At 40.9% G+C, this 121157-nt stretch overlaps 10 protein-coding genes and 1 pseudogene across 16 annotated transcripts; 6 read left to right on the top strand and 5 right to left on the bottom strand.

The window, feature by feature from the left end:
* The first annotated feature begins 771 nt into the window (after positions 1 to 771).
* On the top strand, positions 772 to 4292 carry rtn2b (reticulon 2b). Its single transcript, XM_068716624.1, has 7 exons — positions 772 to 830; positions 2726 to 2933; positions 3131 to 3269; positions 3413 to 3482; positions 3794 to 3840; positions 4031 to 4089; positions 4184 to 4292. Exons 1-7 carry the CDS (start codon positions 818 to 820, stop codon positions 4290 to 4292), a joined length of 645 nt encoding a protein of 214 aa, XP_068572725.1. The 5' UTR covers positions 772 to 817.
* Positions 4293 to 14963: 10671 nt separating this feature from the next.
* On the bottom strand, positions 14964 to 32297 carry nectin3b (nectin cell adhesion molecule 3b). Its single transcript, XM_068716348.1, has 6 exons — positions 32178 to 32297; positions 25934 to 26281; positions 24725 to 25024; positions 23431 to 23548; positions 22935 to 23086; positions 14964 to 19311 (listed from the first exon to the last, which is right to left on the bottom strand). The coding sequence occupies exons 1-6, from the start codon at positions 32254 to 32256 to the stop codon at positions 18638 to 18640; spliced, it is 1671 nt and encodes a 556-aa protein (XP_068572449.1). The 5' UTR covers positions 32257 to 32297; the 3' UTR covers positions 14964 to 18637.
* A 5955-nt stretch (positions 32298 to 38252) lies between these two features.
* On the bottom strand, positions 38253 to 39212 carry LOC137876818 (odorant receptor 131-2-like). The gene has a single exon (XM_068716617.1). The coding sequence runs from the start codon at positions 39210 to 39212 to the stop codon at positions 38253 to 38255; it is 960 nt and encodes a 319-aa protein (XP_068572718.1).
* Positions 39213 to 41637: 2425 nt separating this feature from the next.
* On the top strand, positions 41638 to 44497 carry LOC137876817 (uncharacterized; annotated as a pseudogene).
* A 2304-nt stretch (positions 44498 to 46801) lies between these two features.
* Positions 46802 to 52720, bottom strand: ppme1 (protein phosphatase methylesterase 1). The gene is made up of 14 exons (XM_068716347.1): positions 52430 to 52720; positions 51298 to 51391; positions 50947 to 51039; positions 50727 to 50784; positions 49681 to 49732; positions 49091 to 49245; positions 48802 to 48892; positions 48448 to 48513; positions 48239 to 48362; positions 48021 to 48150; positions 47824 to 47868; positions 47635 to 47699; positions 47410 to 47477; positions 46802 to 47209 (listed from the first exon to the last, which is right to left on the bottom strand). Exons 1-14 carry the CDS (start codon positions 52513 to 52515, stop codon positions 47206 to 47208), a joined length of 1131 nt encoding a protein of 376 aa, XP_068572448.1. The 5' UTR covers positions 52516 to 52720; the 3' UTR covers positions 46802 to 47205.
* Positions 52721 to 56761: 4041 nt separating this feature from the next.
* On the top strand, positions 56762 to 59754 carry LOC137876610 (dicarboxylate carrier UCP2-like). 4 transcript variants are annotated; one of them, XM_068716343.1, is made up of 8 exons: positions 56762 to 56850; positions 56938 to 57025; positions 57597 to 57788; positions 57899 to 58106; positions 58200 to 58397; positions 58486 to 58587; positions 58704 to 58884; positions 58977 to 59754. In XM_068716343.1, exons 3-8 carry the CDS (start codon positions 57663 to 57665, stop codon positions 59089 to 59091), a joined length of 930 nt encoding a protein of 309 aa, XP_068572444.1. In that variant the 5' UTR covers positions 56762 to 56850; positions 56938 to 57025; positions 57597 to 57662; the 3' UTR covers positions 59092 to 59754. The 4 variants fall into 4 exon arrangements, with proteins under 4 accessions (XP_068572444.1, XP_068572446.1, XP_068572443.1 ...); XM_068716345.1 differs by having other exon boundaries at positions 56762 to 57025; positions 57655 to 57788; XM_068716342.1 differs by having other exon boundaries at positions 56762 to 57025.
* A 1573-nt stretch (positions 59755 to 61327) lies between these two features.
* On the top strand, positions 61328 to 63980 carry ucp2 (uncoupling protein 2). The gene is made up of 8 exons (XM_068716339.1): positions 61328 to 61408; positions 61499 to 61652; positions 61891 to 62099; positions 62244 to 62460; positions 62549 to 62746; positions 62837 to 62938; positions 63031 to 63211; positions 63371 to 63980. Exons 3-8 carry the CDS (start codon positions 61974 to 61976, stop codon positions 63483 to 63485), a joined length of 939 nt encoding a protein of 312 aa, XP_068572440.1. The 5' UTR covers positions 61328 to 61408; positions 61499 to 61652; positions 61891 to 61973; the 3' UTR covers positions 63486 to 63980.
* On the bottom strand, positions 63678 to 66262 carry dnajb13 (DnaJ heat shock protein family (Hsp40) member B13). The gene is made up of 8 exons (XM_068716616.1): positions 66093 to 66262; positions 65889 to 65992; positions 65607 to 65768; positions 65380 to 65528; positions 65176 to 65289; positions 64249 to 64362; positions 64084 to 64160; positions 63678 to 63837 (listed from the first exon to the last, which is right to left on the bottom strand). The coding sequence occupies exons 1-8, from the start codon at positions 66158 to 66160 to the stop codon at positions 63678 to 63680; spliced, it is 948 nt and encodes a 315-aa protein (XP_068572717.1). The 5' UTR covers positions 66161 to 66262.
* Positions 66263 to 66687: 425 nt separating this feature from the next.
* Positions 66688 to 74549, bottom strand: LOC137876609 (ras-related protein Rab-6A). Of its 2 annotated transcripts, none has more exons than XM_068716340.1 (8): positions 74199 to 74549; positions 71908 to 71966; positions 71751 to 71804; positions 70968 to 71073; positions 70564 to 70675; positions 70251 to 70344; positions 68721 to 68787; positions 66688 to 68191 (listed from the first exon to the last, which is right to left on the bottom strand). In XM_068716340.1, exons 1-8 carry the CDS (start codon positions 74266 to 74268, stop codon positions 68127 to 68129), a joined length of 627 nt encoding a protein of 208 aa, XP_068572441.1. In that variant the 5' UTR covers positions 74269 to 74549; the 3' UTR covers positions 66688 to 68126. The 2 variants fall into 2 exon arrangements, with proteins under 2 accessions (XP_068572441.1, XP_068572442.1); XM_068716341.1 differs by lacking the exon at positions 70251 to 70344 and adding an exon at positions 69648 to 69741.
* Positions 74550 to 79217: 4668 nt separating this feature from the next.
* Positions 79218 to 95785, top strand: LOC137876606 (gap junction delta-2 protein-like). 2 transcript variants are annotated; one of them, XM_068716334.1, is made up of 3 exons: positions 79218 to 79591; positions 81349 to 81405; positions 93351 to 95785. In XM_068716334.1, the coding sequence occupies exons 1-3, from the start codon at positions 79521 to 79523 to the stop codon at positions 94213 to 94215; spliced, it is 993 nt and encodes a 330-aa protein (XP_068572435.1). In that variant the 5' UTR covers positions 79218 to 79520; the 3' UTR covers positions 94216 to 95785. The 2 variants fall into 2 exon arrangements, with proteins under 2 accessions (XP_068572435.1, XP_068572437.1); XM_068716336.1 differs by lacking the exon at positions 81349 to 81405.
* A 13477-nt stretch (positions 95786 to 109262) lies between these two features.
* On the top strand, positions 109263 to 114891 carry LOC137876607 (transgelin-like). 2 transcript variants are annotated; one of them, XM_068716338.1, is made up of 6 exons: positions 109263 to 109281; positions 110005 to 110098; positions 113482 to 113668; positions 113756 to 113927; positions 114104 to 114206; positions 114425 to 114891. In XM_068716338.1, the coding sequence occupies exons 3-6, from the start codon at positions 113489 to 113491 to the stop codon at positions 114573 to 114575; spliced, it is 606 nt and encodes a 201-aa protein (XP_068572439.1). In that variant the 5' UTR covers positions 109263 to 109281; positions 110005 to 110098; positions 113482 to 113488; the 3' UTR covers positions 114576 to 114891. The 2 variants fall into 2 exon arrangements, with proteins under 2 accessions (XP_068572439.1, XP_068572438.1); XM_068716337.1 differs by lacking the exon at positions 109263 to 109281 and having other exon boundaries at positions 109926 to 110098.
* The last annotated feature ends 6266 nt before the right edge of the window (positions 114892 to 121157 follow it).

The following is a 121157-nucleotide window of genomic DNA, read 5'->3' as shown; positions in this document are numbered from 1 at the left end:
ACACCTGGAATTTAATGACTTCAAAATGATCTTTTTTACAATGCTTTTTTTTATGACTTTTTTGACATAAAATACTATGAACATTTCATGCTTGTTTCATACTGTTCTTTGCTTTGATTATGATTATGTTTTACTTATATTATGATTTTTAAAATAAAACTATGCTATGATTTTTCTATGACGTTTTCAACATAATATACTATACTGACTCATTTGGACATGAAAAGCTACAACAAACTATATAATCACTTTTACATAACTTTTTTTTACATACTATACTATGACTTTAAATACCATACTATACTATGGCCATTTAAATGACATTTTTTAACATATTGTTCTGTGATCATTTTATGTATTTTTTAGACATACTATACTAATGCCTATACTGTATACTAATGCCTATACTGTGTTTTTTTAACAAACTATATTTTGACTTTTATTTTCCTTTTTTTTTTTAACCATACCATACTATATATATATATATATATATATATATAAAATATTATACTCATTATTTTTAGTAGAATATTTCGACCACCACCATACACACAAACATAGTTTTGAAATCAAAATTCCGCCCCTGCTAAGGGACCTGCATGCTGATGTCTCAGGTTCCCAATTTGAGTGTGTGTGTGTGTGTGTGTGAGAGAGAGAGAGGGATAGAGAATCCAAACGGGGGTATCCAATACAGGATAAAATTAGGCAGCCAGCCCTTATATTGCTGACGGAGCTGGGGTGGCCAAAAAAAGCCTGGAGTGCGAGCCAACAGTGGAAGCACAAGGAAGGGAGGAAAGCAAGCTGGATCGTCGCTGAAATGGCCACCAAACGTAAGAAAATAAATGGTGACAGCTTAAAGTAAAGTGAATAAGAGCAGACAGGGTGCTGGTCAGAGCCCAGCTGTCAGACGAAGGAGGAAAAGAGAATTTATTTTTTCCCCTCTGCTGGGCAGGTGTGAATACAGACAGGATGACCAGTCAAATACTGAGACTGCATGTCTTTCATTTGGTGGACAGATGGGACTCAACTAAATGAGACCATATTGCTGATTGAATGTTGCTTGTTTGTTTCAGTCTTAAAGGTCCACATTGCCCCATACGAATAGAAGATTTAGAAGTTATACAAGATACAGTTTTTCTTCTAAGGCTATTTTTTATATTATATTTTACTTTTTTTAACAGGATCAGAGTGAGGTTATGCCATGTTTGGAAAATGACAGCATAAGTATAAGTGTCTCTGTTTCTGCCTCACCAGCTTCCTGTCCAAATTTACCAATAAAAAAGAAAATCTGAAATATGTTCACCGATATATTTCGTTAGAAACCTGGTTATGAAAATGGGTTGCTGGTTTAATGTGTGTGTGTGTGTGTGTGTGTGTGTGTGTGTGTGTATGCTTGTAAATGGTCCTTTGAGATACAAACTGTTGTTGTTAGTGTTTGTGTGTGTGTGCATGTTTAAGTGTAAGATTCCCAAATGTGTTTGTTTTAATCAGAAAATTACCTTGAGATTAACACTGGAGTTAGGAGGCTAAATTAATGTTTTGGTATTTGAAGATCTAATGTCATACTGTGACTCATAGTATAATTATCGCATATTATTATTTATATGTATTATCACACTATCATGCAGATGCATCTTTTTCCTGAAATATTGTCTCTTTTTTGTCAAGAATAGAAATTAACAAAAATATGTTACTTCTTAAGATGTCCTTGATTTTAATACGAGGCCTGAATTTCACAAGATGAACTGTATGCTAACATTGTAAAGATAAAAAAGATGTGTACTGAATAGAACTTCTAGATACGACTAAATAGAAAAGGCTATTTTTTTTTCTTGCAACATACATCCAAATAGACAACGTATGTTGTATCCACATATAGATAGCTGGCATATTTATTGACTCAGTTACTGTTCTTAAAAAACTCAACATCTATGTTTTTAATTAAGTGTCCATTTTGCGTCATTTAACTAAAACTTCTCTGGCACAGAGGGAGAGCTGTGCGTCATGTTTCTGTCAACACCAGCAGATTTTTATTGTAATAAACAGAGGAAGATAGAAGAGGATCTGGGTCGTTTGGATCAGTAGTTACAATCACATACACTCACTGTGGTGTCACTTTTGAAATTATTTTTTGGAAAACTGATATGAAGTTATCTGAAACAAAGTCTGAGCCTCTTTAAAACCTACAGCGAAAGGAACATATTATCTACCATGCAAATACAGTGCAATAAAAAAATGACAGTGCCTGACTGTCAGGCACTGCTTTTCTTATTCTCAGGCATCTTTACAGCCAATGCAATTTAACTTCTCTACACCCTTCTGTCATCTATCGAAGTGATACCACAATGACATGTTATCAACTGGTTATGGGGATTATGGCTTGACAGTCAAAATAAAGGCAGGAAAGAAAACACTGCTTCATTGGCAGGTATTGCAAAATAAAACCGTAAGATGATCACAAAAGTTGTCTCCAAAATAAAAAAAAACAAATGATTCCGATTGATTTCTATATTTACAAAAAATAAAGTACCTTATCTAACTGATTGAGGCCTTAGTGAGTGTGGAGGAGAAGATCTACAAATTTCATATTTCTGTCACAGATTTTCACTGTGATAATCATACATTCATTGTAATTCATCTCATTTACTGTCTCTAACGTGTGTGTGTGTGTGTGTGTGTGTGTGTGTGTGTGTGTGTGTGTGTGTGTGTGTGTCTTCTTGTGCAGTTGTGGATCTGGTGTACTGGCGCAAAATGAGAAAGACCGGTGTGGTGTTCACGGGGCTGGTGATCAGTCTGGCCAGTCTGTTCCAGCTCAGTGCCATCACCGTGCTCTCCCACATCTGTCTGGGCGTCATGTCCATCACCTTCATCCTCCGTCTTTACTATAAACTACTGGAGCTGCTGCGCTGGAACCCCGGGGTCCATCCCTTCCAGTGAGTCTGTCGTTGTTGATTCAGACTTCATTTGTGTGTTTTTTTAAAAAACTTCAAGCCCACTCCAAACACTGCTGCGCTGCTCTTTATGAGTTGATGATCAATCATGTTGCACTTGTGGATAAACGTAGGGCCTCATTTTGTATCACTTCAGAATTTGTGTTCTTCAGGGTCCGTATATGTGTCTCTTTCTTCAGGTCATATCTGGATCATGACAGCTCTCTGACAGACAAGGAGACAGTGATACTGGTGGAGGAGGTGGTGCTGCTGATCGCATTTGCCTTCACAGAGATCAAACGGCTGATTTTCATCGAAAGCATGATTGACTCAATTAAGGTCCGAGTATGACACGTATGCAGCTTCACAGAGCTGCAAAGTGGGGTTGTTGACTCTCAGTGGGATCTATAGTACCATCGACTCATTTGTTGATTCAGTAATATTTAAGTTGACAATCAAATATTTTTTCTGTGTTCTCTCAGTTTGTTGTGCTACTGTATCTGCTGTCATATGTCGGCGTCCTAACCAGCGGACTGACTCTGGTGATAACTGGTGAGTTCTTCATTCAAAAATGGCTCATGAGTGATTTCTAATCTGCCAACGCTCTGATTAAGGTCTATAGGCAAACAAAAACTAAAAGTAAAGATCATGGACAGGGTTTAAAGAGACCAACTTAGAAAAAAGTCTCCTGTTTCAAAGTCAAAACGAGTGTCCAACCGTTCACCCCGACCTCATCCCTAAAGACTCATCTACACAGAGACATGTTGTACTCCACAAATGTCAATGGAAAAACGTACTTCACAAATTAAAATAAACCAGAACCGTAGTACTGAAATAATTTCTCCTTTGTCTTTGTTTAACAGCTGTGATCATTGTTTTCTCCCTTCCTCTGTTGTACAAAAAGCAGCAGGTGAGCGTTTGTTTTTTTTTATCTTACAATTAAAATCCTTCATTGAACTGCAACATCTACTCAAGCAGAAAAAAGAGAAATGATAAACCAGTAATATATTATTATAATGACTATGAAAATGACTTGAGAAATAGAAGTTGGATACAGAAATGCTTTGAATGCACTGACCCATCTGTCATTTTGGTAACAGATGCGAATAAGGAGGATGGTTAGAGCCATCAAAGCTTTTGTAAAGAGAATCAAAAACATGTAAGTAACCTGCTCTTTAACTACTGTTCTTTTACGTGCTCATGCTAACACAACATGAACATCATTTTGTTGTGATGCCCCTGTTTTGCTGCAGGTGCCTTGGTCTGTATAATTCAATGAGGCCCGCTCCTGCCCGTCCACCCGCAGCTGCACCAACACTTGCATCAGCATCTGCACCGAAACAGAAAGCCAAGTCAAAGTAACTTGTTGGTCGCGTGTCGAAAGCACCCAGGATTTGGAATTTGGAAAATGTTGGAATGGTACATCCTCTGTTGGGCCGCTTTGAGGGGCAGCTCATTTCCGTTTCTCCACCATGATGCTTGTTTATGGGAGCAAGATTTAATTGATCCTGACAGCTGAAACAAAGCTGCCATTCACTCACGGAGAAGGAGTGGAAATGTACGAGGAGAAACATTTTATTTACTGAGATGCTTTCTGTGGGATGCAACCAGTTCACACAGTTATCTACTCCAAGCAGGGACAGAATAGCACTGTTTTTTTCCCTTTGATAACAGGTCTATTTTTACATAACAGCGGGTACCATGTTCCTGTTAAGCTGCAGAATTATTCATAACGAAGCAGTGAAGCATAATTGCTGCTCTCATTATGTAGCATCATAAATTGTTAGCCGGCTAGAATAAATCTGACATGAACATCACCTGCCATTAATTAACATGAATGGTTTAGCGCTTGCTACATTGAAGTATTAGCAAAAGCTTTTTAAGAAGCAACACCTTACAACTTTTATGAGAAACAATGAGTGCATTGTCCTCTGCTCTTCATGCTCTTCATGCTCGTCTTGGTTAATGATTAAAGTAGCAAAGTCAGCAAATCTTAACAAGCGAGAGCAACTTTAACCATCCTACAGTAACTCCAACTGATATTGGACAGATTTGTGTTACAACGTAGCAAATATGTTTTTACTTTACAGTTGAGACTTTGCACTTGGGCGACGGAAAACAAGCTGTGAACACAGTCGTGGTTCTTTAGCTGCTGAATGCTCCACTATGTTCACCAGCCAGTCGCTAATGTTGACTGACTTTTTGGTGCTGAGCAGGTCATGTTCGGTGGGTTTTTAAAAATGAAGACAAATATTCAACTAAAACAGTCAAGTTGCGGGCAGAGAGAAAAATGCTAAAATACTCTGTAGAGCTGATGTGAACTACTGAATCGAGTGACAATTCTCTGTGGCTTCGTCACTATGAGCTACCCCTCTTACATACAAGTAGTCATGAAATCCATTGTTAATGTAAAAAATAGCGATAATTGCTTCTTTAAACTTGCCAGAAAGTTTTTGTCTTTGATATCTGAAGTTACTCTTACAAACACCCCTGCAGCAAAGGAACAAATGCCCTTCACCTTATTTCAGTTGCATGGTTGTGTGATCCAGTTGCAACGTAAGCTGCCTTCAGAGGACATTTGAGTGGATAAAACTACAATCTACTAACCATTTACCATTTCTAAAATATGTATCGTCATCATCAGACAAAAAGACAGTTACTTAATGGAAATGTTATCATCCTGAAGGTAAAATGATCAATCCTACAGCATCAAGAACATTGCATTTGACTTGAGAACTTCCTCTATGATATTTTTTGTCAGTCCATAATATTAATTCAATGCTTCCAGCGATGTTTTCATGTCAATACAACTAGTCGCTGGCACACCTCCATGTCAACATTTTCCAAATCAACCAAGAATGTGGTTGTTGTTTGTTTCTAAAAAATAACCGAGACATTGCCATAAAATTACACAAAACACCTTATGAAGCAAAATCTAATTTTCTCTGGCATGCAACATGATTAAGGTTTTTCAACTTTTGACAAAAAAAGCAAAAGAAAACAGCTCTCTCATTGTTAAAGTTGTAGTATTTGAATGAGTTACATGAGTTAATTGGACAAAGTTTTTGCCGTTAATGTAACTGCAGACACTTCAGTTGTTACCTGACATGGAGCGTTGCACTTGTCAACTTGTGTGTTATATGGACAGTCAAACTTATATAACTATATTTGATAAATTGCCACTCAATGTGACAATGTCATTAACAATTTCCCAGTGCTTTAACTGACATTAAGTTGAGTATAATGACACAAGCTTATATTTTGGGTGACCTATTCCTTTATTTATCCTTTTCTGACAACTGTACGGTTTTATCTGCCAAACCTGAGCCAGTTTATATTGAGCAGTTATTTCAAAGCTGTTGGCGTGTCAGGTTAATGTTGGTGACCATGTGGTGCTCTCTAGTGGTCGGTGTTTCAGACCTTGAAATGCAGCTGCACTCATACTAACATGTCTTAATGAACTGAAGTGATTTCACACTATAAGCCAAGGTTGAAGCATCCTTCAAAGAGGGCTTTGGTAATTTCAGTATTTAATAAAAAAAAAAAAAGGGTCAGTACACCTCAGTTATTAAAAGAAAAACACATCTTATCATTTTTGGTTTAATTTGACCACACCCCTTATGAACCGTTTTCATAAGAACTATTTCTATGGTTGAAAGTAGTCCTGAAGGTCCATATAGATTATCTTCTTGCTTCTATTAGAAGTAAGTGAGACAATATATTTGTGTAATTTGAGTGAACCAGCCCTTTAAAGATGCACCCATGCAAAAGATGCAAGGTAAAAGCTGATATCACTAAACAAATATTTTTTTTGTCATTTTTACTGACTATTTTTGGCTGTTGATGTGGAATTGGCATCTTTATGATGTTGTTTTTAGGTGTATGTCACTTAATATAACAGTAAAATGTGCACAAAAATAAAAGTGTGATCATGATTATAAAGATGTTTAAAGGGAGGCATGACAGGGCTTAGCCTACATTGCGCTTTGCTTTTTTTCTGTTATGGTAGTCACTTTTATCTTTTCTTTTAGATTGACTTATTTCTATATTTGTTATTTTGTATGGTTATTTCCTATTGTTATGTTGCTCCCAAATAAAAGGTTATTTACTAAAAATGAAGAAGAATTTCCATGGTAAATCTGTTACTCGTGTTAACTTTATTAATAATGATGTCAAAGTCCTTTTTCAACAGCAGATGTTTGACTTTTAGTAGGAGACGCACAGGTGTCCCTTACATTAAGATGTTCTGTTCAAATGTACCAGTAAGACATGACAGTGTGACAATGAGCCAACATGCACTACCAGGGCCCTGAAACTAAAGCAGCGTAACGGAGTCCAGCCATCATTATTGTATTATTTATACCTGTGCTATTACTGTGACAAGTCAAATGTCCTCTTGAAAAGGGTCCATTACTCTGTGTAAAACACAACAGGCAAACCAACCACTGAGGTTCAGTTAAAGAGACAAATATGATAACGTGGGTTAATCTGCCAATCAGGACACAGCAGATTTTGTCTAAATCAACACAGAAAAAAATATTCCCAGTCAGTGATTTCTGAACTTCTAGCTGACAGTTATGCTTCGCATTAAAAATGCAGTCCAGTGTGACAGACATCAACCATCAGTGTGGATTGATTTTTAGATTTACCCCCCAAAAAAACCTCCCTTATCCTCATCTTAATTAATGTGTAGGATCCATCTGTGACTTAATAGCTCCACCTCTCTAAAATCTAGCCACACTACATTATACTTTGAATCCTATACAATGACGTTCTCATGGACAGAGAGAAGCCAAGGGTCAAATTTAACACACACACACACACACACACACACACACACACACACACACACACACACACACACACACACACACACACACACACACACACACACACACACACCACCAGGCGTTGCACTGACATGTTTGTCCACTAGGTGGTGCTCTTGAGTGTGTCAGCTACGCCCCTTCACGAGGAGACGACGGAGAAACCCACTGATCACTGACTGATCTAAGGAAATAGATGAATCCTGGCATGTTATTCATTTTATACCCCATCAACACACTGCCCTCAAATATAAACACAGCATCATCTGCACACCAAATGTTCCCCGGTAATACATTTTCTTTTTCTCTCTCCGTTATGAAAATCTCAGTGGATTCAATGTGACTGTGACCTTGAGATGAATTTACCTCAGAAACCCTCCACACATCAATTCAAACTCTCTCTCAAGTCTTCAAGGACTTCTTCTCTTGTTTCTGCATGGAGTGACTCAGAGCTTCCATCTCACAGTGTCTTTACTTTCAGGAGGCTATCGAACACCTTCATCTAGCTCGTCTGAGTGAGAACAGATGATGATTTATAATCTACTGTTGTCACAGCATCATGTCACTGGTGAAAAGGTTATGCAATTTAATCAAAATGCATTTCAATTGATAAATCAAAGATCACAACACTGAAGATATGTAAAAACTACAGCATACTATATAGAGGAAACACCCCCCAAAATGTCAATATGGCACTTCAGACAGTTAGTTCTTAAGAAAGAAGTCTGACAAATTTAACAGGAGTATGAAGTACATAAACCACTTCAACTTAAAACTCCACACCACAAAATGCTCTGAATATTTCACACAGTATATACAGTAACATCTCAGATTATTGTTTCCCTGATTAGCAGGAGGTTATGACTCTAGATAAATACACTAACACAGGGGCTATATTTATACATTTACAAATCTAATATTTCTGCAGCCCCCCCAAAAAAAGCATTGTGTCACAACACTACAACAGCAAATCACAGAATTGGGACAGAAACACCTTAATTAATCCCTTCATGGTCTGTGTTGCAGTTAGTACATTTGGTCTCAGTGGACCTAAGCAGTTTGGATCTGCAGTAGTTTGGTCTAGTGGTGTGCCTGAGAATAGAGTCTCTTATTTATACTTTGTGGTACCCTCTCTAATAAATGAAAAAGTGGAAATCTGTGACCCTCAGTTGTTTTCTATCTACTCATGTATAGTATAGTGCACAAGCTGATTAGAGAGCAGATGTGATTTGTAAAGCATCATCTTGGTATTCTGAGTGATATCAAACACAAATAAACAGGATATCTGCAAACAGAAATAAGAAAGAATGAAAAGAACTAAAGGAATAGTTCAACCTTTTGGGAAATGCACCTATTCACTTTGAGAGTTAATTAAGAAGATCAATTCCTCTCTCTTCTCTGTACAGCAAATATGAAGTCAGAAGGCGGTTTGCTTAGTTTAGCTCAAAGCATAGAGGCAGAGGGAAACAACTAGCCTGGCTCCATCCAAATTTCAAACAAATGTTAAACTACTCCTCAAAGACAAATATGAAATAAAAAGGTAATGAAAATGTGTGAGAGATGATGTCCTCTAATGCTGCCAGCTGTTTCCTCCTCTGGATTGATGGCTCAGTGAATCAGGTGAAACCTCAGACAGAGTGAATGACTGCCATGTCCATGCGGACTGTGTTCAGTGTGTCCGTCACACGTAGTGTTCGCGGTGGTTGATGTACACCCGGTCTGTCCCACTCTGATGACACACCCACTGCAGACGGGACAGCTGCTGGGTGGGGCTTTGTGTTGCCGCTGGTCCTGGCCTTGTTGCGGGTGGCTGCTGCTGCCCGTCAGTCAGCTCGTGCCTGTGGTCGGCTCTGCGCGTCTGTTGATTGTAAATGACACAAAACAGTTTTCTTCTCATGCGATTTCTCACGTCAGCGTATCAGAGAGTCACGTAAAAGTTTTGTTCCTGGGTGAGACTAGAAAAAGTACAAGCTAATGAAAGGTTGAGCTGAGCACACAAATTAAAGATTCAAACCATCCTACATATTAAATGAGCACAGCCATTAGGCCTCCTGTTTAATACACACAGATTATGACATCAGTCAGTATCTAGGTTGTTATTACTTCCTATTGTGACTCAGCGCACATTACCAGCTCACCAAGCATTAATCTTTGCTGCGAAGTACATAATGGATTCAGATGAAATATAGACTACTGACATGATATCAAAGTGGTTATGTAAATGAGGTGGGGTTTACCTGACAGAGCCAGGCCACTTGTGATGCGTGGACACCCAGGGGAACGGCCGGAGCTCTCTCAGAGTAGGGAGGAGGCGGCTTGTGTGTCGGAGGAAGGTCAATCCTTCAGAGAAAGAGAAAAAGAAACAACGATGAGGACAGATTTTATTTCCCCAGAAAAGTCAGATAGAAACAGCAGAAAATAACTAGTTAGGTAAATTAGTAATTTAGAGAAGGGCTGCTTAAAGGAAGACCTTTTGACTCGAATAACCCTGATGATGCAATAGTGATGTCATCCGGGTTATCCTGGGTTTGGCTCTGAAATTGCAAATTTAACACAAAGCCTGCGAAACGAACTGGAGGTGTGGAGTTTTCTAATTTATTGAAATCCCCCTCCACTACTAAACTGAAATGTAGAAATTAACCTTGGCCATTCATAAATGATGTCATGACAGGCATTGATTCTCTGACACTGTATATCACTTGATGCTGCTCTTCTCTTTAATAATTGGGATGAGAAGTGGTAAGAGATTCCAATCCAGTGACACGCCGTCCTGCACTCACGTCTGTGTGTGATTAAGGAGCGGGTTGAGGCCTGTGTCCACCTACCCCCGTCATCCCACTGGGACTTCCAGCCACGGTCACACTTAAGATGCTAAGTTTGTAGTGGCATTGACCACAGAACCAACACGCGGCAAGATACACTGTCCTGCAGTGTCAGTGTGGTGATGCAGGGCACACCCATGCACATGGGATTTTCCCCCTTAATTCATGCGGTTTTCTGCCAGTCAGCAGTGTCTGAAGGTGGCCTATTATCCCTGTCACATAATCAGTCAAGTTGAAACTCAGTCAGGGGTATACGCTGTCACTGAACTTAGGATGTACAATTTTTATAGAGGACAATATGTTTGAAGTAAAGAAGCAAGGCAAGGCAAATGTCATTGTCGATAAGTTGAGTTCCTTTTATTTAGGAGGAGAGCAAATATGAGATTGCCATGGTTGATAAAAAGTGAAGTAATCCAAATTAATTTTAGCTGAAACAATAATAATCCATGCATGAAAATGTTTTGATTACAACTTTTCGCTCTGTACTTCCGAATTATAAGCTGCAACTTGAATATCCAATCAGTCTCGGTCCCTTTTTCATACATGATTGACTTATCTACAACTGACATAAAGTTTTTATTCCGGGAGAATTTAGCACATTGAGTTAAATGCTTCATGAATAACATGTATTCAGTATTTTGCTTTCTTCCTTGAGACGTGCTCGATGAGTGTAGCTCTGCTTCCCTGCAGTGAGCATGCTCAATGACACACTAACAGGGATGGATGAGGGGATCAACCTGCAGCCTTGCAGATATGGTCCACAGGTTCATAATAATGATTTGCATGTAATGGGTAGCTGGTTGATCAGCAGTATTGGACACATTAAGTTCATTGTTCATATATTTTTTTAAAATGCTACATAGATGCGATAGAAGCAGTGGTAATCACAGTTATGCAGAACATAGACAACAGAGACACACAAAATGAAATGTCAGTCACGGGACTCTGGCAGAGTGTGACCCAGCTCCTTCTGTAAATAATTGAACTTCAAAGTTATTCTTCTTGGATCTAACATTAACATGAGAGCCGGTGCACTATAGGAACAGACTGAACAAAATAGGGCAAGGGTTTGCTGCTAAGACGGCAATTATCTGCCACCCCTCAACCTTGTCCTGCAGCCTGCCTGCTCCGGGGCGTGCACCGCTGCAGCACTCTCCACGGGAGGAAGGAGCAACTCCCTGAACCCTCTGATGGGCTTCAGTCAACCTCACAACGTATCGTGTCATTAATTAACCAACGAACATGTTCTGCAGCATGAATTATCAGTCACACTCACACTTTGTCGGTGAAAGCTGGCGGCGGGGCCTTGCGAGCGGTGAGGATTACGATGATGAAGACAGCGATGAGGAAGAGAGCGAGGACCGCGCCCATCACGGCTCCGGCCACCACGATGGAGTTTGACCTCTCTTCTTGAGACTGGTCTGAGATAGAATAGAGAGAGACTGTCAGTATAACACTAACACAGGAATATCAACATGAGGAAGTACAAGAGAAAGAGTCAGAAGCTGCATTGAAACTTGGGATATTTGTTATAAGATACACCGACTCAACCTAGAGGCAACGAGAGTGATAGCAGCATCAGTTCAGACCTGCAGATGACAGGACGTACCGTATAAACGTCACCATCCGCAGGCAAGGAAAGTAAAAGCTTCTGCAAGTTTGACACTTACCTACAAAGCATCCGACGCTTGACCTTTTAATTGCAATAAAACATTTTCAAACTTGCAACATGTAAGAGATTTGTTAACTGGAGCACAGTTTGGAGAAGAGTATAAAGTGCTCCTGAGTGTCATCATGTTTCTTCTCTCCTCAAGGACTGTCCTCCTTGTAATGCAACTCTGGAGAGGAAAGGAAGGGGCTCTTAACAGACTGGAAATGTATCAGAAAAAAGTAGGATGGGGGAGCGATGCAGATGCCAAAAGAAAAAGGGACCATAAAAGCCTCTGAACTGCACCTTGAAACTCTATTACTCAGTAATCATTCACTTTACATGTTCACCTCCCTCTGTCCGTCCATGTCTCCACATTGTCCTTCCTCTGTCTTTTGTGTGAGTCGAGTTCTAGTTGCTGTTGTAATGTCTGCTGAATTTGCTTTGTTTGACCATATGCTTGCATACGCTCCATGTTGTCCATTGAGAGGATTAGGATTAAATGTGATTAAGATGCATTAAACTCACAGAGCAGCCAGTTTTGGCCAATCAGCAGTATTGTGTAAAACTGTGACACTGAAGGAACTGGAGGACAAAAGGTGACATGGGTGGGGTGTGTGTGTGTGTGTGTGTGTGTGTGTGTGTGTGTGTGTGTGTGGGGGGGGGGGGGGGGGGCGGGGCGCAAGGTGTGTAATGGTCAATTCCAGTGTTGAGAAAAAAAAAAAAATCAATAACGTGCTGAGATGCGAATCCTAAATAATAGTTCAATTAGGATGCAGATTGAACAAGCTGGGACTTCTGAGCTCGCCCCTGAATGCCACTTCTTCCTCCTTCCTCCCCTCCCCCTCTCCTCTCTTCTCCTGTCATGCTGTCCTCTAACAGTTAATAACCATTCGATTACCTTTGATGGCTGCTGAACTATGACAAGAGCCTCTTGAGTTGATCAAAAAGCCTTTAAAAATGCAGTTCATCAAGCTGCCTGCCTTTAATGCCTGGTGACAGACATTTTCGCAGGCATTCATAGTGTGACAAGGGATGAAAACTGCTCACAATGCATGAAGCACCATCAACAGCTCTTGAGGTTTATCCAAACAGGAGTCTATTTGGGACAATTAAAGGCATGAACTTAGGTTTTTTTTAAGATGTTTTTCTCCCGTTCGAACATTTCATTGGTTCAAATAGCATCCCTTCTGGAGTGGCTTGGATTAGTGGTGGATCAACTGTCCCCACACAGGGATCTGGCTCCAGTGCAAGGCTCTTTCTGTCTCTCCTACTTCAGCACATTATCTCACGCACACACATCGTCACTGTGAAGTCAGGAGAAGTGCATGATGGTGCTCGGCGAGGTCAGCGTAGCAGACCTGCTCATTACGAATTAAAAGCAGCACACGTAGGTGGCATGAAGAGGAGTGATGGAGTGATGGCAAGACACCCCCCCCCCCCATGTTAAAACCTTGACAGCAGGCAGCAGTGTCAAGGGTCATGCTATTGTCCAGACAACAGACCCCATAGGGAGCAGATGCTGGTGTAATAGCAGAGAGAGGAGGGGGGGAGGAAGTTTAGAGCGCTAGTTGGTCTGTCGATTTTTTTCCCTCCGACTTCTATCTCAATATTTTCAGCTCAATGGTGACAATTTGAACCAACCTCTGTTGAGGAGTTAATATCAAAGAGTCTCTCACACACTGCATCCCTCTCCGCTGCCGGAGACGTTTGCTCACTCCTTTGTGCGTTGTGAAAAGTATCCTTGGAAACTGTTGTGTCGCAGGCAAAAAGCAAACCCACTGATCTTCCACACTAGTGTCTCGAACAAATCCAAGCATTGCCGGCTGACATCATCATTACTATACTGAGCTGCTTCCCTTTTGTACGCTCCACCGTTCACACTGAGCATGCCTCGTTTCAAGGTCAGAATGACAACAACCACTGTGAGCATGATAACATCTATAGAAGGCAGAGAGGTCAGAAGAAAAAACAAAAAAAGACTTTCAGGAAGTGTGCTCTGGAGGACCAGGAGTCCAAGCTTGACAGTGTCATGGTCACATCAGCGTACGTCCTACTAGCCAGAGTCTGTGGTGTCTCTATGTCTCTATGATGTCTGTGGTGCAGCGGGGCAATTCTCAATTCCAGTAGCTAATTCTCCCTTTCCTGCTCTGCTTTACACAACAGCACACTAACTCTCAGCCCCCCCCCCCCCCCGATCCCTCTGCTTTCTGTGGCCAGGTAGAGCTTGCAGGAAGACAGCCTCCATCAGCAGCTCTGGATGAGCTTGTTGCCATGGGGACAGTCAATGGGCTGGTGAGTGGGGACTTTGGGCCAGACATAAACACTCAGCGTTTAAAAAAGACACTGGGGGAGCGAGTTCACAAAAGGAGACGAGCTGTAGGGGAGAGCGAGGGCCTTTCCGTCCTGAAACGAAGCACACTAGGAGCGGTGAGGAGGTCAGAGGGAGAGCAGAGGAGGTGCCGGGTCTCCCTTTGCTCCAGAATTCTGTGATATTAAAAAGTGTGATGAAGACGAGGTGAAGTGAGGAAACATGATTTAGAATTACATCATGTTACTCCCACATGTGCACATTGGGTTGGGGGGGTGAGAGGAGGAGGGGAGGGGGGGTATGCAGCAGCACTAGGGAGCTAGAGATGATGTCATTTATAGAAGCACAAAGAGGCTGAGACTGAGCAGTCTGAGTAATGGCAAGCACAAAAACCTCCAGAGAGAATAACTCGCAGGTGCTAAGGTGCTTTATTGAACTAAAATATCTCAAAAAGATTGACAAAATAATGCTCCACTGTTGTCGCTGACATAAATATTTTTTTGTCCCTTCCAGAGACTTACATTATCTTCTGTATATACAAAACAAAAAAGAAGGTGCTTTTCATTGACAATGTGAGACTTAAGTTCATTCTTCACCTTCTGCTGTGGAATAACAGTGAATCTACAGAAACCAAAACCCGACGGAAAACCGTGAAGTCGGGATGCTCTCAGTAATTTTACATCAAAAATGCATTCAAGCTTTTGTCTTTTCGTGTGCATTAATGCCTCCAGGTTTGCAAATATACTACGCTATTAACCGTCATGGTGACTGGGGCAGAAAAGTGAATATGGCACTACGGAGTCCTCCTAACACAGTAAGCAGAAAAAAAAAGGCAACAAATAAATCTCACAGAGCAACAACACAAATTCTTAAATCCATAAGTAAACAATGATAAGAAAACACATTTCTTCTTCTAGGTATCTAAGGCACTAGTTGTATTTCTCAACCCATAGTGAAGGACATTTATCAAGGTAAAGATATTGAGGACTGATCTTTACAAATACATGTCACAGTACAAAAGAACTTAATTTATCCAGGTGAGGGCTGAAAATTGACAAGTCAAGCAACAAATAGTCTATTGATTAGTGGAATTTCCTTCTTAGTGCATAGAAGCAAACACAAGAAGGAGTTACATTGCCGTGCTTCCTGTTATTCTCTGCATTTATGTGACCAGATGAGCAGCAGCACAGACACCCCCCAAACCTCACTTTTAATTCATCTAAATGAGGTTTTGTGGTTCACAAATTGCCAACTGAACACTTATTTTTGGCCACTCCCATTAAAAAGGGTCAGTTCACCCCCCCCCAAAAAAAATCTCACTTACATATGGTGGTATCTAATAATGCATGCAGTTTTGAGATTCTCTCAGACCTCCACACCAATACGATGAAGGTGGATGGACATTTTGTTTGTGGAGCTCATGACACTGAAACATTGCATTAAAGACATTTTACCGCAGCGTCACTTTACAGAAACATTGTTAGAGTTACTTTGGGTGATCCACACTGTAAACATTTCATCATTGGAACTACATTCTACCAAAAGAAATAGTGTGTTCAATAGATTATCCGGTGCTTTTGGCAACATATAGCAAAACTTTCTGCACACCACCAAGTGAGGAATTATGTTAAAGTAATTAGAGTCAACTAAAACTTAGCTAGCTACTTATTATAGAATAGGAAGCTTCTGTTCTGGGAATAAATTAGTTCTGGTGTACTGCACAGCATTTGAAATGAGTTTAAACAACATGAACTGCAGTATGCGGGTCATCTCTGCTAGCAAGTTACAGTGACACATTATCAAATCTCACTATGAGAATTGCAGCCTATACGCCGCACAAAATTCACATCCTGACAAATAATTAGTGAGGGTTCATAACAATATAACTAATTCCCATTTTGACAACTGTTACTGTATTATATTAAAGTGGCCTAAAGCATCTTTTCACTTCTATTTCCAGCTACAAGACCCTGTATACAACAGTGATACTCATTTATATAAGCTTATAATCAGTTTTTAGCTAGTCAGCAATACTTAAGTGAGACTGTCATCATCTTATTTATACATACAAGTTAAACAAATATTTGGCATCTGGCAACAAATATTGAATAAGTGACCATACTACTAAAGTTGGCATGTATTCACAAACACTAGTGCGCATAAAAGAAACTGTTGGATCTCCTCCATGCTGTCTGTGACAAAATCATTTAACTGTGTGTAATTGATCAAGTACAAAAACTGAAATTCATATTTAAATCTATAATGGCTTTATCTAAGTTTGACACCTGAACTACTGGGGCTCCATGGCCCAATGACACAGACATTTCAAAGACTTTCTCCTCACTCCTCACAGTACTTGGTATGCCTGCAACGTGGGAGAGTCTTGATTAGCAATAAATGTGGCTGGTAACAAATGAATAAATCCAGCCGCAAATCCCTTTTAGAGGAAAAAAAAGAAAAAAGAAAAAAGAAAAAAAAGGCATAGGGTGTATTATTTTAGGTTACTGAAAGGATAATTATGAATGAACGTGCAATAAAACATTTTTTGTCCCATCTGGCGAGGAAGCACTGTGCTGTGGCTTTGATAACCACAAGTGACAGTGACAGCACATCCATCCCAGATGACCTGATTTATCTTTAAAATGTGTATTTGACTGTAGTAATACTGGTAATAATATTAAATGCTTAATTTACAAAAACACCAACTAGTGAACATTACTGGAGTGTGCAGTTGCACACATGGATAAGCAACAATAAGCCCATTAACGCCTCAGATTGGGATTGTGTCACAGTTGTCTTTTTCTACGGATTACTCAGGAGGAGTGAAATGAGTCCGTCGGTAGTTATTTGTGGTCGGGTGTACTGGCGGCACTCTTGAATAACTTCTTTGTGCAACAAAATACTTTGTGACTGGGAGGCCAGCGTATGGTGCCTGCCATACTGTGGCCTGCGTTCAACAATACCCCCGCTGATAGCACTCTTGAATTTTCCAAGAGGCCTGGGTTGGTGCCAGAGTGCAAACTCTCAAACACATCCATTACCATATGGTAGATAACCGGATAATGTGTTTGAGGCTAAATCAAGAAGACAACCAGCCAGAAACTCTTCCCCAAATCAATAAAACACACAAATGTTGCAGAATGTTGGAGCATATTTGCATCTCAAGGCTCGATCCAAAATCCAGTCTGTTGTTACGGTAAGTGGAACCTTAAGAAATGCTCTTAAGGTTCCCACTCTAAGCCATCAGTTGTAAAAGGACATTATTAGGATATCTCAAGCTCACAAGTCTCCCATCATGGTAAGTTACATAATGGGTAGACATTTCTGGTAGAAAACAAATGACGTGGTCGTCCGTTACAAAGTTTTGCAAAAGGCAGTGCAATATATTTAGTGATTATAAATCAATGTGGAGAGGTCATCAGTTATGAAGTTATTCTGATTTCTTTTTTAATTAGCCTATATGCCTATACTGTGTCCTACTGAGTTTTAGAAAAAAGGACCTGTGATCCTTTGAATTTCATGGAATTACTTCCAGTCATGGGTTCTGCACCATTCTTGAATCTCAGCCATTCATATTCAGAGGTCAGAGGTCATCTTACTTAATCAGTGTAAGCAATATCAACACATACAAAATGGGCAAGTGACATATAGCATGAGAAGGCTGATTTTGCAGAAACAAAAACAAAAATCATCCTTCTACAACAACCATGTGTGGTCTGCAAGCCCCCAGGGCTTCAACTCAACTGAAAGAGATAAGTAAATACATTGGCAGTCCATGTAGTAAGGCAGAGACCGCACATACATCATGCTCTTTAGTTAGTCTAGTGACACGCTGACTTCTGTAGGCATGTAGATGTTGACTGTCAAAGTGGTTGTGCAGTCCAGTCTGTCGAGTCTACAGCCTGCCCACACCAAGAACAGACACATTGTGTCTCAAGTTTCGACCAGGAAACTTGAACCAAACAAGAGAACTACAGAACTGAGATTAGTAGAAGTGTGCATGTGCGAACAGAACAGAAATAATGTGCTTCTTCTTAATTCATCTAATGAAACCTTCCGATTTCCGTTGTTCCTCTGCTGCTGCAGGACCGGGGAGCTTGTCAAACGTACCACTCCCTCCGTGAGATGACAGACCCGTCTGTGTGAGAGACATAATCACCCTCCGGCCCACTATCGTAGCAGTCATCCGACAGGTGGGGGGGGCCATTTCTCTGCGGTTTAGGTGAATGAGGGTATCTGGCACATCTGGCCTGCCGTGGACTAGAATACTGTGTGTGTTCCCGATGGTGATTCTGCTGATTGCTGTGATGACTGCTCTCCCTCATTGCCCTAGTGTAGCCATTAGAGGGGTACTCCTCTCCGTTGTAGTTGCTATGGCGACGACGGTCACGCTCATGCTTGAGCTGACGGTCCCCCCACTCCTCTCGGTCGTGGTCCTGACGGTGGGAGCTGCTTCCGGCTTTCGTAGGGTGGAGCTCATGCTGCGTGGGGGCCTTCTGGAGGTCATTGGGGCCCAGGTACTGTTTGGTGTAGTAGTTCCCGTGGAAGGTTTGCTGCTTCCGGAGGTAATACACGCCAACCAGAGACAGCAGCAGTAGCAGAAACAAGGCCCCGCCCACAGCCCCACCCACTATGGAACCAAGATTACTCTCAGGTAGGGCTTCACGCGTGGGGGAGCTGAGAGGAACATGCCCCTTATCATCGACTAAGGTGGAGGAGGAGGCAGAGCCAGTTAGGACAGGAGCAGTAATGGTGGAAGGCATGGTGGGAGGATCTAATGGAGGGAATCAGGGTGAGGGGGGAGTAGAGAATTGGAGGGGAGAGATGAAGAGACAGAAAAGCAGAGAATGTCAATGCCAACTACATCAGCATTTTACTAAGTAGGGATCACTACCATCAACTAAACCACCACACATACTAAGCTAAGGAGCACATGCTCACAGCAGCCTACGAGTTGTATTGCCAATTTCTCAGAGCATAGTAGGTGCATACTTGGATTACTAAACAATGATTGGTAAGTAAAACATTAACATTTATTTGGGAAAATGAGCTGACACAACTGGCATATTAGAAACAGCGCTTCCATCGAACTATAAAGCAAAGAATCTCTCCGTTTGTGTGAATGGCATATCACGAGGACAGTTCATCCGATCTACTTTACATTAGGCAGGTGCATTCTCTACTTGCACAATGTAGTGGGACGTGTATCAGTTTCACAAACTGCCCGTCTGTTTACTTTCTGTCAACTCTACAGTTACATTCACCTCCAGTGATACGGGGCTTTTTCACAGTTAGCTTTGTAGTTTGTTTGTTTTTGTAGTGTTTTAATCACCTCAGCGTCTTTAAATATGAAGGTTAGCTGCTCAGCCAGCATGGTTTGCTCCTAAAATAAAGGAGAGCACCGTTAAGTTTATGAGTACAGTCAGCTCAACAGGGTTTTACTCTTTATCAGTTTATGTTCTCCTCCGGGAGCTTTCACTCCTTTCCAGCTCATCCTGAGCCATGGCGACCTGATGTTAAAAGCTGTGAAAATCAGGCTAACATTGGCAGCACCGTGCAGAACAAAAAGTGTCTAATGGTACGCCACTATGCTTCAGTTGCAATTGCCGATTGGTTCCACTGGCATATACCGTTTCCTTATGGCAGGTGTCCCTTGAAAGGCCATTGTCAGACAGTCACACCAGTATCACTGGCTGATATCGTCTCTATTAGCAATGTCGTGCAACATAATGCCATAAATAAAGGAATGTATATATTTCTCTCGTCTGTTCTGTTTTGGGGATATGTGCGATGTGTTTAAAATGGAAGGTAACGTTAAAGTTAACAGCCTTGCAGTTCGTAAAGAGGATCTACGTCTCATTACATTGTGCAAGTTTTTAATTGCTGGGGCCCCAAGGATGTGCAGTGTTGCATGTTGTGCAATTTCATCAGATGGAGGTGCTATATCAATGAACTTTGCCTTTTGGCTTGTGACTTTTGAACCGTAAGCCTCAGAAACAAAAACCCCTTTCCTTGGATTTTGTGGGTCCAGATGAATCTATCCATGTAAGCCACGCTATTTGCATACCATGGACCAAGCCAGATAAAGTTACTTTATATTTTGGATGTTTTCTTCCATTGTTTTGCTACAGCTAACCCTCAAAGTAAGCACAAATGCTGTAGGCAGGGCTTATATTGAAGAAAATGTCCTATCTTGGTGCCAATAGGTGTCGCTACAGCAGCTTAATCTGGACTATAAAGGAAGGATTCTCTGTCTTTTTTTATATGCATGACTGCCCTTTGCATATCTCGAGAACCACTCATCTAATCAACTTCACACTTGACATGTGCAAGCAGCTACACTGCGGTTCTCAACAATGTTTCAAGCAGCACTTCTGGGGCAATCGACCAGCTCTGGACGGGCACTGCACTAAATAAAATAAAGAGCAAAATTATAACAAACACCATAGTAGTGTCTATGATTCTCCCAAGATAAATCCCACTAGTCACATTTATTACAGATGTGAAATGACTCAAACAAGTAATTACTACCCACACGTACAGTACAGAGGCTGCAAACAGCAAACAGTCGCTAGCCTCCTAGCTTTTACTGAAGCCTGGTTACAGGTACACGTTTCTTGGTTATTTTGAAATGGTATTTTAAGAGAGTGTTCTTTTATGGGATGCCATATTTTAGGATTACTTGGTTTAGTAGGTGACTTTGCGTCACCCAGTTAGTTCTATGTCAATTCAAATGTATTGTAGCAAAGCCAGGGATGTTTTTGACCACCACTTCCTGTAACAATTATTGAGCACAGCTTTATATAAGGCGAGACATTTATTTCTTGCTTTGTTGGCGGAGAAGGTTTTGGCCATTTAGCCAAGTCCTTTAAACTTCCTAATTTCTGCAATAGTCAGAGTAAATAGTCCCAATTTAAATCACATAAATGATTGTTGCTGAAACACCTTAAACAACAGTTTCTCAACCTTGTGATCAAGATCTAAGGGTCACAATATACAGATGGAGTTATAGGAGATAAGACTGACATACTGGCATGTGTTTGACAATTTCAACCAATAAAAAAAGATAATTGGATTAAATATCAACATTTTGATATCTGCACATTGGTTGATCAAAAGACTATAAACTCCTGTGCACTGTCATGCAATCCAGCACAATAGTTGTGATTAATATTATTGAAAAACTGTTTCCAAAATGTTTACATGTAGAGAGCAAATGTGTGACTTACTGAGGTGACTTAATGATGAGACATTAGACAGAAACACCAACTTATTTCCTGCAATTTCCTGACTATGTGGTAATACCAATGTTAAAGTACATTTACAAAGTATTTTGTATATTTCATGCTTTAAATCGCCTGAGAATATGCAATTAGAACATGCAATCATTAGAACACCAAACTTAAAATGTACTAGATTATGGTGATGCCCCCAAATCACAGAAAAGCCAACAGCCATAATCAGGAGCTACAGTCATGGAAAGAATTTGGGTCTAAAAGCTTTAATGGTGCTGCAAAATTGCTCTGCCACTATAAAGTCAGTGCCAGGCCAGCCAGATGTGAGGAAAAGGTTTACATCTGAGAGATGACGTGAACCCGAAGGTTTGTAGCCTCCAAGTATGTGAATTGGTCAACTCCATGCGGAGGCAGTGAACCGACACATGCGAGAACAGCAACAGCAACACATACAACGAAGGGTACACCAACATGTGTGAGCTTGCGCACACCCGTACAGGTCCTCTCAAAGGAAAATGAAATATGGATGATAAATAATAAATAGGAGTTGAAAAGATCCAGTTAATGTTTTATGAATCTGGGACATCATCTCACAGTAAGGCTGCAGGCTTTTGCCTCTTACCGCATGACACATGCAGAAATAAAAGAAACACAGAAAAGGAAGCAAGAGAGATGTAAAAGAAGATCACATCATAATCAGAACTTCATTCAGGAAGAGAGCTTCCACAGACAAGACAGATTTTGTGAAACCAGAGGAGCATGCTCATCATACACAAAAGAGAAACATACTTAGATGCCAAGTCAAGAAGACCGAGCAGGGGCAGTGCTCTGTGGTCTAAAGAGGCCTTAAATATGTGCAGCTGTTTGGCCCAGGACCTCCCCTTTTGAACATCTGGAGACCTAATGTTAATCAGGGCTAATCAGCATGCAATAAGACTAAATGTAAAAGTCAAATATTATCAGTGCCAACACAATTTGCCATGAGTGAATGCTTGGTCGACTGTCAGTATGTACAGAATGGGTGAGAGTGATACAGTGTCACATTTCAGCTTGAAGGACAATGTCACAGGCAGTGATACCCTCTATGACGTGCGTGCGAGCACAGTGCTTCCTATGGGAAGAAAAAGCAGTAGGAGTCAGCTGCGTGTACACTCTCGCTCACCTTGTATGAGAATGCGCACATCCCGGCTGCGGAGGTTGATGTCATTGGCAACCTCGCACCTGTAAACTCCAGAGTCATTCCGCTGGAGGGGACGCAGGAAGAGCAAAGTGCTGTTCATTATTTCCACGCCTTCTTGCATTTCACTGTCCAATCTATGATGCACAAGAGACACAAATATTTAGACACACGAAGACACAGCTACAACAACTATCCTGTTATGTAACCATGCACATGTAACATTTTATTTGGGATATATGATAAATAATGACTTGAAGGCTTTAGACATACATGTCTAATTTCATTGTCTACCTGTCCTTGTTTGAATGGGTTGCATTTCCTTTTTATAAAGCACTTTAAGCTAAAACTCTTGAATAAAAAGAGCTCTATAAATATAGTTAATTTGTATTATCAATAATAATAAAACTCATCAATTAATCTTACTTTTGGAGAACAAAAACTCATAAAAGGAAAATGTCATACAAACAGATACACACACCTGATCCATCTGAAGTGATTAGCCCGTGGGTTTGCGTTGGCTTTGCACGTCATTTGAACATTTTCCCGACCAACAAACCAGTCTCCATCATAGCCCACAACAGAGATATCAGGAGCAACTAAAGAGAGAGGGGGAAAACAAATATTTGAGATTTCACTACAAACTGGCCACAAACCTAACAAAACTGTGTTCAACTGCACAGACAACAAGGTCCCTGGTATACATCAAGGTCATTTTTCATATCTTAAAAATTCCTGCTGTGTTGTATTAATAGTTCTGGCTAAAACCCTGTGCTTTACATCAGCAAACATGCAAGATGACAGTTTGCCTGGTTTTTGTGTAGCCTTACATGGAGTCTGAGGTCAATCATGGCCTCGAGACATGAGCCCATTTCCTCCAAATATGCATTAGGTGTTTTAATATTCTATAAAGTCAAAAACATAGTACAGTGTACAGAGAAGCAAACAGTAATGACTTGCATGTTATGATGGTTTTCACAATTTCAAAATCATCAACACTATTCCCCAACTGTGGGGTCAGTTATCATGTTTTTTTGTTGACAGTCATCTACAAAATGTTTGGCGTTCCTTTTTTTGACCAAAAATATTTTTACGGAACTAATCTTACTCCTGACATGGGTCAGCTGCTGCACAGAGACCCATTAGTGCCCCACAAAGTACAGGTATGTGTGTTCGAACATCTATGGGGGCAAACATTTGTACTTTTGACAGTTTAGGGGAACACACCAACATAAAAAAATAAAGAGAGAAAAACAGATTTTGAAAAAAGAAAATCAAGGAAAACCACTAAGGCCTTTCTTAAACCATAATTAATATCTGTAGGAAGCTTGCATAGATTGTCGTTGATTTAATCTCTGTCAATTCAGCTGTTTTCAAAAGTGAATTGTTGTTGAAGCGCTTCAAATAAATCAAACATCAACACTGACAAGGCCAAGCAACATCAACTGAATGCTGTTAGAAATCAAATGCCTTTACTTTCTAGATTGTCCGCCTTAACTTTCTGCTAAATACAGTGTTCGACTGTTCAAGGAAAGTAAAGGGAGCAAGGAAATCACTGTTATACTTGACCCCTTTCAATTGACAGATGGGAGCCTTCTCTTGGAACGAACCCCCCCCATTTTACAGTGTAGACTGTACTGCTCTCTAAAATACACTCACTTCATCATGAAAGTCTTACAGCAGGACCGAATCACTACCAATCAGCATATTTACTATAAGGCCCTCTTTAAGATGTCAACATGATACTCCAAATAGCCACTCGTAAAGGCACCCACACTGCACATTGAGTTGGTAGGGGATCCTGAAGTCACTCTGCAGGGCCGGGTGGCGGACGACACAGGTGAGTGATTGGCCCTGGACGTGACGTGTGGGCTGCCAGAGGTAGCTCACTTGTGTGCTGGTTGTGCCGTTGGTTTCGTCAAATAGCTGCACTTCGGACTGTCCAAAAAGGTTGGACTCCCAGGACACCTCAGCAGGGGGCCGGGCTCGCTCAGCAATACAAGTGGCCACCACAGTATCGTTGCCACCATCGACCAAAGCAGACGAACCTGCAGACACGTAGACTTTCGGCTCCACTGTGATATAGACAGGGAGCAAAGAAAAAAAAAAAAAAAAAGAGAGTTGGCAAATTAGAATTTCAAGACCGTTTTGAGGTTATTCTACCGAGTTAATTGTAGTTTAAAGGTCTACATTACATTTCTGTTTGATCAATACCAGTTTTCTTTTGATGCGTTCTCTCCTCTTATGTCATTCCACTAGTACCTATTTTTAGCAGCTCTAGCAAACCCTGTGATATGTTCTGTGAAAACGGATTCAGTGAGTACACACACACGATGTGTTTGTGTGCCAGCAGTGACAAACTGTGATGATGGAACCCAAGGATCAAAAGAGCATTCTTTCAAAGCCGTTTATTGAATATAACTGGAATTTTATCATGATGTTATGGATTTATCTTTGAACAAAAGTTGTCTGAATGAATGATTCCAAGCAAGTCGCAATGAAAAACTTGCAAAACTTTGTGATGTAGGCTAATGCATACCAGTGGAATACAAATCATTGCACTGAACAATTTCATTATTTGCACACATTAGTCATATCTTGATATATATTAATATTTAATAATATCTTTCATCAATACTGTGATATTGATTTCAACGACGTTGTCCAGCCCCAACAATCTAAAATGAATTGCATCCATATCCACAGCTTGACAAATGATTATTTCTACTATTGAAAAATCCAAAAAATATTTTCTCAATCATTTAGTCTATAAAATATTAGATAATCACAATTTGCTTGTTTTGTCCAACAAAGAGTCCAAAACACAAAGACTTAGAGCACCAGAAAATATTCACATTTGATATATAGTTGAATAAATATTCAATATTTAATCAACTAAATGATTAACTAACCATTTGTTTTAGCTGTACTTGACATTATAAGACTCGTTACATAGAAGAACACGCATGCGTGTTAATACTTACCAAGCACATTGACAGTAGTGGAGGCTTGAGTGTTCCCAAGAGGAAATGTGGCAACCTTACAGGTATAGATCCCGACATCAGCATAGCCCACGTTTCCCAGCACAATGGTGGCATCATGCGAGGAGGGCGAGCGGAAATACAAGCGATGGAGAAACTCTGGAGGGATGGAGATGCCATACCGTGGGTTGTAGACGGCTACTGTGACAGAGCCTGATGGCAGACGGCGCTCCCAGGAGCTCTGAGTAAGCGTAAGGTTTGCAGCCACCTCCACCCGGCACTCTAATGTCACATTTTTCCCCAGCACGGCATTCACCCTCTGAGGCACCAGCACCTGACTGCCCCACACACCTGCAGAAGAGACAACACAGAAACAAGACTTTAACCCTGCACGCACGCACGCACGCACGCACACGCACACACACACACACACACACACGTTCATTTGCAAACAGGTTCGAATAATCTAGCCCCATTAAGCAAAACAGTTGGAAGTTAAAAGCTTTTACGCTACACCTTTGTTAAAACTACCTTAAAATTAATTACTCCAACTTCTTTTGAAGCATAATGCTAATTAGTACTGTAATTGTAGATCTGTACTTATCCAGATTCCCTCCTTCAAAAAGGAGAAATCCATTTTTGGCAAAAAAAATTAAACTTACTGTTGAATGTTACGAACATTATTGGCTGTCTTGAGACCTTTTTAAAGAATGAGAATCAATATAATTGCGAGCCTTTAATTAAAAATTGGAAAACATGGAATCAGTAAATATTGGCATTTTTGATTAAAAATTACCTAAACGATAGATTATTAGTATTTTTTTGCCAATCGACTAACCAATTAATGGACTAATTGTTGCAGCTTTATTTTAAGTTTTTCAAATGCTCAAAAGATTTGCAGTTTTTTTTTTCTTTATATCATTCTAAAATGAAAATATTTTTTTCTGGAGAGGTTGAAGCTCCCAGAACTTGTCAGAACTATTTTTTGGGGACAATTCAAGAATAAACGATCAATTGATTAATCTAAAAATAATCAAAAGATAAGTCTATGGTGAATAAAATTGTAATTGAAATGGCAGACCATTCACTTTTGTAGTTAATATTGCTTTATTCTACTCAATGTCACATATTACATTTTCAATCTAAAAATTTCAGACAGATGTGTCTTCAATCTAATACTGAGTAACAAATCCAGAGTACCAAGATAGCATCAGTGAGAGAGAAGAGTATTTTCAGGGTTACCTCTGACGTCAGTCGGACTCGTTAAAACAAAGTTCAGTACCATGTGACATCTGTGGTGGTATCAAAGCTTGATACCACCACAGCAGGCGTTGGGCGTTTCAACAAATAATACACAGCTGACTGATACATCGATGAATTTGTTTTGTCTCTATAGCTTTTCTCCTCCTGACCTGAATTTGGCAATTAAAAGCATGCTGTCTGTATGTCCTTTGTCCAAATATAACTACCTCATGCACTTAGCCACCTGCATTTGTCAGAAATGTGGCATGTCTCAAAAGCGGAAAGCTCAACGTCGTGTTGAGGAAAGTCAAAAGGGAGATAAAAGGGAACAGACTGAGACCGGCAGCAAAAAAAAAAGAAAAAAGGGAAGAGATATGCAAACACGACAATGACATCATCGCTGGGAGAAGAAAAAGAGGGCTTTGGAGGAGGAGAGGGAGGAGAGGCAAAAGCAAAATCATGTATAAAAAACACAAATGAGAGGAAACATATCATCAGGATTACAGTGAACAAAAAATAGAGGAATTACCTAACTGATTTTAGAAAAGACAATATAGCACTGCTGGACTGCCAAAGCCCTCAACCACATAATATAATTGCAAAAAGCTGCCAGCAGGAAGATATCATCATAAATCATAACCTTCTGCGCTGCTTGGCAACTGACTACAAATATTCTATTGTCGTTTCGCCAAAAAACAGCTCTGTCTCTGGCCAATCACCATCTAAAAAGGCAATGTCCTCAAATGTTAGTACTTTATAAAGGATATTTCCCTCCCCCAAATGTTCATTTTTTTGTCTTCTGTTCCGGGATAAGAAAAGATAGAGTTTGAACACTGTACTTATTTGACTTTAATATATCTATTTTTTCCTTATTTAATATTAATGTTGGTAGGTTCAGGGGTTAATTACAAGGTTAATTATTAGGGACTGCAAATAATGAAAATTCAAATGGTGTAAAAGCTTAACTAATTATAGTGTGAATCATTTGTTGAATTGGAGAATATTGTAAATTATAGCATATTGTAAATAATTATTAATCCAGTTATGATTAACATAGCAAACTTTAACATGTTCGGCCTAGGTAGGGCCAGCTGTAAAAATCTAAAATATAAGCCAAATATTAAATTGAGGATATCACATCTTGATAGCATATTTTGTGCAGAGTGGGTATAATGAGTCATCGTATTGCTCATACAGAGAAAGAGCAGCCAAAATCAGTACAACAGTGTGGAGAATTTCAGCTGATGATGCACTATTCCTATATTTATGTGCTATTTAGGGCTAAGCATGGGTTTCAAGTCACACTAAAATACACCTGCGCACACACATTTTATCTTGTTCCTGCACATAATAATATAGTTTTATTGTATTTTTCCTATGTAGCAAAATGGGACTACAATCTAAATTTCATTGTGCAACCCTGTTGTATGATGACAAATAAAACACCTTGTAACAGCCAATATAGAGCATTCCCTCCCTTTGTGCTTCCAATGGAAGTGATGGGGACAAAATCCCCAGTCATCATTCTGTGCAGAAATGCATTCTACAGTTAGCTGAGACTAAAATGAGAGTTCAGCAGTCCGTTAGTCAAATCAAAGATTCAGTCGTTTTTAGTACAGAACTCCCTCCATTTCATTCTTGCTGGCCAATGTCTAAGTGTCACAGAGAAACACACAGAGGGTTACCACGCACGGCAACTCGACTCTCGCGACGTCATGAGATCACACAAGAATCGCGGGATCACATATTACAAAAATCCAAGTCATGCGTTTGTGTTCAGTTCCACACAGCACAGAGAGGGGACTGGTCATTCTAAAACAAAACTCAGACTGCTGCTGAAGCAAATTAAAACGTATGTTCGCCATCATGGCTATTGCTTTCATTTCCACTGGTGAATACAATACAGTATTCTCAACTCGTCTAAAATACACACACACACACACACACACACACACACACACACACACACACACACACACACACACACACACACACACACACACACACACACACACACACACACACACACACACACACACACACACACACACACACTCTCTGGGGTGGCTGGACCAATCCGAATCTAGTTTAAATGATGACTCAATTGTTGGAATGAGCCACCACTTAAACAGCCAATGCTAAAAAAGATTCCAGCAGAATATTCCCATATCCCACATGTCATGCTACACAAAGTCTGCAACTTCATTCAAAAGCAATAGTCCCAAGCCAATGTTTGATATTGTTCCGTTGCTGAAGGTAATTAGCAAGTCAGCCCAAACGGAGTATCCTCCTTGCAAATGATGAAGTAAGGTGATCAAATAAAGGAGGCAGAGCACTAAAAACACATTTAAATAAACTGGCACTTAAGTGCCCATACTGTGCATGTCACCACATGCTCGATGAAAAGGTAGTTTACAGGCCGTCCTTAAAAAAGGAATTGGGAAAATATGCATCTTTAAACGACACAAGTGGAAACAGGGACACAGTAAAGACTCCGAATTTTTGAATGAAAGTATAATACATGTATTTGCCCTGCGACTTACAGTAAAAATGAAATGGTTGGTATAAACACACGTAAACCTATATGGCAGCGACCGTACAATATACTGTGAGCCTTTTCCTCAAGCAGTTAACCGATTTCACGATTTATGTATTTGTCATGATAAGGCTAGATGGCAAGAAAACAGCAGAGTAAGAGGAAGGAAAGCAGCATTTTCCTGCACTGAATATGTAATGGAAGAGGTATAGCGACTGTATTAAATTTTTATTGTGACATGACGACAACCTTACGTAAGCCTGCCCTCGTTTTCTCCAACTCGGAATAAAAAAGTGATGAGAATAAGGGCAAACCCTATCTGATCTTATACGCAGCCTATCTAGACATAGCAATAGGAATGTATTCTCTCTTCTTCTTGTGTTTTCAGAGACAAAGAAAAATAAAATGTATGTTCTTGTATCCTCAGATCCTCAAAGACAGCAGCTACAATGTGTCACACACACACACACACACACACACACACACACACACACACACACACACACACACACACACACACACACACACACACACACACACAATAGATATCCTGACATCAAGGACACATTGCTCCCTGGGGACACCCTGGTGCTCGTTCTCACTTTAGTCAATATTACCTTCACATGCACCACTTATGTGGCAGCAAGTGTATTAATATGTGTGTCTTGCCAGAGGGCAGTGAGTCTTTTTAAAAGTGGAAATCAGAACATAAACGGTGACGGTGGAAGGGTAGAAGTGGCCAAGTAAGCTGTGCAGAGCGGGACAAGAAAGGGTCTAATGAAAGTTTGTCAGTGTGGCTTATCAGACCCTGAAATCAATTTTTTTAACATTTTTTTGAGCTGCACAAAAGGCACATATGCATAGTGGTCACGCAATACGCATTTCTAGCCAACTACAGAGGGCTACAATGCAAAAGTCTAGGAACACTCATAACTTCTACTACATGACAAAGGCAAAATCAGCAGTATGGCGTCTTCTAACGTCACAAAACTCCACCAATCAACACCTGACATGGTACGAAGTTCTGGTCTAAAAATGTTTGGAACTCCCTAAATGTCCAAATAAAACTGGCTTTGCAAGTGATTTATGAGAGTGTCTTAAACATGTTCGTTAGGCCTTAAATCTGCATCTATTTTGCATTTTTTTGCCACTTGGTCAAACCACTCATTGAAATGTACAGCCAACTTAAACAGGAGGTAGACAAATGGGCACCTGTCTCTGCTCCTTGATTTGAACTCTGAAGGAGGTAAACATGTTCCTGTTTAGGAACTTTAGTATCCTGGCAATAACATGACAGAGCATGCAGTACATTACTTATGTGAGAGAGGGTCTGGGTCATTTTACTAGCGTCAAGTCCTTAACAAAAGTTAAAGATTGTCCATTAGATCAGTCTTAGTATAGTAGCCCAGAGCGTCCCTTCTCTGCACACTGCCCAGTTGCCTACATTCAACATAAAACAGTGCAAGTATCTCGGCATGTGCAATATGGTCATTATTTTTCGTTATGGTCATTATTTTTCATTAGTCAATGGATGGAGCTATGATGATGAGAGATTGTTGTAAAATGCTGCTCTGATGGTCAGTTTAAACTTTTTTTTTTTAAATTTGGACTGTTTTTTTTCCTTACAATGTTTTTTTATTCAGAGAGTCTTTAGGCTGGTTTACGGCATCACACTTGTTAACATCAAACTTGTGTTTCTTTTGGTGGAGGAAGGGTAGTTTGTATAAAAAGCTGTGGGTAATACATCCTATCACGCATTGCTATATTAAACCATACACGCTCCATTGGTTTCTTTTAGAGACATATGAGCCAACTTGAGAGTAGATATGAGGACAGTTTGAAGACACAGTTGGAGCTCAACTGTTGGACCCTCGTCTTTTTAGTTTTTACAGCAGCACCACAGCGCTGTGCACAAAGTTGGCGTGTTTCAGGCTTGAATTGTTCAGCCCTTAATTAAACCATAATGAGCTCCACTGCAGGCACATGGTGGCTGACCCTCATCCTCAGTCTAAGAGGTGCTGACATTTAGCATTGTCTTCTCTGGTGACACTAATGTCAGTTCCTCAAAATTTCTGGCGTGACACACAAAACAGCACAATGTTACTTTAATAGCACATGTTTGTGAAGTTCATATGACCCCACAGTATCGGTATAGATGAATTAAAACCATTGCCTGTCTTCCTCGGTGGTTTCCGTGGACTGTTTCTATGGTAGCCTCGGCTCGCACCATCATAGACTCTGGCTAGCTACCGCTCCGAAGCGTTTAAGTGAACAAGTAGACAACTTCCCTCTGGTCTTTCACTGACACCTGCTAAACTTGCTTAACTGGCAACTTAAAATGATGTAGTTTAGTCGACTCGTTCGCTCAGATTTCTGCAAGATGCGCGAGACATTCGGCTTATTCACAAAACTTCTTGTGTCACGTTAGTAGAACAAGTAAAAACTGCCGTGCACAAATCTCCGACTCACCTGTAATACTGCAGAAAAGGTGAAATAACGCGACCTTTCCCCGCTGTCCGAGGTAACTCCGCTGATAACGCGGTAACATTTTTTCATGAACAGTGCAGTCTCTCTGCTACAGGACCCGAGCATCGGCTGCATGCCAATTTAACGGTATGTGTTGAACGGTGGAACCTCCTCAGCAACAACTCCAGAACGGCAAGTGGACCGTACCATCCACACCACACGGAGCGGGGAGACCGGGGGTTCACCTGACAATGAGAAGTAACCGCTCATTTGTCGAGATCCTACAGCAACATCCCCCCTTAAAGGAATGGTCCATTAGTATACCCATTACGTCACCTCTGTTGATAACCGCCACACATTGATTGATCAAATCACTTTATTCTTCACTGTATTTGACGATAACTCACTCAAAATACATCTTGGCTACATAGCTTTACCGCTGTCATACATTTGATCTGTTTGGTTTGTTTCTCTGTCTGTCAGTCAGCGGTAGGTCTTGAAATTATTAAACGGATTCCAATTAAATTAGGTGAAAAGTTAGACCACTTAATCAACAGGAACTGATTTTTTTTTTTTTGCAAATGCAATTTAAAAAGCAACGTTTTGTTTTAGAACTAATAGACTTTGAAGTTAGAAAAACCTTTTTATTGCCTGATTGGTGGTCCAACCCATTGACTGCAACGTCAACTACAGACTCGTTTAGGCCACGCCCATTTTATCCTCCATTTGGAATAGTCAGCAAAAAATAAATGTCACTACTTCTATAACTTTCATCCAGTGTTCTCAAAATTTGGTTCACAATACATTTTTGGTAATCTGATTGGCCTCCTGGGACGCTATGAAATGAGCCATTGTTAATGTTTTTAATTCAAACGGTGTTTGTCCCTCCTCGACAAGTCAAAATGTCTGCAGTAAAAAGGTCTGCCGTTAGTTCCTAGTTCTTTATTTTGTGTGCATATGATAAATAAAACAAAAGAATTAAAAATTCAATATCATAAGAAAATGCACAGGTGGAATGAAAAAAAACCCTGTGGGTTTGTAAAAAGAACCCATCGAACATTTAGATTAAAGAAAGCTTTATATGCTTGCCACCAATTTACAAACAGGCTACTTAGTTTTAAAATATCTAAAAGAAAGAACACAATTTCTAAACTAGAAATACGCAACGAGAGTTGAAAATACCAAGGAAGAAAAATAAATACAAACAAGGATTAAAATGGCATATATTTGCACTGCTTTCACACACTGTATCATACATCCTTTACTGTAGAGTACTCTTTCAAGAAAAGTTGTTTGAGATATTTTGCAAAAGACTACGGCAGAAAAGCTGTTTCGTACCTCAGTAATTGAAAATTGGCCAAGGCTAGTCCTGTAGAACTTGCAATAGGGAAGATTAACAGATCTAGTATGAAAGCAGTGGATCTGAAACTTATAGTTAAAAATAAACTGTGAAAGGAAATGGTGAGGGAATTGTTAAGAAATTGAAATACAACAGTACCTATTTGAAGATTATTGATGCTAAATATGTTGATAACTCAATTCCCAACCAAACCAATAACAATTAATGTGGATACTGTGTCTGTTATTCAGGAGGTCATGGTGGTAGATCTTTTGAATATCCTATATCACTCATTTATCCATATATGGTATAGTTTTACCGTGATGCTTGTAAACTTCCAAAATGGCCTAATTTTCTCTATGGACTTGATTTGTGAAAATTAAAGGCTGTTGAGAATTTAAACAATTGCTCTTGATGGTCAGTCATTGCGTCATGGGTCTGTCACATATGGACATGTGTAGTTGCTACTCATAATCAATCAACAAGTTAATCTTTGCAAAATAATGTGTGGGTGGGAGGGGGGGGCAGCACCCCCTTCTGCTGACAGAAAGCTAACCAGGTCAGTGCTTTAATTTGAGTCTCAGTGCTGTCTTCTGAAGAGCCACGAGGGATACAATTACTCTCCCACCATCCCATTCATCTGCAACTCTATAGTGCAAACGTATGAGCGTGCGAGTGTGCACGCGAGCATGTATTTTTCTTTCTTTTCTTTTTTTTTAAGTCTATCTTGAAGTGGGTGAAATGAGTGCATTGAATATTCCCATTGTTCTTATGTTCAGTCAGAATATTTTGCCTTGAGTGCAATGCATCAACATGAAAGCTATATGTTGCTGTGGCAAAGAATGTATGAAGACAGAGACAGAGAGGAGTGCAGACTGAAAGACTGTATAATTTAATTTAGGGGCTTCTTCTAAAATCACAGCCGTATTAGAATTTGTTCATTCTAAAGTTTCCCACTGACATTTCCACAACCCCTTCATTAGGAGCAGTAGATTTTTTCATTAGACATGATTTAGGCTAAATCACGTCTAATCAGCTAAATCATTTAGCTGATGATGACCACCACTTTTTTATTACTTTTTGGGTTTTTTTCTCTTTGTTTCATATTTCACCAGCAGCTTATTTTTTAAATTGAACTTTAATTTCTCTCTGAAATTGCTAGATCTTGCCAAATCAACAAACACAGTCAAATGTTTTGTAACTATTAGTGTTTTAAGCTCATGAATTTAGCAAAACAACAGGAACACTTGTGCAATCCATTTAATTAATTTAATTATGTTTTAGGCTATGGTGTTATTGTGCAGGTATGCATTATATTGAGGTGTACAAATCACCTTTATATATAACATGAGCTGAGCAGAAAAAAATATAACTGACTTCACTCAGTTCTTCTCTGATACACTCTCAAGAAAAACACCACATTCTTGACACAATCAATACTTATCTCACTATAACATATTTTGCAGGCTACTGCACTGGTTTGCATGATATTGTTTATGGATTCTTGGTATTTGATCCCAATCCACTGATGCAAAGTTTCCACAGACTTTTAAAAAAGCCGGTTTTGTCTTTGGACAACATTTTTATAATATAATACAGTTGTTTTTTGCTTACATGTAGCCCACAATAGACATTGCTTAAAAGGGTTGTCTGAATAATTCTTTGGGCTCCTCCTTCAGATCACATCTTAGCTATTTAGCAAAGACAGCGATAAGCTTTCTGTACCTCCCTTGTTCATGTATTTGGCTCACACATAATTGTCTTTTCTGGATGCACTCCCTGTGAGCACAGAATGTAAACACCATAAGTGGTTAAAGTGACCTGTGTGTGACCAAAAGTAAAAACTTAGGCTGTGTTAATTAAACTAGCCTTTGTGAAACCAAAGCCACAGAATCCACTTTCCCCGTTGAAGATATGAAGAATTCTGGGATCATGATAACAACCTTTCCCTTCTGCTCTTGCTCCAAACTAAAGCTGCTCTCCGTCACCAGGTACTTTCTCTCCCTGGAATGTTTTTCAACCCTTCAAGTGCTCTTTCACGAAGGCGAGAGAGGTATTGAGAGGGCTTCAGGATTGTGGCAGAGTAAAGATCGGTTAAATTAGTCCACCTCCCGCCCAGACGCTTCTTTTATTCTATGGGTCAGCACCTCCCTCCCTGTTTGCCCACATAAATTGGTCTCTCTCTGCTTTCTGTCTCTATCCTTTCTCTTACACAAGCATCCATCTGGACTGTGAGAAAGAGGAGGGGACAGGAATTTCTTCAATAATATCACAAGTTGGCCTACTGAACTGAATTTTTTATTTTATTTTTACAGTGCTCAGGTGCCATATGCTTACATATTTAAGACTAAAATAAGAGGCTGCAGTTTCAGCCCCAGTGTACTGTTGAGCTATTTACAGACCAAAAGTGACATCTGCTGGTTGAATGAATGAACTCTTTAACTGCATGTTCAGACTTCACGTCATGCTTTTAAGATTTCAAGAAACGTACCAGGGGCCTGTTGTTCGAAACCTAGATAAGGGATTAAGCCGGGATATGTTGGTTATCCTGGCTGAATTTAGCCTGCATTCAGTTGTTCGAAAGCTGGATAACTTTATCCTGGTCAAGTTACCATGGTGATTTATTCTCTGCAGCTAGCCTGCTCCAGACCAGGTTAAATGCCAAGCTTAGTTGATTCTGTTGTCTTATCTTTTGAGTCAGCGGCTGCGCTGATCAGAAATTAATGTGTTTTATACAGTCATTCCATGTTCTGATGAAGGCTACGCATTGGCCTCGTTTTTAAACAAACAACATGTAGGCTAAATTATTATTTAAAAAAAAGAAATAAAACAAAACATGATCAAATTAAAAAAAGAAATAAAGTTAGCCTATTACGATAGTTCTTTTTCATAATTGGGGCCTATTCGTGTGTTCGTCATTGTAAATAAACACCCTTCATATTGTTTGCCAGCTCAAATCTGATTTTATTGCAGTCATTACAGTAATTAGAAATGGCTGCACTTGCAAAGGTGCTTGCAATTAATTACACTACTCATTTAATCAGTCTGTCTCCAAACTTCAAGACAGCAGCGGTGCTTCATTTTATGAGAGGTGTGTCACCTTACGTCAGCATTCAGATCCGCTGTTCATTGGAGGAAAGTGTCCACACCTGTCGTCTCATCAGTGAATCTGTGATCAATCTCTGTGGTCTACTGAAGAAAGCCGTGGCAGCGCACTTACTCAAATTAGTTAGACCTGGCTTGACAAAGCCGCCCCTCCTCAGCCTGGCTCGGCGTTTGAACAACCAATTAAGCCAGGATGAACTTATGAGACTTTGTCCAACCTGGCTTTCCCACTTATCCTGGATGTCTTTATTCTACTTTCGAACAACAGGCCCCTGGTGTCCATGTTTTGTCCAAGATGAAACATGTGAGCTATTGTTATCCAAAGCTTAGGTAATAATGTTGATATTTTTATATCTTATCCAAACTGACGGGTATAAAATGTTTTTTATCTTTCAAAGATGGGAACATCATCATTTGGTCTTTTCATCAATCAACAATAATACATATAAAAGTTGAAATATAATATATTTTATTCTCATAATACATTCTGTGAATAAGTATGTAAATCTGTTTTGTGCTGCAGGGTAAAAAAAAGGTTTTATTCTCAATTATCTAAAGCAGATAGATAACAATAACCTTTTGTGTTTAATGACAACAACATACTATACAATGTTTTCATAGAATTTCCTTCATAAATGGTGAATACATGATTAAATGACTCATTTACCCGTCTGCTTTTCATGAGTTTTCAGCATTTTTTTTAATATTCAGTGAATGATTGATAAACATTAACCAATTATGTATTTGATTTATAGATTTTTGAAGTTTTGCCTGTAAGATGACAATAACACAACTTTAAAGGAAGTTATGACACACACATTTTGTTATATTTTTCCATAGTTCTATCACTGATACGAAAGAAAAAAAAATCATACTGTACATGGATTATTCATTTCATGTTGAATATTTTCATGTTGTATATATTGTGTCTTTATGCATATTAACAGCAAAAGGGTGTATGAAAAAAAGAGATTGCATGGTTTGAAACAGTCAATTCTTTAGGAAATCATAAACGTTTGTTTCATTACGGATTTGATCATAATTTTTGAAAGAGCTATTTAATAAATATATTTACTAAATAATAAATGTATTTAGATACAAGCATGAAATGTACAAGAAAGTCGTGGAGGGGGATTATGAATCTTATATATATTTAACACAACAATGTGTCATCATCTATTACAGTGATCAAATCTCTGCCAGCTTCTTAGTGTGTACACATGTGATTGATGTGATTTATTAATACAACTTTCACTAGAAAAGGAGTATTGATGGTGAAATTGACTTGTATGCAACATGTAATGGCTCTTGATGTGAGGAATTGATTGAAAAGCTGCTGCACTTCTTTTTCTTTGTAATCATTTCCAGTTCAACATAAGATCCATAGACATGATTTTAGACTTTATAGCTCTTTGAGAAAATAATATTGCAGTATGTACATAAAGTTGTTACATCAGTTTAGAGAGAAGAATTTTAACCACACTAATCTGAATGTGACCAGATAGAATTCATCATACACTAAAGTCAATCACACACAAAAAAAACTTGTTTACTACAAATATAATTTGCCATTTCTACTCGACACTAATGTGCAAGCAAACAAAAAAAGTATAAAACAATTACTGTAACTGAAATCAAGACTTAGGAAATGTCTTGACAGTGGTTCTGAGGCCAAAAGTGAAATAGTATAGGAAGACAGGTCTGAAGGCGTGATCTCTGAGGCCATATATAAGCGGGCTCAGACACTTAGGGAAAATGATAAGACATAAAAAGAGAATGTAATGAATGTGAACGGCGATAGCCGGATTTATCTTCCATGGGCTGACATAGTTTATCATATTAAAGAGAGTGGAGGTGAGACACAGGCATAACTGAATCAGATGCAAAAGCATTGTCTTATGGGGCTTACTGGAGTTACGGACACTAGAAGAGGCTGACTTCACAGTAATCATGACAACAATGTATGTGTAGATGGCAACACTGCACACTAATACAAAACATGCGATGGTGAAGCCCTTGTTTATAGTTGAATACATTTGTAGCTGGAAGACGTGTTTGTGGCAGATCCTTAGCACAGTTAAGCCTGTATTCTGCAGACTGATTAATAGAAAGAGCTGCGTGAAAAAGTCTAAAGATGCAACTGTCCACATAACAGCAATGGCCACTCCTGTCATCCTGGTGGTGACAATATTGGCATGCCTCAGTGGAAAACAAATGGCAACATACCTCTCCAAAGACATCACAGCCAAGTTGAAGGGTGATATTTTAAAAGTGCTGGCTGCAAGTGCTGTGATAAGAATACAAACAAAGCTCATCATTCTGATCATGGTCACGGCAAAGATGTAAAGCAACATTGTCACAAGAAGCTGCAGAGAGTCAGCGAAGAGCAAATGACCAAACAGAATGTAGCGGGGAGACTCCAGGAGGAGAGGCTTGCTCAGCAAGGCAAACAGCATGACGGCGTTTACATACAGAAAGAAAAGACATGGCAGCATAGACAGCAGAACTTTGACTGGCGTCTGAAACAGCATGACCTGGGTAACCTCTGTTGTGTTATTCATGACTGCTGCTTCATGCAGCGTCTGTAAATGCATAATAATACATAGACATAATCACATCTCACTGGTCCTTAATCAACATTATATGAACAGTCCTACAGTCCTGAATCTTTAAAGCCTGTTTAGATTGGTTGTGTCAAATAATATCTTAAATAAGCATGTTGGCCTGAACAAAAAAAGCCACAATTTCAGTCAATAAAAATAAAGACAGCCTCGCAACAAATAAAAACATTTCAGAAATACATATAACCCTATGAAGTTGACAAACAGATCAAGACACATTACTCACATATTACTGATTTGGACTTCATTTGACAATGAAGGTTTGTGGAACAAATCTGAAGAGTGAATCAACCTCCACTACATCATGTCCTTTTTGTATAAGTAATCTATGCCATGACATCATCACCTGTCTCAGTTTAACCAATCAAAGCTCTGCATTTCTTCTGCTTTATTTTAGGAGTTTGAAAAGCTGCGAAAAAGTGGACAGAAATTCAACCATTTGTGACTACTGACCACCTGCAGAGCTACGCATCAACTAAAATACAATTCAAACCATTATTTTGCATTTATACTATTTCAAATATACAGTATCATCAGCCTGCCTATTTACATGTGTGTATTTCAACAGCGGTAATAAATGAGCCACAGAAATAATAAAAATCCAAACCAAACAATCCAAATAAAGTGATGTCAAATTGGGGTGTTGAAATATATATTTATAAACATATCACAAGGACTAGAAACACAATATGAAACACAGATCTGCATCCGCTTTACTTTTTTTCCCACCATTTCTATAAAATTACCTTTAGATTGCATATGGCCACATATTTGAAATTGCATGACAAGCAATAAAGTACTTTTCTTACTGACTCTTTACCTTCAGCAGCCTGGTGAAGATTAAGCTGGAAATATCAACCTGGAAAAATAATTGTAAACTAACTATATGATGAAAATGTGTTGATAAGATGTAAAATACAGTTGGCCTGTAGGTAGTGCCAAAGACCTAAACCAAAATTGTGTGTGTCAATTGGCTCAGCTGTATACTTTGTCAACCTCAGTTGGACTTGAAGTGTTTGCATAAGCCCCAGAAAATAGAAGAGTTCATTTGAAACAACCCGCGTGGTATTCTCAACTTTCTAAGCGGAAATTTCTTCAAAGTTCCTCGTTCACGAGACATATGTGCTCTCAAAATATATGTCCGGGGAGATTACTTTTAATCTTTTTACGAATTACCTTTGTTATACCCTTTCTTATTGCCAACATGACACTGAAATGCAGAAAACCTAAAATCACGTTATGCAAATATTTCTAGTGTGAAAATCCAAACACAACACTTTGGCGTTAAGCTCAAAGTATAACTGAAGCTGACAGGAGTTCTATTTCATCCTTCCTGACCACCAGAGGCAATGCTTAACACTGGATATCTTCCGTCTCGTGCATGCGCAGTTCGAGTCTTTTATATCAACAAAGTCAACTGTGACCTCAGATGACCCCCGAAGGCTATAAGTTCCGGTGTCATCCTAAGATCAGTCTTTTTTCATCTTCTCGCTTACGCAGGCTAACTACCAATGGTAGCATAAGCTTAAACAAAAATGTGTCTACGATCAAGATTATTGGAGCTTGTCGCTGTAGCCTTGTGACCCCCGGTCGGAGTTGCGGATGTCTCGCCCTCCGAAAGCTGCAAGCTGTCCCTTTTAGGAGGGAACTGCGTGTTTCACTGTTTGCACCATCGAGCCCCGGAATGGCGGATGCTCCTATCATTGGTCATTCACCAGTCTGATAAGTGCCACCTAAATCGTGAACAGCAATCGGTGAACTTGAACATTGTTTTCTATAACCGCTTGTTTGTTTTCCACGGTTGGCAGAGCGCTCCCGCTCTAGCTAATCGAGTGGCGTGCTAACAAGAGCGTAGAGTTGTACACTGTCAGGCCACCCTTCAGAGTGAGCTCAGGCTAACTTGGGGAGATGCTAGTTAGACTAAATCGATATTGAGATTGTGTCCATTGATTGTTTATACATTACGGATTTCAAAGTTAGCAGAGTGTCCTCGCTCAGGCTAGCTTGGTGGGACGCTAGCTAGACTAAGCTGATACTGGGATTGTGTCCATTGACTCTGTAACATTACGGCTGTCACAGTTAGCAGAGCGTCCTCGCTCAGGTTAACTGGTAGGACACCAATAATTACAGCGACTGACTAGTGAAGAGAGTGTCCTCACTACCCTCTCACTGTAAGGACTGTTTTTTGGCCTGTTTCTACAGTGGCAGAGTGCTCTTGCTCAGGTTAACTGGTGGCACACCAATATCTACAGCAACTGTCCTAGTGAGGAGTGTTCTCACTCCCCTCTCACTGACTGTCCCCTGCCTGTTCTCTCAACATTCAGCGGATCGCTCCCGCTCAGACTGACTTAGCAGCTCGCATCAACTGGTTGGGCAGGGTTCCTCTAGACTCACGGCCATGTTTAACTCTCCCGGCTGTAAGACCTGTATGGCTCCTCTTAAGCCTGAAGACGGCCATGACCTCTGCCCGTCTTGCCTTGGCCTCGAGCATCTGAGGGAGGGCCTTTCGGAGAACTCATGCATGAACTGCGGCATCATGCCTCACGCAGTAAGGTGCGCTAGGCTGGCCGAGGTGGAACACGTGATGGGTGAGGTCGACCTCCCTCTGTCAGGGCAGCTGAATCCAGCCCAACTTGCCCATTCCATGCCGGGCCACAAAAGCAGCAGGGGCTCCCTCCAAGAGGGCTAAGTCCGGCATGCTGTTTGGCTCTCGTTCCTCGGCTCATAGTTCCTCGTTGGGGGCAGTCGATAGCTCCATAGGGTCTGTCATTCGCATGGCGCTGGGATGCCTGCAGTTGGATACACAGCAGCCGGAACCTCCGCCTGCGAGTGCCTTCGTCAGGCGCGTTCCCGCCACCTTTTCTGTTCCTCCCTCCAAAGAATATCTGAGGGAGTTGCATGCATGCTGAAGAGACACGAGGTCTTTCCCGTCTTACATCAGATGAACGAACCCTGGCGGCCTGCAGGATGCGGCAAAATTTGGCCTCGACCGTATGCCAGCCATTGAGCCGATTATTGCATCCCTCATAGTTTCCCCTGAGGAGACTCTGAGGCCCGCTGTCAGGTGCCCTCGACCCCAATGTCAGGTCACAGACGACCTGCTCTCCAGGGCTTACGACACAGCAGCGCGTATGGGCCGTATCGGCAACTCCCTCTCTCACCTCATGCTTGCCCTCTCAGCTTTTCTGCAGCAGGCTGCTTTTGACGGTTCCGTCACCAATCTCAGTGATGCTTCACTGCAGGCATTTGCGCTCATGTCGAGGTAACTCAGGCGTCTGATGTCCACCCTGGTCCAGACTCGCCCAAGGTTTGGCTGGCGTAGTCACCCCGGTCGGAGACATGTAGGAGGACCCTCCATACTGTCCCAGTGGAACCTGGGGAGCTGTTTGGGTCAGCTGCTCTACTGGCGATTCAGCGGACTGTTAAGCTTGTCAGACCAGGCAGTAGTTCTCTGGTCTTCGCAGGGACATGCCCGCACCACGAAGACCTAGGGTTCCCACTTCGACTCCCCATAGCCGCTTTCAGCCCTCAGCTCACCCCAGTAGCCGCCACGGACTGCAGCACATGTAGAGAGTGGTTCACGTCTGTCGATTTGAAGGATGCCTATTTCCATGTTCCCATTGTGCATCACCACAGACAGTTTCTTCGTTTCACCTTTCAAGGCTGTCACTTTCAGTTTAAGCTGCTTCCTTTCGGACTCTCCCTCTCCCCACAGGTGTTCACAAGGTGCGTTGCTGCTGCCCTTTTCCCCCTGCAATCACAGAGCATGAAAATACTGCCGTACTTGGACAATTGGCTGATCTGTGCGCCATCCCGGCTTCAGGCGGCACAGGAGACCGCTCACCTTCTATCTCACGTGGCCCGGTGGGGCCTCAGAGTGAACATGGAGAAGAGCTCCCTGAGCCTGGCACAGGCACAGGGCAATAGTAGTATCAAAGCAGTGCCTTCTCGCTCTATCCCCATGGAGGGAGAGAGCATATCTGGCAAAGGGCGTCCCCATGGGCTCGGTCTCATTCCGCCGAGAGGTTGTCACAACAGATGCCTGCCTCTCAGGGTGGGTTGCAGTATGGCAGCACAGGACTGCTTGGGGGCAGTGGTTTGCTTAGTACTGCATGGGGCATGTCAATGTTCTAGAGCTACAGGCCATGCACCTAGCACTCAAACACGTCCTGCCATACTTGAGGGGAAAGTATGTGCTTGTCCGGTCGGACAACACCTCTGCTCTGTTTTCACATAAACCCTCAGGGGGGCACCAGATCTGCAAAGTTACTACGGGTGTCCCGTGACTTGGGCGGCCCCTCGCCTGACCAGCCTTCGGGCAATGTATCTACCAGGAGAACGAAACCTGGTCGCAGATTTCCTCTCCTGTCACAAGCCTCCACCAGGAGAGTGGCGGCTTCATCCAGACGTGGTACACAGCATCTGGGGCCTCTTTGGCAGGGCAGAGGTGGATCTCTTTGCTTCGGAGAGGTCGACCCACTGCCCCCACTGGTTCTCCCTAACGGAGAGGACCAGTCCTCTGGGTCAGGATGCCCTGGCTCACACGTAGCCAGAGGGTCTTCTTTATGCCTTTCCACTGTTCCCTCTGATCTTGCCAACGCTTCTCAGAGTTCTTCAACAGGGCCAAAGAATTTTGCTGGTGGCCCACTTATGGCCAGCCAGGACTTGGTTCTCCCTGCTGCACAGACTCTGCTGCAGGACACCCTGGCGCCTCCCCGGCAGGAGGGCCCTCCTGTCGCAACTAGGAGGTCGGATTTGGCATCCCAATCCCAGCCGCCTTCAACTATGGGCCCAACCGGCTGCTGATTGGCTGCATAGAACCAGTCAGCTGGACTATTCTGAATGCCAGGGCGCCATCTACCCGTCTGCAGTACAAGAACAGGTGGAGGCTGTTTTCTGACTAGTGTGCAGTTCAGAACAGGGACCCAGTACAGTGCTCCATGCCCGGTGTCCTTGAGTTTCTGCAGTCCCTCCTAGATAAGGGCCATTCTCCCTCTACCCTGAGGGTATACGTGGCCGCTATTTCGTGGCAGCATGCTAAGGTCGACAATGACACAGTAGGGAGCCACAGGCTGGTGTCCCTCTTCCTTAAAGGGGCTCTGCGATTGCGTACCCCGAGCACCCCGAAGGCCCCCTGCATGGGACCTACCCTTGGTACTGGACACCCTATGCTTGCCTCCCTTTCAACCCCTGGCACGGGCAGAGCCAAGATGGCTGTCGGCCAAAACCTTTTTTCTTCTTGCCATCGCTTCAGCTAAACGTGTAGGCGAGCTGCACGCCTTTCGGTCAGTGAATCATAGGGCACGCTCACATTCGATACATGGCACACAGGGCTGGCCCCGGCTATATGGCAACAAAGCAAGGAGCAGCTCGGATAACAACACACACAGGAGAGTGACTTCATTCTCTGCTCAGGTAGACATTAATTCACTATATCCTTACATAGCAAATAGTTGTTTGATACTATATTAATGCCCTGAATGTCGCATGTTGCTCCTTTACTTTATACTACTTTAATTCAACTAAAAAATATTAAGGTTTGGTAAAAACTTAGAGAATATTGCCTAATGAATGTGAAATGTATCTACTACAAGTATAAGATTTGTCATGTAACTCAAAAACTTATTATGCACAAATAAGATGGGGCAGTGACAAAACAAATGCAAAACACACAGGAGTTTGAAGATATGCTGTCATAAACATAACTGTTATAAGAGGACATTTTGACCCGTTAGTGGTGCTAGATAAAGTTAGGGTGTCACCAAAATGATTAGGTTTCATCCTCTGGTTGTGTCACATTTCAAACCATGTTGTCCCAAAGTGCTAACTGTTCCTGGGTCTTCTTTAATTACTAGAATACATTTAATAATAAGCGCTCATCTCTTGTCTCTTCTGACTAGAACCTCTTATCACTTCATTGTCATGTGTTTACTTCAGTTCCACAGCTGAGTGGACAGCTCCTCCATGTTTATGAGGCTAGAGTTGTGTGATTGACACATTGGAGTTCAGTTCAATTGTTAAGTTTCCTTATTGCAGCTTGTCATTTGTTGCAAGAAGTTTTCTAGACCCAGCGACAGGTTGAACTAGTTTCAACAGTGATTCTGTAACACACAATATCGCAACGTAAGACAATTGTAGTTACTATACAGGAAGAAAATACAGAATTTGATTATTGAGGTATTAATCTGTGGCACTGTACTGAAGTATTTAAAAGGTTTTATCTTCTCCAGTCACTTGTAAATTCTGCACTTTTGTGCTTTAACTTTATCCAATACATGCTTTTAAGACCTTGCTGAAAATGTTTATAGAGTACAGAATATTATTCGTTGGGCCCAAAATGATACTACGAAAAGAACTTCTGTTCACAACAACATGCCAACTTTGTTTACAGACTCACGTCTCATAACGACCTCTGTGACTGTAATTCTTTAGAGGACAGTCATTAATAATTCAAATATTTATGTTGCACATAATTGCAATACATCTCTAAGTGTGTTGATCCATGGAGGGACAATTAAAACCTGCCTTTCATTCCCTGGAGTGAATCAGGCTCAATGAAGAAAAACATATCACCCTCTTAATAAAGTTTAGAAAACTACACCCTTGTTTTCCACTTTTGTTTCTGCTGCATCCTGATTTTTTTTGTGAACAAAGTGCAGGAGAACAGGTCTGACTTTACCTATTTAGGGTGGTGTGGAGAAAGAAATACTTTATGAAAACTGAAAGTTGCAAATGTTGTTTAAAGTTGTGAAAAAAATAAATATTTTATTCAGATAGTGACATGAGAACTCAATATGTAACACCAACAAGGGTACTCAGGTGTTCAACATCATTCTTTACAACACTCATGGTTATTAAATGTTCATTATAACATTGCTTCTTCTTATAAAGAATAATCATAAAATAATGTTAATATTTTCTATTTAAAAAGGCAACAAAACTGATTCTAATCTTCAACTATAATACTAACACTAATGCATTACATTCTAGATGATTTTGTAGCGCGAGAGCTTTTCCTTAATCTGGCAAATTGTTTGCAGCCTCCAGGCCAAAGTCACTGATGCAGAACAAAAGCAGTCACTGTCTAGTCATGTGTTAACTATTCACTGAAGAGGAATTCAAATGTGGACTGGACATCAGAATTTTATTCAACAGATTTTATGTAAAACAAACACTTAAACCATAAAGTGGGACTGCAAAAAAGACTCAAGGCCGAGGAGATCTTCCCTAAACCAAACTCTGGTGTCAGCAACAGCCGGATTTCAAGTAGTACTTGAGCAAAACACATGCTGCCTTCTAAACTGCAGTGAGTGGAAACTGGGCTTCATCTTTCACCTTAGACACAGAAGCTGTCTCAACACATTAAAACAAGTTCTAATGTCCAGTGTGATTTGGGAGTTTAAATGTATGTTTGCATGCTTCAAATGTGAATTACAGCATATGCAAGAGTGTAAAGAGATGATGGAGAACTAAAATAAATGCTAAGTTCACCATATATTGGTCATTTATACTAAACAACAATTAATTTATCTCGGCATGTTATTGTAAATGAACTACCACAATTAAAATGATCACAATGTCCTTTTATTACATTTACCAAATATACAAGCATGGGTGACATTTTAGCTGCATCGATCTTAAATCAATGTTTCAATTCAAACATTAAAAACACATATTAAGAATGATGCAATCACTCAAAATAAAACTTTAAACTGGGAGCGCATTACTTCAAAAATATATTGTGAAGGAAAAATCAAATCCCAGTGTTTTAAAATAGAAATAAGGCAAAGCTCAAAGGCAAATTATCTACATTACAAAAGCAACATAATAATAATAATAATAATAATAATAATAATAATGCTTGTTGTATTTTCCTTAATTTGCTGTTAAATTGTACAAGGATGTGGATGAATCTTGAAATATTTCCTCTATGGTCGCTGGCTAAATATAGACTGAAAAATGGAAATTAGCTGTGGAGAGAGTATTACAAAATTATTACACAAAATATGAATTATATTCTATAATAAATATAATGTATGTTATTACTTTCACATTGCGACCCTATTTTCCTATTTCTGTGTTAAAATTCTGTTATAATTCTACACAAAATGTATGTAAAATGTTATTATGTTACATATAATCAGTATTCTTTGGTAGAAGTTTTACTTACCACAGGTATCCTTCCTTAAAGTCAGTGAATTTGTGCCGGACCATAAATGTTGCTAGAGCATCTGCTACCTAGCAACAGATGACAGAGGACTACGTTACAAAATTGCTACAAACTGAATCTGGATCAAACAGGGACAGCTGAACATACACAAAAAAACAGAACTGTAAACTGAAATAAGAAGTGATAGTAAAAATAGGACATATTTGGGCAGCAAACACCCCTTACTTTTTCCGGTGCGTCCTCATGGACAGCATGACCGCACTGAGGGAGGACCTGCATCTGAAACTTCCCTGAGAACAAACAGTGAGAGTGTGGATATATTTGAGCTCTGTGTGTTCTACTGTATGACAAAAATCATACGCGGCCGGGAAAAAATGGTAAACTATGCAGAAAATCTTGATTTGTCCTTCTTACCTTGCATCTGTCCAATAGTAAGGTCTTTGTCAAGCCTGTCCACTCCTGTACAATGGAGTGAGTCATGGGTGAAATTGTGCAGTGAATGGTAAAATTGCTTGGAATAAAAATCATTTGTATTCATCCACTAGTGGGACTGCCCTGAAATTCCATCAAAACTGTCTAATAATGTCGTGAGAAGCTGTGAGAGATCGAACCTGCGAGCAGAAGCAGTTTTGGCACAGGGCAGGTGAGAAAGAGGGCAGACAGGCCTCTGAACCAGCCCTCCCAGTATTTTTCCGTCTTTGACAGCTCTACTCGCCAGGTGAAGATACTTTCCTTTTTTATCTGTATGGGAGGAATCAACCCTTTAGGTACGTTCCAACCTCTCACAAAGACGTTACAAAAGAAAGACAAATAGTTAGAGAGACTAAACCTCTTGGTCGTCCTCCTTCATTCTTTTCTTGTTGGACTCTTCCTCCGCCTCTTCCTCCTCTTCCTCTTCTATTATACCTTCAATGCTATTAGACACAGCTGGACTGCTGGTGGATTCCTCACATCTGTGAATATCGGAACAGACCAAATGAACATACAGTACAAACCATGCAGGACTCAACCCACAGATGAAAGACAGAGTGGACATACTTCTTCACCTGGCCTCCCATTGACACTCGTGCTGACTCCATGTTTCGGATCTGGCCACTCTTCACACTGAAAGCAAGGAGAAAACATTTTTCAGACACTTATTAAACTACTATTACTATTAAAATGAAACAAGCTAGATGCCATGCAAACTTGAAAATATAAGTTCCAAGAATGGAGGCAATTAAAACTGGACAATCAAAGCAGTGAAATATTTTTAAAAAAGGCTCCTATTGGTTTTAGTAAAAAAATGTTTATGACACCGTTTTGTTGACATTAACAAAATTGCAGATAAGTATAATTTGGTTAAATCATATAGCCAAGAAGCAGCAGTATCACTAATTGTTTCATGATTACCTCCACTCAATGGCGTTCTCCAGAGATTTAAACGTCTTTGGGCGACTTCTGAGGAAATTCTGCATACTGTTCAAAGCATCCATTGCTGTACCTGAATGCAACAGACAAATCATATGTGCCATTAATACACCCAGTAATACTATACTGAGCTCTTTTGATATGATTTAATTATGAACATTCATCGTATGAATTCACTGCTAATTTAAAAGTAGTAAAATCAACCGGTTATTTGGTCAACTACGAGTCATAAATTGCAAAATAGCCATCTAGTATAAGAGTAAGCACTTACCTTCTACAACGTCAATGACACAGAGGCCAAGCAGGGATGGTATATGATTGGCAGCGGCGGTGTGAACTGCAATGGCCCCACCCATGCTGTGTCCAATGATCATGATCGGAGGAGGGTTCTCTCCATAGAGCACCTCCACCACTTTGCCAATGTCCCTTTTGAAGAAGAAAAAAAAAAAAGCAAGGATAACATGTTAATGGTGTTCCATTTCTATTACGTATCAGTGTTTCTGAGAATACAGTCTAAAACCTCAAGACAGTGTGTATTTAACAGTTATTTGATTTCTACCACCACAAGAACCCAACAAACTCTCAGATCTCTTTCTCCCTCCTGGACTGAACTGTGAAAGCAAGACCATGTAAGGATGCGCCAAACATTCCCGGCCTTTAGGTGGGAAGCTGTAGAGATCAGAGCTGACTGTGTGTGTGACTTGATACTCCTGACTGTCCGGCAAATCTGCAGACGACCGCTGCCCTCTCTGGCTTCCCATTATTTTCTGTGATTCCAGGCAAGCGCTTTTTAGTGAGAGTGCATATGTGGTTCTCACAGATTCCAGTGTCTGGTTCAACTGCACACACACAACAACTTACTTTGCCATCGTGTCCGCAGAGAGATCATCAGGATTTTTCACTTTGGTATCGCCTGCAGGTAATGAGAGGATTAAATGTAATTATTTGTTCCACTGAAGGACATGAATATGCAAATAATCCATATTAGTTTCCACATTCCCCTGCAACGGGTCAAGACTTTATTATCAGAAGCGTTCTGGTTTACGTTTGTAGTCTTTATAGTCTGTGTACTATTGACTAATCACGTTCGAGCAGGCTTTAGTTGATTAGGTGGAATGCATTGGCTAAAATACAACATCAGAACCCACCGACTATCGTCCAACGAAGATTTAACTTTTTATTGGTTTACAGTTAGCTTGTAAACTGGCTACTTGTGAAACAACCCGGTCAAACAGTCTTACATCTCAAGTTGCTAAGCTGACTGTAAACAATGTGCAGTGCACAGACAAGGAAGTCTCGGCCGGATATACGCTGGCTGCATCGGAACCCAAGAAATAGTGCCCCCAGAGGCTTATCTGTCGACAGACTGATAGCCAATGGGTTCCAACATAGTGCAAAGAATGAACTGCAAAACAATGTAGGGGAAGGGTTGACTTCTAATCACAGGCAGGCAGGGATGTGATCAAGCTTTTTTCTTTTTTGCTTCTTAATAATGTGTGGTTCTGGAGCTGAAATTTGAACACTAACATCTGATATAGGACTTGAGTTATTTTGCGGTCTGTAAAAAAGATTAAGCGGCCGCTGCTGTATTTCATCACTCTATATCATTGCAATACTAAACAAACATTTGAATCTTCTTCACAAACAAAATTAATGTTACGGGTACATTACATTTATTACAGCATGGAAATGATGAGCTGAAAGTATCAGGATGCAGTGATCAATCTATTGTACACAGACTCATAGGATGTTTATATGTGCATATACTGTTGCAACACATTATTCAAAGGGGATTGATAATACTACCTAACCAAACTGACAAATCTCCATCAATATCTTAATTTTCTTAACAATAAATAAAATATGTCTCTTTACTAATGTTATTGACTTTGACTACACATATTTACCATGAGCTCGGAGGTCCATAGCCACCACCCTGCAGTTGATCCTGCTAAATATGACAGCCTGCCAAAACACATATGGAAACCATCAAAATCTAACAGTGTACAGCAAACATACTGAAATAAAAGAGCAGCTCCATAACTATTCCACATAACATTGGTTTTAAACATATGATTTATCAAAGTTAAGAGGTGACAGAGTTTCTGTAATAGTCATTATGCTCACAGTGAACACTGCCCAGGAGAGTGCAGAGTGTCCTCCTCCATGAAGCAGAAGCAGCACAGGACCATGGGCACCGCTGCAGTAAATTCTGAAAATGTTCAAGGTGGTCAAGGAAATCGATACCAGAGCTGTGCCTGTTACTAAGTAGATGCTGCTGAAAAGAAAATAAACATTGATTGTATAAACTGCTTACCTTCTATACTAAATTGAAGTTAGATGGCACTCTGGTATAAAGAAGTAGCTAAATCTGAAATTACCTAGTTGGATTTGAATGCCCTGGATGATTGCCACACCAAAGTTTCAATAATTCATGCATATTTTTTTTTTGGACAAACAAGCAGCATTCAAGGATATATCTTTGCCATTTTCATTTTCCACCTCAACATCTTCCATGGTTTCAAAGTACTGACTCCAGGCCAGGGGGGAGAAATCTCTCTTTCGTCCAGGTCTGTAAAAAAAGAAAAAGAAAAGAAGGACAAGCAATGTAAATGTAAACCAATCCCATATTGCAGCAGGATTATTAAAAGACACAGTGCAAAACATCTTTGAATGTGCGTCTTTGAAAAGCACAAGCCGGCTCTCTGACACTATTTTTTTTTTACATTGTCGAATGCTTTAACATTGGAGAGAAAACATGGCCCATATAGATAAAAGATTATGATGAGACTAGATTATTTAATTGCCATGCAAGCAATGAATTGAGAAAGCACAATTCACAGCTTCATTTATTTCGTCTTCACCTCAGACTTAAAGCAACCATACAGGTGACTGAGTTTTTCTAATGCTCTGGCTGCTGGCTATTTATTTGACTGGAAAACAGAGACTGAGGACTTTATAAAGGTTAATGTTTTAGGGTTTTGGGTGTTGGCGTAGTTTTTTTGTAACACACTCAGGAGAGCTTGGATATGGTTTCATTTAAACCCTAAATACACATCACTGTCAAGGTATGTAATAGATGGGTACATTTCTAACAAAAGCTCATACAGCTATTGTAACACGGTAATGAGAACAACAAACAAGCCCTGAAAGGATGTGTACGTGGAAACTGGATCTGTTCACAATCAAATCTAAACTTAACCTATCTTCGGAGAATACTTAACCTTATATTAAGATTATTGTCTTCAGACCAATGTTTTTCGTGTGTCATAAATGCTCACTCTTACCCTGACATATCTAACCTAATGTTAGTTAAGATCAATGGATGCTGTCTGATTGAACTGAGAATATATATACATAACGTTATAATGCGTAGGTTGTATTCCAACTCTACAAATTAAATTGAATTGCATCCGCCGCTGTTGGTCAAAACTCTGGTAGCAATAGCTAGGTTAGCTAGCTAACGCTGTCCTGTCCTTTAGCCAACTGTAAAGATACGAGTCCAACGTAACAGAGAGCAACGGATGTGATGGTGTACAATAACAAAATAACGTTATAACGTAGCAGAGTTGACAGCATGCTATTACGACGCTAGCTAAGCTAAACTCACCCCATTTTCATTTTGGAGCTGGACCCGAACCCTCCTGCCATAGGAGGTCTGGAGGGTAACAGGTTTAAATGCAACTGTTTCTCCATGTTGTCGAAAGCGGGGTCGGTCTCCGTCAGGAACTGTTAAATGCGACCTTCCTTCTCTTTCGTAGCATATGATTTTTTTTTTTTAAACCTGCACCGACGCTAGCCAGGCATTGTATATATTCAGCTAAAGCTCGGGTAATACGTTTCTCTGACAGGCTAACGGTTAGCACTCTTCTTCTGCTGCTGAGATTATTTTTGGTCGGCCTCTTCTTCTACGATTTTATTTCTTAGTAGCTTGGCACGGAACTTGTAAAGCATTACTGCCATCTATTGACTACTACTACTACTACTACTACTACTACTACTACTACTACTACTACTACTACTACTACTATATATCAGTGGTTTACAACATGTTATTGTTTGCAGACTGAAGATTGGGAAAGATTCCATGGTAGAAACAAACGCATCATGTTTCATAATTTATTTAAACCAAATAACGGAGAGCTTCTTTTCTGCACATGCATAAACTGTCTGAGGAGAGAAGTGAGAACATTTCAAGAAATAAAAACTCACTTCAAAAAGATTTCACATTCCCTCAACTGAAGTTAATTTTTCAACAGATGCTGTAATTTCCCTACATTATTATAAAGTTAAGAAACTACTACACACAAGCAAGAGCACATATTAGGATAATATTATATCCTGTATCTTACATTAGCCTAATATTGAACACAAGGTGGCACCAGCACACTCTTTACTCATACAACAAGACAGTTGACTAAAGGGACACTCTGCACAGTGTCTTCTGTAACTTTGGAGAAGCTTTGTCAAGTCTGAAAAAATAACTGGTGATGTCCAGCTGATGTCATCAAAACATAAATAATAGGTGTGGAGTTTGAAAGATGGGAGTGCCAGGCAGGGAGGGTCTAATGAATGACACCATTGAATTGCATCATGGCGAATGTAGTTTTTAGAGATGAGGGGCAAAAGTCAGGATATTTTGGCCTAGCTGCATTAAAGACAATTCATTTTGTTTTGGAAAATTGTGTCTCACACAAGTCCATTAACTTTTTGGTATTGTACTCTAAACCAATGGAGAACCCTTAGAAGTGGCTTGTTAATTTGTGGACAAACAAATAGAAGTGCAGTGCAGAAGAGTGTCTTCCCTGCTAGCAACTTCTTGAGGAATATCTAATAATAGTAATACTAATAATAATGGTTAGAAAAAAAACAGCAGGTGTTTTGGTGTGATTATGATCGTACGGAACTGCAGATTTATGAGTACTAAAGTTTCAGATTAAGTCCTGTATTGTGTCACTCTTATTCAATGGGAGACTTGTTGATTCAGTTACATAAAGAGTATGTTGAGACAGCTGATCGTCTACAGTTGCAGACTCGCTAATTTGATTGTGAGAGGCACAAGCAAGGACGCAGAGAGGTGAAGTTAAACATTGGGACAAAGATGCCTTCATTGATTATGAGGAGGACTCAGGTGATAATCGTCTCATTTGATCAGCACCGACACAATGCAGAAGGAGGGCAATGGTCACGACTTTGAGGTTACACCCTCTCAGCTGGGTGTCAGTCAACTATACCAACGAACTATGAACAAAAACAAAGTATATGCAGACAAACAAAAGCTATTAAAAGTGACATGTTTTTTTCGGTCAGTTGGGATACCTTCTTTCATGCTAGTGATTGTGTTGTTGAAGTGTCTTTCAAAAATATAATTCAAGCTCTAACAAAATCCTCCCATAAGCCTCCTATTTGACAGTTTCCATTGTTGCTACCAAGATGCACATTAGAAGAAAAAAAAAAATAGCAACTTGTGAAGAACATTTATTGATTATTCAACTCAAATCCATTAGTTTGTTATAAAGCCTTTCTGTCAAACCATCTGAGCAGATGGACGTATCAGTTTTTTCCAACAGAGTGCATAAACCGATGTACATATGTGGAGCATGTGGCCCATACTGTTCCCCGTGGACCACATTCAGATGGCAGATCATGTGTGTTCTCTGATGGTGAAAACATTTCATGGACAGGTGCTTGAAGGCACTTTGACTTCAGTCATGGTTATCAGTTGGACCAAATTATGGGGTGATGGGATATTTGTCATTTTGTTCTTTTTGAAATGTAGGTGAGATGTTTTGATTTTCTTTGATTTAGATTACATTAACATGTTTATAATGATGTAGATTCAATTTTGTGACATATTTTGCTGTAATATACTATTTATTTCTTGATAGCTTAATAGCTGTAGCCTATAAGCATCCTGCACTGACAGACTAGATGTGTATCAGGCCCTGTAACCATCCTGATTGTGAGGCTGGATTCGTTTTAAATTTCTAAACAGATGCTAATCACATCTGAATAGTTGTATAATCAATGGAAGATCTTGAAACCTTCAAGGTTGGAATCTATTGAATTAACTCAGAGCCACAATGTGCAGATACTTTGTCTGTTTTTTCTAACTAAGCTTTCAGACGAACAATGCTAGTAAAATCTAAGTATGAACAATTAGCAAACAGCTGAGTTGTTCCTGGTGCTGCCATTTGCTGTCTCATCTCTTCACGTGCTGTGAAATACCACGCGTCAAAATTCATTCCAAAAGCTTTTGACGAAGTTGATTGAAAACCCTAAAAGCATAAAGATGGTACAAATGGATGGGATTTGGTACTAAGCTAGTAATCATGATACAAAAAAAATTAGGATTAAAAGCAACAATTGAACTCAAAGAAATGTATTGACAGTCTTGCTGGTTCCGCTTCTTTCCTTCATCCCTTATATAATTAGTTGAAATAAAGTTAAGACTGAATAAGGAAAACAAGCCATTTCACCCACCACTAACCTTGCACTGACGCAGCGGCTGATTTATTTATAGTGTAATGGTCTTTATTTATAGTGTAATGGAGATTAGCTGTTTCACAGCACTGTTTCAAAGTTCGTGGTATTTAAAGTGCAGGCGAACAGAGTGGTCACGGGATTCTGCCTGCTCAGTTTAATTTTCAGAGACTGTAGGCGAGGTCACTGTAAACTGGTTGAAGCCGGACCAGCAACTTGTTTACTGGGCTGACTGTACTTAAAGGTTATGTTCTCAGAAACCTCCTTTTAGGGTCAAGAAAGCAGGTGGTGAAAACCCCTCACTTCCGCTTCTGAACCATTATTAAGATTTAACAATGTCCCATCTTTGCCTTGCAAATTAGACAAGTAATGAAAAACCTGGATGAGTGCCTTTAATGTCCAACCACCTGTGCACTGTGGACACAATGTTCAATTTCCGTTTAAATATAGATAAGTTCTCACATAAGTAATTTCTGCTGTATGTTTCACTTAAAAAGAACGCTATTACTAGGGTTAATATTATGTTGATTATTATTAATACAAATTATTGAAATATATTGGTGTATGGAATATGAAATAAATGTTATCTTTACACAGTAGTGTCTATACACTATTGAATTAGCCAGACCCATGCAGCATTAAGATAAACAGGTTAAGCATCGGTAAACGGGGAGAAAAACAGGTGTGCATGTCCCGATGAAGTTTTGGGAACAGAACAATGTCTTGGCACAGCAGGTGAAACATAAGACATGAAGAGACAATTTTGCACAGTCAACCGCATGACACAACTGACGTCAGCTGGAGCCCTGACCTAGAGCTGCTGTGGAAAGTCACATGTGCGAAGGCATGCACACGCAGCACTCCGACACTCGACTGCAAATGTCTTCCCTCGTCCTCTCATTGGGTGATGCCTGTTTGCCTGAACAGATGCTAATGGCTGGAGTGATTACATACAGATGCTATGTGCATCCACCCACCATCGTTCACCGTATGGATTGGCTGAGAAGCATGGCGGTTCCTTTGCCTGGAGCATTTTGTAAACTTTATTGCTTGCAGGGAGGAGGCATGAGGGAATTCCTAAAACTCCTCAACTAGTTTTGTATTTCGTGTGGGGCACTAACTCTAAGGAAAGGATGTAGGACAAAAGTTATCCACCATAGAGCTCTTATCAGCTATTCAAATGCCCCCTGAAAACATTTATGGAATCCAGACAGGCCTCTCTGTCTGATTGGCCACATATATCATCCAATAGAAACATGAAGTATGCTCCTTGACGTCAGTGTAGTAATATGAGCCGCTATCCCCACATGTTTATGTGTGAAATGGTATGTAAACTTTAAGGTCTGTGTTTAAAGCTTGAATATATTCACGATATAAGTTTTATTGTGAAATTAGAAACAACATGACGATATTGTCAATGTTTGTATGTGCTCATAGTGTGTGAGTCCGTGCCAGGCTACCGTGATGACACTGTTAGGAACAGATCAACAAGTGCTCAGATATCCGGCTGTGTCCCACAGACTGGTAAACATGAGATATACATAACAGGTGGGTACAACTTGTCATGCTTTCCGGCAGTCATAAGCAAAAGGTGCTTATATAATCAGCAGCTTCTTCTTATCCTTCAACATAAAGAGACGGGGACACAGAAGGGACTAACTGCCTAAAGGATTGTGTATTCTTTCTCTGAGCTGGATTACAACTTTCCTGGAAAACCATCTAGGTAAAATCTCACACAAAGATAACAGTAATTAAAAAAAAAAAAACAACTTTATTCATGAGCTCAGACTCAACCTATGTCACTTGATATTTAGATTAAAAATGAAATCAATGAAAAATAAGTATTGAAGTGCTTCAACTATTACAAGTTTTATACCTCTGTTATACTGTATTATAGCTATCATAATGATACAGCTATTAATGAAATGTGTGAAACCAACTATACAAACTGTCCTTGGAAGGCAAGTAAATGATAAATACTAGTTTTTTGAAGTGAGTGGTGGTATGCTGGCTGTCTCATTTCAAACAGCGTTTATGGCCCAATGCATTTCCACAACAGAACCAATTCTAAAGACCAGAGTACTTCTTGAAAAAACTTGAAGCCTACAGGCATGCGCAATTTTTGCATGAACACATGTTTTTTTACACTCAAGTACAATCAGGTTTTACCACAGTTTCTGTAGATATGTGGATGTTGTAATCAGAACAAACTGTGATTAAATGTGAGATTGTGTGTGTGTCTGTCTTGAGCTGGGTGATGACTTTCTTTGGCGTATGTTGTTTGATATACACAGGGGTCCTGGGGGAAAAAATCATTAAGAGCAGATTTTTCCATTTATGTCATCAACCTAGACCTAGAAATGGTTGGCATCAAGCCCAAAGACGTGGTGCCCTCTGCGGCAGTTAAATTCTTCGGAGCAGGCACGGCGGGCTGCATTGCTGACCTCATCACCTTTCCATTGGATACCGCCAAAGTCAGACTACAGGTTAGAAGCAGGAGACACATTTTAACTTCAGAGTTTGCTCCAAATATGTCTTTATTAAGATTTGTCTTAACCTGCTGTTAACAATCCTTGAATGCAATTTTATTGTCCAGATTCAGGGAGAGTCTCAGAAAGTTGAAGGGGCCAATGCAGTGAAGTATCGGGGAGTGTTTGGCACCATCACCACCATAGTGCGCACAGAGGGGCCCAGGAGTCTTTACAGTGGACTGGTGGCAGGACTCCAGAGGCAGATGAGCTTCGCCTCTGTTCGCATTGGCCTCTACGACTCCATGAAGCAATTCTACACTCGAGGCACTGAGAGTGAGTTGCACAACCTGAGTATCATTGACATATAGGAACCAGGTGGTTTCTTTCCCACTGCTTCATTGTGACTTAAATACTCATGCTGCGCAGGTGCTGGGATTGTTACTCGGCTCATGGCGGGATGTACCACAGGAGCCATGGCTGTGGCTTTTGCTCAACCAACAGATGTGGTGAAGGTGCGTTTCCAAGCCCAGGTGCGACTGGCTGACGGTGGGAGGAGATACAACAGCACCCTGGATGCCTACAAGACGATTGCCCGAAATGAGGGAATACGGGGCCTTTGGAAAGGTGCTTGTCATGTTACATCTAATATATTTGAAAAAGCATATCTGTTTCTTATCATGGTATCTAAGTAACCATTCTCCTTTTTTTTTAGGTTGTATGCCCAACATCACTCGTAATGCCATTGTAAACTGTGCAGAGCTGGTGACCTATGACATGATCAAAGAACTCATCCTGAAGTATGACCTAATGACAGGTGTGGCGGAAAAGCAAAGAAATTATCGCAGAAACTGAAAATATTATTCCAATTTCTTACACTTCCAAATATTAAATATTGTGGAAGAATGTGATTCAGCTTCTTTCCTCCTACAGACAACCTGCCGTGCCACTTCACGGCTGCCTTTGGTGCAGGCTTCTGCACAACAGTAGTGGCTTCTCCTGTGGATGTGGTCAAAACGCGGTTCATGAATTCGGCAGACGGCCAGTACAGGAGCGCTATCAGCTGTGCTCTCACCATGGTGAAAAATGAAGGACCCACCGCCTTCTATAAAGGGTAAACACACGTTTGCAGAGCAGTGAACCAAACCACAATAATAAAACCTTTTTGGGACACTTCCTTACCTTTCTTTCCTTTGTCTCCTTTAGGTTCATGCCTTCTTTCTTGCGACTGGGGTCATGGAACATTGTGATGTTTGTGACATATGAACAAATTAAAAGAGAAATGACCAGCACACAGCAGTACTGGGAGTCGCCGTTTTGACCTCAGCTTGTCAGACTACTTTTTTAGACGGGACTGCACAGACACAACGGCCTAACCTTCACTATGATGCAGTGGTGATGCAGGGTTGGAAAAGAATGTGATGAAGACTTGTGGCAGCAAGATGAAGCTCTTCAACTTCCTAAATAAACAGACTCTGAGGGCATCGTTGCAATAACAGAATGATGCAAGTATAAAGAGACATTTTATGGATTGTAATGGAGAGTGCCTCCATTAAAAAATGCTGATTCAGGAGTGAAAGACGGATGTGAAATTGTAATTCCACAGGGTTACTGTATGTTTGATCTCTTTTCCAGATACTGCATATAGGCTACTAAAACCTTGATCAGCTTGCTGTTACATAACTTTGAAGATGGATGTTTACAAGAATGAACTGTGAGATAATGTGAACAATGTTACGGTATCATTTCATTTGTTATTCAGGGTAGGTTTTCCATGAGGGCAATAGACAGTGACCATTTCCTTATGTTGCTTTCAGTTTTATGGTTTACAATGTTTACCATTGTTTGTATATGCGATCAGGGACTTAGGTATATCATTGTGCTGTTCATTGTAAATAGCTTGATTTATTGCTGGTCGATAAGTCATTAATATGTTGCAAACCGTGACAAATGATGCCAAAATGAATAAATGAAGAGCCATTTTTTTCTTTGTCTATTATTGAATTTTACTTTTATGTTTTGTTAGCTGTGTTACATCAGCCAACCCTGGAATAATGTTTAAAAAGGTGTGATTCGATATAAATTAAGGTTCATAAAGTGACTAAAGTGGAGTGATAAATTAGAGTTAGATTAGAATACAGAAATTAGAGCATCTGGGGATGTAAGTGGGACAGTATTCAGTATTTTGAATTAGAAATTAGAAATCAGCAGTATACACCATCGCAAAGTCTTCGGGCAAATGAGACAACTACACAGGATTTACTTCACAGGTCATAATTTGATGATTAAGGCAAGTTATTCTAAAATCGGCCAGTAAGAGAATTTGCTATCAAATGATCAAATATTACAATTCAATTAATATTTGATGAAAAATATAGTGATTTGGGGAAGACAGTAGACAGCCAAACATGGCTTCAAAACATGTCTTCGTCAAGCAAATATGAAATAGTTTTCAGAATTATGTTTCTACATAACCCAAATAATAAACATACAAGTAGCTTAGTATTTAGGTAGCCTATATATTTGTGGAAGACTTACGTATTGACCTGACTTATATCTCCCTATCACAACACCTTTCTCTTGAATTATGAGTGGCTCAGATTGGAGAGGTGTTTGCTTCTGAGTTCACAACAGAAAAGAACGACTGACAAAAAATTCACTTATCTCAACATTTCAGCAGGAGGTACCCTGAAAGCAGAGCTGTAAAAATTAGATAACTTCTGACTAATAACTGAGAAAGAAAGCAAGGCCATCGGCTTGCATTGCGCCTCTGGATAAATGCAGCTGTCTTTAGATGGCCTTCAGTTGTGCCCTAAATATTTCCAGAACACACTTGGGTCAGTCAGATGTACAGAGTCATCATACATGTGAAGGACAACATGTACCCCTAACATTGCATATATTTCATATTATATGACTATGTTTTGTTTTTTTACAGCTTCAACAACTAATGACTCAATGCTGCATTGCTTTACATAGCCCTGTTCATCGTCATTGCAGTAACAGTTCATGGATCACGTTTACAGAAGCTGTGCAGAGACAAAGGGTCTGAACATACGGATCACATTTGGTGGGCTCTGTTCTATGCGTTCTTGGATAATCAGCATGACACAGCATTTTATTTCTCTCTGTGCTCCCTGTACTATGATATCATGTACAGACCTTCGCACAGATAACTGACGTAACAAAATTTGTATGAGCAAGTTAGAAAATCCAATCTTGCAATGCAATGTTTTATTTTCACAAAACGTTCATATTGAGCCTGTCTAATCAATCACAACTGCGCTTTTTACTGTTTGTTGTGACGTCATTGTCGGTCCGAGGACACAATATAGAGGAAGATTGATTATGAAGCCATGAAGCCAAAGACAAAATATGTTCCAGCACATACAGAATCAGACAAACACAACCACAGGCTGTTTGTCACGCAGGCAGGTTTACAGTCTTCCAGCAGGCAGACCATATAGATGTAGTGGGGGGTGGGGCCCAACCAGCAACACATGCCATGATGTAACAAGAACAGGGCAGTATTTAAAGAGGCGGCTTTCTTCCCCACACTACTGCATCCTGTCCATTCAACGATTCATTTGGCTATTGTTACTTGGAGAGGCATTTTAACTTCTACAACTCAAATAACGGTATATGTGATTTTATTCTGGGGATATTTATACTATTGTTATACTGTTCACTATTGTTTTTTTACCTGATATCTGTTTTGTTTTTTTCAGGATTTGGAGTATGATTTTAACACTCATCTCTTCTGAAAAATCTTCTATGGAAAAACAAGGAACCCAATGTATAGCTGGGACAAAGTTCAGCCAGAGAGACGCCTTTAGAGAATCCTGATCTATAATGTGTCTTTCCTAAACTGCTCCATTAAAGGTAAGAATTAATAACCAAAACTCACACTTTAAATTAGGTGTAATGTGCTTTAGCCCAGCATTTCCTTGTCTACACAGAATGTACTGAACAGCTGTCTTTCATTTAGCATCACTAAAACCTCTACTTTAGGATGTCCCTTTTGCTTAATGGAGGTGTTAAATAAGACATACAACAGCTCAGGACACTTTTCCATAAAATACATTTGGATGAAATGTGTTTTGGGGTCTGTCTTTTTCAGATTTTGGAGGAGCGTCTTGTCCTGTCCACATTGACAATAAGCCACTCTTCAATCCATCCATTGATCAAAATAATTCTGACAAAATGGTTGGATTTGGACCTGCAGATGTGCCTCCATCAGCAGCTGTGAAGTTTGTAGGAGCAGGAGCTGCAGGCTGCATCGCTGACTTGCTCACCTTTCCCCTGGACACAGCCAAAGTGCGGCTTCAGGTAAACAAGCTTTTTGCAAATATCACAGGTAACTTCCCATCGACACATCAAATTTAGGTATTGAACGTGCATATGCGAGTACTGTATGTAACATCCCCCCATCCTTTCTTATCCTCACCTATTATAACCTTATACCTTGCACAGTTACAAGGAGAGCTCAGGGCTTCAGCAGCTGCAGGGAAAGGGTCTGCAGTGAAGTATCGGGGAGTGTTTGGCACCATCACCACCATGGTGCGCACAGAGGGGCCCAGAAGCCTTTACAGTGGACTGGTGGCAGGACTCCAGAGGCAGATGAGCTTTGCCTCTGTCCGCATTGGCCTCTATGACTCTGTCAAACAGTTCTACACCAAAGGCTCTGATCGTGAGTATCTATGAATGTATTCCGATCTTAGCTAGTCAAGGGAGTCCTGCACCAATCAGGCCTGACACCTGCCTCCCCTCTCGTTCAGATGTTGGTATTGGCAGTCGACTTCTTGCAGGATGTACCACCGGGGCCATGGCAGTTGCTTTTGCTCAGCCTACAGATGTAGTGAAGGTCCGCTTACAGGCACAGGCCAGGCGTCCTGGGCAAGCCAGACGCTACTGTAGCACTATTGATGCTTACAAGACCATTGCTAAAGAAGAAGGCATTCGTGGTCTGTGGAAAGGTACAGTAGCTTGTGTTTAAGATTATTATTTTGTAATCAAAGCATCTCCTTTCATTTCTTAAAACAAATCTTTTTGATATCATCATGCAGGTACAGCTCCAAACACTGCACGAAATGCAATCGTCAACTGCACTGAACTGGTGACATACGATTTCATCAAGGATTCACTCCTTAAGTCCACTCCCCTGACAGGTAAAACAATGGCTGCAGTACAACATGATGTGTAACATTATGCCCCAGTGTTCTTCTCTTTGGTGCAGTGACGTTCATCTTTCGCTCCACAGACAATCTGCCCTGCCACTTTGTATCGGCCTTTGGTGCTGGGCTGTGCACAACAGTGACTGCCTCTCCAGTTGATGTGGTCAAGACAAGATATATGAACGCTGCTCTTGGCCAGTACAGCAGTGTTCTCAATTGTGCTGCTGCCATGATGACCAAAGAGGGACCGCTTGCCTTTTATAAGGGGTAAGCATTAATTGCATGGACAATATTGAGAGGATCAGTGAGGATAAAAATCAAACATTTATAGAGGAGGGTGAAAAGAGAACAGGGTTGTAAAGTAATTGTGCTGTTGATATGAACGAGTGGCAATCAATCATGTTGTTTTTGTTTTTTTCCCTCGAGGTTCATGCCATCTTTCTTACGCCTGGGCTCGTGGAACGTGGTGATGTTTGTGACATACGAGCAGCTGAAACGAGCCATGATGGCAGCGAATCACAACTTCACAGCTATACCCTAACCAATATTGTCTGTGAGAAGGCGCAGGTTGTAGCACAGTGGTGTTGTTTACAAATGTTTTTGCGTCTTGTTGCCTTCTAGTTTATATTTCAACTCAAAGTGTCAAAGTTATACAAATTGCATTGATACGTCACTCTCTCATGACCACATTAGTCATGAGTCACAGGATGGCAACACGTGTATTAGAATCTGTTTATTTTTTAAAAGCTAGAGCTTGTTTGATCAGATGCTTGCTCTCGGCGGAGAGCTTCTTGGGAAACTGGATGTCAAAAGCAATGATGAGGTTTCCCCTCTGGGACGGATCCTGGGACAGCGGCATTCCCTCTCCAGTCACCACTTTGTTGTATGAAGGGCTATTGTGTTTGTGAAACAAATCAGAGACAGGAAAATGGTAATTGACACACAGGATGCACAAACCTGAAACATGCCTATTCATCAAGACATGTCTTTGTAATATCAGTGTGCTGTTTATATAAAGGGCTGGACTTTCTTATGATCAGCTCTCTCTGTTTTGATCTTCATGTTTAAATCAGCTTTGAGAGTGTCAAATGAATAAGAATGACAAAAAATGATCTTCAGTTGTGTAGTAATCCACTTACTGCACAATGTCATTGATGGGGATACTGATGAGCCTGCCATCTATTGTCTGCACATCCACAGAGAACCCGGTCAAGGCCTGTGGGAAAGGCTCAGTATTTATTCTGCTTAAAGCAATTCTTTAAGTATGACCAATAATTATTCTGGCTCTCATTAACATGACTCACCATCTTCAGTGTGATGTGCGCCTTGTAGATCAGGTCATTGTGTTGTCTTATGAACAGGGGGTGACTCTTCTGTTGCACTATGAACACCATATCTGCAGGGATGCGGTTTGGTCCCTAAAGGGAAAATACAGCACGTAGATAACCATACAGTTAGGTTCATATCAAGCAAAATAAAAGAGGTAAGAGAGACCAAAAATAGGGCAGTAATTACTAGGTGGTATATATTCATACAAGCATGTGTGAGCACCTTGAAAGAGATCAGCTGAGGCCACCTACTGGTGGCATTGTATCAGATCCACTGGAAAAAATATTTTCTTAGGTGTTCATATTTAAGCATTATTTTCTGTTATGTTTACCTGATACATATATCCAGTCTTGCATTCTGTGGTCAACAGCTTGAGCAACATAATTACCATACACATTGAGACTTGCTAAAAAAAACCATTCAGTATTAAGCAAATTAATAACCACTTTATGATTCATCCCATATCATCTAAAAGCTGGGGTTGTATATAATGAAGTCCCATTAGCTGAGAAATCAGCTCTAAAAGAGTGTTTGATAAATCAGCACCAGGGACAGCGCCACAAGCCAAAACTCAGGGCACACACACCTGCTTGTAAGACATTCTGCATTAGGTAAAGAAGTAAAGGAATCACGCAGACTATGACTACAGCCTTACTTTACTTTTATCCAAAATAACTCATCCCATCCTCAACTAGAACAACTTATGCTAACTTTAACCAAACTGAAACCATTACAAATCACACTTTCTCCGCCCATTCTTCTGACCGTTCTCACGGAGGCAGCAATTGGTCAGTAGAGAAGAAGAACTAGAAGAACAGTTCAAATCCCCTTAACAATATTACAGCATGTGGTTCAGTGACCATTATTACAGCTGTCTTAATGGTGATGTATTGTTCTTTTACCTGATCTCCCTCTTTGGGGAAAATAATTCTTGTGCCTTCTTTCCATCCAGGCTTCACATCTATAGTCAGGATCTTGTCTTTGACACTGGACGGGCATCCATCCTCATTCATAACCTGTTCAAACAAATAAGGCAAAAATTAATGAATGCATGAATAAGATGTCAGATGAAAGAAGATAGTTATCTCACACACAACAGCTCTTACCCGGCGAGATATCTTAACCTTTTTTGTGCATCCGTTGAAGAGATCATCCAGGGACAAAGAAAGGTCTCTCTCCATGTGAGGATCTTGTGTCTTCACCGTTCCTGGTTGCAAGCCGCCGAACTGAAGTGGTGCAGCATTTATAAAGAAGTCTAGCAAAAATAATAAACTTTAGTTAATAAGTATGGCATTTGAATGAGCACATTCACCACATGGTCTGTTTCTCTCACCTGCGAATGGGTTGTCGCCTCCAAAAAACTCTCTGAATGTTTTGTCTGGGTTCCCATGGTAGACATATTTAGATGACCAAGCCCCACTGCTGCCAACCTCAGGTGGGATGCCACCTTTTAGACCCTCCTTGCCAAACTTGTCATAGGTTGCCTTTTTTCGAGCTGTCACAAAGAACAATGTTGTAGACACACACTGCCAGTCTCCATGCAGTGAATACATGTTAAATGAGAAGTGCATTATTCTCTAGATCCAGTCAAACCTCCCTGTTGGAGGATACTCACGGTCGCTCAACACTTCGTAGGCTTCACCCAGTTCACTGAATTTCTCGCTGCTTCCAGTTTCCTTGTTGCTGCTCGGATGAAACTTCAATGCAAGACGTCGATATCTAGTCATGATAAAAGAGGGAAACTGACAATAAGCCCAGACGCCTGATGCTGAAGTTTTAGTTAACGTAACACATCGGTGGATAGTTTACCAAAACTTACGCTTTTTTTATATCTGCGTCTGTTGCGTTTGTGTTTATTTTCAGCGTCTCGTAGTAATCGCCAAACATTATGGCGGTAAATGCTCAAAACTAACTTCAAAAATGAAAGGAAAGCTCAATATGTCCCCAGGCAATGTGGGTGTAAAAATAAAAAAGCTTGACACTCGTTGTTTAGCTTGGTTTCCAGGGTAACAGCTCGGGATGCTCTCGCGGGACATGCATTAATGGCGATCGGTCATTCTTGCAAGTCTCGCGAGAGCAGGATCCACGCTGTTGAAGAAAATCAAAATAAACAAAATATTTGACTGCTGTATTTATGTAATACAAATAAAACGAAGTTCTAGTTTGGTGTCTTGCTGGGTGTTATGCCATAGTGGAATAATAATTACTGTCACGTATAAACTTACTACACTAAACCATGAAAGAAAGATCTTTTTTTTTTTTTTACATGATAGGCTGAATATTTACAGATCAACATCCCTACAATACTCTTGAGTATTTCATCTTTGATTTATAATTCAGAAATTAAAAGATACCATGTAAGTAGTTGAAGCCAAATCCTAAAGCAGTCAATAAAACATTGAGCAATTCCAGCAGAAGTGACAAGTGTGTTTTTATTTTTTCATTTAAAACCATTCCAGACAGAAACGTTAGGGGCTACTATGCCATACAAATCAAACTCTCCTCCATATAAGTTCACACAAAAATTGCACTGCATTTATCAGTAAGATACAATTTCCATTTAGAGGGAGCAGCAGAGGCTCCCTCTTTCTGCTAAAGGTGGTCCAGATGGATGCATATTCTATTAGAGATTCAGTACTTGCACCAAAAGTGTAGATATTAACAGCCATAAAAAAAGAAATATGAATCCAATTGAAATAAATATTACAAGTCATTGTGGATTAAATACACATGTGGAATAATCACTAACAAAAGATCAATACCAACAAATTAACAAGCAAAGGCAAAAAAAAAGCATTTAAAGTGTTCATCAAACATACCAAACTTAACTATATAAACCCAAAGCCAAGGAAGCCCTCTACAATTGAACTCCAAAAGGCATATATCTCCATATCTAATGTTTACAGTGGGTTTTATGATTATGACTCTTAATATATGACAACATCCTTCTCAAACACTATCTTCAAAGAAATAGTTTTAATCTATGATATCTGTAGTCTTTAGAAAAAAAAAAAAATTAAAGATCTATTCAAATAAAAAGGTAATAGAAAATGGAAGCCAAGATAAAAATAACCCATCTCAAGGGACAAGTGTGGGAAGAGAGGAAGGACGGTAATGTGGAGGGTGTAGCGGTAGTGTTGCTCTTGTAGTAGGTGTCATGTGTTTGTGCTGGTCCGGGGCCGTGCGGTGACGTGCGACTGTGTATTCACTTGTCGGTTCTTGCTGGTGCATGTTGGGAGAAGTGCGACTCTGCTGGTACAGGCTCCACAAAGCTCACTCCGTTTAAAAGAAGCTCTGGCATCACGGGTGTGCAGTAAACGTGTCAACGTAAGCCCCGATTGATTCACCTCAACACAACTCTGCAACCTTTTCACAAATGATTCCAGTTAAAACAAAGAAACGATTCATGAATGAAACCTTGCTAGTCACTCGCAACAGCACAAATTAAGTTTACTGACAAATACGCATAACATTGTGCGTATTAAGCTTAAAGCAATATTTAACTTTGTTTTTAAGAATATTCTCACTCAACACATACTTTGATTGATGTCCTAAACACATGTTTTCAGTTTGGTTCAAACAGTCATCTTTAGACACAAACTACAGCACTGTGACTGTGACAGCTGTGAATACAGTTTCATCGTATGTGTGTTACAGTGCAAATATTCACTGTGAGTGATTCCTTTCAGAGCAATTTCTTCTCACAATGGCGAGTATAACAACTGTAGTGTGTGTATGCTCCTTCAGGCTGGGCAACAGAAATGGGTGCAGTGATAAGGTACAGATACAGAAAAACCAACTGGGTTTGATAAAAAGCCAGGAGAGAAATATCAAGCAATGACATAAGCTGGCATTAGCAGGAACAGCTTCCATCGTTGACGGGTAGCTCTGGTGGCTTCTCCAGTTTTATATCAATCACTGAAGGGTTTCAGAGTGAAGGAAAATCACAGAACGGGAAAATGCAACTCCAAAATGTGCGTGAGATTTTGTTAGAACTAACCTAACTTCACAACTGCTTTCCAGGCTTAAGTTATTGGAGAAAACATATACACGTTTTGAAAACGATGAACCTTAAACTGTTAAAGAACCACAAGAATTCTTGTATTTCTTTAAGTTCTGAGGTCGTAAGGTAGATTAACTTTTATCTGCAATATGAATCAAACTGCTGGGAATCCAAATTAACTGCATCCTAGAGGTGGTGAGTATTTTTCTAAAATTGTACCCACAATAAAATCAGTGAGCTGTAGCACTGTATGTGCCCCGACTAGTAAAATAAATCTAAAAGGGACACGTGTTAAACAGCAACAGCTAGCTGTCACACTGCTGCAGTAGATTCTACCTACGGCAGGGACTATCCATGTGACGCGACATAACAGAGCGAGGAGACCTCCGGACTCCCTTCTGTCACGACAGACACAGATGCTGTGTACATGTACACAAAGGATACTGTCCTCTCTACTCTTGTCCTGTGTGGTGTCCATGCCAGGGAGGGCGGCTGCAACACGCCGGAAAAGCTGAAGGGAAAGAGAACCAGATGTTTTCTGTCAGAGGCGGAAATACACTCAAAGCATGACAGAAGCACAGGATGAAATCAAGATAGATTCCCATGACATGATTTAGCATAAGGGTCGCCTGAAGCTCACACAGAGGAAGACAGCCACCAGAGCTTTCTCCAAAATGTTATTATAATTTAGCAGCATGTTTTTGAACCACTGCACAGCACTAGTGCCTAAAAAAAAAAAAGAGGGTGTAACTGTGCCCTCGATGGAGCTTGGAGGACTTTAAGTGATTGATGGATTCACATTAATTTGAAAAAAAAAAGAGAGAGTTTTAAATGCATGATGATGCTCAACATGCCCGCCCACCACTAACAAGCGTAACATAGGACCAGACTTTATGCACATGCAGCAAAAACTGCTAATGTGCTTATTCGTGAGGCTGATTCCACTCGTCGCAGAAGAGTAAACACAGCTGTAATTTATCAAACTAATTAAGGTCCCAGTCTATTTAGCGTGTCACAGACATTCCAGTGAGCCAGCATGCACAATAGGCCCAGCTAAATGGAACAGGGCCATTATAAATATGATCAATTACACTGCGTTTACCTTGCAGATGTCAAAATTTGCTGATGTGAAAATGGCCTATTGGTTTTCAAACCCTTACCCACCTCTAGGGCTCTATGATCAATAGTTGGCAATACAAAGCATTGCTTCTAGCAGGTGAGAGAGAGCTTGAGAACAAATCCACACACCTCACTATCAAACAGACGAAGTTCAAAGCACACCTTTATGCGCGCATGCGTTTTTGAAATAGAAGCCAATCAGAAGAGCGCATGAGCACTATGAACACACACACACACACACACACGCTCTACCTGTTTGACATTGTAGCCTGTCTTTGCACTCGTTTCAATAAACAGAACATTCATCTCTTTTGCTCTCTGCTCTCCCTCCTCTGTGGTTATCTGTCTGTGATGAGCCACAAGCCATCACGCGCCACGCGCCACACACACACACACACACACACACACACACACACACACACACACACACACACACACACACACACACACACACACACACACACACACACACACACACACACACACACACACAAAGAAGACAAGGGGGAAAGAAAACACAGACTGTGATTACATTGAAGTGGATTGACAAGCCGCACCCCTTCCTGATGCTACTGCCAGCTGAGCTCCAAACCAAAAGTTGTCCGGTGAAACTTCAGGCTGTTCAATGACCCCCAACAGGGAAAATGTCTATTTAAGAGGGTCTAAACTATTCTTGGATGCCTCTTTAAGATCTTTGGAAAAAAAACAAAAAAACAAACAAACAAAAAAAAAAACAACTTCCCCAACATCTGACCTGTGATTGTTTCAGGCGACCTTTTGGGGGTAGAGCCCAGGTGGCAGCATCCGCTGCAGGACGACGGAGCACGACTCTCTCACACACACACACACTCTCACCTGCTTTACGTTGTAGCCCGCTTTCGCACTAGTCTCAATAAACATTACATTTAGTTCTTTGGCTTTCCGCTCACCCTCTTCAATAGATACTTGCCTGCGGTAGATAAGGAGGTTAGGAGATACACAGCAAAAGACAACTTACTTCATGGAGCTTTGACATCCACAAAGGGCAGAGATAACTTGCTCTGCCTCAGAAAAGGGCAGAGTAACTCTGTATTGATAGGCAAGCAGCAACGATCAATGACTTCATTAGTAGGCTCTTAATGGAGAAGACCCACTTACACACTAGCAGGAGGAAGGAAGAACGGATTACCTTTTGTCTGCAAGGTCCGTTTTGTTTCCCACCAACATGATAATGACATCGCCTCCTCTCTCCGTTCTCACATCATCAATCCATTTTGTGGTTTGCTGGAAGGAGTTGACATCTGAAAGAGAGATGACAGAGAAACAGGAAGCGGCGCATCAGTATTCAGGAAATGAAAAAAAAAAAATGAAAAAAAAAATGAAAAAAAAGCCTCAGCTGTGAAAATGGGAAAGATTGTGACAGGAAGGAGGTAGAGTTCACATCTTGACCAAGTCTGATGATTTGATGTGTGCAACAAACATTTACCAACTGAAATAAGCTTTCAAGTGGATTTATACAGATTGTTAATGAACGTTAACAGAGGACGAGGCCATTGTGGCATCAACACCAGAGTGCACAGGCGATCCACCTACTTGTGATGTCGTACACCACGACAGCCGCAGCAGAGTCTCTGATGTAGCTCGGGATGAGGCTACGAAACCGCTCTTGCCCCGCCGTGTCCCACAACTGCAACCTGATCTGTGGGGCAGGAAGGAGGGGGGGGGGGACGACAAAAGAAGAGAAAAACAAAAAAACAAAAAAGGGATGAAAATAAAACAAGAAAAAAAAATGAGGTAAGTTATGTTGACAAAAACGCAAATTGAAAAGAAAAACGGAATAAAGTTAGATGAATGGGAAAAGATAGGAGTTCAAAGAGAACCTAGCGCATGCAGGTAGTGAATGACCATCAGAAGAGCAAGCTGTCTGGGCCTGGGGGGGGGGGGGGGGGGGGGGGGAATAAATAAATAATCACTCTTCACTTGTCATCAACCCTCCTCTCTTGATCAAGTAAGGTGTTTCATTTCAAAACAGAAATGGAGACAATAGATGGAGGGGGAGGAGGGAGAAGAAGAAAACTTGTGTTGAGGGGAGAAACAAACAAAGAGAGGGAGGACGGTCCGGCATCCAACTCAAGACTTGGAAGGCTGTACAAGTGCTGTGTGCGCTTGTCAGAGAGAACATAACGGAATTATTGAAGAAAAGAAATAAGAACGACACAAAATGATGTCAGAAATCAGCATCTGAGTGTCTGTTGATATAACTTGCACCAAAACACTGCAGTCACTATGAGAATTCCCCCAATCTGGACAAAGACAAGAAGAACCAACAATCAATGACTGATTAAACAATCTTTGTCAAAAAAATATATAACTTACTGTTCGGTCTTCAAGGTACATTGTTTTTGACAGGAAATCTATTCCTATTGTGGCCTGAAAATGGGTGACAAGAAGTTAAATATGCATTGATGTTTGATTTCAGAACAATATGGACATTATCAATTGTGATGAAATCAGGGGGAGATATTCGTCTCACTTGGTAAGTGTTGTCGAAGCTGTCATACATGAACCTGGTGATCAGCGAAGTCTTTCCCACTAAAGAACAAACAGAAACAATAAAGTACTGTAAGTGTACAGTGTATTTTAACTTACACTGTACGGGCTGCAACTAACCCACCGTTGATTCATCCATCTCTTCTATTCTGATTCATTGTTTACATTTTAAAATCCCAAAATATTCAGTTTGTATTGATATAACACAGAAAATCAGCATTCTCACTTGGTTTCACATTTTTAAGGCTGGAAGAGGTGGTTGTTTGGCCTTTTTGCTTGATAAACAACTTCAAAAATCATATAAATGATCAACAAAAATACACAATATTGCAGCTTAATAAAAACCCTGACCAATAATAACTGAATAAGTTGTTACCTCCCTTAAAAATAAGTCTCATAAGTCACATGTTTCCTACATCGACTGATGCACAACTTTGCTGACAGTTTGAAATGTTATAATAATATAAAAGGATGGATTACTATCTACTGTGAGTCATCAAGAGTTAAACACAAGCTGCAACATCACAGCTGAGTACAGTTCACAAGCCCCAGATGAAGAACCCGTATAATGGACTGAGGCTGAAAGCAGCACGTCATGCAACTCTCGCTACCCTTTGAAATTGTTGTCCATTAAAAGGTGTGGTGCAGTTATTTGTAGGAGAAGTTGGAGGGTGGAGGAATGTTGACAGACAAGTAGGGTTGGGAACCAGGCTCCCCGTATATTTCCCTTCTGAAATGTTATTCCTTGCTGCGCCCAGCCCTTAACTGACCAACTTCAATGACTCTTGGTGCTTCACATCTACGCTTACTCCTCCATTCTCTCAACATGTTAGCTGTAAAATGGTTCACAACATGTCTTCAAACATGGCTGATGTTTAGCCTACTAGTACAACACCACTTTCAGCACATTCTTACAGAGAGACACACTCATACGGTTGTTTTCAGCACCCGCACAGGGCTCCCCAGCCTGCTTCACTGTGCTCGGGTTACACTATCAGTTACATCAAGTGATGATGCCATGGCCAAAGCCAACACAGCTGTTTACAAGGAGCCACAGCTGATCATACACAGTCTGACACAAACACACAAAGTCTTGCTTATCTGGATGGGAGTAGAGAGTCATATTACAGGACACAATACCTTTAATAAATAATCACTGTCAGCATTCTTACACTACTGTACCCTGTTTCCACACTAGGGATGCACCAATCAGATCAGCTGGATCAGTATGAATCCTTATTAGGCAGATTGGATAATGTCAGGCCATAAGTGATAGATCCACATGAAGTACAGTTTCTTCAGTATCATATTAGTCCTTTGTATCCGCAGATACCTCAAGTTGATATATCATCATCCGTATCGGGAGTGAAGTGGGATCTGTGCATAACTAATTATACATGCTTACACTGTGAGCTTTGTGTTGGCATGCAAAACACACAGCTGTGAGAAAAAGCAGAAAGCCGTGGAAGTACAGTGTTGAACTATATAATAAAGAACCCCACACTTTTACCTTTGGAAACAGATACATGATTGTTAGGTATGGATCTATACTCCCTGCCCCCCTCTCTTTCTCTTCCAGGACAAGCACACCCTGTGTTCAGTTTGGCTGGAAAGGGGGGAAATGAGTAGGGAAGGTAAAGTGCAGGAATGCTACTGGACAGGTTTGGTCACTGGGATGAATCCCTTCTCCAAAGAAGAGCCCCCAAGGTAGACGCACTGTGTAATCAGTGTCCTGTTTTATTATGACTTTGACTGAGATTTACAGCATTCTTCTGACACACAGCTGTAAACACAGTATGTAAAGTTAGGATAACTGTAGCCTCCACTTAGGAAGTATTGCTGAGACAAAATACAACTGGTGCCATAATATATAAAGTACTTTAAATTCTACCAAAAGTTACTATGTTAAACACTCTACTTGAATTGATACTTCTACTAACGTTAGCTGACTCCGTTCATAGTATGTTATCACAGCTCGCCACGGAAGTTAGCTAACAAGCCGATTTCACAGACATGACTTAACCTATCAGGAAGAATATGAATCGCATTTCCATGATGCCGACGTGGACACGCATTTAGCAATAAGTTACGGTGTCGCAATACTACCACCATGCGAAGTTTAACGCAGCTAATGTTAGCTTAGCTAACTGGTTATCGTTAATCACCCGACCAGAGCCATCAAACTCTGGTGTTAGCTAACTTAACTTAAACCTCCTGCATAGCATCACACAGATTCAACATCCACACAACTTTTAACTCTGACGTCACACTTACCACTCTGTTCCCCGAGAAAGACCAATTTAAATTTCCTTAAAGGGTTCCCGAAGTCTCCGGCCGCAGACATGACTGTGTGAGACGAGCCCTGACGTTACTTTTCGGGAGCTCCCCAGCTAGCCGGCTAATGCTAGCTAACCTGCGATTGTCAGATATCAAAGGTCTGGGCTCGGTTACGTTTTACCGGTTCGACAACCCTCAACACGGGTCACCTTGAGAGGTTTCGTGCTCTAAAATCCTTCCTATAAGCTCCCAGACACTTTTTGATAACTCCCTAACTACTGCGGATAAGTTAGCATTACTGTCAGTTCTCTGACATGTCTCTACACCACAGCTAGCCACCCCGGGCTACTCTTCTTCTTCACAGACAAAGTAGACACTGTTTGCTAGTCGGCCATGTCGTTATGCTGCCCTCTAGTGGTGGGGAAAAACACACTATGACAAAAAGGCTGTAACCCTATGGAAGAGCAACACACTGACTAATGTCACACTAATATGGAAAGACACGGATTGAATTATAAACCACATCTGTTTCATCAGTTGGACGTATAGTGGTCGAACAGAAGGCTAAAGGCTAAACCAAAAGAACCAGCCTGCGAATGAAGACTGTTGTGTCTTTGTATGCCCACAAGAGGGCTTACCCACCCCACCGCCAATGTCTCACCTAATAAGTAACTTCTATCATTATATCTCGCTCATCGGTCGTCCCATGAGACTGATAGTGGCCAAAACAGATGCTGAAATTAGATTCTAAAAATTGTAAGTATATTTTTTTCTCATTGAATCAGTATTCGACATGGAATCCACACCACAGACATGTTGGTCTTATATTTCCTCTTAATACTGAAATCCACCAATGCGCTTACTTAATTAACATGTTTTACCCCAGTTGTAGCTTGTTAGTGACTTGATTTGACACATTTAGTAGGTGTATCCTTACTAATAATGTTATGTAGGCTAACAATTCTATAGAGGCCTAACACTTGTTTACTATTAGTCAGGAATGCTTACGTTTAGACACATCCTCACTTAAGAATATAACGCAAACATCTAGGTGTTTTTTTCAGTTCAGGGGAGACTTTACAGAGACGTCAGTACAATGTGCACATGTACAGTCTTATATTCGGCAGGTTTTGCTGGCTTTCGACATCAAGCCAACTGGCAGGATTATCTATGTGAACAAAATTAAATCACAGTTATGGAGCAGTATGTAGATTTTAAAGTTATACATCTGTAGTGTTTACAGGACTCAATGTAGCATCCCATTCGATTACTTATGACCTCCATATAACCGGACAGCTGCAGTCTAAGGTTGAAGCCCTGTGACTTTATTCACCTTCTTCATCCAAAAGATAGACAAACACATGGACATCAACAGGGTTTATGAGTTGTATACAGTTTATTGTCTTAATTTATGGTCATAAATGATTTATTTTTGTTTTACTGATCAGTAACAACTTGTTAAATCAATTAACCTTGAAATTGTTTAACAACATTTTTATTGTAGTGACATGTTTCATAAAATTTAGACTGAAACACAAATTGCAGAAACATCAACCATTTAAACCTGTAATAGGGATCACCTACCAACCCAAAGAGTTTTAAATATCTTAATCTATCTCAGCATACCAACAAAGAGAAAGCATCAGAAACTATTGCTCTCTTCTTTATATACTAAGGGGTCCAAATAGATTTAAGTGGTTTGATTGTCTCCCTCAGTCTATAGGAGATGGCGATGAATGGGTGAGAGGTAAAATTGTGTTTTTAAGCCTTCAGAAAAGTGAGATATTGATAACGTGAGGTTACTTATTTTGCATAACATATGCCACCTATATTTGTTTCTCTAATGATGTTTCTTCACCTCAAGACAGAAGTAATCCACTATGTCATATTTGTGGATTAAAACAGCATGCAGGGATCTTTCTGAGACATTCACTAAGCTGGGGTCTGCTCTTTCTACCTGCATTCATTTGTATAATAAACCAAAATTCATCAGAGTGTTACTCACATTAATTGCTAATCAGCTCTGATTTCCTCATGCTATCAAGCGCCCTTGTTGTGAGGATAATATCACCTTACATATGGGACATATAACATCAAGCTGAAGAGAAATTGCATATTTTATGACATTGGATCCCTGCAGAATATAGAATGCCAGGTTTTTACATTTGCAGTTCTTTGACTAGTAATATGCACTGTGACAGAAACACACATGTAGGCTTTTCCCTTTATTAGGACCTTTACTAATATGAACTGCATTTGTGCTATCGTTAATGTTATTGTTTATGGCGATGCATGTGTGAGTACAGTATGCGTGTTTGCTTGACGCAGGCTGTTCTAGGTCACTGAAGACACACCTGCGCCTCTCTCTCATGTGCCATGCAGCTCTGAAATCTCTTCTCGGAGTGCCGACCGGCTGATGCCAGCGCTTCAGCTGCTCTGCTTGCGACCAAGCAGCGCCAAACTAGAGCCATTACACTCCACTGCCTGCCTCCCCTCCCCGCACTCCCCAACAGCACTGCTACACCATATGTCCTTGGTAAGGGAAAGACCCCAAGTCCCCCCGCTGAAGATGCTGACCTAGCAAAAAAATTCTCTTTCGCTCCATCTACCCCACTCAGTCTTTCTCTCCCCCACACAAATACATTTTTTTCATGACTTCATGCACGTGCACAACTAGATAGATTGATCACTTAAGAATTGTAGAGGTTGTGGAAGGGCTGTGATTGTGAATTTGCTCACCCCACTGCTATTTGCCAGTTGTTGTTTTTTTTCTCAAAAATACTACAGCTTAGGATTTGAGGATATCAAATTTTCCAAAGCGCCCCAAAGGCATGCACCTTATTGTGCAACAAATAAACTGTCAACTAGAAAAGCATGTCATCCAAAATCAAAGACACGTAACTAAATAGAGCACAAATGAATTGAACTTGTCACCTCCAGCCATGACTTCATTCTAGTGTGCTGGTCTCTTCTCATGCCACTGCATCATTTACTTGACTCAGACTTCGAGATGGGAAAACCTTGCTATGACTCACATCTTGGAGAAAAACAAACAAACTTGTGGTTCTTTATTGTCTCTGTGTGTGGTGTGTGTGTGTGTGTGTGTGTGTGTGTGTGTGTGTGTGTGTGTGCATGTGTGTGTACTCTCTTTTCTTGTTTCTTAGATGAAGATGTACGCATGTTATGTGTGTGTGTGAAAATGTTAATTACACTCCGTGTATCTGTTGGAGGGAGTCCATCCCATTTCCACACCACCTTTACATAGATCTAATGAATGCAGCATTCAATGTCACAGCAAAGTATTATATGGTGCTCATCTCTCCTGAGAGGGAGAGGGATCACAGGGGGCTGTAATGGAGGATGGGGGAAATGAACAGAATGAGGAACAGAAAGAGAAGATGAGGAGGGGAAATACAGGTCGGGCATGAGGGTTGGGTCAGGGTGAAATAGGTGTTTTGTCATCCCCAATACAGTAAGATGGAGAAAGGCGAGGGGGTGGATGGGGGGATGGGGTGGAGCAGAGCCACAATTCCTCCTGAAAAAAACCTCCTGGAAGTATATGGCCTGGATGATGTGTGACAGAGAGAGAGAGAGAGAGAGAGAGAGAGAGAGAGAGAGAGAGAGAGAGAGAGAGAGAGAGAGAGAAGAAAGAGAGGAAGAGAGCATTTAAAGAGTATGGGGAAAACGCCGCCGAGCTCCCAGACTGGAACAAAGGATTGCAGTGGAGAGACAGGGCAAAAGGCACGGTTAGATCTCGAATCCCCTTTTTTCTGTGCCACATCAGGCAGGAACAGACACAGCAGTACGGTGGGAGGCATTCTTGCAAGCATAAGTAAAGCAGCGATCAGGGTAGCAATCCAAGCACATTTACCAGAGGAGCGAGGGAGGGAGGGAGGGAGAGGGAGGAGAGAGAGCAGATCTATGAGAAGAGGAGAGGGGGGGGGGGGTGTTGCATGCTCGCAGAGTGTGACAGAGATAGAGCGATTCCATGAGCGAGGAAAGGAACACAGAGAAAGAGAGGGAGAGCACAAAGCAGAGATGGGGACAGAACACTGAGACTAGTGGTAGTTTGCGAGACTGAGAGCTGCACACAAGCGTGAGCAAAGGAGGGGAAGGAGGAAGAGAGAGAGGAGGTTGAAGGAGAGCAGGAGGAGGGGGGAGAGAGGGATCCAGGACGATGGAGCCCAGCAGCAGGTTTCTCAGGAGAGCTTTTTCATCCCCGCTCTCTGCAGCAGACATGACTCTGGGCATTGGACTGTGCTGAAATTAGCCAGGGGGACAACACAGGACAGCAGGTCTGCAGCACACTGCCTCGGTTCAGCCTCACTGGATGCAGCAAGGCAGCTGATTTATTACTGAGGTGCTGGGTGGCAGTGTGTTTGCGTGTGCGGCTCTGAGAGTGTGTGTGTGTGTGTGTATGCAGGTTTTTTATGGGTCCTTGTAGCGCTCTGAGCCGTGGGAGAGACCATTCCTCCAGCCGTAAAGTGACATTCAGCAGGCACCAGCTTTGGGTGCTGTAGTGGATCTGGATCTGCGGTCCTCAGTAGGAAGTGGGAGAGAGTGGGATTTTCAGAGCTGTCATCGAGTGCACGCGTGTGCGCGTGTGTTTACAGTGTTGTTCGCTTGAGGTGAGCCAAGGAGGATCAGCTACATGCGGTGTGTGCGTGTGCGTGCGTTTGGGTTATAGCAAGGGTGCAGCAAAGGCAAAGATCCTACACAATGCAAGGACGAGCGCAGAGCGGCTCTGATGGCACGGAGCGCAGGTAAAGCACAAGGAGTGCCCTGGGGGTAGGGTGGGGGACGAAGGCAGGGGACAGGGGAGGAATAGGCAGAGGGGGACGGAGCGAGGCAAGTGGAAAAGAGAGGGTGATCATGGCTGTCACACAGTGAGCTATAGCATATGCCGTAGCGCAGAGCAGAGTGGTGCGGCAGGGGGAGGACAGGCATCGCTGCACAGGGGAGGGGGGAGAAGGGGAGAGACTGAGGGAGAGAGGAGGGGGGAGGCAATCAGCTCAGCACCTCTCCTCCGCCAGGAGGAGAAGCACAGCGGGACGGGCCCAGGAGAAGACGCTCACTCTCTGTATGTTTTACACAGTCAAAGACGCGCTGACGATCGGCCAGGTCAGCGTGTAGAGGTCAAAAAGGGAGCTGCTGCTGCTTGGGACCGGGTTGGGTGTACCACGAGAGCACAGTCTGGTGTCCTGGGAGGAAGAGGAGGAGGAAGAGGAGGAGGAAGAAGAAGAAGGAGTCCGCCGGAGAAAGAGGGGTCGGCTCCCCAAGTCCCGTTTCTTCTGAGAGCTCTGCAACCTTTCCATCACCATGGGGGAATGGACCATTTTGGAGAGGCTGCTGGAGGCGGCTGTCCAGCAGCACTCTACCATGATTGGAAGGTAAGACTGTAAAGGCTTTTAATTCTTGGTTTTGTTTAAATCGATGAGCTGGGTGCTTTTATGTAAACTATGTGTTATTCTGTATCAGTTGATACCCCCCCCCCCCCCCCCCCAGGCTTGTCCCAGTGCTCTCCTCTGTTCTACAGTCCCCCACAGTCATCACTGCCTCCCCCGTCCTTTCCTCCTCAATGCTCTCCTCACCCTTGTCCTCCACAGCCATCACTAGGATAAACTTATTGAGCATGATTAATAGCAGGCTTTACTGGGCATTACGGTTAATTCAGAGAGGTTCCTGTGTTGATACCTATTAGCTTTGATAGATATGCTTGATGCTTTGGCCACAGACCAATAGGACAGAAGGAGGAGAGGGGAGTGGGAGTGAGAGGAGAGCAGAGGTGCGGAAGATGAAAGGATGGTGAGCAAGCAGGTGTGGAAAGGAGAATCAAAGGAGGAGTAAATGGCTCTAAACTCTGTGTGAACTTGAGACAAAAAAAACCCAAGTTCATTCAATTTGTCCTTATCAGCAGACAGTTATTTACATCATAGTGAAAGTCTGATTTGATCTTTTCTCATATTTGGTGTGAGAATGGTTTTGTGGTGGAGGGTTGAACAGATGAGCTTTTTGTTTGATTAGCAGTGGAGACATGCCATGGAGACATGCTGTAAAATCTGTGTGAAAAATGTGCTCCACATCATCTCTGTGTGATTAATTAAAAGCAAAAGTGGAATTTTTCCACCCATTAAGCACAATCCAAATGTCATGCTGGGATGCTCATTGGGAAAAGTGTGTCAAAGTGAAACCCGCACGTATGGATTTGTAATTCAAAAATTGCTTTTAAAAAAAGAAAAAAAAGAAAGCCACAAAAGATTAAGAATTTGTCTGCACTGCTGGGCTCATTAACCCAGACCTCAGGTAGTCCGCAACAAGGGCATGGCCTAATCTTCTCTCTGCTCTAGTGGATTTGTGTGTGTGTGTGTGTGTGTGTGTGTGTGTGTGTGTGTGTGTGTGCATGTGTGTGTGTGTTGCTGTGTGTGCAAGTTAAAGGAGTGAAAATTGGCTCATGCCTTTATTGACTACACTAAGCACTGTGTGCACAGAGCCATTAGACTTTATCCTTCAAAATCAGTGAGATTGTATCTGCATCAGAGCAACGGAGATGATGTGAGCCGCATTGTTGCAAAACTTCTGATGATCAGGGATCTGAAACCATGTGCGATGGAGATTTTCCTTCCAACCAAACACTACACCAAGTCATTTCAGTGAGTTCTTCCTCTGTGGTTGAAAGTGCCGTAAACTATGAAATCACCTGGTCTAGTCCTTAGACGGAATGAAAACCTGCATATGATAGAGCATGTTGACTTGATTTAAAGATGCATTAAGAAATATTTTGTGGCATTAATTATACGACTCCCTTTTGCTTATGGGATTGATAGTATTGCCGGTATCACTGAGAATCAACATCTCCTGAAGCTCTACGGAGCTATCAGCCATTTCCAGTTCATTGTTTTGGTGTCCAGAGCGACAAAAACCAAAACAATGTCTGTTCGTATGCGACCGTGGGCAGCCGCTCCCAACCCAGAAGCTAAAACAAGCTAATTGTTTGCTAACTGTACAGCGTGAAATGGCAAAGAGCCGAAGTAACTGGTGAAGAAACTTGAACATTTAAGAAGCCTAAAGAGAGTCAGATATATTACTCCTGCGCTGGAAGAGCAAGCAAGGGCTAAATGCCAGTGAATATTGGAATTACATTCAACAGGTGGCCAGAAAAAGGAGACCAAAGGGATGTCCGTGTTGCTCTGTTTCTGCTGGATTTGTAAGTAGGCAACTGTTTGCTAACATGTTAGCCATAACAACTTCATAAGCTAATCGCTAACTGTTGTGAACTTGTTCTGGAGTCTTTCCGCCCCCTAGTGGTCAAAAATTACTTAATGCAGCTTTAAAATCCAGTCCTGGCAGCTGAATCAATAATACCCTGTGAGCACAGGGTCATCATTGGATGATTCAATGACTGTAAGCCACCTACAGTTTTGTTTTTCAGAGGCACAGAGGCAACTCTCAATTTGTCTGCTACCTCTTTCAAAAGTCAAATGAATACTCTGAAGATGTAATGGCGTCCTCTTACATATGCTTAATTTGAGCTATTTGGTGATCATGCACTTCACTGGTTGAACATTAAAAAGGATTTCCCTGAATACCTAAAATACATTTAGTCATTTAGAATAGTTCCTTGTGCACCAGTTTTTGTTCTTCATTTGAATCTAGATTAAACTGTGAAAACCTCCAAGGTGACATCAGATTGTGGAATGATATTATGAAGCAATAAAATAATTTCCTCATACAGTAAGTAGTTTGTGTGATGCCCAGGACACCAGCTATTTGCTACTGTGCTGAATATAGTGAAATGCTCTGTAAATGATCCCTTTGTGTTTTGGCTTCCCTCAGACTGTGTTTGTCCTACAAGGCTCTCTAGTTGACCCTAGGGCATTAGCTGTAATATTAGCTGCTTTCCAATGAGGTTCCCTCTCTCTACTCTGCTTGTCTATGCTATGCGAGTCAAGAAACATTGTCTTTGGAATCACTTTGTGATTTGTATTTTGTGAGTATCTCAGGCTGTAGATCCCTTATCTTGTTTTTATCATCAAGCAGATTTTAATGTTTTCCCTTTAGCTAGCTTGTTTGCAAGATATTTCACTAAATGTACTGGAGAGTTATTATTCAGTTTGGTTGACAGAGAGACCTCAGGTCAGGGTGTAGCAGATATTATTAAGTGGGTTCTGGGTCTTGGCTTTTTACCTGTAGACAGGCATTTCAGACGTTAGACGTTCTTAGACAATCTAAGCAATAACACTAAAACTACTAAAGATAACGACTTGATTCCTAATCCTAAGCATGTGCCTGCATGGTCAGGAAATCAATTACACGTAACATTTAAATGATCAGAATGATGTCTTTGGATGTACCAGCAAGTTGGAGAAGTGTTCACCACTCGCACAGTTTTGTGCTGTGAAGATGCCTCCTAGACTGTTAATGAGCAACTCCACACTAAATCAAGTGTGAAGTCAAAATTGTTGCACTGACCTCTATGGGTTGAAAGGTTCAAGTCTGTTGCACCACTGACCACACCCAACAGCCCAGTTGGGTGTGGTCAGGTGTGGTCCGTTGCACTTGTGAACACAACCAACTGTGATGTAGCGTTGCACTGTTGTGCACTGTGAAGTCCTGCACTTCACGGGGTGTGGCCGGAGCATGCAACAACCGCTAGATGGCATCACGTCTATAGGATGTTCAGCCTGTGTGTAGTTTCTTTGAAAGAGTTTGCATGTGTGCGCTTGCAGTTCAGAGGATGCGGTTCCAAAGAGCAGAACAGTGATGTCTCCCCATGGCTGAAAAGTCTCCCCTGCATCAAAACTTTGGAACACGGTTGCATGTCAGTCATCTGTTTGAGTGCCAACCCTCTCTCTTGCAACGCAAGGATGTAGTTCCACCGTGAGACATTGTCAGATAGCATTGTTGGATGTCTAGACTGTCTGATCCAGCTACAATTAAGCTCCTTCTTAATTGTAGATTTTAAGCTAACCTATGCCCTGGCATAGGATAGATAATTAGCCTAGGCTACATAACAGTGTTAAAAATAGAAATGGACCATCTCTACGCAGTGGCATAGGTTAGCTTAATCATGGTCTTTGAAAGAGACAGACAAATTGAGAGTTGCTTCTGTGCCTCTGACTAACCCACAGGTGGCTTGCATATTGTGACTCATTCAAATATTAACGTGTTTGAATTGTGTATTGTGATTTCCATATACCTGACTTCTAACTGGGCGATGTACAGCGTGTGCATGGATAACCAATGACTGTAATCATGATCACACAGTGAGAGAAATCATTGTCAAGGCTGCACTAACCTCATTGTCTAGCCCAAACTAAACTGACTGTATATTCAGTTATAATGACCCTGGGCCTTTCAACATTAGATAAGTGACAGTTTGGTATGGCTTATAAAATGTCTCAATGTATCTCACTGGAAATTTCTTCAATTGACGGGCAGAGGTAAGCTGCCAACCGGTGAGGACACAACCAGGACTAAAGATATACTTGGTGTATATAGTAAAAACACAACCCCACAAAGATTTTTGCACTTTTTCAATCAGAATTTGTAGGGAAGCGTACAGTACTCTTACTTGCATACTTTTTGCAAATATTCCTTCAAATATTTCTTTGCAGAGACTGTGTTGACTGACTTTCAAAGCAGCATGTTGTTACCCAGCATACCTCACAAAGACTTCTACAGACCAGACTTTTGTCACCAACATGTATAAATTGGTGATATGTTGATTTACTGGCATAGTTGTTTAAAATATAACACCAGCAGTCTTGATAATATTTGCAGTCATCTAATATGTCTCAAAATGTTGTTCACATAATGACTAATTTACACTTAGTACAGAAAAAACTGTCAGACAGGTTTGTTGGTAGGTCTGGTGTAGCACTTTACAACAGAATCAGGAAGTATTGTTTCTATAATTAAACATGTTATCTTAACGTAACTTTTATACCATTTATTATTCTTATTTATCAGACCGGTATTTGAAAACCTTAGGAATATACATTATCATGCACATAAGACATGTTTCATCCAGTAGGACAAACAACTGCTTGTACACTTACAAAAAAAGAGACTTGTCCACACAACACTGCAAACGATTCAATGGTGAGGGCCTTTGCCTAGTATGAAGGTTGATCCTGTCCGACCAGGTAGAAAATTTTTTCCATGTGAGATGTTTGTTTCTTTAGATAGTTACAAATATTTTCCTTTCATTTCTCAGACTGTCCTGTATCTAAAATAAATATGTATTGTATACTTCTACTTAAGGGAAATAAAATGTACCGTACACATACGGAATACTATGACATATTACATATTTTCTTTTTCACATGTGGTGCTCAGGTGTTTTGCCGACCACAGGTGTACTTGTATGCGTGTTCAACTGTGAGAGCACGAAGCCTTTGGGTTTTGAGTTTTACACCTTGCTGGTTAGGAAGGAAGAAAGGAAGAGTGTTGATGCATCTTCCACTACACTGCAATGCTGTAGTGAGGTCAGTGCCAAAGACAAGCAGAGTGAAAAAAATAAAAAAAGAGGCAGAGATAATGGAGAACTGGAGTGAGTGATCTAAGGATGATAAAATAAGAAGGGCTGCCGGATGGAAGAATAGAGAGGAGAGGATGTGAGCTGTAGAACAAAAAAGGATACAGGGGGCATCCTCGGGGGGGCAGAGGAAGGAAGAGAAGTTTCCCCACTGCAGTGGTTCAATGCTGAGAATCTGTGTCAGAGCTCCTTCTTCTGGAGCTGCTGGCCGACCCTGCTGCTGAGGAAACAGTCTGCACACACAAACTCAATATGTGTCCTCTGCAATGATGAGGACTTCTAAAAATACACAAGACCTTTGTGTGTTTTAATTTAACATTCATCTGAATGTAATGCTCCCACTGTAGCTCTCATAAGAGGTGAGGACGATGACATCCTGAGAGAAATTACATGCAATATTCACCGTCTATGCAAACACAGCAGTGCAGGTATGTTTGAATAAACAACACCTTTAATAAGAGGCAAAAGCTCTCTGTTGTTAATAATGGAATGAACTCATGTATTTTGCATTACATCACATGCATTGCATTTCAATCAGAATAATAGTTATTTAAAAAAAATCGAATTTTGTTCATATATAATTTATGTACACTGTAAAACAAATCTGTATCCATTTACCTTTTATTTGATTTTTTCCTGACATCTATTATTTAACATCTATCACTCATCACTAGTAATATAAGTACTTCATAAAATCTTAATAAATGTTGTGTGTTCCTTGTTGTAAGTTGCAACTGATTTCAAGTCATTCATTAAAAATGTATGAAGATTTGTCCAGCCTTTTAATGGAATAGACAAAGTGGTGTGTAAAATACCTTAAACTCTGTTCATGTGGTAAAAACAACAGCCCTAGAATAGACGGTTTTGAAAGGTTTGATGAAACCAAATCTATCTGCATCCTTGTTTGCTTCCTCTAAAAGCAAAATACATAGACGGTCTGCCTAAAAGTAGTTCCCTCCAGTAGTTTTCGTGCATGTATTTGTGCTCTCTCCACTTTGACTAAATAGGTCAGGATATCGACAAGAAGGAGGTCTCCTACTTTGAGATGGGCACCCTACTTCTTCTCCCAGAATAACTTGAGATGTAGGAATGCTCTGCTTTAATTGAGGGCATCATCCTGTCGACTTCATGTATCATTAATAATAAGCTTTCTGTAAAAAATCTATATTGCCTGGGAGGATTGTGTTGCAAAGCAAAACAATGGAAGCAATATTTCAGCGTTTGACAGGATTAGTAATCCATCATCCTTGGGCGAGGAGCGGGACTGTCTTTCAAATCAAACCATTTCTCTGCACATCTAGAGTTGTCATTAGTTTATTTGTGTAGCAATCCGTGATGTTGAATGTTATTGATTATACTGTTCGACAGGGGGATTTTGCCAGTAAAGCTGAGCTTAGCGTTCATCCAGCACAGGCTATTATTCATTTCAGCAACATATTGATGGTGTGTGTTTCAGCTTCACCGAGCGTGTAATGTTTCCCTATACATAGCTTAAATGTTCTTTGTTTCAATTACATGTTTGAATTCCCTAACTTGGTTAGGACAGAATTTCATTAATTTTAATGGCCTGTGAGATTCCCAAACTCTCATCATCCAGAAGTACAGTACAATGTTTTGGGGCATGATTAATGGCTCTATTTTCAAGATCATAAAGGCAGCTACAAGTAGACCATACAGAGATATGATTTAAAATCTTTCTATTTTAGAATAAATATGTATCCAACAAATACAGATATATGAGTCTTAGAAATCTTAGACTGTGTGGTTAAGATATAATACAGTGAACATTTTTTAACTGCTGTGGGTTTGTTCTAATAAACAATAAATAATCATCATTGTAGTCCAATGAACACCAATCCATGTATCAGAAAATAATATGCAATCGTTGATATAGACATGTTCTTAATTAAGACTAAATAAAAGTTGTTCTGAAAGTTTTTCTGTAATTTTGTATTTCAAAGTTGCTGTAGCAGTTCATTAATTCAGAATGGATTTTTAATTACCATGAGTTTTCTTCATAATGATAGTACACAGTAAGCTATTACATTTGGGAAGTGCAGTATCCTCAGGTGCCTGAATGTGTTTTTGCATCATCTTTCCTTTATAGTGTGGTTAGTGTACTTTAAATTTTCACTTGGAGCCAAGTAGAAAGTTTTAGCAACAATTATCAGCAACAGCCAGGTTGCATCACGTTGGCAGAAATATGAATAATCTGCCAGAAAGTTGGAAAAAGCCATAAGCAGGTGTTGGTGTGAGTTGGTGGCCTTAACCCTTTTTTACTTTTACACTTTCGTCAGAATGTCTTGATGTATTTGCAGTAACAACAGCTTACCGTACATCTGATGACAGCTACTGTGAGTCATGTTCTCAAAATTACAATCAACCTTTTCATATTAGCAATGGATTAAAAAACTATGCGTAATGTCAAAGGGGTTGCTCCCGGTGATGACACCACAGAGAATCATCACCCAACTGTGCAGGTCCCCATCTTTTAGCTCATGGTTTCGACTTGACCGCCCACACTGTCCTCATCAACCTTGTTTCCAGCTGCAGGCAGTTGCTTTGTACACTTCAACAGCAGTGAAATGAAAACACCTGAATGTGACATTGTGGTTGCCATGGTTAACTCTGCAGCATGGATTACTTCCTTGTCAATTGTTCACATTAATGATGTCTTAATATTTAACAATAGAAACCGTCAGGAGTGAAATCAACTAATTATATTAGATTTTTTCATTTACGCAACATGCTCGACAGTGTAATTGGTCAAACACTTTTAACTAGATTCTGAAAGTGACGCAGTTGTTGCTTTCCTTTAGTTATTGCTTATTTGTTTCATCCTGAAAAAGTGATTGACAGATGACATATTGCACATAAAATACATTGTGATAGATTTTTAGAGATGTTTCATTCAAAACTAAAACAATTATAGTCCTTTCATGTTCACATCAGGTCAGACTTCAATCCTCCATATTTTCCTCTGTTCTAATCAAGCTGACCAAGAGGGACAAAGCCGAGTCAGTAAAATTACTGACGGTTATGACTGAGGAGGTGAAACCTGCAAAAGGAGATGGAGAATTTTTTTATTTTTTATAATCAAAGCATATTTATGAGTGCCGTTTTCTTTTCTTTTTTTTTTTATCGCATTCACCCCATACAATATTAACCACAACTCCTGAAAGCCTACATCACATGACTTGTAAACTTGTTAAAAAATCATGACAACAACTCCAGCAGACATGATAAATTAACTGTGAGGTTAGCCATGTAATTCCAATTAACCACAACTGAAATGGGGGAAATGCATGATAAAATAAAATAAAGCCTAAACATGTAAACAGAACAAAACTTCAATTTCACCTGGGAAGCATTTTGTATTTGTCTATTGATCGGTTCAGGGGGACTATATATGACTCCTATAGGGTCTGCAGCACATTTTCCAAGGAGCTGGAAAACATATATTATTTCCCACAAAGTCTTCCATTCACTTGAATCATAAATTCATAACATAAATTCAGACAAATCTGTGCTCAGTTTGATTATTTGTCAAATTGGGATGTTAGCAATTCTTCATGACCAGGTGGAAAATTGTTAAAGGCATCAGATTAAATCTATTTTGTCTGGAATACAGATGAAAGGGAAATTGTAGATGCACAAAGACAAACGGGATGGAAGAAGGCTGCATCTGGTATACACTGGCATCGTCACCACGCGTGGTTGGTCTGTGAAATGAATTATTAGAAATATCTTCAAACACAAAATCCTCCAGCTTTTGGGCGATGGTCATAACTCAAAACCTGTTTACGTCCACCTCAGCCTAGGTATAACTGAGGCAGTTAACTGAAGCATCTCCTTCAGTTTCCTCCTTTATTCCTGAAAAGCAGCTGGAAGTCATTTCCTTCAGAGTTGTTGAATGAGCTGATGATAATTACATTTCTGCACATGTTGTGGCTCAAAGGAAGTTCACGGCTTGATTTATGTGTAAAATAATAAATATCAGAGAAAGGCCGACAGTATTTTTAAACCATTTATGTATCACACTCTCAGTAAAATTATCGCTGATAAATATTTAAAGAAGACGACAGAAGTAAGTGAACCACCACACAAGTTTAGCTTCATATTAATGTATTCGTCACGCCGGCTCCCAGTGGCACCTCAGGCGGTCATGCAAGTCTGCCTGATACATGTGGGCAAGACCTAAAACTATTAAAACAGTTTGAGAGAGGAACAGTGGATGAGGAGCGGGTGGGAAGAAATGTCTGCACTCCGATAATTAAGCTGCCTTATTTCTATGCCTGGTGAGGTCTTTATTCATTATGTGCTGCCATCAGCAATCAGTGGAGCTTATTATTGAGAGCATACGGGCGGGAAGAGTATTTTTACTCCGGGTCTCTCTACAGATAACACTGCACTTAACCAGTCCTTCAGAGGACTGCTCACTGTAGACTGAGTTGGTGAACCTATATGTGCAAATATACTTATTATGTTTGTTGACTCATATACTTTATAGGCTAATTTATATTCACAATATATATATATATATATATACATATGTGTGTGTGTATGTGTGTGTTTCCCGATGCATCTGCTGTTGTGCTTGAGCCAATTGTTGTCTCTTGAGGCTGGCAACAGCAGCTGCTGTATGAATGAACGTATGAGTGTGTGTGTGTGTGTATATATGTGTGTGTGTGTAAAAGCCTCTGGGAGAGACATTGCCTGCATGTCCAGCCGACACACCAGCAGAAGAGCAGCTACTATTACACAATCTCACAGGTCAATCAGCTGCCTATACACATCAGTTTGTATAGTTACACAACAGCGAAGTATCACTTCATTGTCTTTACTTCCTCCTCTCGTTGTCCCTCAAGACATCGATGTTAGATTGTCTGTGAGCTCTGTTGATCTTTGCACTTTATGAAAATACTAGCTGTCACTGATGCAGCACAAGGAAATTGTGAAAATTTGAAAAAGACTTTCACATGTGAGCCCAATCCAGGGATACAAATTCAATAAATTTTATTCCAAATCTAATCAGATCGCTTGCACAGTGTCAGGGATATAGAAAGTCTCCAAAAATGTAATGATTGGTCTGAAAGGAGGTCCTCTGGAGAGCGGGCGGCTAAATGAGCCAATAAGTGGTGACGGATGAATGTTAAAGGAGCCGTGAGATAGATAAAGAATGCACTGTATTCAATCAGCTCAGCCTTATCTTGATATTCTTCCCTCGAGTTTGAGGTAATACAAAATATTTTTCATCGTTATGGTGGGTATTGAATATTCTGCAGGTTCAGGCTGTCCAGTCCCAATCTGCCCTAACGTACAGTATTGACTCGTTACCCTGCAGCACTTAAAACACTGATGTTTGCAGATAACCTTCGTCCACTGTTTTCTGCTAATGCAGCAATCTGCCCCATGCTGATTATCCTGTTATCCAGCAGAAGTGTACACACATACACACACACACACACACATGCAGACACGAACACGAACACACACACAAGCCTGCATACACACACAGCACAACACTCGATACTTGCAATGTTTTGGAAATTTTAACGACATAAATCTGCCAAACAAACAAGTATACACGCAATATCTGCAGTATAGTACTTTAGAAAAGTTTTCTATCTAAGGAAAGTCCATAAGTACGCCTGAAAATTCTTACTGTTAAGGTGAATAAAGCTGCAGTGGTCACGTGGCGTGAAATTAACCTATGGAAGGGGGATACAACAGGGAGGCTGCCATAAACAGCTTGTTGTTAATCCCCACTGTCACAATTATTTACACATGGTTGCATAGAGAATTAGGAGTTATATATTTATAATTACGTTGGTGCCAGTTGTCCATGCGATGAGGTAAAACGTCTCTCCACTGGTATTCAGTGAAGAATGTCCCTACCTTTGAAGGCAACTTAATACACTTGAACAACAAAGTGCTGATGTGCTGCTTTTAGACTTTCAATGAAAAAGGAACCAAAACGAGTTGGGATAAAATCGCTTTACATGTAAATAGTTTACATGTAAAGTTTCATGTCTTAAGTTTGTTTTTTCTGCTGTATTGGTGTGCATGAGTAGAGAAACAATATTCTTAGGACCTTGAAATGTGTAATTCTTCTGGTATTTCTGGTTCCTGACTGAGTATGTGCTGTGAAAGAGGATGCCATGCATGTAGAGTAAGTTAAAGACAGTTAAAAGACACTAAACAACAACAAAAATGTATATATAAAAAGTCGGCAAAAATGAACTTCAATGGACCTGGAGTCCGAGCAAGCCTCAGATACAGTACAGTGTTGTGTACATATAAGGATAGGGGATAGACAGTATCCACTGCTAATAAGTGAGAACATATCATATAATCTGCAGAAGTTCAATTACAACATCAGTCAATAAAAAATGCTCAGTCTGAATTATAAAAAGTATTTGATTTTACCACGAGAGACCTGTCCAGTCTGTGAGCTTGTGTCACTATACAGAGATGTGGACAGCAGGCAGACTTAGTGACATTTAGTTAATGCTATTATGATGTAGTAATTATCACTGGCATGAGAAGAAGCAGAACTCAAATAGAAACAGACAGTGAATACAGACGTGCTGCAAGCTGCCTTCTATCCTGTTATATCGTTTTAAATCAGCATCCAGAGCCGCACATTCACACACTGACACTGAACATGAGTCGTATTTCCTAAACAAATATTTGCATATAAATGAGCAGTGTCGATCACAGATTTCTATCTCATTGAGCAGAATGCGTCAAAGGACTCCTTGTGGTGCAGAGCACCATCAATATCAGCACTTTGGTCAAATCTACTGCTGTCAAACCCGCAGTGGAGGTAGATACATCGGCTCATAGCAAAGGATCACAAAGTGACTGAATGTAAATCACACGACCCGCATTTCACTTCTGAAAAGACCAAAGGTGCAGAGCAGCTTTATTCTGTTGTATTTCTGAGCATACTGAAAGTCAGTGTAGCGTATATGCTCACAGCTGCTCCGAGCACTGACGACCGAACATGTTTGCCATTTTGCACAAGTCACACACATGGCTGACTCTCCCTCTTTGTCTCTGTGTCCTCGTGTCTGTCTTGCCCACACACACAAAGAGAAAAAACACACACACAGGCACGCTCTCGCAGGTGGAGCAGGAACAGTCCTGCAGCGGCGTGCTGCTCTATTTTAGGTCTGTTTCACGCCATCACGTATTCCTCTGCTATACCCCTGAACCACTGGAAGACATTTATTTTTTTTAGCTCCCCAAGATTTTTTTTTTTTTCTCACAATTTAATAATTTTTTTCCATCATACCTTTTGTGTCTACAATCTTTTTTTCTCCTTACCTTTCACAAAGTCGCTGGTTGCTGTGGTAACTGGCCATGGAAAGTGGGTGTGGGAATGTTTGAGGCCTAATTAAATGCTATACTATGGAGTCTCATTTGACACAGACAAAGACCAACTTTTGATGTATAATGCACAGGAATTGTTTTATGTTACATCACTTGAATTAAAGGCCAATGTCATACGTGCTATAGCTGCCATTAACCCCAGTTGTTCTAACCCACCTGGGGCCAACTCCCATCTATCTCTGTCCCTGCTGTTGCCTTGGGTGGCCCCTCTTGTGCTTGGAAATAAGTGTGTTCTAAGTAATTGGCTCCGCCACGCAGGGAGCGTGCACATCCACTGCATTGTGGCATAAATACCAGGGAGCCCCATGATGTGCAGGCTTTCCTCGCTCATTAGAAATAGCTGACAGTGCAGCACTAAAGCCCCAGTCCTCCTCCGCAGTGCTCCTGCTGGATCGACACCAGAAGATAACAGTATAGCACACCAGTCTCTCAGAGGCCTTGAAATGCAGCCGCACTGCTCTCTAGATCCTCAGGCCCCTGGACACAGTTCTCTCTAACTGCAGCTCTAATGAGCCTCATCGGGAAGTCCCCACCAGTTTTTAAGAAGATGCCACCTGTATGTTTCAGCATATATGGTTCAACACTATGCTGCTAATAATCAGCACTCTACCATGTCACTGGAAACAGGAGACTCCTCTAAGAGAGGTCAAAAAGATGTCATTAAAATGTGTTAAATAGCTTTGCAACGATGACAACATTTGCGATAGATTACGAGTGACAGTGGGAAATAATATTTTCGGACAAATACTAACAATTCATTTTACGGCACTAGTCCTTATTTCCATCGATTGGTGAATGGCAATCCCGGTTTAAGCATATATGTGAGGTCACTCACACTGGTGCCCATGTACGTGCTGTTCCATTTCAGCTCAGCAGCGAAGATGAGCGTGACTTCACCTTTACCTTCTGACGACCCCTCCTGTTTTAGTCTCTTATGATTAGTGAGCTCATGTGTGCATGCTGTCTAGAGTTCACCTCTACCATCTTACAGTGTTGTTTGTCTGAAATTGTTTTAGTGTACAACATAAACAAAGCAGCATCCAATCAGCATTCAGATTATGTTAAACCAAGACCTGCAGTCAATTTGAAATTGTCTGAATCATACCCAGATATTTCCTGAGCCTGTGCATTTGTTCCTCACTAACTGACATTGCCTGTCTCCCTTTCACCCCCTCCCCATCCTGCCCTTTCCTTCTTCTTCTGTCTCTCTGCAGGATCCTGCTGACAGTGGTGGTGATTTTCCGTATCCTAATAGTAGGCATAGTGGGGGAGAAGGTGTACGAGGACGAGCAAATCATGTTCATCTGTAACACCATGCAGCCCGGCTGCAACCAGGCTTGTTATGACAAAGCCTTCCCCATCTCGCACATCCGCTACTGGGTCTTTCAGATCATCCTGGTGTGCACGCCGAGTCTGTGCTTCATCACATATTCTGTTCACCAGTCTGCTAAAGCGCGTGACCGAAGCTACTCCCTCCTACATCCTTACATGGATCACCACGGTCACGGTCACCACGGCCGCCATCATGACCATCACGCTCGCAAGCTTCACTCTCGCAACATCAATGGCATCCTGGTGCACCCCGACAGCAGTAAGGAGGATCATGACTGCCTGGAGGTCAAGGAGATCCCCAACGGACCCCGGGGGCTCCCTCAAACACACAAGAGTGCTAAAGTGCGACGGCAGGAAGGCATCTCCCGTTTCTATGTCATCCAGGTGGTGTTCCGCAATGCACTGGAGATCGGCTTTCTGGCAGGCCAGTACTTCCTGTACGGTTTCAATGTGCCAGGGATGTTTGAGTGTGATCGCTACCCATGCGTGAAGGAGGTGGAGTGTTACGTGTCTCGTCCCACGGAAAAGACCGTGTTTCTGGTCTTTATGTTTGCAGTGAGCGGCGTTTGTGTGCTGCTTAACCTGGCTGAGCTCAACCACCTTGGCTGGAGGAAGATAAAGACGGCCATGCGAGGGGTGCAGGCCCGAAGGAAGTCCATCTGTGAAGTCCGCAAGAAGGATGTTTCACACCTGTCCCAGGCCCCAAACCTGGGCAGGACCCAGTCTAGTGAGTCAGCCTACGTCTGACAGAGGCTCCTCTGCCTGGGGGCTCGAGGACCTCTTAAATTTTAGAGAAGAGCTTTTCCTAGGCCCAGAACCCCTTGATCATTAGGGCACAAAAATCATCACTGCATTATTATTCAGGAGCACAGACGGACTCTGTGTATTCGTGACGAAGCATCAATTCACCAAGTTGAGTCTTTGACACTTCAGGAGGGCAGGACCACCCTCCTAACAAGGCTGCTGTCTTGCTGTAACAAAGGTTACACCAAAAACTTACATGATGCCTAGGTGACACTAGGTGCCTTCAAAGAACCCAACAGACAAAAATGAGCAATTACTAATAATATTAAAATACTGTAAAGATAGTCTGAGGTTGAGTCATTTGAAGTTCTTCATTATTTGCCTTTGCTGTAGGTCAGAAATAATTCCCTCATTTTCCAATTATGTGTGCATATGCAAAAAGCTTAAGCGTGTGCATGCATACGCATGTGAGTGGGGGAAAAAAAGCCAATGTCTGACATAAGTCAGTAAATTCAATGCTAAGCTAATCCGAGCTTCTGAGAGAAAGATGATGTTATTTGTCATTGTCCATGATCTTCGAGTAAAGTCACTCAATGGACAAACAATCACCTTTTTAATCATGTTGTATGAAACACAAAAACCAACAGCACTAAAGCTTTCAGCAGGAACTGGAACACAGTATTTGTTGTCGGCGTACCAGGCTTTTTTCTTAAAAAACGTCACTCTTGTTCATATTCTTAGGTGCCAATCATACGGCAGACTGACATTGCCTGGGGGCTTTTGTTCTAAGCGAGACACATGGTGCATTGAAGATGAGTTAGATTAACTTTTCAACACTGTGTCATGCACCACAATGCTCTCAATGCCTGCAAGGCACACTGTTTACTCCCAGAACCAACTGAGAACAGTCAAGAAAAGTGTGCCAGTGTTTCCACTTTGGCTCATTAAGTGTGATCGCTCTCTAAGGGGCTGAATGGAGTTATATAAAGAGTTTTTTCCATTAAACAGGAGAAAGTATTGTTGTCACAAATATTTTAACGTGTAACCTCAAGCTTTTTTTCACAAGCTGATTTGGTGCCATATTTCAAAGTATGTGTACATAGATAAAATGTAAGAATTAAACTTAGCCTTTTTCCCTATGCGATGTAGTCAGGCTTCACTTGGATGAGGAAGAGAGGTTTGGGTGGTAATGAAGATTAATCATAGATTGCCAGCTTTAACAATATGTATTATTAATGTGCCCTTTGTTAAGCCTTCGTCCTCTAATGGAGACTATATGTTCCGAAAAGTCCCCCCCCCCCCCCCCCGCTCCCCCGCTCCCCCCCCCCATGGACTTTGAAAAAGGCATGTTACCGAAGCATTAATAGAATGGATAGATTATGACATGTAACTTAAAAAGAGACTGTTTTATTTATTTGCATCCTGCTCCTGTGAAATGTAATACTCAGCATGCATGAAGACGAAAACTATAAAGAGATATGAACATAGAATCCCATTGCGGGAATATTGAAAGTGAATACCTGAAAGGCTCCAGAACTGCAGCAATAATAATATAAAGTATGTGAAAAAAATATGTGAATAAATTATTATGCAAACAGAGATTTTGGCTGTGCTGTGTTTAACAAATGGATGGTAATTACTGTGAAAGGCTGCCATTTTACTATCAGGATGTTTACACATGCTCAAGGCATCTTAACACTACTCCTACTAAGTAAAAAATGCTACTTAAGTATTTGTACAGAAGTTTTATCAGCAAAATGTACTTAAATTATCATACAGAAAAAAAAGTCTGTTTTCAAAGTTCATCATATGTTTTGTCTATAAAATCTTAAAGTAACTATAAGTGTCAAATCTTTGAGTGGAGTAAAAGTATAATATTCCACAACAACATGTTATGGAATAGAAGTAAAGAAGAAAATGACAATACTCAAGTACCTTAAAATGTACTTAAAAACCAGCCCGGTCTCAATCCTTCGGAAGAGGATTATGATTTAAGTTCCGACTCAAATACATTTTTTACAATACTACTTGTATTACTACAAGTACTTAAAATACTCTTCGGTATATTCCCAGGTCATAAAATAACAACGCTTTGTGTGCATCTGACACTGACACACAACGCAGCGGGTTTTCAAGTAACTCCAGTGTAAACCCATCAGCTCAGGAAGTCAGGTGGTGTAGTACTTGAGTAGATATACTTCTTTACTTTCCACCACTGCTGGTGTGGATGGCAGTGTGGTATTACTGTAACATAAAACATACAGTAGCTTTTCGAGCGGTACATAATACATACACAACACAGAGTATATAATGCAGTGCTCTCAACTGCACAGATTCAAAACCTACTTTAACATTTATTATTCAACGTTGAGAAATGATACATCTCCGAGAGATACATATGTGCAGTCTCTGAGTTTCTGTTGATAAATTATAGATTCAACCTGTATTTCCTCGATATAAAACTCCTGACTAATAATGCAAGAACTTTACAATGTGTAATTGCTAATTTTCACTAATAACTCCAATGTTTTTGCAGTGAAATTGTATATTGTTTTTTACACTAAATTGTTTTTAATAATCACACTGTTGTTTCTCAGAATCAGCGTAACTCATAGGCAGGTAAGATATTAAAACGGAGCTGATAATTTCAGTAATGAGCGAGGTTACCGAGGGAGAGAGGAGAGAAGTGTGGGGGCGGTGGACCTTTTAGCGGTATTAAACCTTCAAGCGTCATGTGACCATGTCCTGGGGAACACTGAAAGCACAGTGGGACCAGAGGAAGAGGGACAAGGGTGATGATGATGGAGGACTGTGTTAATAAAGCTGATTGTCTGATAGGATGTAGAGTAATGAATTTCGTCGTTGTTCATTCACTTAAAGGCCACGCAGCGTCCTTATTGACATGTGAGTGGCCGTGATTGACTCTCTGCTGTGTGCTGATATACATTCACATCAACAAGCCCCCAACATAAACAACAACAACAACAACAACAACACACACACACTCACACACACACACACACACACACACACACACACACACACACACACACACACACAGTCAATAAATGCCTAAACAAAAGCATTTCTGAGGATGTAGCCAGGCTGGTTGCTGTGGTGACAGGGGCACAGTAATGATGTTAAGCACCACAGAGACTACAGAAACAGCACTGCACCATCTCTCGCTCTGTTGCTCCGCTGCAGCCTGAGACTCTTTCATGGAGAAAGTTAGACGCCTGCTGTTCTGTGCTTTATCCTGCAGCTGCAGCACAAGCAAAATAATAGGTAAGTACAGTAATTCCCTGCTAAAAATACCTTCAGTTACAACTCTTTCAAAATAATTTGGTGCAAAGTATAGAGCAGAAACTACAAAACTACAAAACAATATAATAAAACCCCCATAATATTACACATTACACGTTTTAACAAAAATCCCTTTTCAGGTGCATCTTCAGATGGAGGACAATGGTCAATACACTCTGGTCTTGGTCATGACTTCATCTCTGCTTAGGTGGTCTTGACGACATGTTTTCCACAGGAGTTAGCATATAGCAACAATTTTTAGAGTCTAGTTTTTCATATTCAAATGTATATATTATTCTGTGTATAATAATTCTATATTCAACATTGATCATCTAGAGAGGTTTTTTCTAATAACACATACATTGTTCTTCCATCAGATCAGTTGTACAGTCCAACATAATTAAAGAAGAAAGTTTAATAGCTACTGGCTCTCTCCCCCTTCAGCTTAATGAGAAGACATTATACACTGACGGTGTATTGTACTGGTAGTCAGTAATAGCCTGATTGGAATTAAAGCATGCAAATAGACGGTTAACTGCACCGTGTAACCACAGGAATGGTGAGTGGAGTTATACAGAGTTTTACATTAGTAGAGGGCTGACGTGCTGACTGCTAATGACAAAAAGAACAAATGAACAAAATGGAACAAGATGGAGGTTTAAGCTGGGCCAAACATAGGAGCCATATGCTGGTTCAGCCCAACTAATTTCCACAACAGTGGATTAGGAAGTATATTTGACCTAGTCATAAGCTGTAAAATAACCATTGTTTAACCATTTTTGTTTTCTTAAATGTTCCTTCCCGCTCAAACCAGGAAGTGACTGGCTTCCTGAATGTTACTGACTGGTGTAAGGCGGTCAATGTAAATCCTTTTTTTCTGACCTTGACCTTAAATAAATCCAAGAAAAATAAATATATTTTCTTTGTAAGGATGAATCTGTGTTATCAGATTGATTGGCATCGACAATCCATTCACAGGCATTCACCTCTGCCTCCTCATCAAATTTTCATCCGCTCTGTGACCTACTCTCCACAAATGATTCATTACCATCCCTGTGATAAGACTGCAATAAGCGAAAAATCATTTCATTATTCCTCTCCCCTGTTCCTTATATTTCCCCTCTCTGCCTCTTCACTCATTCATAAAGATGAAATTGGAGTTGGCTTATTCCTCTCTGGAGCCTGCTCCACTTCTAGCCTCCTAATGTCTCGGCCCATCAATTTGTGTCAGTCTCCATTCTGCTCTCCGCAAGTGACTTGGTTTCCTTGCGTGATAGCCCTGCTTGGCACAGTCTCTCTGCCCTTCCTCTCTCTCTCTGTCTCCATCTGGTCCTCTCCTCCTCCACCTGACTCATTCCTCGCTCTTTCCACTGCTTCCTCCACCTCCACATTTTACTCTGCCCTCCTGCCTTCCTCTGACCTTCTCTGTCCTCTTTCATGTAGGTCTACTCCGGCTTTTCCACCTGGGTCTCACATGAATGTCTTCCTTGTTTATATCTGTCAAAGCTGATGAAGCTAAAGTACTGCAAGAAAACCCTACTTCACACCCTTCTCCCTCCTCAACTGTCATTGACCCCAATTCCTCCCTTTTCTGTCAACACAAAGGCTTTTTTCCGCCATTTTCAAAGAGAACGCTGACAAACAAAACAGGGACATCTTCTCCCAACAGCTCACCAGCTTTCATTATCTCCTTTTATAACTCTGCTGATGTCGTCTCTCTCCCTAGTAATCCTGGAAATATGACATATGTGGAGCAGACAATATGCAAGTTTTGTCTGATGGTATTATTCAAAGCCTTCCAGATCCAGTCAAGACTAGTACGCCATCTTACTGGATTAATTCATTTTTGGGAACTTGTTGTGTGGGGGACATTTAGGGTATATCTCTAAAATACCCCTGACAATACACTCAGCACAAATCTGGCTCTAATGCGGATGTTCTGGTAATTTTGTTTCATGACATGGATGACAAACTGAGGTCTGATGTTACTAATTTGGTCTATCTAAGATCACTGGTTAAATGGTGCCAAAATAAATCCAGCAATAATCTTTTCAACAACTACTGATATTGCACTTTCAACCTTCGCAAGTTATCACCAAAAAGCCAGTGTAATTGTAAGTGTAAGTGTAAGTTGTGTAATGGTAATAGAATATCTTGTGCTGCTTAAGAGCTAAATTGTCCCTTCACAGCTGAAGAATGATGTGTGAATATGCATGGTTGCACACATATGGCCGTTCCTCACATTTATTAAAAGATCTGGCTCAAAAATACCTGTCCTGTACTGGGAGCACCTAAGCCCACATCACATAATTTCTTGCCCAGTTGATGATGTGGGAAGTTGTGGGTCATTTGATGATGATTTACATTTTTGTAATCCTGCATGGCTTTGAATTCTACTGTCAAACTACTGTAACGGAAACCTTGATAGACGAATACAATTTTGCTGTAATGCTGAAATTGTTTTAGTCAGTACCGGCAGTTAAACAGCTTTGTAAGTATTGCTTGTGAGTAATCCTGGTCTCATTATATCAGTATAAAGACCTGAGCAGAGGAGAAGAGGGAATCTGTCTCAGATACAAATCTTCTGAGGTTGTGATTTAGAGGAAAAAGCCACAAGCAGGTTTAACGTCTTCTGTTATTAGACCAGCTCCTCATATGGCCAGAGATAACATGGATTAACAACACACAGTTCCTGCTGCATCCGTTTTCTGAAACACAGAGTGAGACTTCTAGCATCCCAGAGACATTTTTTAAACACTCCTTCACACAAAGAGGACACATATGTTAATTTATTTCCAGTAAAATACTGGATAAGAAGCAGACTGAGAGCTGAATGCAATCGACAGAAATGCATAAACTGTATGCCCTACATTATGCATCAAAACAATCGGGTGACCTCCTAGCTCCTGTGCAGCATGATCTGTCCATACACACATCAAAATACACAGGGTTGCCCAAGAACCCTTGGCTCAAAATTCCTCCCGCTGCACCCATCCCCCGCCCATGCTCCTTGGCCTCCTGGATCAATAAACCGAGGCCAAATAAATTAAGTGGAATTCTTATTTTGCAATTGCACCAGATAGCATTCAGTTGGCATCCATCAGCTGTGTGCAATGGAGTCAAGCAGAGCATGCAGATGTCCCCACTGCAGGTGTGTCTTCAACATGTGACATTTCATGCAGTCCTATTTCTTAAGGGTAAAGGAGACAATCATCTGATTTGAGCCATGATGTAAACAAGTAATTACCTGATTACTGTTGAAAGTAATCACACACACCATCTCCACCTTGAACATGTGAATTGCACTGTAGACCCTTTTTTCTGCACAACTGGTTCCCGTCTCATAGCACTATTAGAGGGGGGAGGTGCACAGCAGAAGATGTATATGGACATTTAGGGGTCACAGTTGAGAGGCTGAGTGACAGCAGAGTGAACAGTGTGTTTAGTGGCGAGGTTCACGCTGAAACACAGCGCCTCCAAGAGGACCAAACTGCTCACTACAGCCCTCGTGTTAGAAAAACACATTAATGCAAATCCCCCCACTGTGTAATCAGATTGTCAGCATGTCTAGAGTGTGTCTTCAATACATCTGAAGTCATGCTGTTCGGATGTTATTCATCCAACCACTTAAACAGCACAGAGTTTCACTGGGTTAAAACTGCTGCAGTACTGATCAAAAGACATTAAGTAATTAAAGCTGCAAGCAGCATTGTGTGAGAAATTTTAAGTTTTAAAGCATTCCTAGTGCTGGATATTATGTGTCACAGTGTGTTTACTTAGGTAGTGTTAAACCAAGGAGTGTGGTCATTGAATGAATATTGAGTCTGTGAGGGGGGTTTGAGGAATGTCAGAAGGTGTAAACCTACGGGGGAAGAGGGTAGTTCACAGAGGTGTCTGCCCAGGACAATGAGTCAGGATCCAAGGAGGAGCTCATTGGACTTCAGCCAATCGTGGAGCTGATCAATAGGCTGAGGAATGTAACTCTGGGGGGGCAAAGGAGCTGTTTGTCCCCTGAGAGAATCAGACTTCCTTCGTACCATGGGGCAGATACATCAATCTGTCCTGTGGTATGAACAAGGTCTCATATTTCTTGAAATATTTTACTATCGATAGTGTAATTTGGTTTGTGATTGTTTTGGCTTCTGTTAACAATATTTAAATACTTTTGATTTTGACCTGGACCTGCTGACTCCTGCTCTGCTTGCTGATGGAACAAAGAGTGCAGGGGGGGGGGGCTGCTGCTTCTTCTCCTCAGTGGCCTTCTTCTCCTCTATGGGCCCACGCACCCTTGCGCATGTGGAAAAACTTGTGGCTGAATTAGTAAAGCAATATGACCAAATAATAGTAGATAAACACACACAACAGCAAAAACTTTTTTCACAGAAAAGTAAAAAGAGACTTCCTGTTCAGCTCCAGAACAGTTTCCTTTCTGAACCGGTATCTTGGGAGAAATTCAGCAGTGGCATTATAAAACTCAACTTAACTTTTTGTAACTGATTCAAACAGGTCTTAACGTGGCAATCTTTAAGATTTCAGTCCTGGTTGATTCAGGATTTCCATTTGAGTAAAGACAAATGAATTGTGCTCAGAGTTTATCAGTTTTGGAGGCTGCATTCAAAATTCATTACTAACATGTTATTTTTCAGAACTGAGTCTATCGTTCTATTTTCTGTGTATACAAAGTAGAAAAACAAATATATAAATACTGCAGTTTTCATCATTGGGCCACAGGCTCAATCACCATTGGTACCTCCTTGAGCAATAGATAGTGACTCAGCAGACATTTATTTAAATGTCACTTTAAAGTCTTTAAACTTGATCTAGACACAGATGTTCACATCGTACAAAAATAAAAGTACTTTTCACCTGAATACTTGAGTGTTTTAACAGCAGACGGAGGCATCTGAGAATAAACCTCACTTTTTGCCACGATGGGATGCTGCTGCAGCTTCAACCGAATGCAAAATGTTTCTGATGGTACTGATTGATCTGATCCGTCTCCATCTGTTTTATAGTTTCTACGCCACTGAAGAAAAGTCAATATGTGCATGTTTAAAGGATCAGTTTGTTGTTAATGTTTATTTTTCTTATTATTATTATTCTTACATGACTGTTTCATTATTTCTCCAGGCTCCCACAAACCAACTGTGATTTTTTTTCAGCAAAAATGTCAAAATAAATGGCTAGTTCTCCCAGTTTTTTCTGTGATAGTAAACTTAATATCTGACTGATAAAAAAAAACGAGTATTTTTTTTTACTATTTTCTGATATTTCATACACTGAACAATTAATTATTTATTGAAGGTCTTATTGACCAGATAGAACTGAACATGTGTGTTGAATTTCAAGTCAACATACCAGGAGAGGGGCGTGGCCTTTCAAAATTAAAATCAACTCTAGGGGGCGCAATAGAGCCATTTTTTCATACACAAAAGCGAAATCAAATTTGTCTTGGTTCTTTAGTACGTTTTTGAGCATGATAAAGCTCCTTAAAGGTCAATTCATTTGGCAAAAGAAGAAGAAAAAGAAACGCAACAGTTTCAATAGACATTGGGCCATAATTCTATCTAGTGGCCTTTCGGCACAGAATCACAGACTGTAATTGGAAAGAAGGTTGTGAATAAATGAGGAGTTTAAACGGATGTTCCCTGTTGTGTCTAACTGGTATTTTTTCCTGAAGGATCAAGCACTGCAGGACCTCCTGTGGTCTTAATCTAGGCTTCTTTATTCATCCACATATCTCATCTTCCCTTCTCCCACAGCTCACTGCTATTGATGATCTGTGGCTGTGTGCATGAAATGTCTAAAGAGCTTATCCTGTACACTTGTTCAAAACATTGTCTGTTTCTTAATATAAAGAGCAAGATCCTTTCTTTATCATTTGTCCTGATGGTTTGCTTTTGCGTCCCACAACACAAGACTGCAGGTTGTTAAATATGAAATGTTCTATGAAATGTTTTGAAAAAAGTGAAACTGAAATAATAATAATTATCTTTTAGCAGACACACTACTCAGTATGTGGAGACCCAGTTTTAAGGACCAACGGTACAAAATCACGTTAGCATTTAGTTTTAAGTTGGCAGATGGCCACAGGAGCTTTTACAGAAATATGCAAGCATAATCAGGACTTCAGGCCCATGCCTAATAAAATGAGGCAATACATTATCAAAGGTTAAAAGCATAAGCAGCATCCTTGGCTTGATACCAAAAATTAAGATTTAATGATTCTACCATCTTGATAGTCATAAAGTCGGTAAAGCTTCAACTACAAAGTAAAACATGTGCATGTTTTACTTAATAATATTAGCCGCATGATTTAAACTGAAGGACAAACCATGTTCCCTTTGTTGTACAAATCACATTTTGTCATTTTTTTTCTTTACTTTATTTTCATAAGAGCAATAGCAGATTGTAATTGTATAAATGTGATCTTTTTGTTCTGTTGTAAATAAATGCTAACATGCTAACATTCTCCCTACAGTCTATGCACTCTCCCAATGGCAATGCTAACATGCTGATAGCTAGCAGGTATATTTACTATGTAAATTAGCCTTGAAAACAAAGTACAGTTGAGCAGGTATTTACCAAAGTATTGGACAAATTAAAAAAAATGTTCTTGCCAAATGAAAGGTTACCACAAGTTATCCTGTGGGGGAATGTTAATGTGTGTACCAAACGTTGTTGAGGTATTTCAGTCTTGTCTAAAGGGCTCTAATGTCTGTAAATTCACTGTGCCGTCACACTGACAGATAGCATGCTGAAATCTTACTTTTTGACAGCACACTCTACTTTGAGTATTTATAACTCTCTAAAAGTCAGAAACCACTGAGACACATTTTATGGAGCATCAAAAATTATTTAGGGTTTTAGACCCAAAATAGGTTTTTACTTTAATTATTCAGACTGAAAACAACAAAAACCTGCACCACTTTTCTCTGACAGGCACCCTTGGTGCTCAGCTATTCTTCTCCATCTGTTTAGTTTATTTTTCTGTACAGCATACTATTTTACACCCCGATGACGTCACAGTGTTGCATCCGCCATGCAGCCTTTTTTTCAATTAGCAGCTCTCAGCATGGGCATCAACACCCTGAAGTGTGTACCTAAATCTGTAAAATCTGTTCTCAGGACGAGGTTGATTCTACTGGACAATGAGCATGACATCTAAAATTGTCCTCTCGTTGAACATAATCACATTTAAAGTAGCAGTGTGGAATATAATGCTGCTTTTAGCTGTTTGCAATCTTGGAGTTAAATCGACACCACAGAGGAAGACGTTAGCAGGGAGAGGATGTCTGTTCTCTGTCCCCCTGAGCCACCAGATGTTGCTGTAGAGCAGAAACAGCCTGTAGAGACTCAAAGGAAGGCTGGTCGGCATCTGGAATTGAAAAAAGCGTAGTTTCTGCAAAGGCAGCAATTTAGAGATGCAAAGTAAAGACAGAAGACAATGTCTGATGTCTGACTGATGTTATACCGTGTTATTACCGACAAGCTTGAACCTCTTCTTTCATTCCTCTCCTCCTTTGACCTTTACCACTCTTCTTCTCCTCCTACCCACAAGGCCGGCAACCAGCTGGATCTTATCTTCACTAGGCACTGTTCTACTGCTAACCTCTCTGTCACTCCCCTCCAGCTCTCCGACCACTATTTCATGTCCTACTCCCTCTCCCTATCCTCTGCTCCATCATTTCCTCCACCTACCCACATGGTTTCTACCCAGAGGCATCTCCGCTCCCTCTCCCCTGCTGATCTTTCCTCTTCTGTCACCTCTGCTCTCCCTGACCCTGAATCCTTCTCTCTCCTATCCCCTGATACTGCTACTGATCTTCTCCTCTCCACCCTTACTTCTTCTTTGGACAAACTCTGTCCCTTCACCTCCAGGCCTGCACGCCCAACTCCACCTGCTCCGTGGCTGTCGGACTCAGTGCGTACTGATAGATGGAGCCTAAGAGAGGCTGAGCGTAAATGGAGAAAAGGCAAACTCCCGGAGTACCTTCTTAACTTCCAAGCTCTTCTTTCCACTTTTTCCTCCTCTCTATCTCCTGCTAAAGCTGCGTTCTTCCGCTCTAAAATCCTAACCTCTGCTTCCAATCCTAAAAAACTCTTTGAAACTTTCACTTCACTCCTCCAACCCCCACCCCCTCCTCCTACTTCCTCCCTTCTCCCTGATGATTTCGCCAACTTCTTTGACAAGAAGGTAAACGATATCAGATCCTCCTTCTCTCAGCCCCTCTCTCCCTGTCCAATCCTGCCCCCACAGCTCTCTCTCCCATCTCCACGCCCCATCTTACCCTTTCTGGCTCCTCTCTCCCCTAACGAGGTCCTCAACCTTGTTACATCTAACCGCCCCACCACGTGCTCCCTTGACCCAATCCCTTCCCCTCTTCTTCAGTCTATTGCGACTGAACTCCTTCCTTTCCTCACCCACCTCATCAACACATCTCTTGTTTCAGGATGCTTTCCCACGGCCTTCAAGACCACCATAGTCACCCCCCTTCTGAAGAAACCATCACTTGACCCCTCTGATGTCAAGAACTTCAGACCGGTTTCTCTTCTACCCTTTCTATCCAAAACACTTGAACGTGCTGTCTTTAACCAACTGTCTTCCTATCTCCACCAAAACAGCCTTTTGGACCCCCACCAGTCCGGGTTCAAAGTGGGTCACTCGACAGAGACAGCCCTCCTTGGGGTGACAGAGTCGCTTCACGCCGCGAGAGCTAACTCTCTCTCCTCTGTCCTGATTCTCCTGGACTTGTCTGCGGCGTTTGACACTGTGAACCATCAAATCCTCCTCTCATCCCTCAAGGGGATGGGCGTCTCAGGCTCTGCACTCTCCCTGTTTGCATCCTACCTGACGGGTCGATCCTACCAGGTGACCTGGAGGGGGGCCGTGTCGGAACCACGCATGCTGACTACGGGGGTTCCGCAAGGGTCAGTCCTGGGCCCCCTTCTCTTCTCGCTCTACACAACATCTCTGGGTTCTGTTATTCGCTCGCATGACTTCTCCTACCATTGTTATGCCGATGACACCCAGCTGGTCTTGTCATTTCCCCCCGGTGACACCCAAGTGGAGACGCGCATCGCTGCGTGTTTGGCTGACATCTCGAAGTGGACGACGACACACCACCTCAAGCTCAACCTGGACAAAACTGAGCTACTGTTCCTCCCGGGGAAGGGTTGCCCGCACCGGGACCTGTCCATCACCATTGATGATACCGTGGTGACGCCAACTCGGACTGCGAGGAACCTGGGTGTGACCCTGGATGACCAACTGTCATTCTCGGCAAACATTTCATCCGTTACACGCTCCTGCAGATTCCTGCTCTACAACATCAGGAGGATTCGTCCCTTCCTGACTGACGAGACGGCGCAGGTTCTCATCCAGGCTCTTGTCATCTCCCGCCTGGACTACTGCAACTCTCTACTCGCCGGAGCCCCGGCGTCGGCCATCAGACCTCTGGAACTTGTCCAGAAAGCCGCAGCTCGCCTGGTGTTCAATCGCCCCAAGTTCTCCCACACAACTTCCTTTCTCCGTTCTCTACACTGGCTACCTGTAAGAGCTCGCATCCAGTTTAAGACTCTGGTGCTAGCCTACAGGGCAGTGAAAGGAACAGCTCCTTCCTATCTCCAGGCCATGGTCAAGCCTTACACCCCCGCCCGACCACTTCGCTCTGCTGCCTCGGGGCGATTGGTTGCCCCATCGCTCAGAGGTCCTGGCAGCCGATCGACCCGGTCACGGCTGTTTTCTGTCCTGGCCCCACAGTGGTGGAATGAACTTCCCATTGACGTCAGGACAGTGGAGTCGCTGCCCATCTTTTGGCGCAGGCTGAAAACCCACCTCTTCAGGAAGTGCTACCCTGAGCCTTCCACTTAGCACTTATTGTTTTCATACTAGCTTGTTGCACTTATTGTATTCGTACTACTTATAGCACTAACTGTTTTTCTTGTTTCTGCCCTGTACTTTGGCTCTGAGTTATGCTCTGCTTCATGCTCTTAGATGCTTGTTTGGAAAAGGAAATGTACTTATGACTTCTGGTGACTAGTAGTTCTTTTGATTACCAATGTTGAATGCACTTATTGTAAGTCGCTTTGGATAAAAGTGTCTGCTAAATGACTGTAATGATGTAATGTAATGTTATAGGTATAGCATCATGTTCAGGACAGGTATATGGCTTCAGTGAGAACAGTAGCAAAGTGTTGCACTTCAGATTGGAAATTGGAGTGTTTCCCCCCTCACCCAGAGCTCAACCACATGTTGAATTTCTCATCTGTGTGTATTTTCACCATTAACACGTTTGCTGGATAATTTTTCCCATGTTCTCTCACACATACAGATATCTGTCATCTGGTTGAACATGAACTGTCTGCCAAGAAACACCTCTCCAACTCCCCATCCCACCGTGTCAACCAGTTCACTGCATATTCAGGTGGTTACCACTAGTGCAAGAAGTACGCAGATCCTTTACTCAAATAAAAGTGTAACAATACTCCATTAAAAGTAGAAGTCAAGTATTAAGAATGTAAGGTACAACAGATTATTACAAAAATGTGTTTAAAGTATCAAAAGTTTTTTTATGATGCAGAATGGGCCCTATCTGAGTATTGTAATATATACTATATTAAATTAATCGATAATGAAGTGATAACAGGTGAAAACCCTGATGAAAGCAAAAAAGGGCAAAGTCTGAAATATGGAAAATTTAAAATGCCAAATAAAATCAACAAATCAACAAAAAGATTTTATGAAATTCAATACAAATTGTTATATGCATTTACTTTTTATGTATAAATTCACTGTGTCACAGTTAGATTAAACACATATGTTAGAAGGATAGCTATTCAGCGTTTTGTCTTTAATAACTGAATTAATTGTTTTTTATTGTGACATAATAAATAAAACCACCACCATAATAAAACCACCACACAAAAAATAAGGCGAGGTGTATTTCACTTCAGTGTTATCCTGTTCTTCTTCAATTTCTGTTCTTTTGAAGTTGACTTGATTGATTAAGCACTATATCATTTATTTATAATAGTCATACTCAAATATTGAATGAAAAAAAGGTCAGCTGACTGCTCCTGAACTTACACGTTGTTACAGTTTGTGTGCAGGAAAGAGGAAACATGCTACTGCAACAAAACCACATTCAGGTTGTGATAATCATTAACCCTGTAGATGTCCTGGTGGTTAAATGTTAGACTGTTAGTCCTGTACAGTTGAAATGACACAAAACACAGCTGAAATGATCGTTCTTAACACCCACATATTCGTGGCCGTTGGGCTCGGTTGATGACTTCACACGTTGCCAACTCCTCACAGTGTTATCACGTCTGATGTCATCGTTACATCTCAAAGCCCTCGAGGGAGTGGCTCTCCTTGCTGTCTTGGAAACTGCCTGGATGTACAACTGCAGCCTCTGAGCTGAAGCTGTGCACAAGGACAAGAGTCAGTTCCAGATGTCTGAATTCATATTTTCAACTATATCAGGACAAAATGCTGTGATGTGTTATAACCTATCACGGTTTTGAGTTGTGTTCAGTTGTTTCTTTCATTTTATTTTGACTTTCCCTGCCTCTTGTGTCCTGTGTTCTGTTCACCTCCTGCCCTTGTCTGTTTCCCGCCTCTGTGATTGTCTGCCCCGCCCTCGATTGAACCCTGCTGTGTCTCATCGCCTGCACCCTCCCAGTGTATTTAAACCCTGTGTGTCCCTTGTCTCATTGTCTGTGGTGTATCCTGGTCTGTTGTGTTCTTGCTGATCATCCCTGGTAGGTTCCGTGATTCATCTCTGTTCTCTCCTGCCGTGTTCCCTGTTTTGAAGTTTTATTTTCTTGAACAATTTTGTTACCCTTTTTTTGACTCCTCTGTTCTGTGAATTTTCTTTACTATTAAAACAACCTGTATTCAACCCTCTGTTTCCCCGTGTCACCCTGCATTTGGGTCCGTCCTTTACTACGCCATTAAACGTGTCGTAACCTGTTTCTCTCCTTCCTCATTGATGTGTCTTGACATGAAACTCAACAGAGGAAGAGATTCACATTCCACAGCAGCCCGTTTCACTTTCAGACACAAACATCACCAGTTTGAATTAAGGCAACAAATATTCTCCCATATGTGCTTCCCTGCTCTCTAATTACTGTAACTCCCTTCCTGTGCTCCCTCAAACTGCACTGTTCTCCAGGATTTGTTTTTCTTCCCTCCCTCCTTCCTAATCCTGTCTCGTTCTTTAGTGGTGGAGGGAGAAATTTAGAGAATTCTTTTCAGTGACCACACCAAACTATCCAGTCACATGTTCTCTTTTTCCTTCCTGTCCTTCTCCTAAATAAGGAATTACAATTTGAGTGGGGAAAAAGAGAATGAGCAAAGGGGCGGGCCGTGGAGTGAAATAAGAGGACGGGAAGGCATCTCTCGCTCTCGCGCTCTCTCTCTTTCTGTTGAATGTGGTGAAGTCATATATTTCATACCAGGGTGTTTGCTGTATTTGTTGGCAGTCCTGTATGGTACACTCAGCACTGTGTTGTAAGGAAGAAGAGCCGGAACACAAGCCCTAACCCACCTGTATTCACCTGAAAGCTACTTCACAAAGTAAGTAAATGCCTTTTTATTTTCTCTCTGCCTAATTCATCAATCTCAGTTTTTTTGCTTTCTCGCTGGCAGTCAAAAGATGTCTTTGTTGCTTTAAGCTTGTGGCTAACTCTGTGCAGGAAACATGGAAAAAAAAAAAAAGTAATACCATACACCCCACTCTCGCACTCTGTCTCCTCTCTTCTCTTCGCTCCAGTTTGATCATACACAGAAAACAGCTAAACACTGCAAATTATTGTTTTATGTAATCCTGTTTCTTTTTTACCTTTGCTCTCACTACTCTTATCATAGACCGCATGGCTTCAGAGGTTCTGCCTTCAACATGTAGCCAGTACTGTCTTAGAAATATGTCATTTTCTAGTGTAATATATGCTCGGAACACCAGTTCAGGATATGGCAGTAAACGTCTGCATGTGTTTTGCCGCATATGTTGTCACGTTTATGGACCATGGTAAAGTTTTATGTGCAGGTGAGCGCTTTTAACTGTGAGGGAACTTAAAGAGTGACTTCAGGTGGTGTTTGAGCTGTTCTCACTATCTTCAGTGATAAGATAGAAATACAAAATGCTGAATGAACAGTCTGCGTCAGCAGCTGGGACTGTGTAGAAATAATCATGTGACCTAGTTAATCCATTGTGTTCACATAACAAAAGTTTCAAAATGACCTTTTTAGTCTTTTCCTGAGCCGAAGGAGTTCCACATCAAACTGAGTTGATATGGTGTTACATTTGACTCAGTAACTATAATTATATTGTTTTATGCAGCCCTGTTGCAATTACAATAAAAGTTATGGAACATCCTGTAACGCATGACTGCAAGTTACTATGATAAAAAAAGTTAAAGCGGGGGTGTGAGAGAGGCGAATGTAGGACTAACACTGGAGTTGCATTTGAGTAAGACACCTAACCCTCAGATGGCACATGGGAGCGGTTCAGAGGGCTAAAACAGAGGGCTCAGAGTAGCAGTCAAGGTATTAAAGGCTATCAAGATAAAGCAGAGGATTAATGGAAAAGCTCGATTAATAATTTTGTGAGAAAAGTCAGTCGTAGTGTTTTTTTTTTATTTATTTATTTTAATTCATGTTTGCATAATACTGGGAAAAAATAAAAGCTATGAAAAAGATTTGCACTGAGGCGGTTTGCTTTGACTTTTGACCTTAAACAAATGATAAACTGGAAGACTTGTAAATATAGTTGTCGAGCAAACTTGTATAGCAATGAGTAGCTTACAATAGTAACACGCAGTCACAATACAGAATCCCGCCATGCTGAGCACTGAAGTACGCAGAGCAAAAGTTTACTTCACAAAAGCAGAATAATAATCTTGTTTTAACACATTCAGTTAGATGAATAGTTTAGTTTAATGAGGTACTGAAATTAAACTGATACTCCTATTGAAAATGCGTTACCGCTTTGTCACAGCATGTACGAGACAATGCTTAAACCAGTTTGACACTTGTATTCCATATTTAGTCACCTTTGCAGCACACACCGCTGTTTGTCGACATCATGGTGTTTGTGTGGCGTTGTAGCTGTGACTGATTACAAGATGTTCTCAGTAACTACTAGGCCGCTCCCAGTTGATTTCCCTAAGGGTACAGGTCTACATAATCTTCCAAAACACACATTCAAACACCTGCACAAACCCTCTGCTTGAATGACCCAATCTTGTGACATCCAATCAGCAGTTTGTGTAGTTCAGAGATCAGAGTGCAGGTTATATTTAATCTGAAAGACTAGAGTCTGAGTTCATTATCCCTCAGTGCATGCGTGTGATGAGTCCTAATGTCTGCAGCTGCTGGGTGTTCTCTGGGCGCGCCAGAACAAAACAGATTGAACCTCTGTTTGAGAAAGAGGTTGTTCATGAGTTTGGGATGTTTACATATTAACTTCACCCTTGCTGTTGTGACGAACTGGTTTAGGAGTCACTTAGCCGACAGGAAGTTGCTTCTCCCTCATGCCCATGTAACCACTGCAGCCTCGGACAATGAACAGAGCCACAAGCGTGATCTATGGCAGCAAGGGCTCCAGTATGGAGCTGCTAGATACACTAATGAGCTGTGGCACATATTGTGTAAGACTGAGAAGCCTCTGTTTTGCAAGATATGTAATAAGTGTCTTTCTGTCCTTGTATTGAACCAGTTTCAAAAACAAAACCCAGATTCTCGCAGACAATCCACCATGGTATGTCTCCAGCCTTATTAAAAGGCAACACAAATGCAGTTTCCATATAGTTGCAGAATATATACATGCTAGAAATTGTATGCATACTTGAGGCAGGAAGTGAAGAAAAGTAAGAGCAGAGGGTTTTCCTATCAGCTATAAACATCTCCATATGCTATCTGCTTTTCTAGTTCTTCAAAAAATGGCTCTATTGCGCAACTCAATTATTTAGATCTGTAAAAGCAAGAGCTGTGGTTTGGCGGTTAACAGGTAACGTCTCGTACTTTCGTGTTTCAACAGGCTCAATGGAGGATTTTTATTTTGTTGTTGTTGCTTATCAGCCGTTGCTATGTTGAGCAGCAGTGTTTTGTTTAGAGTCCTGTGTACAGGACATGTCGGGGAGGGAGGAAGGAAGTAACAGCCGAATGAGCAAACAGGATGCAGGGAGCGGGGAGGTTCTACTGAAACAGGAAGCTCATACTGCATTAATAAGTGAGATAGGCCAAACGTAATTACTTACAGCAGGGTTGTAATTCTTTAAGACATTAGCATTACACTACAGAATTTTCACCTTCCAAGGAACAACATGTATTTGTTAAATAAAGGTTTGGATAATAGAAGTAAAAAGCTTCAGTCTGTGGTTTATATTTTTGCAAATGTGCATGTTCAGTTTCTGGTGGAAAGGTAGATGAGAAGATTGCTTTCCACCTCTTTTTCAGTCTTTATGCTAAGCTAATCCAACCAGTGCCTGGCTGTCTCTTTATATTCAACACACAGATATGAGTGTGGTATCAATCTTCTGATCTCTGAAAGGAATTGTATTTCCCAAAATCTCAAACTATTCCTTTAAGCATCAGATGCCTGATTTCAACATTTTAAACTCAATTTGTCTCAAACCTAACAAAAGTCTGAACCATAAAACAGCCTCTTGAACAAGTGGGGACCAGCCAATAAACATCCTTATTCGGAAAGTTTGAGATTAACAGACAGTTTTTTTGAGAACCTAACATACAATAGAAACACGTTCACGCACGCATCAAGAAGAGAGTGACTCTAATGCTATTTGTTCTGACTGCAGGCCAAGACTGTGGGTGTGAGCAGGGCAGGGATTTGAATGTGAACGTTCTGTCATCTATCAAACATCAATATTGAAAAGAACACAATACACTGCCAAGGAGTGAAGTTTGCTAAGCTATCTATCACTATCTTTCCCTTCCAACAGGTTCAGCATGGCAAACAGCGGTCCTTCCTTTGGTCTGTCCCGTGAGGTGCAGAATAAGATTGATAAGAAATACGACCCTGAACTGGAGGAAAGGTTGGTGCAGTGGATCATTGCTCAGTGTGGCGCTGGAGTGGGCCGGCCTGAGCCAGCCAAGATCGGATTCCAAAACTGGCTCAAGAACGGAATTGTGAGTGTTGTTTGCACAAGTGTAAATGCAGCATTGTAGTTTCCATTGTGTACAGTATATTTAGAGGGATCTGCTTGGTTTGTCTAGGTGCTGAGTGAGCTCATCAACAGCCTTTATGCTACCAACCCACCGATAAAGAGCTTAAAGAGCTCCGGCATGGTGTTTAAGCAGATGGAACAAATATCCCTGTTCCTCAAAGCAGCAGAAAACTATGGAGTCACCAAAACTGACATATTTCAGACTGTAGATCTCTTTGAAGGTAAGGCAACCAGTAGAACGGATAATATTTCAGCAAAATTAAGTGTTTTTCAGATTTACAGGAATGTAAGTGTGGAAATTAACTGTATTCAGTGGCGAGGAGCACAGCACAGGTCACTGCCCCCTCCCTGTATTTGGTGTGTGCTTTGTTCATGTGAGATTGTTGTATGTCTTCAGGCAAGGATATGGCTGCTGTCCAGAGGACCCTGATGGCTCTGGGTAATTTGGCTGTCACAAAGAACAACGGGTGTTACAAAGGAGAGCCCAACTGGTTCCACAGGTGAGTTTGAGGAGTTTTGAACTAGTCTGTCTGTGGGGATTTGGTAATGCAAAGGAGGTTTCATTTGTGTGTGTGTGTGTGTGTGTGTGTGTGTGTGTGTGTGTGTGTGTGTGTGTGTGTGTGTGTGTGTGTGTGTGTGTGTGTGTGTGTGTGTGTGTGTGTGTGTGTGTGTGTGTGTGTGTGTGTGTGTGTGTGTGTGTGTGTGTGTGTGTGTGTAGGAAAGCCCAAGAGAACAGGAGAGATTTCTCAGAGGAACAGCTGACCGAAGGCAAAAATGTCATCGGCCTGCAAATGGGCACAAACAGAGGAGCATCTCAAGCTGGAATGACGGGCTATGGACAAGCCAGGCAAATCATCAACAATCCATGAATCCACGCAGAGCTTAAACTCTCCTTCTGCCCTCTGAAAGGCCAACGGGGACCATGAGGAGAAGTGTAACCTGGCTGTTTTCAAGGCTAAACTGGACCAAACCGGGGACCAATGAGAACATGTGCACATACTTCACGTTGAGTAGGCCTACACAAATTAAACAGTGTAAAGTTGACAGAGCATTTGATATAGTAAATGATTTCTTAAAGGATAATTTCAGTTGTTTTACATGCCCACTTCCTAAAATCAAATGTGCTTAACTGCAAACCATAAGATTTTAATATTTCAGTTCATTATAAAATCATCTTGCATTTGACATTTAGTTTGTTTTATTCTTTATTTCAACAGCTTCATTTTTGCAGCATGCAATTTCTAAACTCTGCCTATTGGTGCATTCAAGGACACTCCGGTAACTGATGTTTGAGAATTTTTAATGGGTGAAACAACAAAATCCATTATTTATTTGGACACTGTCCACCGGTGTTGCTGCGCTGGCATATCAATTCTGGGACATCAGGTCGTGCTTGAATGCACCCGCCAAGGAGAGTTTTTGAGAAGTTCCCCTGCACACAACTGAAACACAGATATGATGCAAAATTAATAAGAATTAACGAGGGAGAGAAAATTGAACTAGTTCTTAAAAGTGATGGATAATGTGATCTCAATCAAGGTCCAAGTCTCATTTGTGACAAGTAGCAGCCTGGAAGGTAAGAAGTGCAATGTGGTTTACAATTATGTCAAGCACAACATCTTAAGTTAATAGGCTACAACAAAACATATCCACTGACAAAGTCAACTAGAAGTCATTTTAGAAGGTGAATTGCCTGGTTTAAAAACGTTTTTAAGAAAAACATAGAATCCACTCATGTTTATTGTTTTACCTGCTCTGTAACCCAATCTGCAGCTAGATTTGTAATCAATATGTCGGACCTTCTTTTGAGCGTTTAATACGTCATATATAATGAGAATGATTTTGAAATAAAGTTTGATTTACCTTTTAAAGAAGCCTCTTGTGTGATGAATAGATTAACTATAGAGATTAAGAAAGTAGCAGGCTTTGTCCACATGTACTGATAACACTATTGATCACTTTAAATCACAATGCTGTGTGATTCTTTATAGCCTTGTGGCACCAGGCGAACAGCAAAAGAGATAACTAATGTACATAGCAACCCACGATAAACATGTCACAGTCTGCAGGTAACATTACACCTAGCCTCGTTTGCTTTAAACCTGAGCTGTACTCTACGTAGAGATAAGCAGATGGAAAAGAAGAAAAAAAAGTGGGAGGAGAGAGAACATGATGGGTGGGAGTGATGACGGGTGGGGATGAAGCCCGGATTTTTCCTGGCCGGGCTTTGCCTGGTTGGATGGAACGAGGGAAACAAGGGGGATTCAGAGGAGGACTATCGCTATCTCCTGCCAAGATTTTGTTTATACTGTGTTTTTCCTTGAGTACCGACTAAGCTGTTCAGCATGAACTGTCTCAGAAAAAGGCCGGAGATGGAAAAGAAAAGCAGGAAGGAGAAGACGGAAGAAGAATAAAGTTAGGTTTGATGAGAGAGAGAGAGATTATAAAGAAACAGGAAGAAGTGGTACTTTTTAAAACAAATGTCCAGGTGGAGTCCAACACATGAGATTAAGGTGGCTGGGGTCAGAAGGAGAATAGGTCAAGAAAAAACAGAGGATCTAAGAAATCAGAGGGCATTCCCAAAAAAAGGAGTGATCATTGCAGAAGGGGGGCAAACAAAAAGACTTACTTCCTTCCTTCTCATTCTTTGCCTGTTAACATGAAACTGTGAGAATAACGTTTTACACAGAGGGGTAAATTGGTGTATTGTAAACTCATGAGAAACAAGAACAAATTTAAAACAAATGGAAAACATGCAGAAACCAGGTCTACTGTGGTGGCATATTCTTCAGTTTTAATTAATTTCATTTTTGGTTTCTATAATCTATTTTCACAATAAAAGCATCAGAAAACTGCTCCTCATTCCATGTTTGATCACTGAGCAGTCACACTAATATTAAACAGTTCATAAATACTTTTTACAGCACCTATTTGCCTCTGGTGGAGCGAGATAATGTCCTGTTTGTAACATCCTCAGCACTGAAGCTTACTCCTGCTGTTGATGATGCTGCAGGACATTATTTCTGTGGGACAGCGGCTGCTTTTCTCAGCCGTAGTTTAGATTATTCTAATTGCCAAAAAGGGTTTATTATTTCAACACTAATATTTATTTCAACACTAGCACTTTCAACACTAACTCATGTGCTTTGGCATCAGTGAGATCTTTGAGTCCCACACTGCTCATCACTTCTGGTCCGTTAACATAACATACCAGCTTTGTGTCCCCGCAAGACATTGCGGGGACAGAAAAAGACAATAAAACAGTAGATTTAAATATAATCATTTAATTGAATTCATATTTGACATTTGTCACTGAGCACTTTGTAGTCATTGGAGGATGGTGATGTCAAGAAAACAAATTTCAGAAATGCATTATACTGTTGTTTCATCACCTTTCATGTCTGAGGAGATAAAAGCTGATGTGAATCCTTTCTCATTTATTGTGTCAGGAGCGCTGCTGCATGGACGACTATTAATTCATCATTTATTGACTGACTAAGCTAACAGCCTTTAGCATACATAATTTACTCCCTGAATTGAATCAGCTATTGTTTGTTACTCTGTAGTGGAATGCAACTTGTTGATGATAAATTAATGAATCGGTAAAGTGATTGGTTAAGAATTAATTGATCATCAATTGATCATTTGAGACTTGAGAGAAGAAAACTCCTTGAGCAAGGTACTTAACTTGCTAAAGCACTGCAGTAGAGCTACTCAGTAAAACACTGCGTGTGTATGTAAGTTTTATGTCTACCTCAAATTTGACACCACATGACTTTGAGGTTGATCGTTAAACTTATAAACTCATACTTCACTGCTGACCTGTCACTGTGGAAGGCAGCTGAAATTAATGAGACTAAAAAACACATTTGAAATATTCCCCAAACGAGCTTCAACAAACAGAACACTCTCTACTCTTTTTTTATTAGATCTTTATCGCTCACAGTCTAGATGTTTAAAACATTTCTACAGCGAGTCTTTAACAGCACAGCGTCGTCTGGTCTTTTTGACACAGGAGCTTTTATTTTTCATTCCCTCAGGGTTTAATGAAAGTGTGGAAACACCAACACACCACTGGCCTCACCGCAGAGGAATGCACTTTGCTGCCATACAGGGGCATAACAGGGGAGACGATTAGCCTCAAGGTTAAAGAAGTTGCCTAATGACTGGAGAGATGCCAGTTCAAATCCTAAGACTGTCTGTAAAAATATGAATGGGGCTGTTTTAACACCTTATTCTACCAGTCTCAAGGCTCAACCTCGCTGTATTGACCACTTGCGGTATTGCAGCAAAAAATCTACCTGGAACCCAAAAAACGTTCTCAATAATTCACTTGCAAACATCACATTTGACTTTCTGTTATGAATTTGTGATCCATGTAAAGTTTATGTTTGTAAAACTTTCCTCAAAATCTGTGACGTCATCTCAATGTAAATATATAATATTTACATTTATAGATTTTATAATATAATATAATATATATATATATATATATATATATATATATATATATATATATATATATATATATATGGCTGAGACGGGGCCAGCGGCAGAAACATTATTGAAGATACTTATCTGTAGGGTTGAGGATCACTCCTCAACCCTACCACTTCCTGCATATCAATAAATACCTGCCTAACCCGCTCCTCCTGTTACACTCTTGATTCAGTACCCCTCCCTCCCTCCTATATTTTTCTCCTCTTCTACTTAGGGTCCTGAGGGGGGTTGCCGTGCGCCAGGTGAGCATTTGGCTGAATAGGCGCCATTTTTGGGTCCACTATCGAGTTCTTACACCACATCGATGCTTCATTAGAGAGCTGACTCCATCAACATCCGAAGGCAATTTAAAAATTTTCTTAAAATTTGTTTCCAGTCGTGTCTCAAGAGGAAGGATGCAATGTTGCACAACTACAAAAAAACAGGTACAAGATAAGTAAATTGCTCTTATCAGTGTATGCACCTTAACTTTTTGAGCCATTTGAGACACCATACAAAATAATGTGGAATTGTTTAAGGCCCAAATCTGATCCAGTCGTGGTGAACTAAAGTAGCCTGGTCCAGATCTCAAGACTCAAGTAAATTAAAAGCACTATCAGTCTGATTATAGACAAGAACTAATGCTACAGTTAGTGAAGATGGTAAGGTAGGACATTAAGACATCTGAGAGAAAGGTGAAAGAATCTGTCGCCCGCTACTGTGGAGACCTGGCTTCAATCTCCAGCCAGCAGTGCTTCTTGCTTGGCCTGCAACATAACCGGCGAGACTGTGCTCCCGGGAAGAACGATAGAACACGTACTCCAGTTTACATCAAGTGACAAAGGGCTGATAATGGCTAACATCAATCTCAATTTCATTTTGACAAAACTAACTATGTCCTACAATAGACGTCTTTCCATAGATGAGAAAGAAATACAATCTGAATTTTCTTTGTAGGCTTGTATGGTTTGTATGAAATGGGAGAAAGAGTCCTGAAAAATGAAGTGTGAATATAATAAAAAGAAGTGACAGAGATGAGAAAAACAGATTTTTAGCAGTTTAAATAGTGCAGAGAAAAACAGCCTGATTGAGACACAGTGATTGGCTGTGGACCTCAATTAGGCCAAAGGGCAGCATGCCTCACTGAGCATTTCGCTCTGAACTACTTTGAAATGCCAAACATTCAGGCATTAATTGACAACAACCGCAACGTTAGCCTGCTTTGGTTTGCATGCAGCAGGGTGATGTCAGTCCGAGGTCATTAAGTGACGCCACGAAAGGCAGCAGTCAAGAAGTGATTGCCCTGAGGGTGAAAGTCTGGGGAAGTATACAGGACTGCCTGACCTGAGATCTGCTGAATTAGCTTAAGGACCAAGACAATTAGGGAGAGGTGCAGCGCAAAAATCAATGGGTATAAATGAATTTCGATGACCTGAGTAGAAAGACCTTCTGGAATTCTTCTACACCATTCCAGTGAGGTACTGGACTTTTTTGCACTAAAGTCACCGCTCACTTGCCTTCCAATGTGGTTTCATGGAGGTGTGATATGCGGTGGAGTTCCTCTATGCATGAGTGTGGTTTTCAAGATGGAGACGAGCAACTGTGTTCATGAAATAGAGAGGCACTTAGCGGGAGTCTGCAGGTTTTTGGACTAATTATGGTTAAGCATCACATCACGATAAACATTGCCTCCAGGCTGAGGTTAACATTCAGACTGAATATGTGTGTGTGTGTGTGTGTGTGTGTGTGTGTGTGTGTGTGTGTGTGTGTATGTGTGTGTGTGAATGACTCATGGGCATGAATATTGTTGATGCGGGAACCACAGAGGAAGGTGCAGTGGTGCGACCTACATGTGTCGTTGGCTCTGTCTGCGGCTGCATTGAATGATGAAAGGGTGAGAGGTAGGTCACAGGGGTATCAGGTGTAAATGGCGGGTAATCCGAGTCAGGAAGCAGATGTTTCCCCTCGAAACTTTTGGTTTGAGGCCAAATATTGAGATCTGAACCCACCATTCAAAATGCCATGAGAGGAGGACAAAGCTGATGAGTCAGCGTGACAAGTTAAAAGCTCAATATATCCTCTAAATATTCACTTCAATCCTCAAAGCTCACCTGCCTTGGTGCCAGAAACCCACATTTTCTTGTGATCCACTAATCACGGTGGTCCTTACCTGCTGCAGTGAAGCTGGAGTCCTGGAGTCGCAGTCATGGAATATCATGGGTAGGATAACGCTTTTGCTGTTGATTTATGAAAATGCCTCTGACACAAGTTTTAAAAAAAGGGCATTGCAGACATACATAAACTCAATAGAAACTGAATTATTCTGAATAAGAGGCTGCTTCACATTCTCATGTTTTATTGTCACGTCCATCTTTATCAAATTACAATGATTTCCCTGTTTCACTCCATCATACTGTATTTATTAAAATTAAATAACTAAACATATAATATAACAAATCTCCACAACCTCTCATGTGCTTTACTGCATCACACTGTGCTCATGAGGGCCCTCACCTGGCTCATCCTGGTTACTAAACGTCAGGCAGAAGCATCTTTCCAACATCTAATAAAAGTCCCAGTCTCTAGGCGACTATGATGTAAAATAATTGCTCTGCTACTAAGCATAAAAACGTCACAATTTCATTGGGGGGGGGTTCCTAAACTTCTGCTTCTATGATGACAACAACTTCTGTATTTCATTTCCTCTGAAATTACATAATCTGATTGTGAAGCTAAAACATGTGGACTTGTTTTAACTTTTGACCAGGAAAAACCACATCACAAGGTTCACAGCACATGGCACTGGCACAAATATGCACTTACATCGCTCAGCATTTATGAACTCATGACATCTGAGAGAAATCACACAGAATGTGTCACATGGCGTGGTGATCAAAGACAGTCTACACGCCATGAGTGAAATTTAGGCCGCAAAGACACTTATTTTTAAATAAGTAAATTTGAGTTTAGTG

Source organism: Cebidichthys violaceus, unplaced genomic scaffold, assembly GCF_023349555.1.
Source record: "Cebidichthys violaceus isolate CVI_PGR_0920_01 unplaced genomic scaffold, fCebVio1.0.p SCAF_20, whole genome shotgun sequence".
Taxonomy (NCBI): Eukaryota; Metazoa; Chordata; class Actinopteri; order Perciformes; family Stichaeidae; genus Cebidichthys; species Cebidichthys violaceus.
This window is presented reverse-complemented; position numbering and strand designations above follow the sequence as displayed.

Coding starts and splice junctions, on each gene's coding strand:
- rtn2b (XM_068716624.1), top strand. Junction 3,270..3,412: donor GCATGATTGACTCAATTAAG/GTCCGAGTATGA, acceptor GTGTTCTCTCAG/TTTGTTGTGCTACTGTATCT. Junction 3,841..4,030: donor TGTTGTACAAAAAGCAGCAG/GTGAGCGTTTGT, acceptor TTTTGGTAACAG/ATGCGAATAAGGAGGATGGT.
- nectin3b (XM_068716348.1), bottom strand. CDS start 32,256: ATGTTACCGCGTTATCAGCGGAGTTACCTCGGACAGCGGGGAAAGGTC. Junction 26,282..32,177: donor CCTTTTCTGCAGTATTACAG/GTGAGTCGGAGA, acceptor TCTCTTCTGCAG/GTGTGTGGGGCAGTCAGGTG. Junction 23,087..23,430: donor AATCACTTCAGATGGATCAG/GTGTGTGTATCT, acceptor TGTGCATCATAG/ATTGGACAGTGAAATGCAAG.
- LOC137876818 (XM_068716617.1), bottom strand. CDS start 39,212: ATGCATTTACAGACGCTGCATGAAGCAGCAGTCATGAATAACACAACA.
- ppme1 (XM_068716347.1), bottom strand. CDS start 52,515: ATGGAGAAACAGTTGCATTTAAACCTGTTACCCTCCAGACCTCCTATG. Junction 50,785..50,946: donor TCTCCTGGGCAGTGTTCACT/GTGAGCATAATG, acceptor GTGTTTTGGCAG/GCTGTCATATTTAGCAGGAT. Junction 49,246..49,680: donor TCTGCGGACACGATGGCAAA/GTAAGTTGTTGT, acceptor CTTCTTCAAAAG/GGACATTGGCAAAGTGGTGG.
- LOC137876610 (XM_068716343.1), top strand. CDS start 57,663: ATGGTTGGCATCAAGCCCAAAGACGTGGTGCCCTCTGCGGCAGTTAAA. Junction 58,398..58,485: donor AATACGGGGCCTTTGGAAAG/GTGCTTGTCATG, acceptor CTTTTTTTTTAG/GTTGTATGCCCAACATCACT. Junction 58,885..58,976: donor CCCACCGCCTTCTATAAAGG/GTAAACACACGT, acceptor TGTCTCCTTTAG/GTTCATGCCTTCTTTCTTGC.
- ucp2 (XM_068716339.1), top strand. CDS start 61,974: ATGGTTGGATTTGGACCTGCAGATGTGCCTCCATCAGCAGCTGTGAAG. Junction 62,461..62,548: donor CTACACCAAAGGCTCTGATC/GTGAGTATCTAT, acceptor CCTCTCGTTCAG/ATGTTGGTATTGGCAGTCGA. Junction 62,747..62,836: donor CATTCGTGGTCTGTGGAAAG/GTACAGTAGCTT, acceptor ATCATCATGCAG/GTACAGCTCCAAACACTGCA.
- dnajb13 (XM_068716616.1), bottom strand. CDS start 66,160: ATGTTTGGCGATTACTACGAGACGCTGAAAATAAACACAAACGCAACA. Junction 65,529..65,606: donor AGGCGACAACCCATTCGCAG/GTGAGAGAAACA, acceptor TATTTTTGCTAG/ACTTCTTTATAAATGCTGCA. Junction 64,161..64,248: donor CGCACATCACACTGAAGATG/GTGAGTCATGTT, acceptor CCTTTCCCACAG/GCCTTGACCGGGTTCTCTGT.
- LOC137876609 (XM_068716340.1), bottom strand. CDS start 74,268: ATGTCTGCGGCCGGAGACTTCGGGAACCCTTTAAGGAAATTTAAATTG. Junction 68,788..70,250: donor CGGGCTACAACGTAAAGCAG/GTGAGAGTGTGT, acceptor CTTTCCCTTCAG/CTTTTCCGGCGTGTTGCAGC. Junction 68,192..68,720: donor GGACAAGAGTAGAGAGGACA/GTATCCTTTGTG, acceptor GAAACCCTTCAG/TGATTGATATAAAACTGGAG.
- LOC137876606 (XM_068716334.1), top strand. CDS start 79,521: ATGGGGGAATGGACCATTTTGGAGAGGCTGCTGGAGGCGGCTGTCCAG. Junction 79,592..81,348: donor CACTCTACCATGATTGGAAG/GTAAGACTGTAA, acceptor TACATTCAACAG/GTGGCCAGAAAAAGGAGACC. Junction 81,406..93,350: donor GCTCTGTTTCTGCTGGATTT/GTAAGTAGGCAA, acceptor GTCTCTCTGCAG/GATCCTGCTGACAGTGGTGG.
- LOC137876607 (XM_068716338.1), top strand. CDS start 113,489: ATGGCAAACAGCGGTCCTTCCTTTGGTCTGTCCCGTGAGGTGCAGAAT. Junction 113,669..113,755: donor ACTGGCTCAAGAACGGAATT/GTGAGTGTTGTT, acceptor TGGTTTGTCTAG/GTGCTGAGTGAGCTCATCAA. Junction 113,928..114,103: donor GACTGTAGATCTCTTTGAAG/GTAAGGCAACCA, acceptor GTATGTCTTCAG/GCAAGGATATGGCTGCTGTC.